Raw genomic sequence first — 140,164 nt, 5'->3', positions numbered from 1 at the left:
TGACTGATTTGCACATGGCTGGTCCCCTTTTGCAATGGCGCAGACAGGCTACAAAACGGTGGTGTGGAAGGTTGCCCAGAGCAATTGCCAGTTGTTTAGATTCATTCGAAACCTTCCACCCATCACTTTTGTGGTCAGTTTGTTTCTCCTTGTGAGAGAGGGTATGCCCAGACGTGGGTCCCTTGCTCGCTGCGCCACAGGGAACCAGGCTGCACCTCACTGAGGAGGTCCAAAAAGGTCGAATTATGTCTGGGGTTGCTTGGTTTTCTGTGCAGAAGGGACCTGGCCTAGCAGTTTGGGCTGGGCTGCTACCTTCGGTGGTGGCAGCTGCTGACTGATTTGCACATGGCTGGTCCCCTTTTGCAATGGCGCAGACAGGCTAAAAAACGGTGGTGTGGAAGGTTGCCCAGAGCAATTGCCAGTGGTTTTAGATTCATTCGAAACCTACCACCCATCACTTTTGTGGTCAGTTTGTTTCTCCTTGTGAGAGAGGGTATGCCCAGACGTGGGTCCCTTGCTCGCTGCGCCACAGGGAACCAGGAGGCACCTCACTGAGGAGGCCGAAAAATGTCTGGGGTTGCTTGGTTTTCTGTGCAGAGGGGACCTGGCCTAGCAGTTCGGGCTGGGCTGCTACCTTCGGTGGCGGCAGCTGCTGACTGATTTGCACATGGCTGGTAACCTTTTGAATTGGCGCAGACGGGCTAAAAAACGGTGGTGTGGAAGGTTGCCCAGAGCAATTGCCAGTGGTTTAGATTCATTCAAAAGCTTCCACCCATCACCTTTGTGGTCAGTTTGATTCTCCTTGTGAGAGAGGGTATGCCCAGACGTGGGTCCCTTGCTTTCTGCGCCACAGGGAACCAGGCTGCACCTCACTGAGGAGGTCGAACAAGGCCGAAACATGTCTGGAGTTGCTTGGTTTTCTGTGCAGAGGGGACCTGGACTAGCAGTTCGGGCTGGGCTGCTACCTTCGGTGGCGGCAGCTGCCGACTGATTTGCACATGGCTGGTACCCTTTTGCAATGGCGCAGACAGGCTAAAAAACGGTGGTGTGCAAGGTTGCCCAGAGCAATTGCCAGTGGTTTAGATTCATTCGAAACCTTCCACCCATCACCTTTGTGGTCAGTTTGTTTCTCCTTGTGAGAGAGGGTATGCCCAGACATAGGTCCCTTGCTCGCTGCGCCACAGGGAACCAGGCTGCACCTCACTGAGGAGGTCCAACAAGGCCAAAACATGTCTGGGGTTGCTTGGATTTCTGTGCAGAGGGGACCTGGCCTAGCAGTTCGGGCTGGGCTGCTGCCTTCGGTGGCGGCAGCTGCTGACTGATTTGCACACGGCTGGTCCTCTTTTGCAATGGCGCAGACGGGCTAAAAAACGGTGGTGTGGAAGGTTGCCCAGAGCAGTTGCCAGTGGTTTAGATTCATTCGAAACCTTCCACCCATCACTTTTGTGGTCAGGTTGTTTCTCCTTGTGAGAGAGGGTATGCCCAGACGTGGGTCCCTTGCTCGCTGCGCCACAGGGAACCAGGCTGCACCTCACTGAGGAGGTCCAACAAGGCCGAAACATGTCTGGGGTTGCTTGGTTTTCTGTGCAGAGGGGACCGGGCCTAGCAGTTCGGGCTGGGCTGCTACCTTCGGTGGCAGCAGCTGCTGACTGATTTGCACATGGCTGGTCCCCTTTTGCAATGGCGCAGACGGGCTAAAAAACAGTGGTGTGGAAGGTTGCCCAGAGCAATTGCCAGTGGTTTAGATTCATTCGAAACCTTCCACCCATCACTTATGTGGTCAGTTTGTTTCTCCTTGTGAGAGAGGGTATGCCCAGACATAGGTCACTTGCTCACTGCGCCACAGTGAACCAGGCTGCACCTCACTGAGGAGGTCCAACAAGGCCGAAACATGTCTGCGGTTGCTTGGTTTTCTGTGCAGAGGGGACCTGGCCTAGCAGTTCTGGCTGGGCTGCTACCTTCGGTGGTAGCAGCTGCTGACTGATTTGCACATGGCTGGTCCCCTTTTGCAATGGCGCAGACAGGCTACAAAACGGTGGTGTGGAAGGTTGCCCAGAGCAATTGCCAGTTGTTTAGATTCATTCGAAACCTTCCACCCATCACTTTTGTGGTCAGTTTGTTTCTCCTTGTGAGAGAGGGTATGCCCAGACGTGGGTCCCTTGCTCGCTGCGCCACAGGGAACCAGGCTGCACCTCACTGAGGAGGTCCAAAAAGGTCGAATTATGTCTGGGGTTGCTTGGTTTTCTGTGCAGAAGGGACCTGGCCTAGCAGTTTGGGCTGGGCTGCTACCTTCGGTGGTGGCAGCTGCTGACTGATTTGCACATGGCTGGTCCCCTTTTGCAATGGCGCAGACAGGCTAAAAAACGGTGGTGTGGAAGGTTGCCCAGAGCAATTGCCAGTGGTTTTAGATTCATTCGAAACCTACCACCCATCACTTTTGTGGTCAGTTTGTTTCTCCTTGTGAGAGAGGGTATGCCCAGACGTGGGTCCCTTGCTCGCTGCGCCACAGGGAACCAGGAGGCACCTCACTGAGGAGGCCGAAAAATGTCTGGGGTTGCTTGGTTTTCTGTGCAGAGGGGACCTGGCCTAGCAGTTCGGGCTGGGCTGCTACCTTCGGTGGCGGCAGCTGCTGACTGATTTGCACATGGCTGGTAACCTTTTGAATTGGCGCAGACGGGCTAAAAAACGGTGGTGTGGAAGGTTGCCCAGAGCAATTGCCAGTGGTTTAGATTCATTCAAAAGCTTCCACCCATCACCTTTGTGGTCAGTTTGATTCTCCTTGTGAGAGAGGGTATGCCCAGACGTGGGTCCCTTGCTTTCTGCGCCACAGGGAACCAGGCTGCACCTCACTGAGGAGGTCGAACAAGGCCGAAACATGTCTGGAGTTGCTTGGTTTTCTGTGCAGAGGGGACCTGGACTAGCAGTTCGGGCTGGGCTGCTACCTTCGGTGGCGGCAGCTGCCGACTGATTTGCACATGGCTGGTACCCTTTTGCAATGGCGCAGACAGGCTAAAAAACGGTGGTGTGCAAGGTTGCCCAGAGCAATTGCCAGTGGTTTAGATTCATTCGAAACCTTCCACCCATCACCTTTGTGGTCAGTTTGATTCTCCTTGTGAGAGAGGGTATGCCCAGACGTGGGTCCCTTGCTTGCTGCGCCACAGGGAACCAGGCTGCACCTCACTGAGGAGGTCCAACAAGGCCGAAACATATCTGGGGTTGCTTGGTTTTCTGTGCAGAGGGGACCTGGCCTAGCAGTTCGGGCTGGGCTGCTACCTTCGGTGGCGGCAGCTGCTGACTGATTTGCACATGGCTGGTCCCCTTTTGCAATGGCGCAGACAGGCTAAAAAACGGTGGTGTGGAAGGTTGCCCAGAGCAATTGCCAGTGGTTTAGATTCATTCAAAACCTTCCACCCAACACTTTTGTGGTCAGTTGGTTTCTCCTTGTGAGAGAGGGTATGCCCAGACGTGGGTCCCTTGCTTGCTGCGCCACAGGGAACCAGGCTGCACCTCATTGAGGAGGTCCAACAAGGCCGAAACATGTCTGGGGTTGCTTGGTTTTCTGTGCAGAGGGGACATGACCTAGCAGTTCGGGCTGGGCTGTTACCTTCGGTGGCGGCAGCTGCTGACTGATTTGCACATGGCTGGTCCCCTTTTGCAATGGCGCAGACAGGCTAAAAGACAGTGGTGTGGAAGGTTGCCCAGAGCAATTGCCAGTGGTTTAGATTAATTCGAAACCTTCCACCCATCACTTTTGTGGTCAGTTTGTTTCTCCTTGTGAGAGAGGGTATGCCCAGACGTGGGTCCCTTGCTCGCTGCGCCACAGGGAACCAGGCTGCACCTAACTGAGGAGGTCCAACAAGGCCGAAACATGTCTGGGGTTGCTTGGTTTTCTGTGCAGAGGGGACCTGGCCTAGCAGTTCGGGCTGGGCTGCTACCTTCGGTGGCGGCAGCTGCTGACTGATTTGCACATGGCTGGTCCCCTTTTGCAATGGCGCAGACAGGCTAAAAAACGGTGGTGTGGAAGGTTGCCCAGAGCAATTGCCAGTGGTTTAGATTCATTCGAAACCTTCCACCCATCACTTTTGTGGTCAGTTTGTTTCTCCTTGTGAGAGAGGGTATGCCCAGACGTGGGTGCCTTGCTCGCTGCGCCACAGGGAACCAGGCTCTGCCTCACTGAGGAGGTCCAACAAGGCCGAAACATGTCTGGGGTTGCTTGGTTTTCTGTGCAGAGGGGACCTGGCCTAGCAGTTCGGGCTGGGCTGCTACCTTCGGTGGAGGCAGCTGCTGACTGATTTGCATATGGCTGGTCCCCTTTTGCAATGGCGCAGACGGGCTAAAAACGGTGGTGTGGAAGGTTGCCCAGAGCAATTGCCAGTGGTTTAGATTCATTCGAAACCTTCCACCCATCACTTTTGTGGTAAGTTTGTTTCTCCTTGTGACAGAGGGTATGCCCAGACGTGGGTCCCTTGCTCGCTGCGCCACAGGGAACCAGGCTGCACCTCACTGAGGAGGTCCAATAAGGCCGAATTATGTCTGGGATTGCTTGGTTTTCTGTGCAGAGGGGACCTGGCCTAGCAGTTCGGGCTGCGCTGCTACCTTCGGTGGCGGCAGCTGCTGACTGATTTGCACATGGCTGGTCCCCTTTTGCAATGGCGCAGACAGGCTAAAAAATGGTGGTGTGGAAGGTTGTCCAGAGCAATTGCCAGTGGTTTAGATTCATTCGAAACCTTCCACCCATCACTTTTGTGGTCAGTTTGTTTCTCCTTGTTAGAGAGGGTATGCCCAGACGTGGGTCCCTTGCTCGCTGCGCCACAGGGAACCAGGCTGCACCTCACTGAGGAGGTCCAATAAGGTCGAATTATGTCTGGGGTTGCTTGGTTTTCTGTGCAGAGGGGACCTGACCTAGCAGTTCGGGCTGGGCTGCTACCTTCGGTGGCGGCAGCTGCTGACTGATTTGCACATGGCTGGTCCCCTTTTGCAATGGCGCAGACGGACAAAAAAACGGTGGTGTGGAAGGTTGCCCAGAGCAATTGCCAGTGGTTTAGATTCATTCAAAAGCTTCCACCCATCACCTTTGTGGTCAGTTTGATTCTCCTTGTGAGAAAGGGTATGCCCAGACGTAGGTCCCTTGCTTGCTGCGCCACAGGGAACCAGGCTGCACCTCACTGAGGAGGTCCAACAAGGCTGAAACATGTCTGGGGTTGCTTGGTTTTCTGTGCAGAGGGGACGTGGCCTAGCAGTTCGGGTTGGGCTGCTACCTTCGGTGGCGGCAGCTGCTGACTGATTTGCACATGGCTGGTCCCCTTTTGCAATGGCGCAGACAGGCTAAAAAACGGTGGTGTGGAAGGTTGCCCAGAGCAATTGCCAGTGGTTTAGATTCATTCGAAACCTTCCACCCATCACTTTTGTGGTCAGTTTGTTTCTCCTTGTGAGAGAGGGTATGCCCAGACGTGGGTGCCTTGCTCGCTGCGCCACAGGGAACCAGGCTGCACCTCACTGAGGAGGTCCAACAAGGCCGAAACATGTCTGGGGTTGCTTGGTTTTCTGTGCAGAGGGGATCTGGCCTAGCAGTTCGGGCTGGGCTGCTACCTTCGGTGGCGGCAGCTGCAGACTGTTTTGCATATGGCTGGTCCCCTTTTGCAATGGCGCAGACGGGCTAAAAACGGTGGTGTGGAAGGTTGCCCAGAGCAATTGCCAGTGGTTTAGATTCATTCGAAACCTTCCACCCATCACTTTTGTGGTCAGTGTGTTTCTCCTTGTGAGAGAGGGTATGCCTAGACGTGGGTCCCTTGCTCGCTGCGCCACAGGGAACCAGGCTGCACCTCACTGAGGAGGTCCAATAAGGTCAAATTATGTCTGGGGTTGCTTGGTTTTCTTTGCAGAGGGGACCTGGCCTAGCAGTTTGGGCTAGGCTGCTACCTTCGGTGGCGGCAGCTGCTGACTGATTTGCACATGGCTGGTCCCCTTTTGCAATGGCGCAGACAGGCTAAAAAACGGTGGTGTGGAAGGTTGCCCAGAGCAATTGCCAGTGGTTTAGATTCATTCGAAACCTTCCACCCATCACTTTTGTGGTCAGTTTGTTTCTCCTTGTGAGAGAGGGTATGCCCAGACGTGGGTGCCTTGCTCGCTGCGCCACAGGGAACCAGGCTGCACCTCACTGAGGAGGTCCAACAAGGCCGAAACATGTCTGGGGTTGCTTGGTTTTCTGTGCAGAGGGGACCTGGCCTAGCAGTTCGGGCTGGGCTGCTACCTTCAGTGGAGGCAGCTGCTGACTGATTTGCATATGGCTGGTCCCCTTTTGCAATGGCGCAGACGGGCTAAAAACGGTGGTGTGGAAGGTTGCCCAGAGCAATTGCCAGTGGTTTAGATTCATTCGAAACCTTCCACCCATCACTTTTGTGGTCAGTGTGTTTCTCCTTGTGAGAGAGGGTATGCCCAGACGTGGGTCCCTTGCTCGCTGCGCCACAGGGAACCAGGCTGCACCTCACTGAGGAGGTCCAATAAGGCCGAATTATGTCTGGGGTTGCTTGGTTTTCTGTGCAGAGGGGACCTGGCCTAGCAGTTCGGGCTGGGCTGCTACCTTCGGTGGCGGCAGCTGCTGACTGATTTGCACATGGCTGGTCCCCTTTTGCAATGGCGCAGACAGGCTAAAAAATGGTGGTGTGGAAGGTTGTCCAGAGCAATTGCCAGTGGTTTAGATTCTTCAAAACCTTCCACCCATCACTTTTGTGGTCAGTTTGTTTCTCCTTGTGAGAGAGGGTATGCCCAGACGTGGGTCCCTTGCTCGCTGCGCCACAGGGAACCAGGCTGCACCTCACTGAGGAGGTCCAACAAGGCCGAAACATGTCTGGGGTTGCTTGGTTTTCTGTGCAGAGGGGACCTAGCCTAGCAGTTCGGGCTGGGCTGCTACCTTCGGTGGCGGCAGCTGCTGACTGATTTGCATATGGCTGGTCCCCTTTTGCAATGGCGCAGACAGGCTAAAAAACAGTGGTGTGGAAGGTTGCCCAGAGCAATTGCCAGTGGTTTAGATTCATTCGAAACCTTCCACCCATCACTTTTGTGGTCAGTTTGTTTCTCCTTGTGAGAGAGGGTATGCCCAGACGTGGGTCCCTTGATCGCTGCGCCACAGGGAACCAGGCTGCACCTCACTGAGGAGGTCCAACAAGGCCGAAACATGTCTGGGGTTGCTTGGTTTTCTGTGCAGAGGGGACCTGGCCTAGCAGTTCGGGCTGGGCTGCAACCTTTGGTGCAACCTTTGGTGGCGGCAGCTGCTGACTGATTTGCACATGGCTGGTCCCCTTTTGCAATGGCCCAGACAGGCTAAAAAACGGTGGTGTGGAAGGTTGCCCAGAGCAATTGCCAATGGTTTAGATTCATTTGAAACCTTCCACCCATCACTTTTGTGGTCAGTTTGTTTCTCCTTGTGAGAGAGGGTATGCCCAGACGTGGGTCCCTTGCTCGCTGCGCCACAGGGAACCAGGCTGCACCTCACTGAGGAGGTCCAACAAGGCCGAAACATGTCTGGGGTTGCTTGGTTTTCTGTGCAGAGGGGACCTGGCCTAGCAGTTCGGGCTGGGCTGCTACCTCCGGTGGCGGCAGCTGCTGACTGATTTGCACATGGCTGGTCCCCTTTTGCAATGGCGCAGACAGGCTAAAAAACGGTGGTGTGGAAGGTTGCCCAGAGCAATTGCCAGTGGTTTAGATTCATTCAAAAGCTTCCACCCATCACCTTTGTGGTCAGTTTGATTCTCCTTGTGAGAAAGGGTATGCCCAGACGTAGTTCCCTTGCTTGCTGCGCCACAGGGAACCAGGCTGCACCTGACTGAGGAGGTCCAACAAGGCTGAAACATGTCTGGGGTTGCTTGGTTTTCTGTGCAGAGGGGACCTGGCCTAGCAGTTCGGGTTGCGCTGCTACCTTCGGTGCCGGCAGCTGCTGACTGATTTGCACATGGCTGGTCCCCTTTTGCAATGGCGCAGACAGGCTACAAAACGGTGGTGTGGAAGGTTGCCCAGAGCAATTGCCAGTGGTTTAGATTCATTCGAAACCTTCCACCCATCACTTTTGTGGTCAGTTTGTTTCTCCTTGTGAGAGAGGGTATGCCCAGACGTGGATCCCTTGCTCGCTGCGCCACAGGGAACCAGGCTGCACCTCACTGAGGAGGTCCAATAAGGCCGAATTATGTCTGGGTTGTTTGGTTTTCTGTGCAGAGGGGACCTGGCCTAGCAGTTCGGGCTGGGCTGCTACCTTCGGTGGCGGCAGCTGCTGACTGATTTGCACATGGCTGGTCCCCTTTTGCAATGGCGCAGACAGGCTAAAAAACGGTGGTGTGGAAGGTTGCCCAGAGCAATTGCCAGTGGTTTAGATTCATTCGAAACCTTCCACCCATCACTTTTGTGGTCAGTTTGTTTCTCCTTGTGAGAGAGGGTATGCCCAGACGTGGGTCCCTTGCTCGCTGTGCCACAGGGAACCAGGCTGCACCTCACTGAGGAGGTCCAACAAGGCCGAAACATGTCTGGGGTTGCTTGGTTTTCTGTGCAGAGGGGACCTGGCCTAGCAGTTCGGGCTGGGCTGCTACCTTCGGTGGCGGCAGCTGCTGACTGATTTGCACATGGCTGGTCCCCTTTTGCAATGGCGCAGACGGGCTAAAAAACGGTGGTGTGGAAGGTTGCCCAGAGCAATTGTCAGTGGTCTAGATTCATTCGAAACCTTCCACCCATCACTTTTGTGGTCAGTTGGTTTCTCCTTGTGAGAGAGGGTATGCCCAGACGTGGGTCCCTTGCTCGCTGCGCCACAGGGAACCAGGCTGCACCTCACTGAGGAGGTCCAACAAGGCCAAAACATGTCTGGGATTGCTTGGCTTTCTGTGCAGAGGGGACCTGGCCTAGCAGTTCAGGCTGGGGTGCTACCTTCGGTGGCGGCAGCTGCTGACTGATTTGCACATGGCTGGTCCCCTTTTGCAATGGCGCAGACGGGCTGAAAAATGGTGGGTGTGGAAGGTTGCCCAGAGCAATTGCCAGTGGTTTAGATTCATTCTAAAACTTCCACCCATCACTTTTGTTGCCAGTTTGTTTCTCCTTGTGAGAGAGGGTATGCCCAGACATAGGTCCCTTGCTCGCTGCGCCACAGGGAACCAGGCTGCACCTCACTGAGGAGGTCCAACAAGGCCAAAACATGTCTGGGGATGCTTGATTTTCTGTGCAGAGGGGACCTGGCCTAGCAGTTCGGGCTGGGCTGCTACCTTCGGTGGCGGCAGCTGCTGACTGATTTGCACATGGCTGGTCCTCTTTTGCAATGGCGCAGACGGGCTAAAAAACGGTGGTGTGGAAGGTTGCCCAGAGCAATTGCCAGTGGTTTAGATTAATTCGGATCCTTCCACCCATCACTTTTGTGGTCAGTTTGTTTCTCTTTGTGAGAGGGTATGCCCAGACGTGGGTCCCTTGCTCGCTGCGCCACAGGGAACCAGGCTGCACCTCACTGAGGAGGTCCAACAAGGCCGAAACATGTCTACGGTTGCTTGGTTTTCTGTGCAGAGGGGACCTGGCCTAGCGGTTCGGGCTGGGCTGCTACCTTCCGTGGCGGCAGCTGCTGACTGATTTGCACATGGCTGGTCCCCTTTTTCAATGGCGCAGACAGGCTAAAAAACGGTGGTGTGGAAGGGTGCCCAGAGCAATTGCCAGTGGTTTAGATTCATTCGAAACCTTGCACCCATCACTTTTGTGGCCAGTTTGTTTCTCCTTGTGAGAGAGGGTATGCCCAGACATAGGTCACTTGCTCGCTGTGCCACAGTGAACCAGGCTGCACCTCACTGAGGAGGTCCAACAAGGCCGAAACATGTCTGCGGTTGCTTGGTTTTCTGTGCAGAGGGGACCTGGCCTAGCAGTTCTGGCTGGGCTGCTACCCTCGGTGGCGGCAGCTGTTGACTGATTTGCACATGGCTGGTCCCCTTTTGCAATGGCGCAGACGGGCTAAAAAACGGTGGTGTGGAAGGTTGCCCAGAGCAATTGCCAGTGGTTTAGATTCATTCGAAACCTTCCACCCATCACTTTTGTGGTCAGTTTGTTTCTCCTTGTGAGAGAGGGTATGCCCAGACGTGGGTCCCTTGCTCGCTGCGCCACAGGGAACCAGGCTGCACCTCACTGAGGAGGTCCAACAAGGCCAAAACATGTCTGGGATTGCTTGGCTTTCTGTGCAGAGGGGACCTGGCCTAGCAGTTCAGGCTGGGGTGCTACCTTCGGTGGCGGCAGCTGCTGACTGATTTGCACATGGCTGGTCCCCTTTTGCAATGGCGCAGACGGGCTAAAAAACGGTGGTGTGGAAGGTTGCCCAGAGCAATTGGCAGTGGTTTAGATTCATTTGAAACCTTCCACCCATCACTTTTGTTGCCAGTTTGTTTCTCCTTGTGAGAGAGGGTATGCCCAGACATAGGTCCCTTGCTCGCTGCACCACAGGGAACCAGGCTGCACCTCACTGAGGAGGTCCAACAAGGCCAAAACATGTCTGGGGTTGCTTGGATTTCTGTGCAGAGGGGACCTGGCCTAGCAGTTCGGGCTGGGCTGCTGCCTTCGGTGGCGGCAGCTGCTGACTGATTTGCACATGGCTGGTCCTCTTTTGCAATGGCGCAGACGGGCTAAAAAACGGTGGTGTGGAAGGTTGCCCAGAGCAGTTGCCAGTGGTTTAGATTCATTCGAAACCTTCCACCCATCACTTTTGTGGTCAGGTTGTTTCTCCTTGTGAGAGAGGGTATGCCCAGACGTGGGTCCCTTGCTCGCTGCGCCACAGGGAACCAGGCTGCACCTCACTGAGGAGGTCCAACAAGGCCGAAACATGTCTGGGGTTGCTTGGTTTTCTGTGCAGAGGGGACCTGGCCTAGCAGTTCGGGCTGGGCTGCTACCTTCGGTGGCGGCAGCTGCTGACTGATTTGCACATGGCTGGTCCCCTTTTGCAATGGCGCAGACGGACTAAAAAACGGTGGTGTGGAAGGTTGCCCAGAGCAATTGCCAGTGGTTTAGATTCATTCAAAAGCTTCCACCCATCACCTTTGTGGTCAGTTTGATTCTCCTTGTGAGAAAGGGTATGCCCAGACGTAGTTCCCTTGCTTGCTGCGCCACAGGGAACCAGGCTGCACCTCACTGAGGAGGTCCAACAAGGCCGAAACATGTCTGGGGTTGCTTGGTTTTCTGTGCAGAGGGGACCTAGCCTAGCAGTTCGGGCTGGGCTGCTACCTTCGGTGGCGGCAGCTGCTGACTGATTTGCATATGGCTGGTCCCCTTTTGCAATGGCGCAGACAGGCTAAAAAACAGTGGTGTGGAAGGTTGCCCAGAGCAATTGCCAGTGGTTTAGATTCATTCGAAACCTTCCACCCATCACTTTTGTGGTCAGTTTGTTTCTCCTTGTGAGAGAGGGTATGCCCAGACGTGGGTCCCTTGATCGCTGCGCCACAGGGAACCAGGCTGCACCTCACTGAGGAGGTCCAACAAGGCCGAAACATGTCTGGGGTTGCTTGGTTTTCTGTGCAGAGGGGACCTGGCCTAGCAGTTCGGGCTGGGCTGCTACCTTTGGTGGCGGCAGCTGCTGACTGATTTGCACATGGCTGGTCCCCTTTTGCAATGGCGCAGACAGGCTAAAAAACGGTGGTGTGGAAGGTTGCCCAGAGCAATTGCCAATGGTTTAGATTCATTTGAAACCTTCCACCCATCACTTTTGTGGTCAGTTTGTTTCTCCTTGTGAGAGAGGGTATGCCCAGACGTGGGTCCCTTGCTCGCTGCGCCACAGGGAACCAGGCTGCACCTCACTGAGGAGGTCCAACAAGGCCGAAACATGTCTGGGGTTGCTTGGTTTTCTGTGCAGAGGGGACCTGGCCTAGCAGTTCGGGCTGGGCTGCTACCTCCGGTGGCGGCAGCTGCTGACTGATTTGCACATGGCTGGTCCCCTTTTGCAATGGCGCAGACAGGCTAAAAAACGGTGGTGTGGAAGGTTGCCCAGAGCAATTGCCAGTGGTTTAGATTCATTCAAAAGCTTCCACCCATCACCTTTGTGGTCAGTTTGATTCTCCTTGTGAGAAAGGGTATGCCCAGACGTAGTTCCCTTGCTTGCTGCGCCACAGGGAACCAGGCTGCACCTGACTGAGGAGGTCCAACAAGGCTGAAACATGTCTGGGGTTGCTTGGTTTTCTGTGCAGAGGGGACCTGGCCTAGCAGTTCGGGTTGCGCTGCTACCTTCGGTGCCGGCAGCTGCTGACTGATTTGCACATGGCTGGTCCCCTTTTGCAATGGCGCAGACAGGCTACAAAACGGTGGTGTGGAAGGTTGCCCAGAGCAATTGCCAGTGGTTTAGATTCATTCGAAACCTTCCACCCATCACTTTTGTGGTCAGTTTGTTTCTCCTTGTGAGAGAGGGTATGCCCAGACGTGGATCCCTTGCTCGCTGCGCCACAGGGAACCAGGCTGCACCTCACTGAGGAGGTCCAATAAGGCCGAATTATGTCTGGGTTGTTTGGTTTTCTGTGCAGAGGGGACCTGGCCTAGCAGTTCGGGCTGGGCTGCTACCTTCGGTGGCGGCAGCTGCTGACTGATTTGCACATGGCTGGTCCCCTTTTGCAATGGCGCAGACAGGCTAAAAAACGGTGGTGTGGAAGGTTGCCCAGAGCAATTGCCAGTGGTTTAGATTCATTCGAAACCTTCCACCCATCACTTTTGTGGTCAGTTTGTTTCTCCTTGTGAGAGAGGGTATGCCCAGACGTGGGTCCCTTGCTCGCTGTGCCACAGGGAACCAGGCTGCACCTCACTGAGGAGGTCCAACAAGGCCGAAACATGTCTGGGGTTGCTTGGTTTTCTGTGCAGAGGGGACCTGGCCTAGCAGTTCGGGCTGGGCTGCTACCTTCGGTGGCGGCAGCTGCTGACTGATTTGCACATGGCTGGTCCCCTTTTGCAATGGCGCAGACGGGCTAAAAAACGGTGGTGTGGAAGGTTGCCCAGAGCAATTGTCAGTGGTCTAGATTCATTCGAAACCTTCCACCCATCACTTTTGTGGTCAGTTGGTTTCTCCTTGTGAGAGAGGGTATGCCCAGACGTGGGTCCCTTGCTCGCTGCGCCACAGGGAACCAGGCTGCACCTCACTGAGGAGGTCCAACAAGGCCAAAACATGTCTGGGATTGCTTGGCTTTCTGTGCAGAGGGGACCTGGCCTAGCAGTTCAGGCTGGGGTGCTACCTTCGGTGGCGGCAGCTGCTGACTGATTTGCACATGGCTGGTCCCCTTTTGCAATGGCGCAGACGGGCTGAAAAATGGTGGGTGTGGAAGGTTGCCCAGAGCAATTGCCAGTGGTTTAGATTCATTCTAAAACTTCCACCCATCACTTTTGTTGCCAGTTTGTTTCTCCTTGTGAGAGAGGGTATGCCCAGACATAGGTCCCTTGCTCGCTGCGCCACAGGGAACCAGGCTGCACCTCACTGAGGAGGTCCAACAAGGCCAAAACATGTCTGGGGATGCTTGATTTTCTGTGCAGAGGGGACCTGGCCTAGCAGTTCGGGCTGGGCTGCTACCTTCGGTGGCGGCAGCTGCTGACTGATTTGCACATGGCTGGTCCTCTTTTGCAATGGCGCAGACGGGCTAAAAAACGGTGGTGTGGAAGGTTGCCCAGAGCAATTGCCAGTGGTTTAGATTAATTCGGATCCTTCCACCCATCACTTTTGTGGTCAGTTTGTTTCTCTTTGTGAGAGGGTATGCCCAGACGTGGGTCCCTTGCTCGCTGCGCCACAGGGAACCAGGCTGCACCTCACTGAGGAGGTCCAACAAGGCCGAAACATGTCTACGGTTGCTTGGTTTTCTGTGCAGAGGGGACCTGGCCTAGCGGTTCGGGCTGGGCTGCTACCTTCCGTGGCGGCAGCTGCTGACTGATTTGCACATGGCTGGTCCCCTTTTTCAATGGCGCAGACAGGCTAAAAAACGGTGGTGTGGAAGGGTGCCCAGAGCAATTGCCAGTGGTTTAGATTCATTCGAAACCTTGCACCCATCACTTTTGTGGCCAGTTTGTTTCTCCTTGTGAGAGAGGGTATGCCCAGACATAGGTCACTTGCTCGCTGTGCCACAGTGAACCAGGCTGCACCTCACTGAGGAGGTCCAACAAGGCCGAAACATGTCTGCGGTTGCTTGGTTTTCTGTGCAGAGGGGACCTGGCCTAGCAGTTCTGGCTGGGCTGCTACCCTCGGTGGCGGCAGCTGTTGACTGATTTGCACATGGCTGGTCCCCTTTTGCAATGGCGCAGACGGGCTAAAAAACGGTGGTGTGGAAGGTTGCCCAGAGCAATTGCCAGTGGTTTAGATTCATTCGAAACCTTCCACCCATCACTTTTGTGGTCAGTTTGTTTCTCCTTGTGAGAGAGGGTATGCCCAGACGTGGGTCCCTTGCTCGCTGCGCCACAGGGAACCAGGCTGCACCTCACTGAGGAGGTCCAACAAGGCCAAAACATGTCTGGGATTGCTTGGCTTTCTGTGCAGAGGGGACCTGGCCTAGCAGTTCAGGCTGGGGTGCTACCTTCGGTGGCGGCAGCTGCTGACTGATTTGCACATGGCTGGTCCCCTTTTGCAATGGCGCAGACGGGCTAAAAAACGGTGGTGTGGAAGGTTGCCCAGAGCAATTGGCAGTGGTTTAGATTCATTTGAAACCTTCCACCCATCACTTTTGTTGCCAGTTTGTTTCTCCTTGTGAGAGAGGGTATGCCCAGACATAGGTCCCTTGCTCGCTGCACCACAGGGAACCAGGCTGCACCTCACTGAGGAGGTCCAACAAGGCCAAAACATGTCTGGGGTTGCTTGGATTTCTGTGCAGAGGGGACCTGGCCTAGCAGTTCGGGCTGGGCTGCTGCCTTCGGTGGCGGCAGCTGCTGACTGATTTGCACATGGCTGGTCCTCTTTTGCAATGGCGCAGACGGGCTAAAAAACGGTGGTGTGGAAGGTTGCCCAGAGCAGTTGCCAGTGGTTTAGATTCATTCGAAACCTTCCACCCATCACTTTTGTGGTCAGGTTGTTTCTCCTTGTGAGAGAGGGTATGCCCAGACGTGGGTCCCTTGCTCGCTGCGCCACAGGGAACCAGGCTGCACCTCACTGAGGAGGTCCAACAAGGCCGAAACATGTCTGGGGTTGCTTGGTTTTCTGTGCAGAGGGGACCTGGCCTAGCAGTTCGGGCTGGGCTGCTACCTTCGGTGGCGGCAGCTGCTGACTGATTTGCACATGGCTGGTCCCCTTTTGCAATGGCGCAGACGGACTAAAAAACGGTGGTGTGGAAGGTTGCCCAGAGCAATTGCCAGTGGTTTAGATTCATTCAAAAGCTTCCACCCATCACCTTTGTGGTCAGTTTGATTCTCCTTGTGAGAAAGGGTATGCCCAGACGTAGTTCCCTTGCTTGCTGCGCCACAGGGAACCTGGCTGCACCTGACTGAGGAGGTCCAACAAGGCTGAAACATGTCTGGGGTTGCTTGGTTTTCTGTGCAGAGGGGACCTGGCCTAGCAGTTCGGGTTGCGCTGCTACCTTCGGTGCCGGCAGCTGCTGACTGATTTGCACATGGCTGGTCCCCTTTTGCAATGGCGCAGACAGGCTAAAAAATGGTGGTGTGGAAGGTTGTCCAGAGCAATTGCCAGTGGTTTAGATTCTTCGAAACCTTCCACCCATCACTTTTGTGGTCAGTTTGTTTCTCCTTGTGAGAGAGGGTATGCCCAGACGTGGGTCCCTTGCTCGCTGCGCCACAGGGAACCAGGCTGCACCTCACTGAGGAGGTCCAACAAGGCCGAAACATGTCTGGGGTTGCTTGGTTTTCTGTGCAGAGGGGACCTAGCCTAGCAGTTCGGGCTGGGCTGCTACCTTCGGTGGCGGCAGCTGCTGACTGATTTGCATATGGCTGGTCCCCTTTTGCAATGGCGCAGACAGGCTAAAAAACAGTGGTGTGGAAGGTTGCCCAGAGCAATTGCCAGTGGTTTAGATTCATTCGAAACCTTCCACCCATCACTTTTGTGGTCAGTTTGTTTCTCCTTGTGAGAGAGGGTATGCCCAGACGTGGGTCCCTTGATCGCTGCGCCACAGGGAACCAGGCTGCACCTCACTGAGGAGGTCCAACAAGGCCGAAACATGTCTGGGGTTGCTTGGTTTTCTGTGCAGAGGGGACCTGGCCTAGCAGTTCGGGCTGGGCTGCTACCTTTGGTGGCGGCAGCTGCTGACTGATTTGCACATGGCTGGTCCCCTTTTGCAATGGCGCAGACAGGCTAAAAAACGGTGGTGTGGAAGGTTGCCCAGAGCAATTGCCAATGGTTTAGATTCATTTGAAACCTTCCACCCATCACTTTTGTGGTCAGTTTGTTTCTCCTTGTGAGAGAGGGTATGCCCAGACGTGGGTCCCTTGCTCGCTGCGCCACAGGGAACCAGGCTGCACCTCACTGAGGAGGTCCAACAAGGCCGAAACATGTCTGGGGTTGCTTGGTTTTCTGTGCAGAGGGGACCTGGCCTAGCAGTTCGGGCTGGGCTGCTACCTCCGGTGGCGGCAGCTGCTGACTGATTTGCACATGGCTGGTCCCCTTTTGCAATGGCGCAGACGGGCTGAAAAATGGTGGGTGTGGAAGGTTGCCCAGAGCAATTGCCAGTGGTTTAGATTAATTCTAAAACTTCCACCCATCACTTTTGTTGCCAGTTTGTTTCTCCTTGTGAGAGAGGGTATGCCCAGACATAGGTCCCTTGCTCGCTGCGCCACAGGGAACCAGGCTGCACCTCACTGAGGAGGTCCAACAAGGCCAAAACATGTCTGGGGATGCTTGATTTTCTGTGCAGAGGGGACCTGGCCTAGCAGTTCGGGCTGGGCTGCTACCTTCGGTGGCGGCAGCTGCTGACTGATTTGCACATGGCTGGTCCTCTTTTGCAATGGCGCAGACGGGCTAAAAAACGGTGGTGTGGAAGGTTGCCCAGAGCAATTGCCAGTGGTTTAGATTAATTCGGATCCTTCCACCCATCACTTTTGTGGTCAGTTTGTTTCTCTTTGTGAGAGGGTATGCCCAGACGTGGGTCCCTTGCTCGCTGCGCCACAGGGAACCAGGCTGCACCTCACTGAGGAGGTCCAACAAGGCCGAAACATGTCTACGGTTGCTTGGTTTTCTGTGCAGAGGGGACCTGGCCTAGCGGTTCGGGCTGGGCTGCTACCTTCCGTGGCGGCAGCTGCTGACTGATTTGCACATGGCTGGTCCCCTTTTTCAATGGCGCAGACAGGCTAAAAAACGGTGGTGTGGAAGGGTGCCCAGAGCAATTGCCAGTGGTTTAGATTCATTCGAAACCTTGCACCCATCACTTTTGTGGCCAGTTTGTTTCTCCTTGTGAGAGAGGGTATGCCCAGACATAGGTCACTTGCTCGCTGTGCCACAGTGAACCAGGCTGCACCTCACTGAGGAGGTCCAACAAGGCCGAAACATGTCTGCGGTTGCTTGGTTTTCTGTGCAGAGGGGACCTGGCCTAGCATTTCTTTCTGGGCTGCTACCCTCGGTGGCGGCAGCTGTTGACTGATTTGCACATGGCTGGTCCCCTTTTGCAATGGCGCAGACGGGCTAAAAAACGGTGGTGTGGAAGGTTGCCCAGAGCAATTGGCAGTGGTTTAGATTCATTTGAAACCTTCCACCCATCACTTTTGTTGCCAGTTTGTTTCTCCTTGTGAGAGAGGGTATGCCCAGACATAGGTCCCTTGCTCGCTGCGCCACAGGGAACCAGGCTGCACCTCACTGAGGAGGTCCAACAAGGCCAAAACATGTCTGGGGTTGCTTGGATTTCTGTGCAGAGGGGACCTGGCCTAGCAGTTCGGGCTGGGCTGCTGCCTTCGGTGGCGGCAGCTGCTGACTGATTTGCACATGGCTGGTCCTCTTTTGCAATGGCGCAGACAGGCTAAAAAACGGTGGTGTGGAAGGTTGCCCAGAGCAGTTGCCAGTGGTTTAGATTCATTCGAAACCTTCCACCCATCACTTTTGTGGTCAGGTTGTTTCTCCTTGTGAGAGAGGGTATGCCCAGACGTGGGTCCCTTGCTCGCTGCGCCACAGGGAACCAGGCTGCACCTCACTGAGGAGGTCCAACAAGGCCAAAACATGTCTGGGGTTGCTTGGTTTTCTGTGCAGAGGGGACCGGGCCTAGCAGTTCGGGCTGGGCTGCTACCTTCGGTGGCAGCAGCTGCTGACTGATTTGCACATGGCTGGTCCCCTTTTGCAATGGCGCAGACAGGCTAAAAAACGGTGGTGTGGAAGGTTGCCCAGAGCAATTGCCAGTGGTTTTAGATTCATTCGAAACCTACCACCCATCACTTTTGTGGTCAGTTTGTTTCTCCTTGTGAGAGAGGGTATGCCCAGACGTGGGTCCCTTGCTCGCTGCGCCACAGGGAACTAGGCGGCACCTCACTGAGGAGGTCCAACAAGGCCGAAACATGTCTGGGGTTGCTTGGTTTTCTGTGCAGAGGGTACCTGGCCTAGCAGTTCGGGTTGGGCTGCTACCTTCGGTGGCGGCAGCTGCTGACTGATTTGCTTATGGCTGGTCCCCTTTTGCAATGGCGCTGACGGGCTAAAAAACGGTGGTGTGGAAGGTTGCCCAGAGCAATTGCCAGTGGTTTAGATTCATTCGAAACCTTCCACCCATCACTTTTGTGGTCAGTTTGTTTCTCCTTGTGAGAGAGGGTATGCCCAGACGTGGGTCCCTTGCTCGCTGCGCCACAGGGAACCAGGCTGCTCCTCACTGAGGAGGTCCAATAAGGCCGAATTATGTCTGGGTTTGTTTGGTTTTCTGTGCAGAGGGGACCTGGCCTAGCAGTTCGGGCTGGGCTGCTACCTTCGGTGGCGGCAGCTGCTGACTGATTTGCACATGGCTGGTAACCTTTTGAATTGGCGCAGACGGGCTAAAAAACGGTGGTGTGGAAGGTTGCCCAGAGCAATTGCCAGTGGTTTAGATTCATTCGAAACCTTCCACCCATCACTTTTGTGGTCAGTTTGTTTTTCCTTGTGAGAGAGGGTATGCCCAGACGTGGGTGCCTTGCTCGCTGCGCCACAGGGAACCAGGCTGCACCTCACTGAGGAGGTCCAACAAGGCCGAAACATGTCTGGGGTTGCTTGGTTTTCTGTGCAGAGGGGACCTGGCCTAGCAGTTCGGGCTGGGCTGCTACCTTCGGTGGAGGCAGCTGCTGACTGATTTGCATATGGCTGGTCCCCTTTTGCAATGGCGCAGACGGGCTAAAAACGGTGGTGTGGAAGGTTGCCCAGAGCAATTGCCAGTGGTTTAGATTCATTCGAAACCTTCCACCCATCACTTTTGTGGTCAGTGTGTTTCTCCTTGTGAGAGAGGGTATGCCCAGACGTGGGTCCCTTGCTCGCTGCGCCACAGGGAACCAGGCTGCACCTCACTGAGGAGGTCCAATAAGGCCAAATTATGTCTGGGGTTGCTTGGTTTTCTGTGCAGAGGGGACCTGGCCTAGCAGTTCGGGCTGGGCTGCTACCTTCGGTGGCGGCAGCTGCTGACTGATTTGCACATGTCTGGTCCCCTTTTGCAATGGCGCAGACAGGCTAAAAAATGGTGGTGTGGAAGGTTGTCCAGAGCAATTGCCAGTGGTTTAGATTCTTCGAAACCTTCCACCCATCACTTTTGTGGTCAGTTTGTTTCTCCTTGTGAGAGAGGGTATGCCCAGACGTGGGTCCCTTGCTCGCTGCGCCACAGGGAACCAGGCTGCACCTCACTGAGGAGGTCCAACAAGGCCGAAACATGTCTGGGGTTGCTTGGTTTTCTGTGCAGAGGGGACCTAGCCTAGCAGTTCGGGCTGGGCTGCTACCTTCGGTGGCGGCAGCTGCTGACTGATTTGCATATGGCTGGTCCCCTTTTGCAATGGCGCAGGCGGGCTAAAAAACAGTGGTGTGGAAGGTTGCCCAGAGCAATTGCCAGTGGTTTAGATTCATTCGAAACCTTCCACCCATAACTTTTGTGGTCAGTTTGTTTCTCCTTGTGAGAGAGGGTATGCCCAGACGTGGGTCCCTTGCTCGCTGCGCCACAGGGAACCAGGCTGCACCTCACTGAGGAGGTCCAACAAGGCCGAAACATGTATGGGGTTGCTTGGTTTTCTGTGCAGAGGGGACCTGGCCTAGCAGTTCGGGCTGGGCTGCTACCTCCGGTGGCGGCAGCTGCTGACTGATTTGCACATGGCTGGTCCCCTTTTGCAATGGCGCAGACAGGCTAAAAAACGGTGGTGTGGAAGGTTGCCCAGAGCAATTGCCAGTGGTTTAGATTCATTCAAAACCTTCCACCCATCACTTTTGTGGTCAGTTTGTTTCTCCTTGTGAGAGAGGGTATGCCCAGACGTGGGTCCCTTGCTCGCTGCGCCACAGGGAACCAGGCTGCACCTCACTGAGGAGGTCCAACAAGGCCGAAACATGTCTGGGGTTGCTTGGTTTTCTGTGCAGAGGGGACCTGGCCTAGCAGTTCGGGCTGGGCTGCTACCTTCGGTGGCGGCAGCTGCTGACTGATTTGCACGTGGCTGGTCCCCTTTTGCAATGGCGCAGACGGACTAAAAAACGGTGGTGTGGAAGGTTGCCCAGAGCAATTGCCAGTGGTTTAGATTCATTCAAAAGCTTCCACCCATCACCTTTGTGGTCAGTTTGATTCTCCTTGTGAGAAAGTGTATGCCCAGACGTAGTTCCCTTGCTTGCTGCGCCACAGGGAACCAGGCTGCACCTGACTGAGGAGGTCCAACAAGGCTGAAACATGTCTGGGGTTGCTTGGTTTTCTGTGCAGAGGGGACCTGGCCTAGCAGTTCGGGTTGCGCTGCTACCTTCGGTGCCGGCAGCTGCTGACTGATTTGCACATGGCTGGTCCCCTTTTGCAATGGCGCAGACAGGCTACAAAACGGTGGTGTGAAAGGTTGCCCAGAGCAATTGCCAGTGGTTTAGATTCATTCGAAACCTTCTACCCATCACTTTTGTGGTCAGTTTGTTTCTCCTTGTGAGAGAGGGTATGCCCAGACGTGGGTCCCTTGCTCGCTGCGCCACAGGGAACCAGGCTGCACCTCACTGAGGAGGTCCAATAAGGCCGAATTATGTCTGGGTTGTTTGGTTTTCTGTGCAGAGGGGACCTGGCCTAGCAGTTCGGGCTGGGCTGCTACCTTCGGTGGCGGCAGCTGCTGACTGATTTGCACATGGCTGGTCCCCTTTTGCAATGGCGCAGACGGGCTAAAAAACGGTGGTGTGGAAGGTTGCCCAGAGCAATTGTCAGTGGTCTAGATTCATTCGAAACCTTCCACCCATCACTTTTGTGGTCAGTTGGTTTCTCCTTGTGAGAGAGGGTATGCCCAGACGTGGGTCCCTTGCTCGCTGCGCCACAGGGAACCAGGCTGCACCTCACTGAGGAGGTCCAACAAGGCCAAAACATGTCTGGGATTGCTTGGCTTTCTGTGCAGAGGGGACCTGGCCTAGCAGTTCAGGCTGGGGTGCTACCTTCGGTGGCGGCAGCTGCTGACTGATTTGCACATGGCTGGTCCCCTTTTGCAATGGCGCAGACGGGCTGAAAAATGGTGGGTGTGGAAGGTTGCCCAGAGCAATTGCCAGTGGTTTAGATTCATTCGAAAACTTCCACCCATCACTTTTGTTGCCAGTTTGTTTCTCCTTGTGAGAGAGGGTATGCCCAGACATAGGTCCCTTGCTCGCTGCGCCACAGGGAACCAGGCTGCACCTCACTGAGGAGGTCCAACAAGGCCAAAACATGTCTGGGGATGCTTGATTTTCTGTGCAGAGGGGACCTGGCCTAGCAGTTCGGGCTGGGCTGCTACCTTCGGTGGCGGCAGCTGCTGACTGATTTGCACATGGCTGGTCCTCTTTTGCAATGGCGCAGACGGGCTAAAAAACGGTGGTGTGGAAGGTTGCCCAAAGCAATTGCCAGTGGTTTAGATTAATTCGGATCCTTCCACCCATCACTTTTGTGGTCAGTTTGTTTCTCTTTGTGAGAAGGTATGCCCAGACGTGGGTCCCTTGCTCGCTGCGCCACAGGGAACCAGGCTGCACCTCACTGAGGAGGTCCAACAAGGCCGAAACATGTCTACGGTTGCTTGGTTTTCTGTGCAGAGGGGACCTGGCCTAGCGGTTCGGGCTGGGCTGCTACCTTCCGTGGCGGCAGCTGCTGACTGATTTGCACATGGCTGGTCCCCTTTTTCAATGGCGCAGACAGGCTAAAAAACGGTGGTGTGGAAGGGTGCCCAGAGCAATTGCCAGTGGTTTAGATTCATTCGAAACCTTGCACCCATCACTTTTGTGGCCAGTTTGTTTCTCCTTGTGAGAGAGGGTATGCCCAGACATAGGTCACTTGCTCGCTGTGCCACAGTGAACCAGGCTGCACCTCACTGAGGAGGTCCAACAAGGCCGAAACATGTCTGCGGTTGCTTGGTTTTCTGTGCAGAGGGGACCTGGCCTAGCAGTTCTGGCTGGGCTGCTACCATCGGTGGCGGCAGCTGTTGACTGATTTGCACATGGCTGGTCCCCTTTTGCAATGGCGCAGACGGGCTAAAAAACGGTGGTGTGGAAGGTTGCCCAGAGCAATTGCCAGTGGTTTAGATTCATTCGAAACCTTCCACCCATCACTTTTGTGGTCAGTTTGTTTCTCCTTGTGAGAGAGGGTATGCCCAGACGTGGGTCCCTTGCTCGCTGCGCCACAGGGAACCAGGCTGCACCTCACTGAGGAGGTCCAACAAGGCCAAAACATGTCTGGGATTGCTTGGCTTTCTGTGCAGAGGGGACCTGGCCTAGCAGTTCAGGCTGGGCTGCTACCCTCGGTGGCGGCAGCTGTTGACTGATTTGCACATGGCTGGTCCCCTTTTGCAATGGCGCAGACGGGCTAAAAAACGGTGGTGTGGAAGGTTGCCCAGAGCAATTGCCAGTGGTTTAGATTCATTCGAAACCTTCCACCCATCACTTTTGTGGTCAGTTTGTTTCTCCTTGTGAGAGAGGGTATGAGAGCAGCTGCTGACTGATTTGCACATGGCTGGTCCCCTTTTGCAATGGCGCAGACAGGCTACAAAACGGTGGTGTGGAAGGTTGCCCAGAGCAATTGCCAGTTGTTTAGATTCATTCGAAACCTTCCACCCATCACTTTTGTGGTCAGTTTGTTTCTCCTTGTGAGAGAGGGTATGCCCAGACGTGGGTCCCTTGCTCGCTGCGCCACAGGGAACCAGGCTGCACCTCACTGAGGAGGTCCAATAAGGTCGAATTATGTCTGGGGTTGCTTGGTTTTCTGTGCAGAAGGGACCTGGCCTAGCAGTTTGGGCTGGGCTGCTACCTTCGGTGGTGGCAGCTGCTGACTGATTTGCACATGGCTGGTCCCCTTTTGCAATGGCGCAGACAGGCTAAAAAACGATGGTGTGGAAGGTTGCCCAGAGCAATTGCCAGTGGTTTTAGATTCATTTGAAACCTACCACCCATCACTTTTGTGGTCAGTTTGTTTCTCCTTGTGAGAGAGGGTATGCCCAGACGTGGGTCCCTTGCTCGCTGCGCCACAGGGAACCAGGCGCAACCTCACTGAGGAGGCCGAAACATGTCTGGGGTTGCTTGGTTTTCTGTGCAGAGGGTACCTGGCCTAGCAGTTCGGGTTGGGCTGCTACCTTCGGTGGCGGCAGCTGCTGACTGATTTGCTTATGGCTGGTCCCCTTTTGCAATGGCGCTGACGGGCTAAAAAACGGTGGTGTGGAAGGTTGCCCAGAGCAATTGCCAGTGGTTTAGATTCATTCGAAACCTTCCACCCATCACTTTTGTGGTCAGTTTGTTTCTCCTTGTGAGAGAGGGTATGCCCAGACGTGGGTCCCTTGCTCGCTGCGCCACAGGGAACCAGGCTGCTCCTCACTGAGGAGGTCCAATAAGGCCGAATTATGTCTGGGTTTGTTTGGTTTTCTGTGCAGAGGGGACCTGGCCTAGCAGTTCGGGCTGGGCTGCTACCTTCGGTGGCGGCAGCTGCTGACTGATTTGCACATGGCTGGTAACCTTTTGAATTGGCGCAGACGGGCTAAAAAACGGTGGTGTGGAAGGTTGCCCAGAGCAATTGCCAGTGGTTTAGATTCATTCAAAAGCTTCCACCCATCACCTTTGTGGTCAGTTTGATTCTCCTTGTGAGAGAGGGTATGCCCAGACGTGGGTCCCTTGCTTGCTGCGCCACAGGGAACCAGGCTGCACCTCACTGAGGAGGTTGAACAAGGCCGAAACATGTCTGGGGTTGCTTGGTTTTCTGTGCAGAGGGGACCTGGACTAGCAGTTCGGGCTGGGCTGCTACCTTCGGTGGCGGCAGCTGCCGACTGATTTGCACATGGCTGGTACCCTTTTGCAATGGCGCAGACAGGCTAAAAAACGGTGGTGTGCAAGGTTGCCCAGAGCAATTGCCAGTGGTTTAGATTCATTCGAAACCTTCCACCCATCACTTTTGTGGTCAGTTTGTTTCTCCTTGTGAGAGAGGGTATGCCCAGACGTGTGTCCCTGGCTCGCTGCGCCACAGGGAACCAGGCTGCACCTCACTGAGGAGGTCCAACAAGGCCGAAACATATCTGGGGTTGCTTGGTTTTCTGTGCAGAGGGGACCTGGCCTAGCAGTTCGGGCTGGGCTGCTACCTTCGGTGGCGGCAGCTGCTGACTGATTTGCACATGGCTGGTCCCCTTTTGCAATGGCGCAGACAGGCTAAAAAACGGTGGTGTGGAAGGTTGCCCAGAGCAATTGCCAGTGGTTTAGATTCATTCAAAACCTTCCACCCAACACTTTTGTGGTCAGTTGGTTTCTCCTTGTGAGAGAGGGTATGCCCAGACGTGGGTCCCTTGCTTGCTGCGCCACAGGGAACCAGGCTGCACCTCATTGAGGAGGTCCAACAAGGCCGAAACATGTCTGGGGTTGCTTGGTTTTCTGTGCAGAGGGGACATGACCTAGCAGTTCGGGCTGGGCTGTTACCTTCGGTGGCGGCAGCTGCTGACTGATTTGCACATGGCTGGTCCCCTTTTGCAATGGCGCAGACAGGCTAAAAGACAGTGGTGTGGAAGGTTGCCCAGAGCAATTGCCAGTGGTTTAGATTTATTCGAAACCTTCCACCCATCACTTTTGTGGTCAGTTTGTTTCTCCTTGTGAGAGAGGGTATGCCCAGACGTGGGTCCCTTGCTCGCTGCGCCACAGGGAACCAGGCTGCACCTAACTGAGGAGGTCCAACAAGGCCGAAACATGTCTGGGGTTGCTTGGTTTTCTGTGCAGAGGGGACCTGGCCTAGCAGTTCGGGCTGGGCTGCTACCTTCGGTGGCGGCAGCTGCTGACTGATTTGCACATGGCTGGTCCCCTTTTGCAATGGCGCAGACAGGCTAAAAAACGGTGGTGTGGAAGGTTGCCCAGAGCAATTGCCAGTGGTTTAGATTCATTCGAAACCTTCCACCCATCACTTTTGTGGTCAGTTTGTTTCTCCTTGTGAGAGAGGGTATGCCCAGACGTGGGTCCCTTGCTCGCTGCGCCACAGGGAACCAGGCTGCACCTCACTGAGGAGGTCCAACAAGGCCGAAACATGTCTGGGGTTGCTTGGTTTTCTGTGCAGAGGGGACCTAGCCTAGCAGTTCGGGCTGGGCTGCTACCTTCGGTGGCGGCAGCTGCTGACTGATTTGCATATGGCTGGTCCCCTTTTGCAATGGCGCAGGCGGGCTAAAAAACAGTGGTGTGGAAGGTTGCCCAGAGCAATTGCCAGTGGTTTAGATTCATTCGAAACCTTCCACCCATCACTTTTGTGGTCAGTTTGTTTCTCCTTGTGAGAGAGGGTATGCCCAGACGTGGGTCCCTTGCTCGCTGCGCCACAGGGAACCAGGCTGCACCTCACTGAGGAGGTCCAACAAGGCCGAAACATGCCTGGGGTTGCTTGGTTTTCTGTGCAGAGGGGACCTGGCCTAGCAGTTCGGGCTGGGCTGCTACCTCCGGTGGCGGCAGCTGCTGACTGATTTGCACATGGCTGGTCCCCTTTTGCAATGGCGCAGACAGGCTAAAAAACGGTGGTGTGGAAGGTTGCCCAGAGCAATTGCCAGTGGTTTAGATTCATTCAAAACCTTCCACCCATCACTTTTGTGGTCAGTTTGTTTCTCCTTGTGAGAGAGGGTATGCCCAGACGTGGGTCCCTTGCTCGCTGCGCCACAGGGAACCAGGCTGCACCTCACTGAGGAGGTCCAACAAGGCCGAAACATGTCTGGGGTTGCTTGGTTTTCTGTGCAGAGGGGACCTGGCCTAGCAGTTCGGGCTGGGCTGCTACCTTCGGTGGCGGCAGCTGCTGACTGATTTGCACGTGGCTGGTCCTCTTTTGCAATGGCGCAGACGGACTAAAAAACGGTGGTGTGGAAGGTTGCCCAGAGCAATTGCCAGTGGTTTAGATTCATTCAAAAGCTTCCACCCATCACCTTTGTGGTCAGTTTGATTCTCCTTGTGAGAAAGGGTATGCCCAGACGTAGTTCCCTTGCTTGCTGCGCCACAGGGAACCAGGCTGCACCTGACTGAGGAGGTCCAACAAGGCTGAAACATGTCTGGGGTTGCTTGGTTTTCTGTGCAGAGGGGACCTGGCCTAGCAGTTCGGGTTGCGCTGCTACCTTCGGTGCCGGCAGCTGCTGACTGATTTGCACATGGCTGGTCCCCTTTTGCAATGGCGCAGACAGGCTACAAAACGGTGGTGTGAAAGGTTGCCCAGAGCAATTGCCAGTGGTTTAGATTCATTCGAAACCTTCCACCCATCACTTTTGTGGTCAGTTTGTTTCTCCTTGTGAGAGAGGGTATGCCCAGACGTGGGTCCCTTGCTCGCTGCGCCACAGGGAACCAGGCTGCACCTCACTGAGGAGGTCCAATAAGGCCGAATTATGTCTGGGTTCTTTGGTTTTCTGTGCAGAGGGGACCTGGCCTAGCAGTTCGGGCTGGGCTGCTACCTTCGGTGGCGGCAGCTGCTGACTGATTTGCACATGGCTGGTCCCCTTTTGCAATGGCGCAGACGGGCTAAAAAACGGTGGTGTGGAAGGTTGCCCAGAGCAATTGTCAGTGGTCTAGATTCATTCGAAACCTTCCACCCATCACTTTTGTGGTCAGTTGGTTTCTCCTTGTGAGAGAGGGTATGCCCAGACGTGGGTCCCTTGCTCGCTGCGCCACAGGGAACCAGGCTGCACCTCACTGAGGAGGTCAAACAAGGCCAAAACATGTCTGGGATTGCTTGGCTTTCTGTGCAGAGGGGACCTGGCCTAGCAGTTCAGGCTGGGGTGCTACCTTCGGTGGTGGCAGCTGCTGACTGATTTGCACATGGCTGGTCCCCTTTTGCAATGGCGCAGACGGGCTGAAAAATGGTGGGTGTGGAAGGTTGCCCAGAGCAATTGCCAGTGGTTTAGATTCATTCGAAAACTTCCACCCATCACTTTTGTTGCCAGTTTGTTTCTCCTTGTGAGAGAGGGTATGCCCAGACATAGGTCCCTTGCTCGCTGCGCCACAGGGAACCAGGCTGCACCTCACTGAGGAGGTCCAACAAGGCCAAAACATGTCTGGGGATGCTTGATTTTCTGTGCAGAGGGGACCTGGCCTAGCAGTTCGGGCTGGGCTGCTACCTTCGGTGGCGGCAGCTGCTGACTGATTTGCACATGGCTGGTCCTCTTTTGCAAGGGCGCAGACGGGCTAAAAAACGGTGGTGTGGAAGGTTGCCCAAAGCAATTGCCAGTGGTTTAGATTAATTCGGATCCTTCCACCCATCACTTTTGTGGTCAGTTTGTTTCTCTTTGTGAGAGGGTATGCCCAGACGTGGGTCCCTTGCTCGCTGCGCCACAGGGAACCAGGCTGCACGTCACTGAGGAGGTCCAACAAGGCCGAAACATGTCTACGGTTGCTTGGTTTTCTGTGCAGAGGGGACCTGGCCTAGCGGTTCGGGCTGGGCTGCTACCTTCCGTGGCGGCAGCTGCTGACTGATTTGCACATGGCTGGTCCCCTTTTTCAATGGCGCAGACAGGCTAAAAAACGGTGGTGTGGAAGGGTGCCCAGAGCAATTGCCAGTGGTTTAGATTCATTCGAAACCTTGCACCCATCACTTTTGTGGCCAGTTTGTTTCTCCTTGTGAGAGAGGGTATGCCCAGACATAGGTCACTTGCTCGCTGTGCCACAGTGAACCAGGCTGCACCTCACTGAGGAGGTCCAACAAGGCCGAAACATGTCTGCGGTTGCTTGGTTTTCTGTGCAGAGGGGACCTGGCCTAGCAGTTCTGGCTGGGCTGCTACCCTCGGTGGCGGCAGCTGTTGACTGATTTGCACATGGCTGGTCCCCTTTTGCAATGGCGCAGACGGGCTAAAAAACGGTGGTGTGGAAGGTTGCCCAGAGCAATTGCCAGTGGTTTAGATTCATTCGAAACCTTCCACCCATCACTTTTGTGGTCAGTTTGTTTCTCCTTGTGAGAGAGGGTATGCCCAGACGTGGGTCCCTTGCTCGCTGCGCCACAGGGAACCAGGCTGCACCTCACTGAGGAGGTCCAACAAGGCCAAAACATGTCTGGGATTGCTTGGCTTTCTGTGCAGAGGGGACCTGGCCTAGCAGTTCAGGCTGGGGTGCTACCTTCGGTGGCGGCAGCTGCTGACTGATTTGCACATGGCTGGTCCCCTTTTGCAATGGCGCAGACGGGCTAAAAAACGGTGGTGTGGAAGGTTGCCCAGAGCAATTGGCAGTGGTTTAGATTCATTTGAAACCTTCCACCCATCACTTTTGTTGCCAGTTTGTTTCTCCTTGTGAGAGAGGGTATGCCCAGACATAGGTCCCTTGCTCGCTGCGCCACAGGGAACCAGGCTGCACCTCACTGAGGAGGTCCAACAAGGCCAAAACATGTCTGGGGTTGCTTGGATTTCTGTGCAGAGGGGACCTGGCCTAGCAGTTCGGGCTGGGCTGCTGCCTTCGGTGGCGGCAGCTGCTGACTGATTTGCACATGGCTGGTCCTCTTTTGCAATGGCGCAGACGGGCTAAAAAACGGTGGTGTGGAAGGTTGCCCAGAGCAGTTGCCAGTGGTTTAGATTCATTCGAAACCTTCCACCCATCACTTTTGTGGTCAGGTTGTTTCTCCTTGTGAGAGAGGGTATGCCCAGACGTGGGTCCCTTGCTCGCTGCGCCACAGGGAACCAGGCTGCACCTCACTGAGGAGGTCCAACAAGGCCGAAACATGTCTGGGGTTGCTTGGTTTTCTGTGCAGAGGGGACCGGGCCTAGCAGTTCGGGCTGGGCTGCTACCTTCGGTGGCAGCAGCTGCTGACTGATTTGCACATGGCTGGTCCCCTTTTGCAATGGCGCAGACGGGCTAAAAAACAGTGGTGTGGAAGGTTGCCCAGAGCAATTGCCAGTGGTTTAGATTCATTCGAAACCTTCCACCCATCACTTATGTGGTCAGTTTGTTTCTCCTTGTGAGAGAGGGTATGCCCAGACATAGGTCACTTGCTCGCTGCGCCACAGTGAACCAGGCTGCACCTCACTGAGGAGGTCCAACAAGGCCGAAACATGTCTGCGGTTGCTTGGTTTTCTGTGCAGAGGGGACCTGGCCTAGCAGTTCTGGCTGGGCTGCTACTTCGGTGGTAGCAGCTGCTGACTGATTTGCACATGGCTGGTCCCCTTTTGCAATGGCGCAGACAGGCTACAAAACGGTGGTGTGGAAGGTTGCCCAGAGCAATTGCCAGTTGTTTAGATTCATTGGAAACCTTCCACCCATCACTTTTGTGGTCAGTTTGTTTCTCCTTGTGAGAGAGGGTATGCCCAGACGTGGGTCCCTTGCTCGCTGCGCCACAGGGAACCAGGCTGCACCTCACTGAGGAGGTCCAATAAGGTCGAATTATGTCTGGGGTTGCTTGGTTTTCTGTGCAGAAGGGACCTGGCCTAGCAGTTTGGGCTGGGCTGCTACCTTCGGTGGTGGCAGCTGCTGACTGATTTGCACATGGCTGGTCCCCTTTTGCAATGGCGCAGACAGGTTAAAAAACGATGGTGTGGAAGGTTGCCCAGAGCAATTGCCAGTGGTTTTAGATTTATTCGAAACCTACCACCCATCACTTTTGTGGTCAGTTTGTTTCTCCTTGTGAGAGAGGGTATGCCCAGACGTGGGTCCCTTGCTCGCTGCGCCACAGGGAACCAGGCGGCACCTCACTGAGGAGGCCGAAACATGTCTGGGGTTGCTTGGTTTTCTGTGCAGAGGGTACCTGGCCTAGCAGTTCGGGTTGGGCTGCTACCTTCGGTGGCGGCAGCTGCTGACTGATTTGCTTATGGCTGGTCCCCTTTTGCAATGGCGCTGACGGGCTAAAAAACGGTGGTGTGGAAGGTTGCCCAGAGCAATTGCCAGTGGTTTAGATTCATTCGAAACCTTCCACCCATCACTTTTGTGGTCAGTTTGTTTCTCCTTGTGAGAGAGGGTATGCCCAGACGTGGGTCCCTTGCTCGCTGCGCCACAGGGAACCAGGCTGCTCCTCACTGAGGAGGTCCAATAAGGCCGAATTATGTCTGGGTTTGTTTGGTTTTCTGTGCAGAGGGGACCTGGCCTAGCAGTTCGGGCTGGGCTGCTACCTTCGGTGGCGGCAGCTGCTGACTGATTTGCACATGGCTGGTAACCTTTTGAATTGGCGCAGACGGGCTAAAAAACGGTGGTGTGGAAGGTTGCCCAGAGCAATTGCCAGTGGTTTAGATTCATTCAAAAGCTTCCACCCATCACCTTTGTGGTCAGTTTGATTCTCCTTGTGAGAGAGGGTATGCCCAGACGTGGGTCCCTTGCTTGCTGCGCCACAGGGAACCAGGCTGCACCTCACTGAGGAGGTCGAACAAGGCCGAAACATGTCTGGGGTTGCTTGGTTTTCTGTGCAGAGGGGACCTGGACTAGCAGTTCGGGCTGGGCTGCTACCTTCGGTGGCGGCAGCTGCCGACTGATTTGCACATGGCTGGTACCCTTTTGCAATGGCGCAGACAGGCTAAAAAACGGTGGTGTGCAAGGTTGCCCAGAGCAATTGCCAGTGGTTTAGATTCATTCGAAACCTTCCACCCATCACTTTTGTGGTCAGTTTGTTTCTCCTTGTGAGAGAGGGTATGCCCAGACGTGTGTCCCTGGCTCGCTGCGCCACAGGGAACCAGGCTGCACCTCACTGAGGAGGTCCAACAAGGCCGAAACATATCTGGGATTGCTTGGTTTTCTGTGCAGAGGGGACCTGGCCTAGCAGTTCGGGCTGGGCTGCTACCTTCGGTGGCGGCAGCTGCTGACTGATTTGCACATGGCTGGTCCCCTTTTGCAATGGCGCAGACAGGCTAAAAAACGGTGGTGTGGAAGGTTGCCCAGAGCAATTGCCAGTGGTTTAGATTCATTCAAAACCTTCCACCCAACACTTTTGTGGTCAGTTGGTTTCTCCTTGTGAGAGAGGGTATGCCCAGACGTGGGTCCCTTGCTTGCTGCGCCACAGGGAACCAGGCTGCACCTCATTGAGGAGGTCCAACAAGGCCGAAACATGTCTGGGGTTGCTTGGTTTTCTGTGCAGAGGGGACATGACCTAGCAGTTCGGGCTGGGCTGTTACCTTCGGTGGCGGCAGCTGCTGACTGATTTGCACATGGCTGGTCCCCTTTTGCAATGGCGCAGACAGGCTAAAAGACAGTGGTGTGGAAGGTTGCCCAGAGCAATTGCCAGTGGTTTAGATTAATTCGAAACCTTCCACCCATCACTTTTGTGGTCAGTTTGTTTCTCCTTGTGAGAGAGGGTATGCCCAGACGTGGGTCCCTTGCTCGCTGCGCCACAGGGAACCAGGCTGCACCTAACTGAGGAGGTCCAACAAGGCCGAAACATGTCTGGGGATGCTTGGTTTTCTGTGCAGAGGGGACCTGGCCTAGCAGTTCGGGCTGGGCTGCTACCTTCAGTGGCGGCAGCTGCTGACTGATTTGCACATGGCTGGTCCCCTTTTGCAATGGCGCAGACAGGCTAAAAAACGGTGGTGTGGAAGGTTGCCCAGAGCAATTGCCAGTGGTTTAGATTCATTCGAAACCTTCCACCCATCACTTTTGTGGTCAGTTTGTTTCTCCTTGTGAGAGAGGGTATGCCCAGACGTGGGTCCCTTGCTCGCTGCGCCACAGGGAACCAGGCTGCACCTCACTGAGGAGGTCCAACAAGGCCGAAACATGTCTGGGGTTGCTTGGTTTTCTGTGCAGAGGGGACCTGGCCTAGCAGTTCGGGCTGGGCTGCTACCTTCGGTGGCGGCAGCTGCTGACTGATTTGCACATGGCTGGTCCCCTTTTGCAATGGCGCAGACAGGCTAAAAAACGGTGGTGTGGAAGGTTGCCCAGAGCAATTGCCAGTGGTTTAGATTCATTCGAAACCTTCCACCCAGCACTTTTGTGGTCAGTGTGTTTCTCCTTGTGAGAGAGGGTATGCCCAGACGTGGGTCCCTTGCTCGCTGCGCCACAGGGAACCAGGCTGCACCTCACTGAGGAGGTCCAATAAGGCCGAATTATGTCTGGGGTTGTTTGGTTTTCTGTGCAGAGGGGACCTGGCCTAGCAGTTCGGGCTGGGCTGCTACCTTCGGTGGCGGCAGCTGCTGACTGATTTGCACATGGCTGGTCCCCTTTTGCAATGGCGCAGATAGGCTAAAAAACGGTGGTGTGGAAGGTTGCCCAGAGCAATTGCCAGTGGTTTAGATTCATTCGAAACCTTCCACCCATCACTTTTGTGGTCAGTTTGTTTCTCCTTGTGAGAGAGGGTATGCCCAGACGTGGGTCCCTTGCTCGCTGCGCCACAGGGAACCAGGCTGCACCTCACTGAGGAGGTCCAACAAGGCCGAAACATGTCTGGGGTTGCTTGGTTTTCTATGCAGAGGGGACCTAGCCTAGCAGTTCGGGCTGGGCTGCTACCTTTGGTGGCGGCAGCTGCTGACTGATTTGCATATGGCTGGTCCCCTTTTGCAATGGCGCAGGCAGGCTAAAAAACAGCGGTGTGGAAGGTTGCCCAGAGCAATTGCCAGTGGTTTAGATTCATTCGAAACCTTCCACCCATCACTTTTGTGGTCAGTTTGTTTCTCCTTGTGAGAGAGGGTATGCCCAGACGTCGGTCCCTTGCTCGCTGCGCCACAGGGAACCAGGCTACACCTCACTGAGGCGGTCCAACAAGGCCGAAACATGTCTGGGGTTGCTTGGTTTTCTGTGCAGAGGGGACCTGGCCTAGCAGTTCGGGCTGGGCTGCTACCTTTGGTGGCGGCAGCTGCTGACTGATTTGCACATGGCTGGTCCCCTTTTGCAATGGCGCAGACAGGCTAAAAAACGGTGGTGTGGAAGGTTGCCCAGAGCAATTGCCAATGGTTTAGATTCATTTGAAACCTTCCACCCATCACTTTTGTGGTCAGTTTGTTTCTCCTTGTGAGAGAGGGTATGCCCAGACGTGGGTCCCTTGCTCGCTGCGCCACAGGGAACCAGGCTGCACCTCACTGAGGAGGTCCAACAAGGACGAAACATGTCTGGGGTTGCTTGGTTTTCTGTGCAGAGGGGACCTGGCCTAGCAGTTCGGGCTGGGCTGCTACCTTCGGTGGCGGCAGCTGCTGACTGATTTGCACATGGCTGGTCCCCTTTTGCAATGGCGCAGACAGGCTAAAAAACGGTGGTGTGGAAGGTTGCCCAGAGCAATTGCCAGTGGTTTAGATTCATTCAAAAGCTTCCACCCATCACCTTTGTGGTCAGTTTGATTCTCCTTGTGAGAAAGGGTATGCCCAGACGTAGTTCCCTTGCTTGCTGCGCCACAGGGAACCAGGCTGCACCTGACTGAGGAGGTCCAACAAGGCTGAAACATGTCTGGGGTTGCTTGGTTTTCTGTGCAGAGGGGACCTGGCCTAGCAGTTCGGGTTGCGCTGCTACCTTCGGTGGCGGCAGCTGCTGACTGATTTGCACATGGCTGGTCCCCTTTTGCAATGGCGCAGACAGGCTACAAAACGGTGGTGTGGAAGGTTGCCCAGAGCAATTGCCAGTGGTTTAGATTCATTCGAAACCTTCCACCCATCACTTTTGTGGTCAGTTTGTTTCTCCTTGTGAGAGAGGGTATGCCCAGACGTGGGTCCCTTGCTCGCTGCGCCACAGGGAACCAGGCTGCCCCTCACTGAGGAGGTCCAATAAGGCCGAATTATGTCTGGGTTGTTTGGTTTTCTGTGCAGAGGGGACCTGGCCTAGCAGTTCGGGCTGGGCTGCTACCTTCGGTGGCGGCAGCTGCTGACCGATTTGCACATGGCTGGTCCCCTTTTGCAATGGCGCAGACAGGTTAAAAAACGGTGGTGTGGAAGGTTGCCCAGAGCAATTGCCAGTGGTTTAGATTCATTCGAAACCTTCCACCCATCACTTTTGTGGTCAGTTTGTTTCTCCTTGTGAGAGAGGGTATGCCCAGACGTGGGTCCCTTGCTCGCTGCGCCACAGGGAACCAGGCTGCACCTCACTGAGGAGGTCCAACAAGGCCGAAACATGTCTGGGGTTGCTTGGTTTTCTGTGCAGAGGGGACCTGGCCTAGCAGTTCGGGCTGGGCTGCTACCTTCGGTGGCGGCAGCTGCTGACTGATTTGCACATGGCTGGTCCCCTTTTGCAATGGCGCATACGGGCTAAAAAATGGTGGTGTGGAAGGTTGCCCAGAGCAATTGTCAGTGGTCTAGATTCATTCGAAACCTTCCACCCATCACTTTTGTGGTCAGTTTGTTTCTCCTTGTGAGAGAGGGTATGCCCAGACGTGGGTCCCTTGCTCGCTGCGCCACAGGGAACCAGGCTGCAGCTCACTGAGGAGGTCCAACAAGGCCAAAACATGTCTGGGATTGCTTGGCTTTCTGTGCAGAGGGGACCTGGCCTAGCAGTTCAGGCTGGGGTACTACCTTCGGTGGCGGCAGCTGCTGACTGATTTGCACATGGCTGGTCCCCTTTTGCAATGGCGCAGACGGGCTGAAAAACGGTGGGTGTGGAAGGTTGCCCAGAGCAATTGCCAGTGGTTTAGATTCATTCGAAAACTTCCACCCATCACTTTTGTTGCCAGTTTGTTTCTCCTTGTGAGAGAGGGTATGCCCAGACATAGGTCCCTTGCTCGCTGCGCCACAGGGAACCAGGCTGCACCTCACTGAGGAGGTCCAACAAGGCCAAAACATGTCTGGGGATGCTTGATTTTCTGTGCAGAGGGGACCTGGCCTAGCAGTTCGGGCTCGGCTGCTACCTTCGGTGGCGGCAGCTGCTGACTGATTTGCACATGGCTGGTCCTCTTTTGCAATGGCGCAGACGGGCTAAAAAACGGTGGTGTGGAAGGTTGCCCAGAGCAATTGCCAGTGGTTTAGATTAATTCGGATCCTTCCACCCATCACTTTTGTGGTCAGTTTGTTTCTCTTTGTGAGAGGGTATGCCCAGACGTGGGTCCCTTGCTCGCTGCGCCACAGGGAACCAGGCTGCACCTCACTGAGGAGGTCCAACAAGGCCGAAACATGTCTACGGTTGCTTGGTTTTCTGTGCAGAGGGGACCTGGCCTAGCGGTTCGGGCTGGGCTGCTACCTTCCGTGGCGGCAGCTGCTGACTGATTTGCACATGGCTGGTCCCCTTTTTCAATGGCGCAGACAGGCTAAAAAACGGTGGTGTGGAAGGGTGCCCAGAGCAATTGCCAGTGGTTTAGATTCATTCGAAACCTTGCACCCATCACTTTTGTGGCCAGTTTGTTTCTCCTTGTGAGAGAGGGTATGCCCAGACATAGGTCACTTGCTCGCTGTGCCACAGTGAACCAGGCTGCACCTCACTGAGGAGGTCCAACAAGGCCGAAACATGTCTGCGGTTGCTTGGTTTTCTGTGCAGAGGGGACCTGGCCTAGCAGTTCTGGCTGGGCTGCTACCTTCGGTGGCGGCAGCTGTTGACTGATTTGCACATGGCTGGTCCCCTTTTGCAATGGCGCAGACGGGCTAAAAAACGGTGGTGTGGAAGGTTTGCCCAGAGCAATTGCCAGTGGTTTAGATTCATTCGAAACCTTCCACCCATCACTTTTGTGGTCAGTTTGTTTCTCCTTGTGAGAGAGGGTATGCCCAGACGTGGGTCCCTTGCTCGCTGCGCCACAGGGATCCAGGCTGCACCTCACTGAGGAGGTCCAACAAGGCCAAAACATGTCTGGGATTGCTTGGCTTTCTGTGCAGAGGGGACCTGGCCTAGCAGTTCAGGCTGGGGTGCTACCTTCGGTGGTGGCAGCTGCTGACTGATTTGAACATGGCTGGTCCCCTTTTGCAATGGCGCAGACGGGCTAAAAAACGGTGGTGTCGAAGGTTGCCCAGAGCAATTGCCAGTGGTTTAGATTCATTTGAAACCTTCCACCCATCACTTTTGTTGCCAGTTTGTTTCTCCTTGTGAGAGAGGGTATGCCCAGACATAGGCCCTTGCTCGCTGCACCACAGGGAACCAGGCTGCACCTCACTGAGGAGGTCCAACAAGGCCAAAACATGTCTGGGGTTGCTTGGATTTCTGTACAGAGGGGACCTGGCCTAGCAGTTCGGGCTGGGCTGCTACCTTCGGTGGCGGCAGCTGCTGACTGATTTGCACATGGCTGGTCCTCTTTTGCAATGGCGCAGACGGGCTAAAAAATGGTGGTGTGGAAGGTTGCCCAGAGCAGTTGCCAGTGCTTTAGATTAATTCGAAACCTTCCACCCATCACTTTTGTGGTCAGGTTGTTTCTCCTTGTGAGAGAGGGTATGCCCAGACGTGGGTCCCTTGCTCGCTGCGCCACAGGGAACTAGGCTGCACCTCACTGAGGAGGTCCAACAAGGCCAAAACATGTCTGGGATTGCTTGGCTTTCTGTGCAGAGGGGACCTGGCCTAGCAGTTCAGGCTGGGGTGCTACCTTCGGTGGCGGCAGCTGCTGACTGATTTGCACATGGCTGGTCCCCTTTTGCAATGGCGCAGACGGGCTAAAAAACGGTGGTGTTGAAGGTTGCCCAGAGCAATTGCCAGTGGTTTAGATTCATTTGAAACCTTCCACCCATCACTTTTGTTGCCAGTTTGTTTCTCCTTGTGAGAGAGGGTATGCCCAGACATAAGTCCCTTGCTCGCTGCGCCACAGGGAACCAGGCTGCACCTCACTGAGGAGGTCCAACAAGGCCAAAACATGTCTGGGGTTGCTTGGATTTCTGTACAGAGGGGACCTGGCCTAGCAGTTCGGGCTGGGCTGCTACTTTCGGTGGCGGCAGCTGCTGACTGATTTGCACATGGCTGGTCCTCTTTTGCAATGGCGCAGACGGGCTAAAAAATGGTGGTGTGGAAGGTTGCCCAGAGCAGTTGCCAGTGGTTTAGATTCATTCGAAACCTTCCACCCATTACTTTTGTGGTCAGGTTGTTTCTCCTTGTGAGAGAGGGTATGCCCAGACGTGGGTCCCTTGCTCGCTGCGCCACAGGGAACCAGGCTGCACCTCACTGAGGAGGTCCAACAAGGCCGAAACATGTCTGGGGTTGCTTGGTTTTCTGTGCAGAGGGGACCTGGCCTAGCAGTTCGGGCTGGGCTGCTACCTTCGGTGGCAGCAGCTGCTGACTGATTTGCACATGGCTGGTCCCCTTTTGCAATGGCGCAGACGGGCTAAAAAACGGTGGTGTGGAAGGTTGCCCAGAGAAATTGCCAGTGGTTTAGATTCATTCGAAACCTTCCACCCATCACTTATTTGGTCAGTTTGTTTCTCCTTGTGAGAGAGGGTATGCCCAGACGTGGGTCCCTTGCTCGCTGCGCCACAGGGAACCAGGCTGCACCAACCTGAGGAGGTCCAACAAGGCCGAAACATGTCTGGGGTTGCTTGGTTTTCTGTGCAGAGGGGACCTGGCCTAGCAGTTCAGGCTGGGCTGCTACCTTCCGTGGCGGCAGCTGCTGACTGATTTGCACATGGCTGGTCCCCTTTTTCAATGGCGCAGACAGGCTAAAAAACGGTGGTGTGCAAGGGTGCCCAGAGCAATTGGCAGTGGTTTAGATTAATTCGAAACCTTGCACTCATCACTTTTTTGGCCAGTTTGTTTCTCCTTGTGAGAGAGGGTATGCCCAGACATAGGTCCCTTGCTTGCTGCGCCACAGGGAACCAGGCTGCACCTCACTGAGGAGGTCGAACAAGGCCGAAACATGTCTGGGGTTGCTTGGTTTTCTGTGCAGAGGGGACCTGGCCTAGCAGTTCGGGCTGGGCTGCTACCTTTGGTGGCGGCAGCTGCCGACTGATTTGCACATGGCTGGTACCCTTTTGCAATGGCGCAGACAGGCTAAAAAACGGTGGTGTGCAAGGTTGCCTAGAGCAATTGCCAGTGGTTTAGATTCATTCGAAACCTTTCACCCATCACTTTTGTGGTCAGTTTGTTTCTCCTTGTGAGAGAGGGTATGCCCAGACGTGGGTCCCTTGCTCGCTGCGCCACAGGGAACCAGGCTGCACCTCACTGAGGAGGTCCAACAAGGCCAGAACATGTCTGGGGATGCTTGGTTTTCTGTGCAGAGGGGACCTGGCCTAGCAGTTCGGGCTGGGCTGCTACCTTCGGTGGCGGCAGCTGCTGACTGATTTGCACATGGCTGGTCCTCTTTTGCAATGGCGCAGACAGGCTAAAAAACGGTGGTGTGGAAGGTTGCCCAGAGCAATTGCCAGTGGTTTAGATTAATTCGGATCCTTCCACCCATCACTTTTGTGGTCAGTTTGTTTCTCCTTGTGAGAGGGTATGCCCAGACGTGGGTCCCTTGCTCGCTGCGCCACAGGGAACCAGGCTGCACCTCACTGAGGAGGTCCAACAAGGCCGAAACATGTCTGCGGTTGCTTGGTTTTCTGTGCAGAGGGGACCTGGCCTACAGGTTAGGGTTGGGCTGCTACCTTCCGTGGCGGCAGCTGCTGACTGATTTGCACATGGCTGGGCCCCTTTTTCAATGGCGCAGACAGGCTAAAAACTGGTGGTGTGGAAGGGTGCCCAGAGCAATTGCCAGTGGTTTAGATTCATTTGAAACCTTGCACCAATCACTTTTGTGGCCAGTTTGTTTCTCCTTGTGAGAGAGGGTATGCCCAGACATAGGTCACTTGCTCGCTGTGCCACAGTGAACCAGGCTGCACCTCACTGAGGAGCTCCAACAAGGCCGAAACATGTCTGCGGTTGCTTGGTTTTCTGTGCAGAGGGGACCTGGCCTAGCAGTTCTGGCTGGGCTGCTACCTTCGGTGGCGGCAGCTGTTGACTGATTTGCACATGGCTGGTCCCCTTTTGCAATGGTGCAGACGGGCTAAAAAACGGTGGTGTGGAAGGTTGCCCAGAGCAATTGCCAGTGGTTTAGATTCATTCGAAACCTTCCACCCATCACTTTTGTGGTCAGTTTGTTTCTCCTTGTGAGAGAGGGTATGCCCAGACGTGGGTCCCTTGCTCGCTGCGCCACAGGGAACCAGGCTGCACCTCACTGAGGAGGTCCAACAAGGCCAAAACATGTCTGGGATTGCTTGGCTTTCTGTGCAGAGGGGACCTGGCCTAGCAGTTCAGGCTGGGGTGCTACCTTCGGTGGCGGCAGCTGCTGACTGATTTGCACATGGCTGGTCCCCTTTTTCAATGGCGCAGACAGGCTAAAAAACTGTGGTGTGGAAGGTTGCCCAGAGCAATTGCCAGTGGTTTAGATTCATTCGAAACCTTGCACCCATCACTTTTGTGGCCAGTTTGATTCTCCTTGTGAGAGAGGGTATGCCCAGACATAGGTCACTTGCTCGCTGCGCCACAGTGAACCAGGCTGCACCTCACTGAGGAGGTCGAACAAGGCCCAAAACATGTCTGGGGTTGCTTGGTTTTCTGTGCAGAGGGGACCTGGCCTAGCAGTTCGGGCTGGGCTGCTACCTTCGGTGGCGGCAGCTGCCGACTGATTTGCACATGGCTGGTACCCTTTTGCAATGGCGCACACAGGCTAAAAAACGGTGGTGTGCAAGGTTGCCCAGAGCAATTGCCAGTGGTTTAGATTCATTCAAAAGCTTCCACCCATCACCTTTGTGGTCAGTTTGATTCTCCTTGTGAGAGAGGGTATGCCCAGACGTGGGTCCCTTGCTTGCTGCGCCACAGGGAACCAGGCTGCACCTCACTGAGGAGGTCGAACAAGGCCCAAAACATGTCTGGGGTTGCTTGGTTTTCTGTGCAGAGGGGACCTGGCCTAGCAGTTCGAGCTGGGCTGCTACCTTCGGTGGCGGCAGCTGCCGACTGATTTGCACATGGCTGGTACCCTTTTGCAATGGCGCACACAGGCTAAAAAACGGTGGTGTGCAAGGTTGCCCAGAGCAATTGCCAGTGGTTTAGATTCATTCGAAACCTTCCACCCATCATTTTTGTGGTCAGTTTGTTTCTCCTTGTGAGAGAGGGTATGCCCAGACGTGGGTCCCTTGCTCGCTGCGCCACAGGGAACCAGGCTGCACCTCACTGAGGAGGTCCAACAAGGCCGAAACATGTCTGGGGTTGCTTGGTTTTCTGTGCAGAGGGGACCTGGCCTAGCAGTTCGGGCTGGGCTGCTACCTTCGGTGGCGGCAGCTGCTGACTGATTTGCACATGGCTGGTCCCCTTTTGCAATGGCGCAGACAGGCTAAAAAACGGTGGTGTGGAAGGTTGCCCAGAGCAATTGCCAGTGGTTTAGATTAATTCGAAACCTTCCACCCATCACTTTTGTGGTCAGTTTGTTTCTCCTTGTGAGAGAGGGTATGCCCAGACGTGGGTCCCTTGCTCGCTGCGCCACAGGGAACCAGGCTGCACCTAACTGAGGAGGTCCAACATGGCCGAAACATGTCTGGGGTTGCTTGGTTTTCTGTGCAGAGGGGACCTGGCCTAGCAGTTCAGGCTGGGGTGCTACCTTCGGTGGCGGCAGCTGCTGACTGATTTGCACATGGCTGGTCCCCTTTTGCAATGGCGCAGACAGGCTAAAAAACGGTGGTGTGGAAGGTTGCCCAGAGCAATTGCCAGTGGTTTAGATTCATTCGAAACCTTCCACCCATCACTTTTGTGGTCAGTTTGTTTCTCCTTGTGAGAGAGGGTATGCCCAGACGTGGGTCCCTTGCTCGCTGCGCCACAGGGAACCAGGCTGCACCTCACTGAGGAGGTCCAATAAGGTCGAATTATGTCTGGGGTTGCTTGGTTTTCTGTGCAGAGGGGACCTGGCCTAGCAGTTCGGGCTGGGCTGCTACCTTCGGTGGCGGCAGCTGCTGACTGATTTGCACATGGCTGGTCCCCTTTTGCAATGGCGCAGACAGGCTAAAAAACGGTGGTGTGGAAGGTTGCCCAGAGCAATTGCCAGTGGTTTAGATTCATTCGAAACCTTCCACCCATCACTTTTGTGGTCAGTTTGTTTCTCCTTGTGAGAGAGGGTATGCCCAGACGTGGGTGCCTTGCTCGCTGCGCCACAGGGAACCAGGCTGCACCTCACTGAGGAGGTCCAACAAGGCCGAAACATGTCTGGGGTTGCTTGGTTTTCTGTGCAGAGGGGACCTGGCCTAGCAGTTCGGGCTGGGCTGCAACCTTCGGTGGCGGCAGCTGCTGACTGATTTGCATATGGCTGGTCCCCTTTTGCAATGGCGCAGACGGGCTAAAAACGGTGGTGTGGAAGGTTGCCCAGAGCAATTGCCAGTGGGTTAGATTCATTCGAAACCTTCCACCCATCACTTTTGTGGTCAGTGTGTTTCTCCTTGTGAGAGAGGGTATGCCCAGACGTGGGTCCCTTGCTCGCTGCGCCACAGGGAACCAGGCTGCACCTCACTGAGGAGGTCCAATAAGGTCGAATTATGTCTGGGGTTGCTTGGTTTTCTGTGCAGAGGGGACCTGGCCTAGCAGTTTGGGCTGGGCTGCTACCTTCGGTGGCGGCAGCTGCTGACTGATTTGCACATGGCTGGTCCCCTTTTGCAATGGCACAGACAGGCTAAAAAACGGTGGTGTGGAAGGTTGCCCAGAGCAATTGCCAGTGGTTTAGATTCATTCGAAACCTTCCACCCATCACTTTTGTGGTCAGTTTGTTTCTCCTTGTGAGAGAGGGTATGCCCAGACGTGGGTCCCTTGCTCGCTGCGCCACAGGGAACCAGGCTGCACCTCACTGAGGAGGTCCAATAAGGTCGAATTATGTCTGGGGTTGCTTGGTTTTCTGTGCAGAGGGGACCTGGCATAGCAGTTTGGGCTGGGCTGCTACCTTCGGTGGCGGCAGCTGCTGACTGATTTGCACTTGGCTGGTCCCCTTTTGAAATGGCGCAGACAGGCTAAAAAACGGTGGTGTGGAAGGTTGCCCAGAGCAATTGCCAGTGGTTTAGATTCATTCGAAACCTTCCACCCATCACTTTTGTGGTCAGTTTGTTTCTCCATGTGAGAGAGGGTATGCCCAGACGTGGGTGCCTTGCTCGCTGCGCCACAGGGAACCAGGCTGCACCTCACTGAGGAGGTCCAACAAGGCCAAAACATGTCTGGGGTTGCTTGGTTTTCTGTGCAGAGGGGACCTGGCCTAGCAGTTCGGGCTGGGCAGCTACCTTCGGTGGAGGCAGCTGCTGACTGATTTGCATATGGCTGGTCCCCTTTTGCAATGGCGCAGACGGGCTAAAAACGGTGGTGTGGAAGGTTGCCCAGAGCAATTGCCAGTGGTTTAGATTCATTCGAAACCTTCCACCCATCACTTTTGTGGTCAGTGTGTTTCTCCTTGTGAGAGAGGGTATGCCCAGACGTGGGTGCCTTGCTCGCTGCGCCACAGGGAACCAGGCTGCACCTCACTTAGGAGGTCCAACAAGGCCAAAACATGTCTGGGGATGCTTGATTTTCTGTGCAGAGGGGACCTGGCCTAGCAGTTCGGGCTGGGCTGCTACCTTCGGTGGCGGCAGCTGCTCACTGATTTGCACATGGCTGGTCCTCTTTTGCAATGGCGCAGACGAGCTAAAAAACGGTGGTGTGGAAGGATGCCCAGAGCAATTGCCAGTGGTTTAGATTAATTCGGATCCTTCCACCCATCACTTTTGTGGTCAGTTTGTTTCTCTTTGTGAGAGGGTATGCCCAGACGTGGGTCCCTTGCTCGCTGCGCCACAGGGAACCAGGCTGCACCTCACTGAGGAGGTCCAACAAGGCTGAAACATGTCTACGGTTGCTTGGTTTTCTGTGCAGAGGGGACCTGGCCTAGCGGTTCGGGCTGGGCTGCTACCTTCCGTGGCGGCAGCTGCTGACTGATTTGCACATGGCTGGTCCCCTTTTTCAATGGCGCAGACAGGCTAAAAAACGGTGGTGTGGAAGGGTGCCCAGAGCAATTGCCAGTGGTTTAGATTCATTCGAAACCTTGCACCCATCACTTTTGTGGCCAGTTTGTTTCTCCTTGTGAGAGAGGGTATGCCCAGACATAGGTCACTTGCTCGCTGTGCCACAGTGAACCAGGCTGCACCTCACTGAGGAGGTCCAACAAGGCCGAAACATGTCTGCGGTTGCTTGGTTTTCTGTGCAGAGGGGACCTGGCCTAGCAGTTCTGGCTGGGCTGCTACCCTCGGTGGCGGCAGCTGTTGACTGATTTGCACATGGCTGGTCCCCTTTTGCAATGGCGCAGACGGGCTAAAAAACGGTGGTGTGGAAGGTTGCCCAGAGCAATTGCCAGTGGTTTAGATTCATTCGAAACCTTCCACCCATCACTTTTGTGGTCAGTTTGTTTCTCCTTGTGAGAGAGGGTATGCCCAGACGTGGGTCCCTTGCTCGCTGCGCCACAGGGAACCAGGCTGCACCTCACTGAGGAGGTCCAACAAGGCCAAAACATGTCTGGGATTGCTTGGCTTTCTGTGCAGAGGGGACCTGGCCTAGCAGTTCAGGCTGGGGTGCTACCTTCGGTGGCGGCAGCTGCTGACTGATTTGCACATGGCTGGTCCCCTTTTGCAATGGCGCAGACGGGCTAAAAAACGGTGGTGTGGAAGGTTGCCCAGAGCAATTGGCAGTGGTTTAGATTCATTTGAAACCTTCCACCCATCACTTTTGTTGCCAGTTTGTTTCTCCTTGTGAGAGAGGGTATGCCCAGACATAGGTCCCTTGCTCGCTGCGCCACAGGGAACCAGGCTGCACCTCACTGAGGAGGTCCAACAAGGCCAAAACATGTCTGGGGTTGCTTGGATTTCTGTGCAGAGGGGACCTGGCCTAGCAGTTCGGGCTGCGCTGCTACCTTCGGTGGCGGCAGCTGCTGACTGATTTGCACATGGCTGGTCCTCTTTTGCAATGGCGCAGACAGGCTAAAAAACGGTGGTGTGGAAGGTTGCCCAGAGCAGTTGCCAGTGGTTTAGATTCATTCGAAACCTTCCACCCATCACTTTTGTGGTCAGGTTGTTTCTCCTTGTGAGAGAGGGTATGCCCAGACGTGGGTCCCTTGCTCGCTGCGCCACAGGGAACCAGGCTGCACCTCACTGAGGAGGTCCAACAAGGCCGAAACATGTCTGGGGTTGCTTGGTTTTCTGTGCAGAGGGGACCGGGCCTAGCAGTTCGGGCTGGGCTGCTACCTTCGGTGGCAGCAGCTGCTGACTGATTTGCACATGGCTGGTCCCCTTTTGCAATGGCGCAGACGGGCTAAAAAACAGTGGTGTGGAAGGTTGCCCAGAGCAATTGCCAGTGGTTTAGATTCATTCGAAACCTTCCACCCATCACTTATGTGGTCAGTTTGTTTCTCCTTGTGAGAGAGGGTATGCCCAGACATAGGTCACTTGCTCGCTGCGCCACAGTGAACCAGGCTGCACCTCACTGAGGAGGTCCAACAAGGCCGAAACATGTCTGCGGTTGCTTGGTTTTCTGTGCAGAGGGGACCTGGCCTAGCAGTTCTGGCTGGGCTGCTACCTTCGGTGGCGGCAGCTGCTGACTGATTTGCACATGGCTGGTCCCCTTTTGCAATGGCGCAGACAGGCTACAAAACGGTGGTGTGGAAGGTTGCCCAGAGCAATTGCCAGTTGTTTAGATTCATTCGAAACCTTCCACCCATCACTTTTGTGGTCAGTTTGTTTCTCCTTGTGAGAGAGGGTATGCCCAGACGTGGGTCCTTTGCTCGCTGCGGCACAGGGAACCAGGCGGCACCTCACTGAGGAGGTCCAACAAGGCCGAAACATGTCTGGGGTTGCTTGGTTTTCTGTGCAGAGGGGACCTGGCCTAGCAGTTCGGGTTGGGCTGCTACCTTCGGTGGCGGCAGCTGCTGACTGATTTGCTTATGGCTGGTCCCCTTTTGCAATGGCGCTGACGGGCTAAAAAACGGTGGTGTGGAAGGTTGCCCAGAGCAATTGCCAGTGGTTTAGATTCATTCGAAACCTTCCACCCATCACTTTTGTGGTCAGTGTGTTTCTCCTTGTGAGAGAGGGTATGCCCAGACGTGGGTCCCTTGCTCGCTGCGCCACAGGGAACCATGCTGCACCTCACTGAGGAGGTCCAATAAGGCCAAATTATGTCTGGGTTTGTTTGGTTTTCTGTGCAGAGGGGACCTGGCCTAGCTGTTCGGGCTGGGCTGCTACCTTCGGTGGCGGCAGCTGCTGACTGATTTGCACATGGCTGGTCCCCTTTTGAATTGACGCAGACGGGCTAAAAAACGGTGGTGTGGAAGGTTGCCCAGAGCAATTGCCAGTGGTTTAGATTCATTCAAAAGCTTCCACCCATCACCTTTGTGGTCAGTTTGATTCTCCTTGTGAGAGAGGGTATGCCCAGACGTGGGTCCCTTGCTTGCTGCGCCACAGGGAACCAGGCTGCACCTCACTGAGGAGGTCGAACAAGGCCGAAACATGTCTGGGGTTGCTTGGTTTTCTGTGCAGAGGGGACCTGGCCTAGCAGTTCGGGCTGGGCTGCTACCTTCGGTGGCGGCAGCTGCCGACTGATTTGCACATGGCTGGTACCCTTTTGCAATGGCGCAGACAGGCTAAAAAACGGTGGTGTGCAAGGTTGCCCAGAGCAATTGCCAGTGGTTTAGATTCATTCGAAACCTTCCACCCATCACTTTTGTGGTCAGTTTGTTTCTCCTTGTGAGAGAGGGTATGCCCAGACGTGGGTCCCTTGCTCGCTGCGCCACAGGGAACCAGGCTGCACCTCACTGAGGAGGTCCAACAAGGCTGAAACATATCTGGGGTTGCTTGGTTTTCTGTGCAGAGGGGACCTGGCCTAGCAGTTCGGGCTGGGCTGCTACCTTCGGTGGCGGCAGTTGCTGACTGATTTGCACATGGCTGGTCCCCTTTTGCAATGGCGCAGACAGGCTAAAAAACGGTGGTGTGGAAGGTTGCCCAGAGCAATTGCCAGTGGTTTAGATTCATTCAAAACCTTCCACCCATCACTTTTGTGGTCAGTTGGTTTCTCCTTGTGAGAGAGGGTATGCCCAGACGTGGGTCCCTTGCTTGCTGCGCCACAGGGAACCAGGCTGCACCTCATTGAGGAGGTCCAACAAGGCCGAAATATGTCTGGGGTTGCTTGGTTTTCTGTGCAGAGGGGACATGACCTAGCAGTTCGGGCTGGGCTGTTACCTTCGGTGGCGGCAGCTGCTGACTGATTTGCACATGGCTGGTCCCCTTTTGCAATGGCGCAGACAGGCTAAAAGACAGTGGTGTGGAAGGTTGCCCAGAGCAATTGCCAGTGGTTTAGATTAATTCGAAACCTTCCACCCATCACTTTTGTGGTCAGTTTGTTTCTCCTTGTGAGAGAGGGTATGCCCAGACGTGGGTCCCTTGCTCGCTGCGCCACAGGGAACCAGGCTGCACCTAACTGAGGAGGTCCAACAAGGCCGAAACATGTCTGGGGTTGCTTGGTTTTCTGTGCAGAGGGGACCTGGCCTAGCAGTTCGGGCTGGGCTGCTACCTTCGGTGGCGGCAGCTGCTGACTGATTTGCACATGGCTGGTCCCCTTTTGCAATGGCGCAGACAGGCTAAAAAACGGTGGTGTGGAAGGTTGCCCAGAGCAATTGCCAGTGGTTTAGATTCATTCGAAACCTTCCACCCATCACTTTTGTGGTCAGTTTGTTTCTCCTTGTGAGAGAGGGTATGCCCAGACGTGGGTCCCTTGCTCGCTGCGCCACAGGGAACCAGGCTGCACCTCACTGAGGAGGTCCAACAAGGCCGAAACATGTCTGGGGTTGCTTGGTTTTCTGTGCAGAGGGGACCTGGCCTAGCAGTTCGGGCTGGGCTGCTACCTTCGGTGGCGGCAGCTGCTGACTGATTTGCACATGGCTGGTCCCCTTTTGCAATGGCGCAGACAGGCTAAAGAACGGTGGCGTGGAAGGTTGCCCAGAGCAATTGCCAGTGGTTTAGATTCATTCGAAACCTTCCACCCATCACTTTTGTGGTCAGTGTGTTTCTCCTTGTGAGAGAGGGTATGCCTAGACGTGGGTCCCTTGCTCGCTGCGCCACAGGGAACCAGGCTGCACCTCACTGAGGAGGTCCAATAAGGTCGAATTATGTCTGGGGTTGCTTGGTTTTCTGTGCAGAGGGGACCTGGCCTAGCAGTTTGGGCTGGGCTGCTACCTTCGGTGGCGGCAGCTGCTGACTGATTTGCACATGGCTGGTCCCCTTTTGCAATGGCGCAGACAGGCTAAAAAACGGTGGTGTGGAAGGTTGCCCAGAGCAATTGCCAGTGGTTTAGATTCATTCGAAACCTTCCACCCATCACTTTTGTGGTCAGTTTGTTTCTCCTTGTGAGAGAGGGTATGCCCAGACGTGGGTCCCTTGCTCGCTGCGCCACAGGGAACCAGGCTGCACCTCACTGAGGAGGTCCAACAAGGCCGAAACATGTCTGCGGTTGCTTGGTTTTCTGTGCAGAGGGGACCTGGCCTACAGGTTAGGGTTGGGCTGCTACCTTCCGTGGCGGCAGCTGCTGACTGATTTGCACATGGCTGGGCCCCTTTTTCAATGGCGCAGACAGGCTAAAAACTGGTGGTGTGGAAGGGTGCCCAGAGCAATTGCCAGTGGTTTAGATTCATTTGAAACCTTGCACCAATCACTTTTGTGGCCAGTTTGTTTCTCCTTGTGAGAGAGGGTATGCCCAGACATAGGTCACTTGCTCGCTGTGCCACAGTGAACCAGGCTGCACCTCACTGAGGAGCTCCAACAAGGCCGAAACATGTCTGCGGTTGCTTGGTTTTCTGTGCAGAGGGGACCTGGCCTAGCAGTTCTGGCTGGGCTGCTACCTTCGGTGGCGGCAGCTGTTGACTGATTTGCACATGGCTGGTCCCCTTTTGCAATGGTGCAGACGGGCTAAAAAACGGTGGTGTGGAAGGTTGCCCAGAGCAATTGCCAGTGGTTTAGATTCATTCGAAACCTTCCACCCATCACTTTTGTGGTCAGTTTGTTTCTCCTTGTGAGAGAGGGTATGCCCAGACGTGGGTCCCTTGCTCGCTGCGCCACAGGGAACCAGGCTGCACCTCACTGAGGAGGTCCAACAAGGCCAAAACATGTCTGGGATTGCTTGGCTTTCTGTGCAGAGGGGACCTGGCCTAGCAGTTCAGGCTGGGGTGCTACCTTCGGTGGCGGCAGCTGCTGACTGATTTGCACATGGCTGGTCCCCTTTTTCAATGGCGCAGACAGGCTAAAAAACTGTGGTGTGGAAGGTTGCCCAGAGCAATTGCCAGTGGTTTAGATTCATTCGAAACCTTGCACCCATCACTTTTGTGGCCAGTTTGATTCTCCTTGTGAGAGAGGGTATGCCCAGACATAGGTCACTTGCTCGCTGCGCCACAGTGAACCAGGCTGCACCTCACTGAGGAGGTCGAACAAGGCCCAAAACATGTCTGGGGTTGCTTGGTTTTCTGTGCAGAGGGGACCTGGCCTAGCAGTTCGGGCTGGGCTGCTACCTTCGGTGGCGGCAGCTGCCGACTGATTTGCACATGGCTGGTACCCTTTTGCAATGGCGCACACAGGCTAAAAAACGGTGGTGTGCAAGGTTGCCCAGAGCAATTGCCAGTGGTTTAGATTCATTCAAAAGCTTCCACCCATCACCTTTGTGGTCAGTTTGATTCTCCTTGTGAGAGAGGGTATGCCCAGACGTGGGTCCCTTGCTTGCTGCGCCACAGGGAACCAGGCTGCACCTCACTGAGGAGGTCGAACAAGGCCCAAAACATGTCTGGGGTTGCTTGGTTTTCTGTGCAGAGGGGACCTGGCCTAGCAGTTCGAGCTGGGCTGCTACCTTCGGTGGCGGCAGCTGCCGACTGATTTGCACATGGCTGGTACCCTTTTGCAATGGCGCACACAGGCTAAAAAACGGTGGTGTGCAAGGTTGCCCAGAGCAATTGCCAGTGGTTTAGATTCATTCGAAACCTTCCACCCATCATTTTTGTGGTCAGTTTGTTTCTCCTTGTGAGAGAGGGTATGCCCAGACGTGGGTCCCTTGCTCGCTGCGCCACAGGGAACCAGGCTGCACCTCACTGAGGAGGTCCAACAAGGCCGAAACATGTCTGGGGTTGCTTGGTTTTCTGTGCAGAGGGGACCTGGCCTAGCAGTTCGGGCTGGGCTGCTACCTTCGGTGGCGGCAGCTGCTGACTGATTTGCACATGGCTGGTCCCCTTTTGCAATGGCGCAGACAGGCTAAAAAACGGTGGTGTGGAAGGTTGCCCAGAGCAATTGCCAGTGGTTTAGATTAATTCGAAACCTTCCACCCATCACTTTTGTGGTCAGTTTGTTTCTCCTTGTGAGAGAGGGTATGCCCAGACGTGGGTCCCTTGCTCGCTGCGCCACAGGGAACCAGGCTGCACCTAACTGAGGAGGTCCAACATGGCCGAAACATGTCTGGGGTTGCTTGGTTTTCTGTGCAGAGGGGACCTGGCCTAGCAGTTCAGGCTGGGGTGCTACCTTCGGTGGCGGCAGCTGCTGACTGATTTGCACATGGCTGGTCCCCTTTTGCAATGGCGCAGACAGGCTAAAAAACGGTGGTGTGGAAGGTTGCCCAGAGCAATTGCCAGTGGTTTAGATTCATTCGAAACCTTCCACCCATCACTTTTGTGGTCAGTTTGTTTCTCCTTGTGAGAGAGGGTATGCCCAGACGTGGGTCCCTTGCTCGCTGCGCCACAGGGAACCAGGCTGCACCTCACTGAGGAGGTCCAATAAGGTCGAATTATGTCTGGGGTTGCTTGGTTTTCTGTGCAGAGGGGACCTGGCCTAGCAGTTCGGGCTGGGCTGCTACCTTCGGTGGCGGCAGCTGCTGACTGATTTGCACATGGCTGGTCCCCTTTTGCAATGGCGCAGACAGGCTAAAAAACGGTGGTGTGGAAGGTTGCCCAGAGCAATTGCCAGTGGTTTAGATTCATTCGAAACCTTCCACCCATCACTTTTGTGGTCAGTTTGTTTCTCCTTGTGAGAGAGGGTATGCCCAGACGTGGGTGCCTTGCTCGCTGCGCCACAGGGAACCAGGCTGCACCTCACTGAGGAGGTCCAACAAGGCCGAAACATGTCTGGGGTTGCTTGGTTTTCTGTGCAGAGGGGACCTGGCCTAGCAGTTCGGGCTGGGCTGCAACCTTCGGTGGCGGCAGCTGCTGACTGATTTGCATATGGCTGGTCCCCTTTTGCAATGGCGCAGACGGGCTAAAAACGGTGGTGTGGAAGGTTGCCCAGAGCAATTGCCAGTGGGTTAGATTCATTCGAAACCTTCCACCCATCACTTTTGTGGTCAGTGTGTTTCTCCTTGTGAGAGAGGGTATGCCCAGACGTGGGTCCCTTGCTCGCTGCGCCACAGGGAACCAGGCTGCACCTCACTGAGGAGGTCCAATAAGGTCGAATTATGTCTGGGGTTGCTTGGTTTTCTGTGCAGAGGGGACCTGGCCTAGCAGTTTGGGCTGGGCTGCTACCTTCGGTGGCGGCAGCTGCTGACTGATTTGCACATGGCTGGTCCCCTTTTGCAATGGCACAGACAGGCTAAAAAACGGTGGTGTGGAAGGTTGCCCAGAGCAATTGCCAGTGGTTTAGATTCATTCGAAACCTTCCACCCATCACTTTTGTGGTCAGTTTGTTTCTCCTTGTGAGAGAGGGTATGCCCAGACGTGGGTCCCTTGCTCGCTGCGCCACAGGGAACCAGGCTGCACCTCACTGAGGAGGTCCAATAAGGTCGAATTATGTCTGGGGTTGCTTGGTTTTCTGTGCAGAGGGGACCTGGCATAGCAGTTTGGGCTGGGCTGCTACCTTCGGTGGCGGCAGCTGCTGACTGATTTGCACTTGGCTGGTCCCCTTTTGAAATGGCGCAGACAGGCTAAAAAACGGTGGTGTGGAAGGTTGCCCAGAGCAATTGCCAGTGGTTTAGATTCATTCGAAACCTTCCACCCATCACTTTTGTGGTCAGTTTGTTTCTCCATGTGAGAGAGGGTATGCCCAGACGTGGGTGCCTTGCTCGCTGCGCCACAGGGAACCAGGCTGCACCTCACTGAGGAGGTCCAACAAGGCCAAAACATGTCTGGGGTTGCTTGGTTTTCTGTGCAGAGGGGACCTGGCCTAGCAGTTCGGGCTGGGCAGCTACCTTCGGTGGAGGCAGCTGCTGACTGATTTGCATATGGCTGGTCCCCTTTTGCAATGGCGCAGACGGGCTAAAAACGGTGGTGTGGAAGGTTGCCCAGAGCAATTGCCAGTGGTTTAGATTCATTCGAAACCTTCCACCCATCACTTTTGTGGTCAGTGTGTTTCTCCTTGTGAGAGAGGGTATGCCCAGACGTGGGTGCCTTGCTCGCTGCGCCACAGGGAACCAGGCTGCACCTCACTTAGGAGGTCCAACAAGGCCAAAACATGTCTGGGGATGCTTGATTTTCTGTGCAGAGGGGACCTGGCCTAGCAGTTCGGGCTGGGCTGCTACCTTCGGTGGCGGCAGCTGCTCACTGATTTGCACATGGCTGGTCCTCTTTTGCAATGGCGCAGACGAGCTAAAAAACGGTGGTGTGGAAGGATGCCCAGAGCAATTGCCAGTGGTTTAGATTAATTCGGATCCTTCCACCCATCACTTTTGTGGTCAGTTTGTTTCTCTTTGTGAGAGGGTATGCCCAGACGTGGGTCCCTTGCTCGCTGCGCCACAGGGAACCAGGCTGCACCTCACTGAGGAGGTCCAACAAGGCTGAAACATGTCTACGGTTGCTTGGTTTTCTGTGCAGAGGGGACCTGGCCTAGCGGTTCGGGCTGGGCTGCTACCTTCCGTGGCGGCAGCTGCTGACTGATTTGCACATGGCTGGTCCCCTTTTTCAATGGCGCAGACAGGCTAAAAAACGGTGGTGTGGAAGGGTGCCCAGAGCAATTGCCAGTGGTTTAGATTCATTCGAAACCTTGCACCCATCACTTTTGTGGCCAGTTTGTTTCTCCTTGTGAGAGAGGGTATGCCCAGACATAGGTCACTTGCTCGCTGTGCCACAGTGAACCAGGCTGCACCTCACTGAGGAGGTCCAACAAGGCCGAAACATGTCTGCGGTTGCTTGGTTTTCTGTGCAGAGGGGACCTGGCCTAGCAGTTCTGGCTGGGCTGCTACCCTCGGTGGCGGCAGCTGTTGACTGATTTGCACATGGCTGGTCCCCTTTTGCAATGGCGCAGACGGGCTAAAAAACGGTGGTGTGGAAGGTTGCCCAGAGCAATTGCCAGTGGTTTAGATTCATTCGAAACCTTCCACCCATCACTTTTGTGGTCAGTTTGTTTCTCCTTGTGAGAGAGGGTATGCCCAGACGTGGGTCCCTTGCTCGCTGCGCCACAGGGAACCAGGCTGCACCTCACTGAGGAGGTCCAACAAGGCCAAAACATGTCTGGGATTGCTTGGCTTTCTGTGCAGAGGGGACCTGGCCTAGCAGTTCAGGCTGGGGTGCTACCTTCGGTGGCGGCAGCTGCTGACTGATTTGCACATGGCTGGTCCCCTTTTGCAATGGCGCAGACGGGCTAAAAAACGGTGGTGTGGAAGGTTGCCCAGAGCAATTGGCAGTGGTTTAGATTCATTTGAAACCTTCCACCCATCACTTTTGTTGCCAGTTTGTTTCTCCTTGTGAGAGAGGGTATGCCCAGACATAGGTCCCTTGCTCGCTGCGCCACAGGGAACCAGGCTGCACCTCACTGAGGAGGTCCAACAAGGCCAAAACATGTCTGGGGTTGCTTGGATTTCTGTGCAGAGGGGACCTGGCCTAGCAGTTCGGGCTGCGCTGCTACCTTCGGTGGCGGCAGCTGCTGACTGATTTGCACATGGCTGGTCCTCTTTTGCAATGGCGCAGACAGGCTAAAAAACGGTGGTGTGGAAGGTTGCCCAGAGCAGTTGCCAGTGGTTTAGATTCATTCGAAACCTTCCACCCATCACTTTTGTGGTCAGGTTGTTTCTCCTTGTGAGAGAGGGTATGCCCAGACGTGGGTCCCTTGCTCGCTGCGCCACAGGGAACCAGGCTGCACCTCACTGAGGAGGTCCAACAAGGCCGAAACATGTCTGGGGTTGCTTGGTTTTCTGTGCAGAGGGGACCGGGCCTAGCAGTTCGGGCTGGGCTGCTACCTTCGGTGGCAGCAGCTGCTGACTGATTTGCACATGGCTGGTCCCCTTTTGCAATGGCGCAGACGGGCTAAAAAACAGTGGTGTGGAAGGTTGCCCAGAGCAATTGCCAGTGGTTTAGATTCATTCGAAACCTTCCACCCATCACTTATGTGGTCAGTTTGTTTCTCCTTGTGAGAGAGGGTATGCCCAGACATAGGTCACTTGCTCGCTGCGCCACAGTGAACCAGGCTGCACCTCACTGAGGAGGTCCAACAAGGCCGAAACATGTCTGCGGTTGCTTGGTTTTCTGTGCAGAGGGGACCTGGCCTAGCAGTTCTGGCTGGGCTGCTACCTTCGGTGGCGGCAGCTGCTGACTGATTTGCACATGGCTGGTCCCCTTTTGCAATGGCGCAGACAGGCTACAAAACGGTGGTGTGGAAGGTTGCCCAGAGCAATTGCCAGTTGTTTAGATTCATTCGAAACCTTCCACCCATCACTTTTGTGGTCAGTTTGTTTCTCCTTGTGAGAGAGGGTATGCCCAGACGTGGGTCCTTTGCTCGCTGCGGCACAGGGAACCAGGCGGCACCTCACTGAGGAGGTCCAACAAGGCCGAAACATGTCTGGGGTTGCTTGGTTTTCTGTGCAGAGGGGACCTGGCCTAGCAGTTCGGGTTGGGCTGCTACCTTCGGTGGCGGCAGCTGCTGACTGATTTGCTTATGGCTGGTCCCCTTTTGCAATGGCGCTGACGGGCTAAAAAACGGTGGTGTGGAAGGTTGCCCAGAGCAATTGCCAGTGGTTTAGATTCATTCGAAACCTTCCACCCATCACTTTTGTGGTCAGTGTGTTTCTCCTTGTGAGAGAGGGTATGCCCAGACGTGGGTCCCTTGCTCGCTGCGCCACAGGGAACCATGCTGCACCTCACTGAGGAGGTCCAATAAGGCCAAATTATGTCTGGGTTTGTTTGGTTTTCTGTGCAGAGGGGACCTGGCCTAGCTGTTCGGGCTGGGCTGCTACCTTCGGTGGCGGCAGCTGCTGACTGATTTGCACATGGCTGGTCCCCTTTTGAATTGACGCAGACGGGCTAAAAAACGGTGGTGTGGAAGGTTGCCCAGAGCAATTGCCAGTGGTTTAGATTCATTCAAAAGCTTCCACCCATCACCTTTGTGGTCAGTTTGATTCTCCTTGTGAGAGAGGGTATGCCCAGACGTGGGTCCCTTGCTTGCTGCGCCACAGGGAACCAGGCTGCACCTCACTGAGGAGGTCGAACAAGGCCGAAACATGTCTGGGGTTGCTTGGTTTTCTGTGCAGAGGGGACCTGGCCTAGCAGTTCGGGCTGGGCTGCTACCTTCGGTGGCGGCAGCTGCCGACTGATTTGCACATGGCTGGTACCCTTTTGCAATGGCGCAGACAGGCTAAAAAACGGTGGTGTGCAAGGTTGCCCAGAGCAATTGCCAGTGGTTTAGATTCATTCGAAACCTTCCACCCATCACTTTTGTGGTCAGTTTGTTTCTCCTTGTGAGAGAGGGTATGCCCAGACGTGGGTCCCTTGCTCGCTGCGCCACAGGGAACCAGGCTGCACCTCACTGAGGAGGTCCAACAAGGCTGAAACATATCTGGGGTTGCTTGGTTTTCTGTGCAGAGGGGACCTGGCCTAGCAGTTCGGGCTGGGCTGCTACCTTCGGTGGCGGCAGTTGCTGACTGATTTGCACATGGCTGGTCCCCTTTTGCAATGGCGCAGACAGGCTAAAAAACGGTGGTGTGGAAGGTTGCCCAGAGCAATTGCCAGTGGTTTAGATTCATTCAAAACCTTCCACCCATCACTTTTGTGGTCAGTTGGTTTCTCCTTGTGAGAGAGGGTATGCCCAGACGTGGGTCCCTTGCTTGCTGCGCCACAGGGAACCAGGCTGCACCTCATTGAGGAGGTCCAACAAGGCCGAAATATGTCTGGGGTTGCTTGGTTTTCTGTGCAGAGGGGACATGACCTAGCAGTTCGGGCTGGGCTGTTACCTTCGGTGGCGGCAGCTGCTGACTGATTTGCACATGGCTGGTCCCCTTTTGCAATGGCGCAGACAGGCTAAAAGACAGTGGTGTGGAAGGTTGCCCAGAGCAATTGCCAGTGGTTTAGATTAATTCGAAACCTTCCACCCATCACTTTTGTGGTCAGTTTGTTTCTCCTTGTGAGAGAGGGTATGCCCAGACGTGGGTCCCTTGCTCGCTGCGCCACAGGGAACCAGGCTGCACCTAACTGAGGAGGTCCAACAAGGCCGAAACATGTCTGGGGTTGCTTGGTTTTCTGTGCAGAGGGGACCTGGCCTAGCAGTTCGGGCTGGGCTGCTACCTTCGGTGGCGGCAGCTGCTGACTGATTTGCACATGGCTGGTCCCCTTTTGCAATGGCGCAGACAGGCTAAAAAACGGTGGTGTGGAAGGTTGCCCAGAGCAATTGCCAGTGGTTTAGATTCATTCGAAACCTTCCACCCATCACTTTTGTGGTCAGTTTGTTTCTCCTTGTGAGAGAGGGTATGCCCAGACGTGGGTCCCTTGCTCGCTGCGCCACAGGGAACCAGGCTGCACCTCACTGAGGAGGTCCAACAAGGCCGAAACATGTCTGGGGTTGCTTGGTTTTCTGTGCAGAGGGGACCTGGCCTAGCAGTTCGGGCTGGGCTGCTACCTTCGGTGGCGGCAGCTGCTGACTGATTTGCACATGGCTGGTCCCCTTTTGCAATGGCGCAGACAGGCTAAAGAACGGTGGCGTGGAAGGTTGCCCAGAGCAATTGCCAGTGGTTTAGATTCATTCGAAACCTTCCACCCATCACTTTTGTGGTCAGTGTGTTTCTCCTTGTGAGAGAGGGTATGCCTAGACGTGGGTCCCTTGCTCGCTGCGCCACAGGGAACCAGGCTGCACCTCACTGAGGAGGTCCAATAAGGTCGAATTATGTCTGGGGTTGCTTGGTTTTCTGTGCAGAGGGGACCTGGCCTAGCAGTTTGGGCTGGGCTGCTACCTTCGGTGGCGGCAGCTGCTGACTGATTTGCACATGGCTGGTCCCCTTTTGCAATGGCGCAGACAGGCTAAAAAACGGTGGTGTGGAAGGTTGCCCAGAGCAATTGCCAGTGGTTTAGATTCATTCGAAACCTTCCACCCATCACTTTTGTGGTCAGTTTGTTTCTCCTTGTGAGAGAGGGTATGCCCAGACGTGTGTGCCTTGCTCGCTGCGCCACAGGGAACCAGGCTGCACCTCACTGAGGAGGTCCAACAAGGCCGAAACATGTCTGGGGTTGCTTGGTTTTCTGTGCAGAGGGGACCTGGCCTAGCAGTTCGGGCTGGGCTGCTACCTTCGGTGGAGGCAGCTGCTGACTGATTTGCATATGGCTGGTCCCCTTTGCAATGGCGCAGACGGGCTAAAAACGGTGTTGTGGAAGGTTGCCCAGAGCAATTGCCAGTGGTTTAGATTCATTCAAAACCTTCCACCCAGCACTTTTGTGGTCAGTGTGTTTCTCCTTGTGAGAGAGGGTATGCCCAGACGTGGGTCCCTTGCTCGCTGCGCCACAGGGAACCAGGCTGCACCTCACTGAGGAGGTCCAATAAGGCCGAATTATGTCTGGGGTTGTTTGGTTTTCTGTGCAGAGGGGACCTGGCCTAGCAGTTCGGGCTGGGCTGCTACCTTCGGTGGCGGCAGCTGCTGACTGATTTGCACATGGCTGGTCCCCTTTTGCAATGGCGCAGATAGGCTAAAAAACGGTGGTGTGGAAGGTTGCCCAGAGCAGTTGCCAGTGGTTTAGATTCATTCGAAACCTTCCACCCATTACTTTTGTGGTCAGGTTGTTTCTCCTTGTGAGAGAGGGTATGCCCAGACGTGGGTCCCTTGCTCGCTGCGCCACAGGGAACCAGGCTGCACCTCACTGAGGAGGTCCAACAAGGCCGAAACATGTCTGGGGTTGCTTGGTTTTCTGTGCAGAGGGGACCTGGCCTAGCAGTTCGGGCTGGGCTGCTACCTTCGGTGGCAGCAGCTGCTGACTGATTTGCACATGGCTGGTCTCCTTTTGCAATGGCGCAGACGGGCTAAAAAACGGTGGTGTGGAAGGTTGCCCAGAGAAATTGCCAGTGGTTTAGATTCATTCGAAACCTTCCACCCATCACTTATTTGGTCAGTTTGTTTCTCCTTGTGAGAGAGGGTATGCCCAGACGTGGGTCCCTTGCTCGCTGCGCCACAGGGAACCAGGCTGCACCAACCTGAGGAGGTCCAACAAGGCCGAAACATGTCTGGGGTTGCTTGGTTTTCTGTGCAGAGGGGACCTGGCCTAGCAGTTCAGGCTGGGCTGCTACCTTCCGTGGCGGCAGCTGCTGACTGATTTGCACATGGCTGGTCCCCTTTTTCAATGGCGCAGACAGGCTAAAAAACGGTGGTGTGGAAGGGTGCCCAGAGCAATTGCCAGTGGTTTAGATTAATTCGAAACCTTGCACTCATCACTTTTTTGGCCAGTTTGTTTCTCCTTGTGAGAGAGGGTATGCCCAGACATAGGTCCCTTGCTCGCTGCGCCACAGGGAACCAGGCTGCACCTCACTGAGGAGGTCGAACAAGGCCGAAACATGTCTGGGGTTGCTTGGTTTTCTGTGCAGAGGGGACCTGGCCTAGCAGTTCGGGCTGGGCTGCTACCTTTGGTGGCGGCAGCTGCCGACTGATTTGCACATGGCTGGTACCCTTTTGCAATGGCGCAGACAGGCTAAAAAACGGTGGTGTGCAAGGTTGCCTAGAGCAATTGCCAGTGGTTTAGATTCATTCGAAACCTTTCACCCATCACTTTTGTGGTCAGTTTGTTTCTCCTTGTGAGAGAGGGTATGCCCAGACGTGGGTCCCTTGCTCGCTGCGCCACAGGGAACCAGGCTGCACCTCACTGAGGAGGTCCAACAAGGCCAGAACATGTCTGGGGATGCTTGGTTTTCTGTGCAGAGGGGACCTGGCCTAGCAGTTCGGGCTGGGCTGCTACCTTCGGTGGCGGCAGCTGCTGACTGATTTGCACATGGCTGGTCCTCTTTTGCAATGGCGCAGACAGGCTAAAAAACGGTGGTGTGGAAGGTTGCCCAGAGCAATTGCCAGTGGTTTAGATTAATTCGGATCCTTCCACCCATCACTTTTGTGGTCAGTTTGTTTCTCCTTGTGAGAGGGTATGCCCAGACGTGGGTCCCTTGCTCGCTGCGCCACAGGGAACCAGGCTGCACCTCACTGAGGAGGTCCAACAAGGCCGAAACATGTCTGCGGTTGCTTGGTTTTCTGTGCAGAGGGGACCTGGCCTAGAGGTTCGGGTTGGGCTGCTACCTTCCGTGGCGGCAGCTGCTGACTGATTTGCACATGGCTGGGCCCCTTTTTCAATGGCGCAGACAGGCTAAAAAACGGTGGTGTGGAAGGGTGCCCAGAGCAATTGCCAGTGGTTTAGATTCATTTGAAACCTTGCACCAATCACTTTTGTGGCCAGTTTGTTTCTCCTTGTGAGAGAGGGTATGCCCAGACATAGGTCACTTGCTCGCTGTGCCACAGTGAACCAGGCTGCACCTCACTGAGGAGGTCCAACAAGGCTGAAACATGTCTGCGGTTGCTTGGTTTTCTGTGCAGAGGGGACCTGGCCTAGCAGTTCTGGCTGGGCTGCTACCTTCGGTGGCGGCAGCTGTTGACTGATTTGCACATGGCTGGTCCCCTTTTGCAATGGTGCAGACGGGCTAAAAAACGGTGGTGTGGAAGGTTGCCCAGAGCAATTGCCAGTGGTTTAGATTCATTCGAAACCTTCCACCCATCACTTTTGTGGTCAGTTTGTTTCTCCTTGTGAGAGAGGGTATGCCCAGACGTGGGTCCCTTGCTCGCTGCGCCACAGGGAACCAGGCTGCACCTCACTGAGGAGATCCAACAAGGCCAAAACATGTCTGGGATTGCTTGGCTTTCTGTGCAGAGGGGACCTGGCCTAGCAGTTCAGGCTGGGGTGCTACCTTCGGTGGCGGCAGCTGCTGACTGATTTGCACATGGCTGGTCCCCTTTTTCAATGGCGCAGACAGGCTAAAAAACTGTGGTGTGGAAGGTTGCCCAGAGCAATTGCCAGTGGTTTAGATTCATTCGAAACCTTGCACCCATCACTTTTGTGGCCAGTTTGTTTCTCCTTGTGAGAGAGGGTATGCCCAGACATAGGTCACTTGCTCGCTGCGCCACAGTGAACCAGGCTGCACCTCACTGAGGAGGTCGAACAAGGCCCAAAACATGTCTGGGGTTGCTTGGTTTTCTGTGCAGAGGGGACCTGGCCTAGCAGTTCGGGCTGGGCTGCTACCTTCGGTGGCGGCAGCTGCCGACTGATTTGCACATGGCTGGTACCCTTTTGCAATGGCGCACACAGGCTAAAAAACGGTGGTGTGCAAGGTTGCCCAGAGCAATTGCCAGTGGTTTAGATTCATTCAAAAGCTTCCACCCATCACTTTTGTGGCCAGTTTGTTTCTCCTTGTGAGAGAGGGTATGCCCAGACATAGGTCACTTGCTCGCTGTGCCACAGTGAACCAGGCTGCACCTCACTGAGGAGGTCCAACAAGGCCAAAACATGTCTGGGATTGCTTGGCTTTCTGTGCAGAGGGGACCTGGCCTAGCAGTTCAGGCTGGGGTGCTACCTTCGGTGGCGGCAGCTGCTGACTGATTTGCACATGGCTGGTCCCCTTTTGCAATGGCGCAGACGGGCTCAAAAACGGTGGTGTGGAAGGTTGCCCAGAGCAATTGGCAGTGGTTTAGATTCATTTGAAACCTTCCACCCATCACTTTTGTTGCCAGTTTGTTTCTCCTTGTGAGAGAGGGTATGCCCAGACGTGGGTCCCTTGCTCGCTGCGCCACAGGGAACCAGGCTGCACCTCACTGAGGAGGTCCAACAAGGCCAAAACATGTCTGGGGTTGCTTGGATTTCTGTGCAGAGGGGACCTGGCCTAGCAGTTCGGGCTGCGCTGCTACCTTCGGTGGCGGCAGCTGCTGACTGATTTGCACATGGCTGGTCCTCTTTTGCAATGGCGCAGACAGGCTAAAAAACGGTGGTGTGGAAGGTTGCCCAGAGCAGTTGCCAGTGGTTTAGATTCATTCGAAACCTTCCACCCATCACTTTTGTGGTCAGGTTGTTTCTCCTTGTGAGAGAGGGTATGCCCAGACGTGGGTCCCTTGCTCGCTGCGCCACAGGGAACCAGGCTGCACCTCACTGAGGAGGTCCAACAAGGCCGAAACATGTCTGGGGTTGCTTGGTTTTCTGTGCAGAGGGGACCGGGCCTAGCAGTTCGGGATGGGCTGCTACCTTCGGTGGCAGCAGCTGCTGACTGATTTGCACATGGCTGGTCCCCTTTCGCAATGGCGCAGACGGGCTAAAAAACAGTGGTGTGGAAGGTTGCCCAGAGCAATTGCCAGTGGTTTAGATTCATTCGAAACCTTCCACCCATCACTTATGTGGTCAGTTTGTTTCTCCTTGTGAGAGAGGGTATGCCCAGACATAGGTCACTTGCTCGCTGCGCCACAGTGAACCAGGCTGCACCTCACTGAGGAGGTCCAACAAGGCCGAAACATGTCTGCGGTTGCTTGGTTTTCTGTGCAGAGGGGACCTGGCCTAGCAGTTCTGGCTGGGCTGCTACCTTCGGTGGCGGCAGCTGCTGACTGATTTGCACATGGCTGGTCCCCTTTTGCAATGGCGCAGACAGGCTACAAAACGGTGGTGTGGAAGGTTGCCCAGAGCAATTGCCAGTTGTTTAGATTCATTCGAAACCTTCCACCCATCACTTTTGTGGTCAGTTTGTTTCTCCTTGTGAGAGAGGGTATGCCCAGACGTGGGTCCCTTGCTCGCTGCGGCACAGGGAACCAGGCGGCACCTCACTGAGGAGGTCCAACAAGGCCGAAACATGTCTGGGGTTGCTTGGTTTTCTGTGCAGAGGGGACCTGGCCTAGCAGTTCGGGTTGGGCTGCTACCTTCGGTGGCGGCAGCTGCTGACTGATTTGCTTATGGCTGGTCCCCTTTTGCAATGGCGCTGACGGGCTAAAAAACGGTGGTGTGGAAGGTTGCCCAGAGCAATTGCCAGTGGTTTAGATTCATTCGAAACCTTCCACCCATCACTTTTGTGGTCAGTGTGTTTCTCCTTGTGAGAGAGGGTATGCCCAGACGTGGGTCCCTTGCTCGCTGCGCCACAGGGAACCAGGCTGCACCTCACTGAGGAGGTCCAATAAGGCCGAATTATGTCTGGGTTTGTTTGGTTTTCTGTGCAGAGGGGACCTGGCCTAGCAGTTCGGGCTGGGCTGCTACCTTCGGTGGCGGCAGCTGCTGACTGATTTGCACATGGCTGGTCCCCTTTTGAATTGGCGCAGACGGGCTAAAAAACGGTGGTGTGGAAGGTTGCCCAGAGCAATTGCCAGTGGTTTAGATTCATTCAAAAGCTTCCACCCATCACCTTTGTGGTCAGTTTGATTCTCCTTGTGAGAGAGGGTATGCCCAGACGTGGGTCCCTTGCTTGCTGCGCCACAGGGAACCAGGCTGCACCTCACTGAGGAGGTCGAACAAGGCCGAAACATGTCTGGGGTTGCTTGGTTTTCTGTGCAGAGGGGACCTGGCCTAGCAGTTCGGGCTGGGCTGCTACCTTCGGTGGCGGCAGCTGCCGACTGATTTGCACATGGCTGGTACCCTTTTGCAATGGCGCAGACAGGCTAAAAAACGGTGGTGTGCAAGGTTGCCCAGAGCAATTGCCAGTGGTTTAGATTCATTCGAAACCTTCCACCCATCACTTTTGTGGTCAGTTTGTTTCTCCTTGTGAGAGAGGGTATGCCCAGACGTGGGTCCCTTGCTCGCTGCGCCACAGGGAACCAGGCTGCACCTCACTGAGGAGGTCCAACAAGGCCGAAACATATCTGGGGTTGCTTGGTTTTCTGTGCAGAGGGGACCTGGCCTAGCAGTTCGGGCTGGGCTGCTACCTTCGGTGGCGGCAGCTGCTGACTGATTTGCACATGGCTAGTCCCCTTTTGCAATGGCGCAGACAGGCTAAAAAACGGTGGTGTGGAAGGTTGCCCAGAGCAATTGCCAGTGGTTTAGATTCATTCAAAACCTTCCACCCATCACTTTTGTGGTCAGTTGGTTTCTCCTTGTGAGAGAGGGTATGCCCAGACGTGGGTCCCTTGCTTGCTGCGCCACAGGGAACCAGGCTGCACCTCATTGAGGTGGTCCAACAAGGCCGAAACATGTCTGGGGATGCTTGGTTTTCTGTGCAGAGGGGACATGACCTAGCAGTTCGGGCTGGGCTGTTACCTTCGGTGGCGGCAGCTGCTGACTGATTTGCACATGGCTGGTCCCCTTTTGCAATGGCGCAGACAGGCTAAAAGACAGTGGTGTGGAAGGTTGCCCAGAGCAATTGCCAGTGGTTTAGATTAATTCGAAACCTTCCACCCATCACTTTTGTGGTCAGTTTGTTTCTCCTTGTGAGAGAGGGTATGCCCAGACGTGGGTCCCTTGCTCGCTGCGCCACAGGGAACCAGGCTGCACCTAACTGAGGAGGTCCAACAAGGCCGAAACATGTCTGGGGTTGCTTGGTTTTCTGTGCAGAGGGGACCTGGCCTAGCAGTTCGGGCTGGGCTGCTACCTTCGGTGGCGGCAGCTGCTGACTGATATGCACATGGCTGGTCCCCTTTTGCAATGGCGCAGACAGGCTAAAAAACGGTGGTGTGGAAGGTTGCCCAGAGCAATTGCCAGTGGTTTAGATTCATTCGAAACCTTCCACCCATCACTTTTGTGGTCAGTTTGTTTCTCCTTGTGAGAGAGGGTATGCCCAGACGTGGGTCCCTTGCTCGCTGCGCCACAGGGAACCAGGCTGCACCTCACTGAGGAGGTCCAACAAGGCCGAAACATGTCTGGGGTTGCTTGGTTTTCTGTGCAGAGGGGACCTGGCCTAGCAGTTCGGGCTGGGCTGCTACCTTCGGTGGCGGCAGCTGCTGACTGATTTGCACATGGCTGGTCCCCTTTTGCAATGGCGCAGACAGGCTAAAAAACGGTGGTGTGGAAGGTTGCCCAGAGCAATTGCCAGTGGTTTAGATTCATTCGAAACCTTCCACCCATCACTTTTGTGGTCAGTGTGTTTCTCCTTGTGAGAGAGGGTATGCCTAGACGTGGGTCCCTTGCTCACTGCGCCACAGGGAACCAGGCTGCACCTCACTGAGGAGGTCCAATAAGGTCGAATTATGTCTGGGGTTGCTTGGTTTTCTGTGCAGAGGGGACCTGGCCTAGCAGTTTGGGCTGGGCTGCTACCTTCGGTGGCGGCAGCTGCTGACTGATTTGCACATGGCTGGTCCCCTTTTGCAATGGCGCAGACAGGCTAAAAAACGGTGGTGTGGAAGGTTGCCCAGAGCAATTGCCAGTGGTTTAGATTCATTCGAAACCTTCCACCCATCACTTTTGTGGTCAGTTTGTTTCTCCTTGTGAGAGAGGGTATGCCCAGACGTGTGTGCCTTGCTCGCTGCGCCACAGGGAACCAGGCTGCACCTCACTGAGGAGGTCCAACAAGGCCGAAACATGTCTGGGGTTGCTTGGTTTTCTGTGCAGAGGGGACCTGGCCTAGCAGTTCGGGCTGGGCTGCTACCTTCGGTGGAGGCAGCTGCTGACTGATTTGCATATGGCTGGTCCCCTTTGCAATGGCGCAGACGGGCTAAAAACGGTGGTGTGGAAGGTTGCCCAGAGCAATTGCCAGTGGTTTAGATTCATTCAAAACCTTCCACCCAGCACTTTTGTGGTCAGTGTGTTTCTCCTTGTGAGAGAGGGTATGCCCAGACGTGGGTCCCTTGCTCGCTGCGCCACAGGGAACCAGGCTGCACCTCACTGAGGAGGTCCAATAAGGCCGAATTATGTCTGGGGTTGTTTGGTTTTCTGTGCAGAGGGGACCTGGCCTAGCAGTTCGGGCTGGGCTGCTACCTTCGGTGGCGGCAGCTGCTGACTGATTTGCACATGGCTGGTCCCCTTTTGCAATGGCGCAGATAGGCTAAAAAACGGTGGTGTGGAAGGTTGCCCAGAGCAATTGCCAGTGGTTTAGATTCATTCGAAACCTTCCACCCATCACTTTTGTGGTCAGTTTGTTTCTCCTTGTGAGAGAGGGTATGCCCAGACGTGGGTCCCTTGCTCGCTGCGCCACAGGGAACCAGGCTGCACCTCACTGAGGAGGTCCAATAAGGCCGAATTATGTCTGGGGTTGCTTGGTTTTCTGTGCAGAGGGGACCTGGCCTAGCAGTTCGGGCTGGGCTGCTACCTTCGGTGGCGGCAGCTGCTGACTGATTTGCACATGGCTGGTCCCCTTTTGCAATGGCGCAGACAGGCTAAAAAATGGTGGTGTGGAAGGTTGTCCAGAGCAATTGCCAGTGGTTTAGATTCATTCGAAACCTTCCACCCATCTCTTTTGTGGTCAGTTTGTTTCTCCTTGTGAGAGAGGGTATGCCCAGACGTGGGTCCCTTGCTCGCTGCGCCACAGGGAACCAGGCTGCACCTCACTGAGGAGGTCCAACAAGGCCGAAACATGTCTGGGGTTGCTTGGTTTTCTGTGCAGAGGGGACCTAGCCTAGCAGTTCGGGCTGGGCTGCTACCTTTGGTGGCGGCAGCTGCTGACTGATTTGCATATGGCTGGTCCCCTTTTTCAATGGCGCAGGCGGGCTAAAAAACAGCGGTGTGGAAGGTTGCCCAGAGCAATTGCCAGTGGTTTAGATTCATTCGAAACCTTCCACCCATCACTTTTGTGGTCAGTTTGTTTCTCCTTGTGAGAGAGGGTATGCCCAGACGTGGGTCCCTTGCTCGCTGCGCCACAGGGAACCAGGCTGCACCTCACTGAGGCGGTCCAACAAGGCCGAAACATGTCTGGGGTTGCTTGGTTTTCTGTGCAGAGGGGACCTGGCCTAGCAGTTCGGGCTGGGCTGCTACCTTTGGTGGCGGCAGCTGCTGACTGATTTGCACATGGCTGGTCCTCTTTTGCAATGGCGCAGACAGGCTAAAAAACGGTGGTGTGGAAGGTTGCCCAGAGCAATTGCCAATGGTTTAGATTCATTTGAAACCTTCCACCCATCACTTTTGTGGTCAGTTTGTTTCTCCTTGTGAGAGAGGGTATGCCCAGACGTGGGTCCCTTGCTCGCTGCGCCACAGGGAACCAGGCTGCACCTCACTGAGGATGTCCAACAAGGCCGAAACATGTCTGGGGTTGCTTGGTTTTCTGTGCAGAGGGGACCTGGCCTAGCAGTTCGGGCTGGGCTGCTACCTCCGGTGGCGGCAGCTGCTGACTGATTTGCACATGGCTGGTCCCCTTTTGCAATGGCGCAGACAGGCTAAAAAACGATGGTGTGGAAGGTTGCCCAGAGCAATTGCCAGTGGTTTAGATTCATTCGAAACCTTCCACCCATCACTTTTGTGGTCAATTTGTTTCTCCTTGTGAGAGAGGGTATGCCCAGACGTGGGTCCCTTGCTCGCTGCGCCACAGGGAACCAGGCTGCACCTCACTGAGGAGGTCCAACAAGGCCGAAAGATGTCTGGGGTTGCTTGGTTTTCTGTGCAGAGGGGACCTGGCCTAGCAGTTCGAGCTGGGCTGCTACCTTCAGTGGCGGCAGCTGCTGACTGATTTGCACATGGCTGGTCCCCTTTTGCAATGGCGCAGACGGGCTAAAAAACGGTGGTGTGGAAGGTTGCCCAGAGCAATTGTCAGTGGTCTAGATTCATTCGAAACCTTCCACCCATCACTTTTGTGGTCAGTTTGTTTCTCCTTGTGAGAGAGGGTATGCCCAGACGTGGGTCCCTTGCTCGCTGCGCCACAGGGAACCAGGCTGCAGCTCACTGAGGAGGTCCAACAAGGCCAAAACATGTCTGGGGTTGCTTGGATTTCTGTACAGAGGGGACCTGGCCTAGCAGTTCGGGCTGGGCTGCTACCTTCGGTGGCGGCAGCTGCTGACTGATTTGCACATGGCTGGTCCTCTTTTGCAATGGCGCAGACGGGCTAAAAAATGGTGGTGTGGAAGGTTGCCCAGAGCAGTTGCCAGTGGTTTAGATTCATTCGAAACCTTCCACCCATCACTTTTGTGGTCAGGTTGTTTCTCCTTGTGAGAGAGGGTATGCCCAGACGTGGGTCCCTTGCTCGCTGCGCCACAGGGAACCAGGCTGCACCTCACTGAGGAGGTCCAACAAGGCCGAAACATATCTGGGGTTGCTTGATTTTCTGTGCAGAGGGGACCTGGCCTAGCAGTTCGGGCTGGGCTGCTACCTTCGGTGGCGGCAGCTGCTGACTGATTTGCACATGGCTGGTCCTCTTTTGCAATGGCGCAGACGGGCTAAAAAACGGTGGTGTGGAAGGTTGCCCAGAGCAATTGCCAGTGGTTTAGATTAATTCGGATCCTTCCACCCATCACTTTTGTGGTCAGTTTGTTTCTCTTTGTGAGAGGGTATGCCCAGACGTGGGTCCCTTGCTCGCTGCGCCACAGGGAACCAGGCTGCACCTCACTGAGGAGGTCCAACAAGGCCGAAACATGTCTACGGTTGCTTGGTTTTCTGTGCAGAGGGGACCTGGCCTAGCGGTTCGGGCTGGGCTGCTACCTTCCGTGGCGGCAGCTGCTGACTGATTTGCACATGGCTGGTCCCCTTTTTCAATGGCGCAGACAGGCTAAAAAACGGTGGTGTGGAAGGGTGCCCAGAGCAATTGCCAGTGGTTTAGATTCATTCGAAACCTTGCACCCATCACTTTTGTGGCCAGTTTGTTTCTCGTTGTGAGAGAGGGTATGCCCAGACATAGGTCACTTGCTCGCTTTGCCACAGTGAACCAGGCTGCACCTCACTGAGGAGGTCCAACAAGGCCGAAACATGTCTGCGGTTGCTTGGTTTTCTGTGCAGAGGGGACCTGGCCTAGCAGTTCTGGCTGGGCTGCTACCTTCGGTGGCGGCAGCTGTTGACTGATTTGTACATGGCTGGTCCCCTTTTGCAATGGCGCAGACGGGCTAAAAAACGGTGGTGTGGAAGGTTTGCCCAGAGCAATTGCCAGTGGTTTAGATTCATTCGAAACCTTCCACCCATCACTTTTGTGGTCAGTTTGTTTCTCCTTGTGAGACAGCGTATGCCCAGACGTGGGTCCCTTGCTCGCTGCGCCACAGGGAACCAGGCTGCACCTCACTGAGGAGGTCCAACAAGGCCAAAACATGTCTGGGATTGCTTGGCTTTCTGTGCAGAGGGGACCTGGCCTAGCAGTTCAGGCTGGGGTGCTACCTTCGGTGGCGGCAGCTGCTGACTGATTTGCACATGGCTGGTCCCCTTTTGCAATGGCACAGACGGGCTAAAAAACGGTGGTGTCGAAGGTTGCCCAGAGCAATTGCCAGTGGTTTAGATTCATTTGAAACCTTCCACCCATCACTTTTGTTGCCAGTTTGTTTCTCCTTGTGAGAGAGGGTATGCCCAGACATAGGTCCCTTGCTCGCTGCGCCACAGGGAACCAGGCTGCACCTCACTGAGGAGGTCCAACAAGGCCAAAACATGTCTGGGGTTGCTTGGATTTCTGTACAGAGGGGACCTGGCCTAGCAGTTCGGGCTGGGCTGCTACCTTCGGTGGCGGCAGCTGCTGACTGATTTGCACATGGCTGGTCCTCTTTTGCAATGGTGCAGACGGGCTAAAAAATGGTGGTGTGGAAGGTTGCCCAGAGCAGTTGCCAGTGGTTTAGATTCATTCGAAACCTTCCACCCATCACTTTTGTGGTCAGGTTGTTTCTCCTTGTGAGAGAGGGTATGCCCAGACGTGGGTCCCTTGCTCGCTGCGCCACAGGGAACCAGGCAGCACCAACCTGAGGAGGTCCAACAAGGCCGAAACATGTCTGGGGTTGCTTGGTTTTCTGTGCAGAGGGGACCTGGCCTAGCAGTTCAGGCTGGGCTGCTACCTTCCGTGGCGGCAGCTGCTGACTGATTTGCACATGGCTGGTCCCCTTTTTCAATGGCGCAGACAGGCTAAAAAACGGTGGTGTGGAAGGGTGCCCAGAGCAATTGCCAGTGGTTTAGATTAATTCGAAACCTTGCACTCATCACTTTTGTGGCCAGTTTGTTTCTCCTTGTGAGAGAGGGTATGCCCAGACATAGGTCCCTTGCTTGCTGTGCCACAGGGAACCAGGCTGCACCTCACTGAGGAGGTCGAACAAGGCCGAAACATGTCTGGGGTTGCTTGGTTTTCTGTGCAGAGGGGACTTGGCCTAGCAGTTCGGGCTGGGCTGCTACCTTTGGTGGCGGCAGCTGCTGACTGATTTGCACATGGCTGGTACCCTTTTTCAATGGCGCAGACAGGCTAAAAAACGGTGGTGTGCAAGGTTGCCTAGAGCAATTGCCAGTGGTTTAGATTCATTCGAAACCTTTCACCCATCACTTTTGTGGTCAGTTTGTTTCTCCTTGTGAGAGAGGGTATGCCCAGACGTGGGTCCCTTGCTCGCTGCGCACAGGGAACCAGGCTGCACCTCACTGAGGAGGTCCAACAAGGCCAGAACATGTCTGGGGATGCTTGGTTTTCTGTGCAGAGGGGACCTGGCCTAGCAGTTCGGGCTGGACTGCTACCTTCGGTGGCGGCAGCTGCTGACTGATTTGCACATGGCTGGTCCTCTTTTGCAATGGCGCAGACAGGCTAAAAAACGGTGGTGTGGAAGGTTGCCCAGAGCAATTGCCAGTGGTTTAGATTAATTCGGATCCTTCCACCCATCACTTTTGTGGTCAGTTTGTTTCTCCTTGTGAGAGGGTATGCCCAGACGTGGGTCCCTTGCTCGCTGCGCCACAGGGAACCAGGCTGCACCTCACTGAGGAGGTCCAACAAGGCCGAAACATGTCTGCGGTTGCTTGGTTTTCTGTGCAGAGGGGACCTGGCCTAGAGGTTCGGGCTGGGCTGCTACCTTCCGTGGCGGCAGCTGCTGACTGATTTGCACATGGCTGGGCCCCTTTTTCAATGGCGCAGACAGGCTAAAAAACGGTGGTGTGGAAGGGTGCCCAGAGCAATTGCCAGTGGTTTAGATTCATTTGAAACCTTGCACCAATCACTTTTGTGGCCAGTTTGTTTCTCCTTGTGAGAGAGGGTATGCCCAGACATAGGTCACTTGCTCGCTGTGCCACAGTGAACCAGGCTGCACCTCACTGAGGAGGTCCAACAAGGCCGAAACATGTCTGCGGTTGCTTGGTTTTCTGTGCAGAGGGGACCTGGCCTAGCAGTTCTGGCTGGGCTGCTACCTTCGGTGGCGGCAGCTGTTGACTGATTTGCACATGGCTGGTCCCCTTTTGCAATGGTGCAGACGGGCTAAAAAACGGTGGTGTGGAAGGTTGCCCAGAGCAATTTCCAGTGGTTTAGATTCATTGGAACCTTCCACCCATCACTTTTGTGGTCAGTTTGTTTCTCCTTGTGAGAGAGGGTATGCCCAGACGTGGGTCCCTTGCTCGCTGCGCCACAGGGAACCAGGCTGCACCTCACTGAGGAGGTCCAACAAGGCCAAAACATGTCTGGGATTGCTTGGCTTTCTGTGCAGAGGGGACCTGGCCTAGCAGTTCAGGCTGGGGTGCTACCTTCGGTGGCGGCAGCTGCTGACTGATTTGCACATGGCTGGTCCCCTTTTGCAATGGCGCAGACGGGCTAAAAAACGGTGGTGTGGAAGGTTGCCCAGAGCAATTGCCAGTGGTTTAGATTCATTCGAAACCTTCCACCCATCACTTTTGTTGCCAGTTTGTTTCTCCTTGTGAGAGAGGGTATGCCCAGACGTGGGTCCCTTGCTCGCTGCGCCACAGGGAACCAGGCTGCACCAACCTGAGGAGGTCCAACAAGGCCGAAACATGTCTGGGGTTGCTTGGTTTTCTGTGCAGAGGGGACCTGGCCTAGCAGTTCAGGCTGGGCTGCTACCTTCCGTGGCGGCAGCTGCTGACTGATTTGCACATGGCTGGTCCCCTTTTTCAATAGCGCAGACAGGCTAAAAAACGGTGGTGTGGAAGGGTGCCCAGAGCAATTGCCAGTGGTTTAGATTCATTCGAAACCTTGCACCCATCACTTTTGTGGCCAGTTTGTTTCTCCTTGTGAGAGAGGGTATGCCCAGACATAGGTCACTTGCTCGCTGCGCCACAGTGAACCAGGCTGCACCTCACTGAGGAGGTCGAACAAGGCCCAAAACATGTCTGGGGTTGCTTGGTTTTCTGTGCAGAGGGGACCTGGCCTAGCAGTTCGGGCTGGGCTGCTACCTTCGGTGGCGGCAGCTGCCGACTGATTTGCACATGGCTGGTACCCTTTTGCAATGGCGCACACAGGCTAAAAAACGGTGGTGTGCAAGGTTGCCCAGAGCAATTGCCAGTGGTTTAGATTCATTCGAAACCTTCCACCCATCATTTTTGTGGTCAGTTTGTTTCTCCTTGTGAGAGAGGGTATGCCCAGACGTGGGTCCCTTGCTCGCTGCACCACAGGGAACAAGGCTGCACCTCACTGAGGAGGTCCAACAAGGCCGAAACATATCTGGGGTTGCTTGGTTTTCTGTGCAGAGGGGACCTGGCCTAGCAGTTGGGGCTGGGCTGCTACCTTCGGTGGCGGCAGCTGCTGACTGATTTGCACATGGCTGGTCCCCTTTTGCAATGGCGCAGACAGGCTAAAAAACGGTGGTGTGGAAGGTTGCCCAGAGCAATTGCCAGTGGTTTAGATTCATTCAAAACCTTCCACCCATCACTTTTGTGGTCAGTTGGTTTCTCCTTGTGAGAGAGGGTATGCCCAGACGTGGGTCCCTTGCTCGCTGCGCCACAGGGAACCAGGCTGCACCTAACTGAGGAGGTCCAACATGGCCGAAACATGTCTGGAGTTGCTTGGTTTTCTGTGCAGAGGGGACCTGGCCTAGCAGTTCGGGCTGGGCTGCTACCTTCGGTGGCGGCAGCTGCTGACTGATTTGCACTTGGCTGGTCCCCTTTTGCAATGGCACAGACAGGCTAAAAAACGGTGGTGTGGAAGGTTGCCCAGAGCAATTGCCAGTGGTTTAGATTCATTCGAAACCTTCCACCCATCACTTTTGTGGTCAGTTTGTTTCTCCTTGTGAGAGAGGGTATGCCCAGACGTGGGTCCCTTGCTCGCTGCGCCACAGAGAACCAGGCTGCACCACACTGAGGAGGTCCAATAAGGTCGAATTATGTCTGGGGTTGCTTGGTTTTCTGTGCAGAGGGGACCTGGCCTAGCAGTTCGGGCTGGGCTGCTACCTTCGGTGGCGGCAGCTGCTGACTGATTTGCACATGGCTGGTCCCCTTTTGCAATGGCGCAGACAGGCTAAAAAACGGTGGTGTGGAAGGTTGCCCAGAGCAATTGCCAGTGGTTTAGATTCATTCGAAACCTTCCACCCATCACTTTTGTGGTCAGTTTGTTTCTCCTTGTGAGAGAGGGTATGCCCAGACGTGGGTGCCTTGCTCGCTGCGCCACAGGGAACCAGGCTGCACCTCACTGAGGAGGTCCAACAAGGCCGAAACATGTCTGGGGTTGCTTGGTTTTCTGTGCAGAGGGGACCTGGCCTAGCAGTTCGGGCTGGGCTGCAACCTTCGGTGGCGGCAGCTGCTGAATGATTTGCATATGGCTGGTCCCCTTTTGCAATGGGGCAGACGGGCTAAAAACGGTGGTGTGGAAGGTTGCCCAGAGCAATTGCCAGTGGGTTAGATTCATTCGAAACCTTCCACCCATCACTTTTGTGGTCAGTGTGTTTCTCCTTGTGAGAGAGGGTATGCCCAGACGTGGGTCCCTTGCTCGCTGCGCCACAGGGAACCAGGCTGCACCTCACTGAGGAGGTCCAATAAGATCGAATTATGTCTGGGGTTGCTTGGTTTTATGTGCAGAGGGGACCTGGCCTAGCAGTTTGGGCTGGGCTGCTACCTTTGGTGGTGGCAGCTGCTGACTGATTTGCACATGGCTGGTCCCCTTTTGCAATAGCGCAGACAGGCTAAAAAACGGTGGTGTGGAAGGTTGCCCAGAGCAATTGCCAGTGGTTTAGATTCATTCGAAACCTTCCACCCATCACTTTTGTGGTCAGTTTGTTTCTCCTTGTGAGAGAGGGTATGCCCAGACGTGGGTCCCTTGCTCGCTGCGCCACAGGGAACCAGGCTGCACCTCACTGAGGAGGTCCAATAAGGTCGAATTATGTCTGGGGTTGCTTGGTTTTCTGTGCAGAGGGGACCTGGCCTAGCAGTTTGGGCTGGGCTGCTACCTTCGGTGGCGGCAGCTGCTGACTGATTTGCACTTGGCTGGTCCCCTTTTGCAATGGCGCAGACAGGCTAAAAAACGGTGGTGTGGAAGGTTGCCCAGAGCAATTGCCAGTGGTTTAGATTCATTCGAAATCTTCCACCCATCACTTTTGTGGTCAGTTTGTTTCTCCTTGTGAGAGAGGGTATGCCCAGACGTGGGTGCCTTGCTCGCTGCGCCACAGGGAACCAGGCTGCACCTCACTGAGGAGGTCCAACAAGGCCGAAACATGTCTGGGGTTGCTTGGTTTTCTGTGCAGAGGGGACCTGGCCTAGCAGTTCGGGCTGGGCAGCTACCTTCGGTGGAGGCAGCTGCTGACTGATTTGCATATGGCTGGTCCCCTTTTGCAATGGCGCAGACGGGCTAAAAACGGTGGTGTGGAAGGTTGCCCAGAGCAATTGCCAGTGGTTTAGATTCATTCGAAACCTTCCACCCATCACTTTTGTGGTCAGTGTGTTTCTCCTTGTGAGAGAGGGTATGCCCAGACGTGGGTCCCTTGCTCGCTGCGCCACAGGGAACCAGGCTGCACCTCACTGAGGAGGTCCAACAAGGCCGAAACATGTCTGGGGTTGCTTGGTTTTCTGTGCAGAGGGGACCTGGCCTAGCAGTTCGGGCTGGGCTGCTACCTTCGGTGGCAGCAGCTGCTGACTGATTTGCACATGGCTGGTCCCCTTTTGCAATGGCGCAGACGGGCTAAAAAACGGTGGTGTGGAAGGTTGCCCAGAGCAATTGCCAGTGGTTTAGATTCATTCGAAACCTTCCACCCATCACTTATGTGGTCAGTTTGTTTCTCCTTGTGAGAGAGGGTATGCCCAGACGTGGGTCCCTTGCTCGCTGCGCCACAGGGAACCAGGCAGCACCAACCTGAGGAGGTCCAACAAGGCCGAAACATGTCTGGGGTTGCTTGGTTTTCTGTGCAGAGGGGACCTGGCCTAGCAGTTCAGGCTGGGCTGCTACCTTCCGTGGCGGCAGCTGCTGACTGATTTGCACATGGCTGGTCCCCTTTTTCAATGGCGCAGACAGGCTAAAAAACGGTGGTGTGGAAGGGTGCCCAGAGCAATTGCCAGTGGTTTAGATTAATTCGAAACCTTGCACTCATCACTTTTGTGGCCAGTTTGTTTCTCCTTGTGAGAGAGGGTATGCCCAGACATAGGTCCCTTGCTTGCTGTGCCACAGGGAACCAGGCTGCACCTCACTGAGGAGGTCGAACAAGGCCGAAACATGTCTGGGGTTGCTTGGTTTTCTGTGCAGAGGGGACTTGGCCTAGCAGTTCGGGCTGGGCTGCTACCTTTGGTGGCGGCAGCTGCTGACTGATTTGCACATGGCTGGTACCCTTTTTCAATGGCGCAGACAGGCTAAAAAACGGTGGTGTGCAAGGTTGCCTAGAGCAATTGCCAGTGGTTTAGATTCATTCGAAACCTTTCACCCATCACTTTTGTGGTCAGTTTGTTTCTCCTTGTGAGAGAGGGTATGCCCAGACGTGGGTCCCTTGCTCGCTGCGCCACAGGGAACCAGGCTGCACCTCACTGAGGAGGTCCAACAAGGCCAGAACATGTCTGGGGATGCTTGGTTTTCTGTGCAGAGGGGACCTGGCCTAACAGTTCGGGCTGGACTGCTACCTTCGGTGGCGGCAGCTGCTGACTGATTTGCACATGGCTGGTCCTCTTTTGCAATGGCGCAGACAGGCTAAAAAACGGTGGTGTGGAAGGTTGCCCAGAGCAATTGCCAGTGGTTTAGATTAATTCGGATCCTTCCACCCATCACTTTTGTGGTCAGTTTGTTTCTCCTTGTGAGAGGGTATGCCCAGACGTGGGTCCCTTGCTCGCTGCGCCACAGGGAACCAGGCTGCACCTCACTGAGGAGGTCCAACAAGGCCGAAACATGTCTGCGGTTGCTTGGTTTTCTGTGCAGAGGGGACATGGCCTAGAGGTTCGGGCTGGGCTGCTACCTTCCGTGGCGGCAGCTGCTGACTGATTTGCACATGGCTGGGCCCCTTTTTCAATGGCGCAGACAGGCTAAAAAACGGTGGTGTGGAAGGGTGCCCAGAGCAATTGCCAGTGGTTTAGATTCATTTGAAACCTTGCACCAATCACTTTTGTGGCCAGTTTGTTTCTCCTTGTGAGAGAGGGTATGCCCAGACATAGGTCACTTGCTCGCTGTGCCACAGTGAACCAGGCTGCACCTCACTGAGGAGGTCCAACAAGGCCGAAACATGTCTGCGGTTGCTTGGTTTTCTGTGCAGAGGGGACCTGGCCTAGCAGTTCTGGCTGGGCTGCTACCTTCGGTGGCGGCAGCTGTTGACTGATTTGCACATGGCTGGTCCCCTTTTGCAATGGTGCAGACGGGCTAAAAAACGGTGGTGTGGAAGGTTGCCCAGAGCAATTGCCAGTGGTTTAGATTCATTCGAAACCTTCCACCCATCACTTTTGTGGTCAGTTTGTTTCTCCTTGTGAGAGAGGGTATGCCCAGACGTGGGTCCCTTGCTCGCTGCGCCACAGGGAACCAGGCTGCACCTCACTGAGGAGGTCCAACAAGGCCAAAACATGTCTGGGATTGCTTGGCTTTCTGTGCAGAGGGGACCTGGCCTAGCAGTTCAGGCTGGGGTGCTACCTTCGGTGGCGGCAGCTGCTGACTGATTTGCACATGGCTGGTCCCCTTTTGCAATGGCGCAGACGGGCTAAAAAACGGTGGTGTGGAAGGTTGCCCAGAGCAATTGCCAGTGGTTTAGATTCATTCGAAACCTTCCACCCATCACTTTTGTTGCCAGTTTGTTTCTCCTTGTGAGAGAGGGTATGCCCAGACGTGGGTCCCTTGCTCGCTGCGCCACAGGGAACCAGGCTGCACCAACCTGAGGAGGTCCAACAAGGCCGAAACATGTCTGGGGTTGCTTGGTTTTCTGTGCAGAGGGGACCTGGCCTAGCAGTTCAGGCTGGGCTGCTACCTTCCGTGGCGGCAGCTGCTGACTGATTTGCACATGGCTGGTCCCCTTTTTCAATAGCGCAGACAGGCTAAAAAACGGTGGTGTGGAAGGGTGCCCAGAGCAATTGCCAGTGGTTTAGATTCATTCGAAACCTTGCACCCATCACTTTTGTGGCCAGTTTGTTTCTCCTTGTGAGAGAGGGTATGCCCAGACATAGGTCACTTGCTCGCTGCGCCACAGTGAACCAGGCTGCACCTCACTGAGGAGGTCGAACAAGGCCCAAAACATGTCTGGGGTTGCTTGGTTTTCTGTGCAGAGGGGACCTGGCCTAGCAGTTCGGGCTGGGCTGCTACCTTCGGTGGCGGCAGCTGCTGACTGATTTGCACATGGCTGGTCCTCTTTTGCAATGGCGCAGACAGGCTAAAAAACGGTGGTGTGGAAGGTTGCCCAGAGCAATTGCCAGTGGTTTAGATTAATTCGGATCCTTCCACCCATCACTTTTGTGGTCAGTTTGTTTCTCCTTGTGAGAGGGTATGCCCAGACGTGGGTCCCTTGCTCGCTGCGCCACAGGGAACCAGGCTGCACCTCACTGAGGAGGTCCAACAAGGCCGAAACATGTCTGCGGTTGCTTGGTTTTCTGTGCAGAGGGGACATGGCCTAGAGGTTCGGGCTGGGCTGCTACCTTCCGTGGCGGCAGCTGCTGACTGATTTGCACATGGCTGGGCCCCTTTTTCAATGGCGCAGACAGGCTAAAAAACGGTGGTGTGGAAGGGTGCCCAGAGCAATTGCCAGTGGTTTAGATTCATTTGAAACCTTGCACCAATCACTTTTGTGGCCAGTTTGTTTCTCCTTGTGAGAGAGGGTATGCCCAGACATAGGTCACTTGCTCGCTGTGCCACAGTGAACCAGGCTGCACCTCACTGAGGAGGTCCAACAAGGCCGAAACATGTCTGCGGTTGCTTGGTTTTCTGTGCAGAGGGGACCTGGCCTAGCAGTTCTGGCTGGGCTGCTACCTTCGGTGGCGGCAGCTGTTGACTGATTTGCACATGGCTGGTCCCCTTTTGCAATGGTGCAGACGGGCTAAAAAACGGTGGTGTGGAAGGTTGCCCAGAGCAATTGCCAGTGGTTTAGATTCATTCGAAACCTTCCACCCATCACTTTTGTGGTCAGTTTGTTTCTCCTTGTGAGAGAGGGTATGCCCAGACGTGGGTCCCTTGCTCGCTGCGCCACAGGGAACCAGGCTGCACCTCACTGAGGAGGTCCAACAAGGCCAAAACATGTCTGGGATTGCTTGGCTTTCTGTGCAGAGGGGACCTGGCCTAGCAGTTCAGGCTGGGGTGCTACCTTCGGTGGCGGCAGCTGCTGACTGATTTGCACATGGCTGGTCCCCTTTTGCAATGGCGCAGACGGGCTAAAAAACGGTGGTGTGGAAGGTTGCCCAGAGCAATTGCCAGTGGTTTAGATTCATTCGAAACCTTCCACCCATCACTTTTGTTGCCAGTTTGTTTCTCCTTGTGAGAGAGGGTATGCCCAGACGTGGGTCCCTTGCTCGCTGCGCCACAGGGAACCAGGCTGCACCAACCTGAGGAGGTCCAACAAGGCCGAAACATGTCTGGGGTTGCTTGGTTTTCTGTGCAGAGGGGACCTGGCCTAGCAGTTCAGGCTGGGCTGCTACCTTCCGTGGCGGCAGCTGCTGACTGATTTGCACATGGCTGGTCCCCTTTTTCAATAGCGCAGACAGGCTAAAAAACGGTGGTGTGGAAGGGTGCCCAGAGCAATTGCCAGTGGTTTAGATTCATTCGAAACCTTGCACCCATCACTTTTGTGGCCAGTTTGTTTCTCCTTGTGAGAGAGGGTATGCCCAGACATAGGTCACTTGCTCGCTGCGCCACAGTGAACCAGGCTGCACCTCACTGAGGAGGTCGAACAAGGCCCAAAACATGTCTGGGGTTGCTTGGTTTTCTGTGCAGAGGGGACCTGGCCTAGCAGTTCGGGCTGGGCTGCTACCTTCGGTGGCGGCAGCTGCTGACTGATTTGCACATGGCTGGTCCTCTTTTGCAATGGCGCAGACAGGCTAAAAAACGGTGGTGTGGAAGGTTGCCCAGAGCAATTGCCAGTGGTTTAGATTAATTCGGATCCTTCCACCCATCACTTTTGTGGTCAGTTTGTTTCTCCTTGTGAGAGGGTATGCCCAGACGTGGGTCCCTTGCTCGCTGCGCCACAGGGAACCAGGCTGCACCTCACTGAGGAGGTCCAACAAGGCCGAAACATGTCTGCGGTTGCTTGGTTTTCTGTGCAGAGGGGACATGGCCTAGAGGTTCGGGCTGGGCTGCTACCTTCCGTGGCGGCAGCTGCTGACTGATTTGCACATGGCTGGGCCCCTTTTTCAATGGCGCAGACAGGCTAAAAAACGGTGGTGTGGAAGGGTGCCCAGAGCAATTGCCAGTGGTTTAGATTCATTTGAAACCTTGCACCAATCACTTTTGTGGCCAGTTTGTTTCTCCTTGTGAGAGAGGGTATGCCCAGACATAGGTCACTTGCTCGCTGTGCCACAGTGAACCAGGCTGCACCTCACTGAGGAGGTCCAACAAGGCCGAAACATGTCTGCGGTTGCTTGGTTTTCTGTGCAGAGGGGACCTGGCCTAGCAGTTCTGGCTGGGCTGCTACCTTCGGTGGCGGCAGCTGTTGACTGATTTGCACATGGCTGGTCCCCTTTTGCAATGGTGCAGACGGGCTAAAAAACGGTGGTGTGGAAGGTTGCCCAGAGCAATTGCCAGTGGTTTAGATTCATTCGAAACCTTCCACCCATCACTTTTGTGGTCAGTTTGTTTCTCCTTGTGAGAGAGGGTATGCCCAGACGTGGGTCCCTTGCTCGCTGCGCCACAGGGAACCAGGCTGCACCTCACTGAGGAGGTCCAACAAGGCCAAAACATGTCTGGGATTGCTTGGCTTTCTGTGCAGAGGGGACCTGGCCTAGCAGTTCAGGCTGGGGTGCTACCTTCGGTGGCGGCAGCTGCTGACTGATTTGCACATGGCTGGTCCCCTTTTGCAATGGCGCAGACGGGCTAAAAAACGGTGGTGTGGAAGGTTGCCCAGAGCAATTGCCAGTGGTTTAGATTCATTCGAAACCTTCCACCCATCACTTTTGTTGCCAGTTTGTTTCTCCTTGTGAGAGAGGGTATGCCCAGACGTGGGTCCCTTGCTCGCTGCGCCACAGGGAACCAGGCTGCACCTCACTGAGGAGGTCCAACAAGGCCAGAACATGTCTGGGGATGCTTGGTTTTCTGTGCAGAGGGGACCTGGCCTAACAGTTCGGGCTGGGCTGCTACCTTCCGTGGCGGCAGCTGCTGACTGATTTGCACATGGCTGGTCCTCTTTTGCAATGGCGCAGACAGGCTAAAAAACGGTGGTGTGGAAGGTTGCCCAGAGCAATTGCCAGTGGTTTAGATTAATTCGGATCCTTCCACCCATCACTTTTGTGGTCAGTTTGTTTCTCCTTGTGAGAGGGTATGCCCAGACGTGGGTCCCTTGCTCGCTGCGCCACAGGGAACCAGGCTGCACCTCACTGAGGAGGTCCAACAAGGCCGAAACATGTCTGCGGTTGCTTGGTTTTCTGTGCAGAGGGGACATGGCCTAGAGGTTCGGGCTGGGCTGCTACCTTCCGTGGCGGCAGCTGCTGACTGATTTGCACATGGCTGGGCCCCTTTTTCAATGGCGCAGACAGGCTAAAAAACGGTGGTGTGGAAGGGTGCCCAGAGCAATTGCCAGTGGTTTAGATTCATTTGAAACCTTGCACCAATCACTTTTGTGGCCAGTTTGTTTCTCCTTGTGAGAGAGGGTATGCCCAGACATAGGTCACTTGCTCGCTGTGCCACAGTGAACCAGGCTGCACCTCACTGAGGAGGTCCAACAAGGCCGAAACATGTCTGCGGTTGCTTGGTTTTCTGTGCAGAGGGGACCTGGCCTAGCAGTTCTGGCTGGGCTGCTACCTTCGGTGGCGGCAGCTGTTGACTGATTTGCACATGGCTGGTCCCCTTTTGCAATGGTGCAGACGGGCTAAAAAACGGTGGTGTGGAAGGTTGCCCAGAGCAATTGCCAGTGGTTTAGATTCATTCGAAACCTTCCACCCATCACTTTTGTGGTCAGTTTGTTTCTCCTTGTGAGAGAGGGTATGCCCAGACGTGGGTCCCTTGCTCGCTGCGCCACAGGGAACCAGGCTGCACCTCACTGAGGAGGTCCAACAAGGCCAAAACATGTCTGGGATTGCTTGGCTTTCTGTGCAGAGGGGACCTGGCCTAGCAGTTCAGGCTGGGGTGCTACCTTCGGTGGCGGCAGCTGCTGACTGATTTGCACATGGCTGGTCCCCTTTTGCAATGGCGCAGACGGGCTAAAAAACGGTGGTGTGGAAGGTTGCCCAGAGCAATTGCCAGTGGTTTAGATTCATTCGAAACCTTCCACCCATCACTTTTGTTGCCAGTTTGTTTCTCCTTGTGAGAGAGGGTATGCCCAGACGTGGGTCCCTTGCTCGCTGCGCCACAGGGAACCAGGCTGCACCAACCTGAGGAGGTCCAACAAGGCCGAAACATGTCTGGGGTTGCTTGGTTTTCTGTGCAGAGGGGACCTGGCCTAGCAGTTCAGGCTGGGCTGCTACCTTCCGTGGCGGCAGCTGCTGACTGATTTGCACATGGCTGGTCCCCTTTTTCAATAGCGCAGACAGGCTAAAAAACGGTGGTGTGGAAGGGTGCCCAGAGCAATTGCCAGTGGTTTAGATTCATTCGAAACCTTGCACCCATCACTTTTGTGGCCAGTTTGTTTCTCCTTGTGAGAGAGGGTATGCCCAGACATAGGTCACTTGCTCGCTGCGCCACAGTGAACCAGGCTGCACCTCACTGAGGAGGTCGAACAAGGCCCAAAACATGTCTGGGGTTGCTTGGTTTTCTGTGCAGAGGGGACCTGGCCTAGCAGTTCGGGCTGGGCTGCTACCTTCGGTGGCGGCAGCTGCCGACTGATTTGCACATGGCTGGTACCCTTTTGCAATGGCGCACACAGGCTAAAAAACGGTGGTGTGCAAGGTTGCCCAGAGCAATTGCCAGTGGTTTAGATTCATTCGAAACCTTCCACCCATCATTTTTGTGGTCAGTTTGTTTCTCCTTGTGAGAGAGGGTATGCCCAGACGTGGGTCCCTTGCTCGCTGCACCACAGGGAACCAGGCTGCACCTCACTGAGGAGGTCCAACAAGGCCGAAACATATCTGGGGTTGCTTGGTTTTCTGTGCAGAGGGGACCTGGCCTAGCAGTTGGGGCTGGGCTGCTACCTTCGGTGGCGGCAGCTGCTGACTGATTTGCACATGGCTGGTCCCCTTTTGCAATGGCGCAGACAGGCTAAAAAACGGTGGTGTGGAAGGTTGCCCAGAGCAATTGCCAGTGGTTTAGATTCATTCAAAACCTTCCACCCATCACTTTTGTGGTCAGTTGGTTTCTCCTTGTGAGAGAGGGTATGCCCAGACGTGGGTCCCTTGCTCGCTGCGCCACAGGGAACCAGGCTGCACCTAACTGAGGAGGTCCAACATGGCCGAAACATGTCTGGAGTTGCTTGGTTTTCTGTGCATAGGGGACCTGGCCTAGCAGTTCGGGCTGGGCTGCTACCTTCGGTGGCGGCAGCTGCTGACTGATTTGCACTTGGCTGGTCCCCTTTTGCAATGGCGCAGACAGGCTAAAAAACGGTGGTGTGGAAGGTTGCCCAGAGCAATTGCCAGTGGTTTAGATTCATTCGAAACCTTCCACCCATCACTTTTGTGGTCAGTTTGTTTCTCCTTGTGAGAGAGGGTATGCCCAGACGTGGGTCCCTTGCTCGCTGCGCCACAGAGAACCAGGCTGCACCACACTGAGGAGGTCCAATAAGGTCGAATTATGTCTGGGGTTGCTTGGTTTTCTGTGCAGAGGGGACCTGGCCTAGCAGTTCGGGCTGGGCTGCTACCTTCGGTGGCGGCAGCTGCTGACTGATTTGCACATGGCTGGTCCCCTTTTGCAATGGCGCAGACAGGCTAAAAAACGGTGGTGTGGAAGGTTGCCCAGAGCAATTGCCAGTGGTTTAGATTCATTCGAAACCTTCCACCCATCACTTTTGTGGTCAGTTTGTTTCTCCTTGTGAGAGAGGGTATGCCCAGACGTGGGTGCCTTGCTCGCTGCGCCACAGGGAACCAGGCTGCACCTCACTGAGGAGGTCCAACAAGGCCGAAACATGTCTGGGGTTGCTTGGTTTTCTGTGCAGAGGGGACCTGGCCTAGCAGTTCGGGCTGGGCTGCAACCTTCGGTGGCGGCAGCTGCTGAATGATTTGCATATGGCTGGTCCCCTTTTGCAATGGCGCAGACGGGCTAAAAACGGTGGTGTGGAAGGTTGCCCAGAGCAATTGCCAGTGGGTTAGATTCATTCGAAACCTTCCACCCATCACTTTTGTGGTCAGTGTGTTTCTCCTTGTGAGAGAGGGTATGCCCAGACGTGGGTCCCTTGCTCGCTGCGCCACAGGGAACCAGGCTGCACCTCACTGAGGAGGTCCAATAAGATCGAATTATGTCTGGGGTTGCTTGGTTTTCTGTGCAGAGGGGACCTGGCCTAGCAGTTTGGGCTGGGCTGCTACCTTTGGTGGCGGCAGCTGCTGACTGATTTGCACATGGCTGGTCCCCTTTTGCAATAGCGCAGACAGGCTAAAAAACGGTGGTGTGGAAGGTTGCCCAGAGCAATTGCCAGTGGTTTAGATTCATTCGAAACCTTCCACCCATCACTTTTGTGGTCAGTTTGTTTCTCCTTGTGAGAGAGGGTATGCCCAGACGTGGGTCCCTTGCTCGCTGCGCCACAGGGAACCAGGCTGCACCTCACTGAGGAGGTCCAATAAGGTCGAATTATGTCTGGGGTTGCTTGGTTTTCTGTGCAGAGGGGACCTGGCCTAGCAGTTTGGGCTGGGCTGCTACCTTCGGTGGCGGCAGCTGCTGACTGATTTGCACTTGGCTGGTCCCCTTTTGCAATGGCGCAGACAGGCTAAAAAACGGTGGTGTGGAAGGTTGCCCAGAGCAATTGCCAGTGGTTTAGATTCATTCGAAATCTTCCACCCATCACTTTTGTGGTCAGTTTGTTTCTCCTTGTGAGAGAGGGTATGCCCAGACGTGGGTGCCTTGCTCGCTGCGCCACAGGGAACCAGGCTGCACCTCACTGAGGAGGTCCAACAAGGCCGAAACATGTCTGGGGTTGCTTGGTTTTCTGTGCAGAGGGGACCTGGCCTAGCAGTTCGGGCTGGGCAGCTACCTTCGGTGGAGGCAGCTGCTGACTGATTTGCATATGGCTGGTCCCCTTTTGCAATGGCGCAGACGGGCTAAAAACGGTGGTGTGGAAGGTTGCCCAGAGCAATTGCCAGTGGTTTAGATTCATTCGAAACCTTCTACCCATCACTTTTGTGGTCAGTGTGTTTCTCCTTGTGAGAGAGGGTATGCCCAGACGTGGGTCCCTTGATCGCTGCGCCACAGGGAACCAGGCTGCACCTCACTGAGGAGGTCCAATAAGGCCGAATTATGTCTGGGGTTGTTTGGTTTTCTGTGCAGAGAGGACCTGGCCTAGCAGTTCGGGCTGGGCTGCTACCTTCAGTGGCGGCAGCTGCTGACTGATTTGCACATGGCTGGTCCCCTTTTGCAATGGCACAGACAGGCTAAAAAACGGTGGTGTGGAAGGTTGCCCAGAGCAATTGCCAGTGGTTTAGATTCATTCGAAACCTTCCACCCATCACTTTTGTGGTCAGTTTGTTTCTCCTTGTGAGAGAGGGTATGCCCAGACGTGGGTGCCTTGCTCGCTGCGCCACAGGAAACCAGGCTGCACCTCAATGAGGAGGTCCAACAAGGCTGAAACATGTCTGGGGTTGCTTGGTTTTCTGTGCAGAGGGGACCTGGCCTAGCAGTTCGGGCTGGGCTGCTACCTTCGGTGGAGGCAGCTGCTGACTGATTTGCATATGGCTGGTCCCCTTTTGCAATGGCGCAGGCGGGCTAAAAAACAGTGGTGTGGAAGGTTGCCCAGAGCAATTGCCAGTGGTTTAGATTCATTCGAAACCTTCCACCCATCACTTTTGTGGTCAGTTTGTTTCTCCTTGTGAGAGAGGGTATACCCAGACGTGGGTCCCTTGCTCGCTGCGCCACAGGGAACCAGGCTGCACCTCACTGAGGAGGTCCAACAAGGCCGAAACATATCTGGGGTTGCTTGGTTTTCTGTGCAGAGGGGACCTGGCCTAGCAGTTCGGGCTGGGCTGCTACCTTTGGTGGCGGCAGCTGCTGACTGATTTGCACATGGCTGGTCCCCTTTTGCAATGGCGCAGACAGGCTAAAAAACGGTGGTGTGGAAGGTTGCCCAGAGCAATTGCCAATGGTTTAGATTCATTTGAAACCTTCCACCCATCACTTTTGTGGTCAGTTTGTTTCTCCTTGTGAGAGAGGGTATGCCCAGACGTGGGTCCATTGCTCGATGCGCCACAGGGAACCAGGCTGCACCTCACTGAGGAGGTCCAACAAGGCCGAAACATGTCTGGGGTTGCTTGGTTTTCTGTGCAGAGGGGACCTGGCCTAGCAGTTCGGGCTGGGCTGCTACCTCCGGTGGCGGCCGCTGCTGACTGATTTGCACATGGCTGGTCCCCTTTTGCAATGGCGCAGACAGGCTAAAAAACGGTGGTGTGGAAGGTTGCCCAGAGCAATTGCCAGTGGTTTAGATTCATTCGAAACCTTCCACCCATCACTTTTGTGGTCAGTTTGTTTCTCCTTGTGAGACAGCGTATGCCCAGACGTGGGTCCCTTGCTCGCTGCGCCACAGGGAACCAGGCTGCACCTCACTGAGGAGGTCCAACAAGGCCAAAACATGTCTGGGATTGCTTGGCTTTCTGTGCAGAGGGGACCTGGCCTAGCAGTTCAGGCTGGGGTGCTACCTTCGGTGGCGGCAGCTGCTGACTGATTTGCACATGGCTGGTCCCCTTTTGCAATGGCACAGACGGGCTAAAAAACGGTGGTGTCGAAGGTTGCCCAGAGCAATTGCCAGTGGTTTAGATTCATTTGAAACCTTCCACCCATCACTTTTGTTGCCAGTTTGTTTCTCCTTGTGAGAGAGGGTATGCCCAGACATAGGTCCCTTGCTCGCTGCGCCACAGGGAACCAGGCTGCACCTCACTGAGGAGGTCCAACAAGGCCAAAACATGTCTGGGGTTGCTTGGATTTCTGTACAGAGGGGACCTGGCCTAGCAGTTCGGGCTGGGCTGCTACCTTCGGTGGCGGCAGCTGCTGACTGATTTGCACATGGCTGGTCCTCTTTTGCAATGGTGCAGACGGGCTAAAAAATGGTGGTGTGGAAGGTTGCCCAGAGCAGTTGCCAGTGGTTTAGATTCATTCGAAACCTTCCACCCATCACTTTTGTGGTCAGGTTGTTTCTCCTTGTGAGAGAGGGTATGCCCAGACGTGGGTCCCTTGCTCGCTGCGCCACAGGGAACCAGGCAGCACCAACCTGAGGAGGTCCAACAAGGCCGAAACATGTCTGGGGTTGCTTGGTTTTCTGTGCAGAGGGGACCTGGCCTAGCAGTTCAGGCTGGGCTGCTACCTTCCGTGGCGGCAGCTGCTGACTGATTTGCACATGGCTGGTCCCCTTTTTCAATGGCGCAGACAGGCTAAAAAACGGTGGTGTGGAAGGGTGCCCAGAGCAATTGCCAGTGGTTTAGATTAATTCGAAACCTTGCACTCATCACTTTTGTGGCCAGTTTGTTTCTCCTTGTGAGAGAGGGTATGCCCAGACATAGGTCCCTTGCTTGCTGTGCCACAGGGAACCAGGCTGCACCTCACTGAGGAGGTCGAACAAGGCCGAAACATGTCTGGGGTTGCTTGGTTTTCTGTGCAGAGGGGACTTGGCCTAGCAGTTCGGGCTGGGCTGCTACCTTTGGTGGCGGCAGCTGCTGACTGATTTGCACATGGCTGGTACCCTTTTTCAATGGCGCAGACAGGCTAAAAAACGGTGGTGTGCAAGGTTGCCTAGAGCAATTGCCAGTGGTTTAGATTCATTCGAAACCTTTCACCCATCACTTTTGTGGTCAGTTTGTTTCTCCTTGTGAGAGAGGGTATGCCCAGACGTGGGTCCCTTGCTCGCTGCGCACAGGGAACCAGGCTGCACCTCACTGAGGAGGTCCAACAAGGCCAGAACATGTCTGGGGATGCTTGGTTTTCTGTGCAGAGGGGACCTGGCCTAGCAGTTCGGGCTGGACTGCTACCTTCGGTGGCGGCAGCTGCTGACTGATTTGCACATGGCTGGTCCTCTTTTGCAATGGCGCAGACAGGCTAAAAAACGGTGGTGTGGAAGGTTGCCCAGAGCAATTGCCAGTGGTTTAGATTAATTCGGATCCTTCCACCCATCACTTTTGTGGTCAGTTTGTTTCTCCTTGTGAGAGGGTATGCCCAGACGTGGGTCCCTTGCTCGCTGCGCCACAGGGAACCAGGCTGCACCTCACTGAGGAGGTCCAACAAGGCCGAAACATGTCTGCGGTTGCTTGGTTTTCTGTGCAGAGGGGACCTGGCCTAGAGGTTCGGGCTGGGCTGCTACCTTCCGTGGCGGCAGCTGCTGACTGATTTGCACATGGCTGGGCCCCTTTTTCAATGGCGCAGACAGGCTAAAAAACGGTGGTGTGGAAGGGTGCCCAGAGCAATTGCCAGTGGTTTAGATTCATTTGAAACCTTGCACCAATCACTTTTGTGGCCAGTTTGTTTCTCCTTGTGAGAGAGGGTATGCCCAGACATAGGTCACTTGCTCGCTGTGCCACAGTGAACCAGGCTGCACCTCACTGAGGAGGTCCAACAAGGCCGAAACATGTCTGCGGTTGCTTGGTTTTCTGTGCAGAGGGGACCTGGCCTAGCAGTTCTGGCTGGGCTGCTACCTTCGGTGGCGGCAGCTGTTGACTGATTTGCACATGGCTGGTCCCCTTTTGCAATGGTGCAGACGGGCTAAAAAACGGTGGTGTGGAAGGTTGCCCAGAGCAATTTCCAGTGGTTTAGATTCATTGGAACCTTCCACCCATCACTTTTGTGGTCAGTTTGTTTCTCCTTGTGAGAGAGGGTATGCCCAGACGTGGGTCCCTTGCTCGCTGCGCCACAGGGAACCAGGCTGCACCTCACTGAGGAGGTCCAACAAGGCCAAAACATGTCTGGGATTGCTTGGCTTTCTGTGCAGAGGGGACCTGGCCTAGCAGTTCAGGCTGGGGTGCTACCTTCGGTGGCGGCAGCTGCTGACTGATTTGCACATGGCTGGTCCCCTTTTGCAATGGCGCAGACGGGCTAAAAAACGGTGGTGTGGAAGGTTGCCCAGAGCAATTGCCAGTGGTTTAGATTCATTCGAAACCTTCCACCCATCACTTTTGTTGCCAGTTTGTTTCTCCTTGTGAGAGAGGGTATGCCCAGACGTGGGTCCCTTGCTCGCTGCGCCACAGGGAACCAGGCTGCACCAACCTGAGGAGGTCCAACAAGGCCGAAACATGTCTGGGGTTGCTTGGTTTTCTGTGCAGAGGGGACCTGGCCTAGCAGTTCAGGCTGGGCTGCTACCTTCCGTGGCGGCAGCTGCTGACTGATTTGCACATGGCTGGTCCCCTTTTTCAATAGCGCAGACAGGCTAAAAAACGGTGGTGTGGAAGGGTGCCCAGAGCAATTGCCAGTGGTTTAGATTCATTCGAAACCTTGCACCCATCACTTTTGTGGCCAGTTTGTTTCTCCTTGTGAGAGAGGGTATGCCCAGACATAGGTCACTTGCTCGCTGCGCCACAGTGAACCAGGCTGCACCTCACTGAGGAGGTCGAACAAGGCCCAAAACATGTCTGGGGTTGCTTGGTTTTCTGTGCAGAGGGGACCTGGCCTAGCAGTTCGGGCTGGGCTGCTACCTTCGGTGGCGGCAGCTGCCGACTGATTTGCACATGGCTGGTACCCTTTTGCAATGGCGCACACAGGCTAAAAAACGGTGGTGTGCAAGGTTGCCCAGAGCAATTGCCAGTGGTTTAGATTCATTCGAAACCTTCCACCCATCATTTTTGTGGTCAGTTTGTTTCTCCTTGTGAGAGAGGGTATGCCCAGACGTGGGTCCCTTGCTCGCTGCACCACAGGGAACAAGGCTGCACCTCACTGAGGAGGTCCAACAAGGCCGAAACATATCTGGGGTTGCTTGGTTTTCTGTGCAGAGGGGACCTGGCCTAGCAGTTGGGGCTGGGCTGCTACCTTCGGTGGCGGCAGCTGCTGACTGATTTGCACATGGCTGGTCCCCTTTTGCAATGGCGCAGACAGGCTAAAAAACGGTGGTGTGGAAGGTTGCCCAGAGCAATTGCCAGTGGTTTAGATTCATTCAAAACCTTCCACCCATCACTTTTGTGGTCAGTTGGTTTCTCCTTGTGAGAGAGGGTATGCCCAGACGTGGGTCCCTTGCTCGCTGCGCCACAGGGAACCAGGCTGCACCTAACTGAGGAGGTCCAACATGGCCGAAACATGTCTGGAGTTGCTTGGTTTTCTGTGCAGAGGGGACCTGGCCTAGCAGTTCGGGCTGGGCTGCTACCTTCGGTGGCGGCAGCTGCTGACTGATTTGCACTTGGCTGGTCCCCTTTTGCAATGGCACAGACAGGCTAAAAAACGGTGGTGTGGAAGGTTGCCCAGAGCAATTGCCAGTGGTTTAGATTCATTCGAAACCTTCCACCCATCACTTTTGTGGTCAGTTTGTTTCTCCTTGTGAGAGAGGGTATGCCCAGACGTGGGTCCCTTGCTCGCTGCGCCACAGAGAACCAGGCTGCACCACACTGAGGAGGTCCAATAAGGTCGAATTATGTCTGGGGTTGCTTGGTTTTCTGTGCAGAGGGGACCTGGCCTAGCAGTTCGGGCTGGGCTGCTACCTTCGGTGGCGGCAGCTGCTGACTGATTTGCACATGGCTGGTCCCCTTTTGCAATGGCGCAGACAGGCTAAAAAACGGTGGTGTGGAAGGTTGCCCAGAGCAATTGCCAGTGGTTTAGATTCATTCGAAACCTTCCACCCATCACTTTTGTGGTCAGTTTGTTTCTCCTTGTGAGAGAGGGTATGCCCAGACGTGGGTGCCTTGCTCGCTGCGCCACAGGGAACCAGGCTGCACCTCACTGAGGAGGTCCAACAAGGCCGAAACATGTCTGGGGTTGCTTGGTTTTCTGTGCAGAGGGGACCTGGCCTAGCAGTTCGGGCTGGGCTGCAACCTTCGGTGGCGGCAGCTGCTGAATGATTTGCATATGGCTGGTCCCCTTTTGCAATGGGGCAGACGGGCTAAAAACGGTGGTGTGGAAGGTTGCCCAGAGCAATTGCCAGTGGGTTAGATTCATTCGAAACCTTCCACCCATCACTTTTGTGGTCAGTGTGTTTCTCCTTGTGAGAGAGGGTATGCCCAGACGTGGGTCCCTTGCTCGCTGCGCCACAGGGAACCAGGCTGCACCTCACTGAGGAGGTCCAATAAGATCGAATTATGTCTGGGGTTGCTTGGTTTTATGTGCAGAGGGGACCTGGCCTAGCAGTTTGGGCTGGGCTGCTACCTTTGGTGGTGGCAGCTGCTGACTGATTTGCACATGGCTGGTCCCCTTTTGCAATAGCGCAGACAGGCTAAAAAACGGTGGTGTGGAAGGTTGCCCAGAGCAATTGCCAGTGGTTTAGATTCATTCGAAACCTTCCACCCATCACTTTTGTGGTCAGTTTGTTTCTCCTTGTGAGAGAGGGTATGCCCAGACGTGGGTCCCTTGCTCGCTGCGCCACAGGGAACCAGGCTGCACCTCACTGAGGAGGTCCAATAAGGTCGAATTATGTCTGGGGTTGCTTGGTTTTCTGTGCAGAGGGGACCTGGCCTAGCAGTTTGGGCTGGGCTGCTACCTTCGGTGGCGGCAGCTGCTGACTGATTTGCACTTGGCTGGTCCCCTTTTGCAATGGCGCAGACAGGCTAAAAAACGGTGGTGTGGAAGGTTGCCCAGAGCAATTGCCAGTGGTTTAGATTCATTCGAAATCTTCCACCCATCACTTTTGTGGTCAGTTTGTTTCTCCTTGTGAGAGAGGGTATGCCCAGACGTGGGTGCCTTGCTCGCTGCGCCACAGGGAACCAGGCTGCACCTCACTGAGGAGGTCCAACAAGGCCGAAACATGTCTGGGGTTGCTTGGTTTTCTGTGCAGAGGGGACCTGGCCTAGCAGTTCGGGCTGGGCAGCTACCTTCGGTGGAGGCAGCTGCTGACTGATTTGCATATGGCTGGTCCCCTTTTGCAATGGCGCAGACGGGCTAAAAACGGTGGTGTGGAAGGTTGCCCAGAGCAATTGCCAGTGGTTTAGATTCATTCGAAACCTTCCACCCATCACTTTTGTGGTCAGTGTGTTTCTCCTTGTGAGAGAGGGTATGCCCAGACGTGGGTCCCTTGCTCGCTGCGCCACAGGGAACCAGGCTGCACCTCACTGAGGAGGTCCAACAAGGCCGAAACATGTCTGGGGTTGCTTGGTTTTCTGTGCAGAGGGGACCTGGCCTAGCAGTTCGGGCTGGGCTGCTACCTTCGGTGGCAGCAGCTGCTGACTGATTTGCACATGGCTGGTCCCCTTTTGCAATGGCGCAGACGGGCTAAAAAACGGTGGTGTGGAAGGTTGCCCAGAGCAATTGCCAGTGGTTTAGATTCATTCGAAACCTTCCACCCATCACTTATGTGGTCAGTTTGTTTCTCCTTGTGAGAGAGGGTATGCCCAGACGTGGGTCCCTTGCTCGCTGCGCCACAGGGAACCAGGCAGCACCAACCTGAGGAGGTCCAACAAGGCCGAAACATGTCTGGGGTTGCTTGGTTTTCTGTGCAGAGGGGACCTGGCCTAGCAGTTCAGGCTGGGCTGCTACCTTCCGTGGCGGCAGCTGCTGACTGATTTGCACATGGCTGGTCCCCTTTTTCAATGGCGCAGACAGGCTAAAAAACGGTGGTGTGGAAGGGTGCCCAGAGCAATTGCCAGTGGTTTAGATTAATTCGAAACCTTGCACTCATCACTTTTGTGGCCAGTTTGTTTCTCCTTGTGAGAGAGGGTATGCCCAGACATAGGTCCCTTGCTTGCTGTGCCACAGGGAACCAGGCTGCACCTCACTGAGGAGGTCGAACAAGGCCGAAACATGTCTGGGGTTGCTTGGTTTTCTGTGCAGAGGAGACTTGGCCTAGCAGTTCGGGCTGGGCTGCTACCTTTGGTGGCGGCAGCTGCTGACTGATTTGCACATGGCTGGTACCCTTTTTCAATGGCGCAGACAGGCTAAAAAACGGTGGTGTGCAAGGTTGCCTAGAGCAATTGCCAGTGGTTTAGATTCATTCGAAACCTTTCACCCATCACTTTTGTGGTCAGTTTGTTTCTCCTTGTGAGAGAGGGTATGCCCAGACGTGGGTCCCTTGCTCGCTGCGCCACAGGGAACCAGGCTGCACCTCACTGAGGAGGTCCAACAAGGCCAGAACATGTCTGGGGATGCTTGGTTTTCTGTGCAGAGGGGACCTGGCCTAACAGTTCGGGCTGGACTGCTACCTTCGGTGGCGGCAGCTGCTGACTGATTTGCACATGGCTGGTCCTCTTTTGCAATGGCGCAGACAGGCTAAAAAACGGTGGTGTGGAAGGTTGCCCAGAGCAATTGCCAGTGGTTTAGATTAATTCGGATCCTTCCACCCATCACTTTTGTGGTCAGTTTGTTTCTCCTTGTGAGAGGGTATGCCCAGACGTGGGTCCCTTGCTCGCTGCGCCACAGGGAACCAGGCTGCACCTCACTGAGGAGGTCCAACAAGGCCGAAACATGTCTGCGGTTGCTTGGTTTTCTGTGCAGAGGGGACATGGCCTAGAGGTTCGGGCTGGGCTGCTACCTTCCGTGGCGGCAGCTGCTGACTGATTTGCACATGGCTGGGCCCCTTTTTCAATGGCGCAGACAGGCTAAAAAACGGTGGTGTGGAAGGGTGCCCAGAGCAATTGCCAGTGGTTTAGATTCATTTGAAACCTTGCACCAATCACTTTTGTGGCCAGTTTGTTTCTCCTTGTGAGAGAGGGTATGCCCAGACATAGGTCACTTGCTCGCTGTGCCACAGTGAACCAGGCTGCACCTCACTGAGGAGGTCCAACAAGGCCGAAACATGTCTGCGGTTGCTTGGTTTTCTGTGCAGAGGGGACCTGGCCTAGCAGTTCTGGCTGGGCTGCTACCTTCGGTGGCGGCAGCTGTTGACTGATTTGCACATGGCTGGTCCCCTTTTGCAATGGTGCAGACGGGCTAAAAAACGGTGGTGTGGAAGGTTGCCCAGAGCAATTGCCAGTGGTTTAGATTCATTCGAAACCTTCCACCCATCACTTTTGTGGTCAGTTTGTTTCTCCTTGTGAGAGAGGGTATGCCCAGACGTGGGTCCCTTGCTCGCTGCGCCACAGGGAACCAGGCTGCACCTCACTGAGGAGGTCCAACAAGGCCAAAACATGTCTGGGATTGCTTGGCTTTCTGTGCAGAGGGGACCTGGCCTAGCAGTTCAGGCTGGGGTGCTACCTTCGGTGGCGGCAGCTGCTGACTGATTTGCACATGGCTGGTCCCCTTTTGCAATGGCGCAGACGGGCTAAAAAACGGTGGTGTGGAAGGTTGCCCAGAGCAATTGCCAGTGGTTTAGATTCATTCGAAACCTTCCACCCATCACTTTTGTTGCCAGTTTGTTTCTCCTTGTGAGAGAGGGTATGCCCAGACGTGGGTCCCTTGCTCGCTGCGCCACAGGGAACCAGGCTGCACCAACCTGAGGAGGTCCAACAAGGCCGAAACATGTCTGGGGTTGCTTGGTTTTCTGTGCAGAGGGGACCTGGCCTAGCAGTTCAGGCTGGGCTGCTACCTTCCGTGGCGGCAGCTGCTGACTGATTTGCACATGGCTGGTCCCCTTTTTCAATAGCGCAGACAGGCTAAAAAACGGTGGTGTGGAAGGGTGCCCAGAGCAATTGCCAGTGGTTTAGATTCATTCGAAACCTTGCACCCATCACTTTTGTGGCCAGTTTGTTTCTCCTTGTGAGAGAGGGTATGCCCAGACATAGGTCACTTGCTCGCTGCGCCACAGTGAACCAGGCTGCACCTCACTGAGGAGGTCGAACAAGGCCCAAAACATGTCTGGGGTTGCTTGGTTTTCTGTGCAGAGGGGACCTGGCCTAGCAGTTCGGGCTGGGCTGCTACCTTCGGTGGCGGCAGCTGCTGACTGATTTGCACATGGCTGGTCCTCTTTTGCAATGGCGCAGACAGGCTAAAAAACGGTGGTGTGGAAGGTTGCCCAGAGCAATTGCCAGTGGTTTAGATTAATTCGGATCCTTCCACCCATCACTTTTGTGGTCAGTTTGTTTCTCCTTGTGAGAGGGTATGCCCAGACGTGGGTCCCTTGCTCGCTGCGCCACAGGGAACCAGGCTGCACCTCACTGAGGAGGTCCAACAAGGCCGAAACATGTCTGCGGTTGCTTGGTTTTCTGTGCAGAGGGGACATGGCCTAGAGGTTCGGGCTGGGCTGCTACCTTCCGTGGCGGCAGCTGCTGACTGATTTGCACATGGCTGGGCCCCTTTTTCAATGGCGCAGACAGGCTAAAAAACGGTGGTGTGGAAGGGTGCCCAGAGCAATTGCCAGTGGTTTAGATTCATTTGAAACCTTGCACCAATCACTTTTGTGGCCAGTTTGTTTCTCCTTGTGAGAGAGGGTATGCCCAGACATAGGTCACTTGCTCGCTGTGCCACAGTGAACCAGGCTGCACCTCACTGAGGAGGTCCAACAAGGCCGAAACATGTCTGCGGTTGCTTGGTTTTCTGTGCAGAGGGGACCTGGCCTAGCAGTTCTGGCTGGGCTGCTACCTTCGGTGGCGGCAGCTGTTGACTGATTTGCACATGGCTGGTCCCCTTTTGCAATGGTGCAGACGGGCTAAAAAACGGTGGTGTGGAAGGTTGCCCAGAGCAATTGCCAGTGGTTTAGATTCATTCGAAACCTTCCACCCATCACTTTTGTGGTCAGTTTGTTTCTCCTTGTGAGAGAGGGTATGCCCAGACGTGGGTCCCTTGCTCGCTGCGCCACAGGGAACCAGGCTGCACCTCACTGAGGAGGTCCAACAAGGCCAAAACATGTCTGGGATTGCTTGGCTTTCTGTGCAGAGGGGACCTGGCCTAGCAGTTCAGGCTGGGGTGCTACCTTCGGTGGCGGCAGCTGCTGACTGATTTGCACATGGCTGGTCCCCTTTTGCAATGGCGCAGACGGGCTAAAAAACGGTGGTGTGGAAGGTTGCCCAGAGCAATTGCCAGTGGTTTAGATTCATTCGAAACCTTCCACCCATCACTTTTGTTGCCAGTTTGTTTCTCCTTGTGAGAGAGGGTATGCCCAGACGTGGGTCCCTTGCTCGCTGCGCCACAGGGAACCAGGCTGCACCAACCTGAGGAGGTCCAACAAGGCCGAAACATGTCTGGGGTTGCTTGGTTTTCTGTGCAGAGGGGACCTGGCCTAGCAGTTCAGGCTGGGCTGCTACCTTCCGTGGCGGCAGCTGCTGACTGATTTGCACATGGCTGGTCCCCTTTTTCAATAGCGCAGACAGGCTAAAAAACGGTGGTGTGGAAGGGTGCCCAGAGCAATTGCCAGTGGTTTAGATTCATTCGAAACCTTGCACCCATCACTTTTGTGGCCAGTTTGTTTCTCCTTGTGAGAGAGGGTATGCCCAGACATAGGTCACTTGCTCGCTGCGCCACAGTGAACCAGGCTGCACCTCACTGAGGAGGTCGAACAAGGCCCAAAACATGTCTGGGGTTGCTTGGTTTTCTGTGCAGAGGGGACCTGGCCTAGCAGTTCGGGCTGGGCTGCTACCTTCGGTGGCGGCAGCTGCTGACTGATTTGCACATGGCTGGTCCTCTTTTGCAATGGCGCAGACAGGCTAAAAAACGGTGGTGTGGAAGGTTGCCCAGAGCAATTGCCAGTGGTTTAGATTAATTCGGATCCTTCCACCCATCACTTTTGTGGTCAGTTTGTTTCTCCTTGTGAGAGGGTATGCCCAGACGTGGGTCCCTTGCTCGCTGCGCCACAGGGAACCAGGCTGCACCTCACTGAGGAGGTCCAACAAGGCCGAAACATGTCTGCGGTTGCTTGGTTTTCTGTGCAGAGGGGACATGGCCTAGAGGTTCGGGCTGGGCTGCTACCTTCCGTGGCGGCAGCTGCTGACTGATTTGCACATGGCTGGGCCCCTTTTTCAATGGCGCAGACAGGCTAAAAAACGGTGGTGTGGAAGGGTGCCCAGAGCAATTGCCAGTGGTTTAGATTCATTTGAAACCTTGCACCAATCACTTTTGTGGCCAGTTTGTTTCTCCTTGTGAGAGAGGGTATGCCCAGACATAGGTCACTTGCTCGCTGTGCCACAGTGAACCAGGCTGCACCTCACTGAGGAGGTCCAACAAGGCCGAAACATGTCTGCGGTTGCTTGGTTTTCTGTGCAGAGGGGACCTGGCCTAGCAGTTCTGGCTGGGCTGCTACCTTCGGTGGCGGCAGCTGTTGACTGATTTGCACATGGCTGGTCCCCTTTTGCAATGGTGCAGACGGGCTAAAAAACGGTGGTGTGGAAGGTTGCCCAGAGCAATTGCCAGTGGTTTAGATTCATTCGAAACCTTCCACCCATCACTTTTGTGGTCAGTTTGTTTCTCCTTGTGAGAGAGGGTATGCCCAGACGTGGGTCCCTTGCTCGCTGCGCCACAGGGAACCAGGCTGCACCTCACTGAGGAGGTCCAACAAGGCCAAAACATGTCTGGGATTGCTTGGCTTTCTGTGCAGAGGGGACCTGGCCTAGCAGTTCAGGCTGGGGTGCTACCTTCGGTGGCGGCAGCTGCTGACTGATTTGCACATGGCTGGTCCCCTTTTGCAATGGCGCAGACGGGCTAAAAAACGGTGGTGTGGAAGGTTGCCCAGAGCAATTGCCAGTGGTTTAGATTCATTCGAAACCTTCCACCCATCACTTTTGTTGCCAGTTTGTTTCTCCTTGTGAGAGAGGGTATGCCCAGACGTGGGTCCCTTGCTCGCTGCGCCACAGGGAACCAGGCTGCACCTCACTGAGGAGGTCCAACAAGGCCAGAACATGTCTGGGGATGCTTGGTTTTCTGTGCAGAGGGGACCTGGCCTAACAGTTCGGGCTGGGCTGCTACCTTCCGTGGCGGCAGCTGCTGACTGATTTGCACATGGCTGGTCCTCTTTTGCAATGGCGCAGACAGGCTAAAAAACGGTGGTGTGGAAGGTTGCCCAGAGCAATTGCCAGTGGTTTAGATTAATTCGGATCCTTCCACCCATCACTTTTGTGGTCAGTTTGTTTCTCCTTGTGAGAGGGTATGCCCAGACGTGGGTCCCTTGCTCGCTGCGCCACAGGGAACCAGGCTGCACCTCACTGAGGAGGTCCAACAAGGCCGAAACATGTCTGCGGTTGCTTGGTTTTCTGTGCAGAGGGGACATGGCCTAGAGGTTCGGGCTGGGCTGCTACCTTCCGTGGCGGCAGCTGCTGACTGATTTGCACATGGCTGGGCCCCTTTTTCAATGGCGCAGACAGGCTAAAAAACGGTGGTGTGGAAGGGTGCCCAGAGCAATTGCCAGTGGTTTAGATTCATTTGAAACCTTGCACCAATCACTTTTGTGGCCAGTTTGTTTCTCCTTGTGAGAGAGGGTATGCCCAGACATAGGTCACTTGCTCGCTGTGCCACAGTGAACCAGGCTGCACCTCACTGAGGAGGTCCAACAAGGCCGAAACATGTCTGCGGTTGCTTGGTTTTCTGTGCAGAGGGGACCTGGCCTAGCAGTTCTGGCTGGGCTGCTACCTTCGGTGGCGGCAGCTGTTGACTGATTTGCACATGGCTGGTCCCCTTTTGCAATGGTGCAGACGGGCTAAAAAACGGTGGTGTGGAAGGTTGCCCAGAGCAATTGCCAGTGGTTTAGATTCATTCGAAACCTTCCACCCATCACTTTTGTGGTCAGTTTGTTTCTCCTTGTGAGAGAGGGTATGCCCAGACGTGGGTCCCTTGCTCGCTGCGCCACAGGGAACCAGGCTGCACCTCACTGAGGAGGTCCAACAAGGCCAAAACATGTCTGGGATTGCTTGGCTTTCTGTGCAGAGGGGACCTGGCCTAGCAGTTCAGGCTGGGGTGCTACCTTCGGTGGCGGCAGCTGCTGACTGATTTGCACATGGCTGGTCCCCTTTTGCAATGGCGCAGACGGGCTAAAAAACGGTGGTGTGGAAGGTTGCCCAGAGCAATTGCCAGTGGTTTAGATTCATTCGAAACCTTCCACCCATCACTTTTGTTGCCAGTTTGTTTCTCCTTGTGAGAGAGGGTATGCCCAGACGTGGGTCCCTTGCTCGCTGCGCCACAGGGAACCAGGCTGCACCAACCTGAGGAGGTCCAACAAGGCCGAAACATGTCTGGGGTTGCTTGGTTTTCTGTGCAGAGGGGACCTGGCCTAGCAGTTCAGGCTGGGCTGCTACCTTCCGTGGCGGCAGCTGCTGACTGATTTGCACATGGCTGGTCCCCTTTTTCAATAGCGCAGACAGGCTAAAAAACGGTGGTGTGGAAGGGTGCCCAGAGCAATTGCCAGTGGTTTAGATTCATTCGAAACCTTGCACCCATCACTTTTGTGGCCAGTTTGTTTCTCCTTGTGAGAGAGGGTATGCCCAGACATAGGTCACTTGCTCGCTGCGCCACAGTGAACCAGGCTGCACCTCACTGAGGAGGTCGAACAAGGCCCAAAACATGTCTGGGGTTGCTTGGTTTTCTGTGCAGAGGGGACCTGGCCTAGCAGTTCGGGCTGGGCTGCTACCTTCGGTGGCGGCAGCTGCCGACTGATTTGCACATGGCTGGTACCCTTTTGCAATGGCGCACACAGGCTAAAAAACGGTGGTGTGCAAGGTTGCCCAGAGCAATTGCCAGTGGTTTAGATTCATTCGAAACCTTCCACCCATCATTTTTGTGGTCAGTTTGTTTCTCCTTGTGAGAGAGGGTATGCCCAGACGTGGGTCCCTTGCTCGCTGCACCACAGGGAACCAGGCTGCACCTCACTGAGGAGGTCCAACAAGGCCGAAACATATCTGGGGTTGCTTGGTTTTCTGTGCAGAGGGGACCTGGCCTAGCAGTTGGGGCTGGGCTGCTACCTTCGGTGGCGGCAGCTGCTGACTGATTTGCACATGGCTGGTCCCCTTTTGCAATGGCGCAGACAGGCTAAAAAACGGTGGTGTGGAAGGTTGCCCAGAGCAATTGCCAGTGGTTTAGATTCATTCAAAACCTTCCACCCATCACTTTTGTGGTCAGTTGGTTTCTCCTTGTGAGAGAGGGTATGCCCAGACGTGGGTCCCTTGCTCGCTGCGCCACAGGGAACCAGGCTGCACCTAACTGAGGAGGTCCAACATGGCCGAAACATGTCTGGAGTTGCTTGGTTTTCTGTGCATAGGGGACCTGGCCTAGCAGTTCGGGCTGGGCTGCTACCTTCGGTGGCGGCAGCTGCTGACTGATTTGCACTTGGCTGGTCCCCTTTTGCAATGGCGCAGACAGGCTAAAAAACGGTGGTGTGGAAGGTTGCCCAGAGCAATTGCCAGTGGTTTAGATTCATTCGAAACCTTCCACCCATCACTTTTGTGGTCAGTTTGTTTCTCCTTGTGAGAGAGGGTATGCCCAGACGTGGGTCCCTTGCTCGCTGCGCCACAGAGAACCAGGCTGCACCACACTGAGGAGGTCCAATAAGGTCGAATTATGTCTGGGGTTGCTTGGTTTTCTGTGCAGAGGGGACCTGGCCTAGCAGTTCGGGCTGGGCTGCTACCTTCGGTGGCGGCAGCTGCTGACTGATTTGCACATGGCTGGTCCCCTTTTGCAATGGCGCAGACAGGCTAAAAAACGGTGGTGTGGAAGGTTGCCCAGAGCAATTGCCAGTGGTTTAGATTCATTCGAAACCTTCCACCCATCACTTTTGTGGTCAGTTTGTTTCTCCTTGTGAGAGAGGGTATGCCCAGACGTGGGTGCCTTGCTCGCTGCGCCACAGGGAACCAGGCTGCACCTCACTGAGGAGGTCCAACAAGGCCGAAACATGTCTGGGGTTGCTTGGTTTTCTGTGCAGAGGGGACCTGGCCTAGCAGTTCGGGCTGGGCTGCAACCTTCGGTGGCGGCAGCTGCTGAATGATTTGCATATGGCTGGTCCCCTTTTGCAATGGCGCAGACGGGCTAAAAACGGTGGTGTGGAAGGTTGCCCAGAGCAATTGCCAGTGGGTTAGATTCATTCGAAACCTTCCACCCATCACTTTTGTGGTCAGTGTGTTTCTCCTTGTGAGAGAGGGTATGCCCAGACGTGGGTCCCTTGCTCGCTGCGCCACAGGGAACCAGGCTGCACCTCACTGAGGAGGTCCAATAAGATCGAATTATGTCTGGGGTTGCTTGGTTTTCTGTGCAGAGGGGACCTGGCCTAGCAGTTTGGGCTGGGCTGCTACCTTTGGTGGCGGCAGCTGCTGACTGATTTGCACATGGCTGGTCCCCTTTTGCAATAGCGCAGACAGGCTAAAAAACGGTGGTGTGGAAGGTTGCCCAGAGCAATTGCCAGTGGTTTAGATTCATTCGAAACCTTCCACCCATCACTTTTGTGGTCAGTTTGTTTCTCCTTGTGAGAGAGGGTATGCCCAGACGTGGGTCCCTTGCTCGCTGCGCCACAGGGAACCAGGCTGCACCTCACTGAGGAGGTCCAATAAGGTCGAATTATGTCTGGGGTTGCTTGGTTTTCTGTGCAGAGGGGACCTGGCCTAGCAGTTTGGGCTGGGCTGCTACCTTCGGTGGCGGCAGCTGCTGACTGATTTGCACTTGGCTGGTCCCCTTTTGCAATGGCGCAGACAGGCTAAAAAACGGTGGTGTGGAAGGTTGCCCAGAGCAATTGCCAGTGGTTTAGATTCATTCGAAATCTTCCACCCATCACTTTTGTGGTCAGTTTGTTTCTCCTTGTGAGAGAGGGTATGCCCAGACGTGGGTGCCTTGCTCGCTGCGCCACAGGGAACCAGGCTGCACCTCACTGAGGAGGTCCAACAAGGCCGAAACATGTCTGGGGTTGCTTGGTTTTCTGTGCAGAGGGGACCTGGCCTAGCAGTTCGGGCTGGGCAGCTACCTTCGGTGGAGGCAGCTGCTGACTGATTTGCATATGGCTGGTCCCCTTTTGCAATGGCGCAGACGGGCTAAAAACGGTGGTGTGGAAGGTTGCCCAGAGCAATTGCCAGTGGTTTAGATTCATTCGAAACCTTCTACCCATCACTTTTGTGGTCAGTGTGTTTCTCCTTGTGAGAGAGGGTATGCCCAGACGTGGGTCCCTTGATCGCTGCGCCACAGGGAACCAGGCTGCACCTCACTGAGGAGGTCCAATAAGGCCGAATTATGTCTGGGGTTGTTTGGTTTTCTGTGCAGAGAGGACCTGGCCTAGCAGTTCGGGCTGGGCTGCTACCTTCAGTGGCGGCAGCTGCTGACTGATTTGCACATGGCTGGTCCCCTTTTGCAATGGCACAGACAGGCTAAAAAACGGTGGTGTGGAAGGTTGCCCAGAGCAATTGCCAGTGGTTTAGATTCATTCGAAACCTTCCACCCATCACTTTTGTGGTCAGTTTGTTTCTCCTTGTGAGAGAGGGTATGCCCAGACGTGGGTGCCTTGCTCGCTGCGCCACAGGAAACCAGGCTGCACCTCAATGAGGAGGTCCAACAAGGCTGAAACATGTCTGGGGTTGCTTGGTTTTCTGTGCAGAGGGGACCTGGCCTAGCAGTTCGGGCTGGGCTGCTACCTTCGGTGGAGGCAGCTGCTGACTGATTTGCATATGGCTGGTCCCCTTTTGCAATGGCGCAGGCGGGCTAAAAAACAGTGGTGTGGAAGGTTGCCCAGAGCAATTGCCAGTGGTTTAGATTCATTCGAAACCTTCCACCCATCACTTTTGTGGTCAGTTTGTTTCTCCTTGTGAGAGAGGGTATACCCAGACGTGGGTCCCTTGCTCGCTGCGCCACAGGGAACCAGGCTGCACCTCACTGAGGAGGTCCAACAAGGCCGAAACATATCTGGGGTTGCTTGGTTTTCTGTGCAGAGGGGACCTGGCCTAGCAGTTCGGGCTGGGCTGCTACCTTTGGTGGCGGCAGCTGCTGACTGATTTGCACATGGCTGGTCCCCTTTTGCAATGGCGCAGACAGGCTAAAAAACGGTGGTGTGGAAGGTTGCCCAGAGCAATTGCCAATGGTTTAGATTCATTTGAAACCTTCCACCCATCACTTTTGTGGTCAGTTTGTTTATCCTTGTGAGAGAGGGTATGCCCAGACGTGGGTCCATTGCTCGATGCGCCACAGGGAACCAGGCTGCACCTCACTGAGGAGGTCCAACAAGGCCGAAACATGTCTGGGGTTGCTTGGTTTTCTGTGCAGAGGGGACCTGGCCTAGCAGTTCGGGCTGGGCTGCTACCTCCGGTGGCGGCCGCTGCTGACTGATTTGCACATGGCTGGTCCCCTTTTGCAATGGCGCAGACAGGCTAAAAAACGGTGGTGTGGAAGGTTGCCCAGAGCAATTGCCAGTGGTTTAGATTCATTCGAAACCTTCCACCCATCACTTTTGTGGTCAGTTTGTTTCTCCTTGTGAGAGAGGGTATGCCCAGACGTGGGTCCCTTGCTCGCTGCGCCACAGGGAACCAGGCTGCACCTCACTGAGGAGGTCCAACAAGGCCGAAACATGTCTGGGGTTGCTTGGTTTTCTGTGCAGAGGGGACCTGGCCTAGCAGTTCGGGCTGGGCTGCTACCTTCGGTGGCGGCAGCTGCTGACTGATTTGCACATGGCTGGTCCCCTTTTGCAATGGCGCAGACATGCTAAAAAACGGTGGTGTGGAAGGTTGCCCAGAGCAATTGCCAGTGGTTTAGATTCATTCAAAAGCTTCCACCCATCACCTTTGTGGTCAGTTTGATTCTCCTTGTGAGAAAGGGTATGCCCAGACGTAGTTCCCTTGCTTGCTGCGCCACAGGGAACCAGGCTGCACCTGACTGAGGAGGTCCAACAAGGCTGAAACATGTCTGGGGTTGCTTGGTTTTCTGTGCAGAGGGGACCTGGCCTAGCAGTTCGGGCTGCGCTGCTAACTTCGGTGGCAGCAGCTGCTGACTGATTTGCATATGGCTGGTCCCCTTTTGCAATGACGCAGACAGGCTACAAAACGGTGGTGTGGAAGGTTGCCCAGAGCAATTGCCAGTGGTTTAGATTCATTCGAAACCTTCCACCCATCACTTTTGTGGTCAGTTTGTTTCTCCTTGTGAGAGAGGGTATGCCCAGACGTGGGTCCCTTGCTCGCTGCGCCACAGGGAACCAGGCTGCACCTCACTGAGGAGGTCCAATAAGGCCGAATTATCTCTGAGGTTGTTTGGTTTTCTGTGCAGAGGGGACCTGGCCTAGCAGTTCGGGCTGGGCTGCTACCTTCGGTGGCGGCAGCTGCTGACTGATTTGCACATGGCTGGTCCCCTTTTGCAATGGCGCAGACAGGCTAAAAAACGGTGGTGTGGAAGGTTGCCCAGAGCAATTGCCAGTGGTTTAGATTCATTAGAAACCTTCCACCCATCACTTTTGTGGTCAGTTTGTTTCTCCTTGTGAGAGAGGGTATGCCCAGACGTGGGTCCCTTGCTCGCTGCACCACAGGGAACCAGGCTGCACCTCACTGAGGAGGTCCAATAAGGCCGAATTATGTCTGGGGTTGCTTGGTTTTCTGTGCAGAGGGGACCTGGCCTAGCAGTTCGGGCTGGGCTGCTACCTTCGGTGGCGGCAGCTGTTGACTGATTTGCACATGGCTGGTCCCCTTTTGCAATGGCGCAGACGGGCTAAAAAACGGTGGTGTGGAAGGTTGCCCAGAGCAATTGCCAGTGGTTTAGATTCATTCGAAACCTTCCACCCATCACTTTTGTGGTCAGTTTGTTTCTCCTTGTGAGAGAGGGTACGCCCAGACGTGGGTCCCTTGCTCGCTGCGCCACAGGGAACCAGGCTGCACCTCACTGAGGAGGTCCAACAAGGCCAAAACATGTCTGGTATTGCTTGGCTTTCTGTGCAGAGGGGACATGGCCTAGCAGTTCAGGCTGGGGTGCTACCTTCGGTGGCGGCAGCTGCTGACTGATTTGCACATGGCTGGTCCCCTTTTGCAATGGCGCAGACGGGCTAAAAAACGGTGGTGTGGAAGGTTACCCAGAGCAATTGCCAGTGGTTTAGATTAATTCGAAACCTTCCACCCATCACTTTTGTGGTCAGGTTGTTTCTCCTTGTGAGAGAGGGTATGCCCAGACGTGGGTCCCTTGCTCGCTGCACCACAGGGAACCAGGCTGCACCTCACTGAGGAGGTCCAACAAGTCCGAAACATGTCTGGGGTTGCTTGGTTTTCTGTGCAGAGGGGACCTGGCCTAGCAGTTCGGGCTGGGCTGCTACCTTCGGTGGCAGCAGCTGCTGACTGATTTGCACATGGCTGGTCCCCTTTTGCAATGGCGGAGACGGGCTAAAAAACGGTGGTGTGGAAGGTTGCCCAGAGCAATTGCCAGTGGTTTAGATTCATTCGAAACCTTCCACCCATCACTTATGTGGTCAGTTTGTTTCTCCTTGTGAGGGAGGGTATGCCCAGACGTGGGTCCTTGCTCGCTGCGCCACAGGGAACCAGGCTGCACCAACTTGAGGAGGTCCAACAAGGCCGAAACATGTCTGGGGTTGCTTGGTTTTCTGTGCAGAGGGGACCTGGCCTAGCAGTTCAGGCTGGGCTACTACCTTCCGTGGCGGCAGCGGCTGACTGATTTGCACATGGCTGGTCCCCTTTTTCAATGGCGCAGACAGGCTAAAAAACTGTGGTGTGGAAGGGTGCCCAGAGCAATTGCCAGTGGTTTAGATTCATTCGAAACCTTGCACCAATCACTTTTGTGGCCAGTTTGTTTCTCCTTGTGAGAGAGGGTATGCCCAGACGTGGGTCCCTTGCTCGCTGCGCCACAGGGAACCAGGCTGCACCTCACTGAGGAGGTCCAACAAGGCCAAAACATGTCTGGGATTGCTTGGCTTTCTGTGCAGAGGGGACCTGGCCTAGCAGTTCAGGCTGGGGTGCTACCTTCGGTGGCGGCAGCTGCTGACTGATTTGCACATGGCTGGTCCCCTTTTGCAATGGCGCAGACGGGCTAAAAAAAAGGTGGTGTTGAAGGTTGCCCAGAGCAATTGCCAGTGGTTTAGATTCATTTGAAACCTTCCACCCATCACTTTTGTTGCCAGTTTGTTTCTCCTTGTGAGAGAGGGTATGCCCAGACATAGGTCCCTTGCTCGCTGCGCCACAGGGAACCAGGCTGCACCTCACTGAGGAGGTCCAACAAGGCCAAAACATGTCTGGGGTTGCTTGGATTTCTGTACAGAGGGGACCTGGCCTAGCAGTTCGGGCTGGGCTGCTACCTTCGGTGGCGGCAGCTGCTGACTGATTTGCACATGGCTGGTCCTCTTTTGCAATGGCGCAGACGGGCTAAAAAATGGTGGTGCGGAAGGTTGCCCAGAGCAGTTGCCAGTGGTTTAGATTAATTTGAAACCTTCCACCTATCACTTTTGTGGTCAGGTTGTTTCTCCTTGTGAGAGAGGGTATGCCCAGACGTGGGTCCCTTGCTCGCTGCGCCACAGGGAACCAGGCTGCACCTCACTGAGGAGGTCCAACAAGGCCGAAACATGTCTGGGGTTGCTTGATTTTCTGTGCAGAGGGGACCTGGCCTAGCAGTTCGGGCTGGGCTGCTACCTTCGGTGGCGGCAGCTGCTGACTGATTTGCACATGGCTGGTCCTCTTTTGCAATGGCGCAGACGGGCTAAAAAACGGTGGTGTGGAAGGTTACCCAGAGCAATTGCCAGTGGTTTAGATTAATTCGGATCCTTCCACCCATCACTTTTGTGGTCAGTTTGTTTCTCTTTGTGAGAGGGTATGCCCAGACGTGGGTCCCTTGCTCGCTGCGCCACAGGGAACCAGGCTGCACCTCACTGAGGAGGTCCAACAAGGCCGAAACATGTCTACGGTTGCTTGGTTTTCTGTGCAGAGGGGACCTGGCCTAGCGGTTCCGGCTGGGCTGCTACCTTCCGTGGCGGCAGCTGCTGACTCATTTGCACATGGCTGGTCCCCTTTTTCAATGGCGCAGACAGGCTAAAAAACGGTGGTGTGGAAGGGTGCCCAGAGCAATTGCCAGTGGTTTAGATTCATTCGAAACCTTGCACCCATCACTTTTGTGGCCAGTTTGTTTCTCCTTGTGAGAGAGGGTATGCCCAGACATAGGTCACTTGCTCGCTGTGCCACAGTGAACCAGGCTGCACCTCACTGAGGAGGTCCAACAAGGCCGAAACATGTCTGCGGTTGCTTGGTTTTCTGTGCAGAGGGGACCTGGCCTAGCAGTTCTGGCTGGGGTGCTACCTTCGGTGGCGGCAGCTGTTGACTGATTTGTACATGGCTGGTCCCCTTTTGCAATGGCGCAGACGGGCTAAAAAACGGTGGTGTGGAAGGTTTGCCCAGAGCAATTGCCAGTGGTTTAGATTCATTCGAAACCTTCCACCCATCACTTTTGTGGTCAGTTTGTTTCTCCTTGTGAGACAGGGTATGCCCAGACGTGGGTCCCTTGCTCGCTGCGCCACAGGGAACCAGGCTGCACCTCACTGAGGAGGTCCAACAAGGCCAAAACATGTCTGGGGTTGCTTGGATTTCTGTACAGAGGGGACCTGGCCTAGCAGTTCGGGCTGGGGTGCTACCTTCGGTGGCGGCAGCTGCTGACTGATTTGCACATGGCTGGTCCTCTTTTGCAATGGCGCAGACGGGCTAAAAAATGGTGGTGTGGAAGGTTGCCCAGAGCAGTTGCCAGTGGTTTAGATTCATTCGAAACCTTCCACCCATCACTTTTGTGGTCAGGTTGTTTCTCCTTGTGAGAGAGGGTATGCCCAGACGTGGGTCCCTTGCTCGCTGCGCCACAGTGAACCAGGCTGCACCTCACTGAGGAGGTCCAACAAGGCCGAAACATGTCTGGGGTTGCTTGGTTTTCTGTGCAGAGGGGACCTGGCCTAGCAGTTCGGGCTGGGCTGCTACCTTCGGTGGCAGCAGCTGCTGACTGATTTGCACATGGCTGGTCCCCTTTTGCAATGGCGCAGACGGGCTAAAAAACGGTGGTGTGGAAGGTTGCCCAGAGCAATTGCCAGTGGTTTAGATTCATTCGAAACCTTCCACCCATCACTTATGTGGTCAGTTTGTTTCTCCTTGTGAGAGAGGGTATGCCCAGACGTGGGTCCCTTGCTCGCTGCGCCACAGGGAACCAGGCTGCACCAACCTGAGGAGGTCCAACAAGGCCGAAACATGTCTGGGGTTGCTTGGTTTTCTGTGCAGAGGGGACCTGGCCTAGCAGTTCAGGCTGGGCTGCTACCTTCCGTGGCGGCAGCTGCTGACTGATTTGCACATGGCTGGTCCCCTTTTTCAATGGCGCAGACAGGCTAAAAAACGGTGGTGTGGAAGGGTGCCCAGAGCAATTGCCAGTGGTTTAGATTAATTCGAAACCTTGCACTCATCACTTTTGTGGCCAGTTTGTTTCTCCTTGTGAGAGAGGGTATGCCCAGACATAGGTCCCTTGCTTGCTGCGCCACAGGGAACCAGGCTGCACCTCACTGAGGAGGTCGAACAAGGCCGAAACATGTCTGGGGTTGCTTGGTTTTCTGTGCAGAGGGGACTTGGCCTAGCAGTTCGGGCTGGGCTGCTACCTTTGGTGGCGGCAGCTGCCGACTGATTTGCACATGGCTGGTACCCTTTTTCAATGGCGCAGACAGGCTAAAAAACGGTGGTGTGCAAGGTTGCCTAGAGCAATTGCCAGTGGTTTAGATTCATTCGAAACCTTTCACCCATCACTTTTGTGGTCAGTTTGTTTCTCCTTGTGAGAGAGGGTATGCCCAGACGTGGGTCCCTTGCTCGCTGCGCCACAGGGAACCAGGCTGCACCTCACTGAGGAGGTCCAACAAGGCCAGAACATGTCTGGGGATGCTTGGTTTTCTGTGCAGAGGGGACCTGGCCTAGCAGTTCGGGCTGGGCTGCTACCTTCGGTGGCGGCAGCTGCCGACTGATTTGCACATGGCTGGTACCCTTTTTCAATGGCGCAGACAGGCTAAAAAACGGTGGTGTGCAAGGTTGCCTAGAGCAATTGCCAGTGGTTTAGATTCATTCGAAACCTTCCACCCATCACTTTTGTGGTCAGTTTGTTTCGCCTTGTGAGAGGGTATGCCCAGACGTGGGTCCCTTGCTCGCTGCGCCACAGGGAACCAGGCTGCACCTCACTGAGGAGGTCCAACAAGGCCGAAACATGTCTGCAGTTGCTTGGTTTTCTGTGCAGAGGGGACCTGGCCTAGAGGTTCGGGCTGGGCTGCTACCTTCCATGGCGGAAGCTGCTGACTGATTTGCACATGGCTGGGCCCCTTTTTCAATGGCGCAGACAGGCTAAAAAATGGTGGTGTGGAAGGTTGCCCAGAGCAGTTGCCAGTGGTTTAGATTCATTCGAAACCTTCCACCCATCACTTTTGTGGTCAGGTTGTTTCTCCTTGTGAGAGAGGGTATGCCCAGACGTGGGTCCCTTGCTCGCTGCGCCACAGGGAACCAGGCTGCACCTCACTGAGGAGGTCCAACAAGGCCGAAACATGTCTGGGGTTGCTTGATTTTCTGTGCAGAGGGGACCTGGCCTAGCAGTTCGGGCTGGGCTGCTACCTTCGGTGGCGGCAGCTGCTGACTGATTTGCACATGGCTGGTCCTCTTTTGCAATGGCGCAGACGGGCTAAAAAACGGTGGTGTGGAAGGTTGCCCAGAGCAATTGCCAGTGGTTTAGATTAATTCGGATCCTTCCACCCATCACTTTTGTGGTCAGTTTGTTTCTCTTTGTGAGAGGGTATGCCCAGACGTGGGTCCCTTGCTCGCTGCGCCACAGGGAACCAGGCTGCACCTCACTGAGGAGGTCCAACAAGGCCGAAACATGTCTACGGTTGCTTGGTTTTCTGTGCAGAGGGGACCTGGCCTAGCGGTTCGGGCTGGGCTGCTACCTTCCGTGGCGGCAGCTGCTGACTGATTTGCACATGGCTGGTCCCCTTTTTCAATGGCGCAGACAGGCTAAAAAACGGTGGTGTGGAAGGGTGCCCAGAGCAATTGCCAGTGGTTTAGATTCATTCGAAACCTTGCACCCATCACTTTTGTGGCCAGTTTGTTTCTCCTTGTGAGAGAGGGTATGCCCAGACATAGGTCACTTGCTCGCTGTGCCAAAGTGAACCAGGCTGCACCTCACTGAGGAGGTCCAACAAGGCCGAAACATGTCTGCGGTTGCTTGGTTTTCTGTGCAGAGGGGACCTGGCCTAGCAGTTCTGGCTGGGCTGCTACCTTCGGTGGCGGCAGCTGTTGACTGATTTGTACATGGCTGGTCCCCTTTTGCAATGGCGCAGACGGGCTAAAAAACGGTGGTGTGGAAGGTTTGCCCAGAGCAATTTGCCAGTGGTTTAGATTCATTTGAAACCTTCCACCCATCACTTTTGTGGTCAGTTTGTTTCTCCTTGTGAGACAGGGTATGCCCAGACGTGGGTCCCTTGCTCGCTGCGCCACAGGGAACCAGGCTGCACCTCACTGAGGAGGTCCAACAAGGCCAAAACATGTCTGGGATTGCTTGGCTTTCTGTGCAGAGGGGACCTGGCCTAGCAGTTCAGGCTGGGGTGCTACCTTCGGTGGCGGCAGCTGCTGACTGATTTGCACATGGCTGGTCCCCTTTTGCAATGGCGCAGACGGGCTAAATAACGGTGGTGTCGAAGGTTGCCCAGAGCAATTGCCAGTGGTTTAGATTCATTTGAAACCTTCCACCCATCACTTTTGTTGCCAGTTTGTTTCTCCTTGTGAGAGAGGGTATGCCCAGACATAGGTCCCTTGCTCGCTGCGCCACAGGGAACCAGGCTGCACCTCACTGAGGAGGTCCAACAAGGCCAAAACATGTCTGGGGTTGCTTGGATTTCTGTACAGAGGGGACCTGGCCTAGCAGTTCAGGCTGGGCTGCTACCTTCGGTGGCGGCAGCTGCTGACTGATTTGCACATGGCTGGTCCTCTTTTGCAATGGCGCAGACGGGCTAAAAAATGGTGGTGTGGAAGGTTGCCCAGAGCAGTTGCCAGTGGTTTAGATTCATTCGAAACCTTCCACCCATCACTTTTGTGGTCAGGTTTTTTCTCCTTGTGAGAGAGGGTATGCCCAGACGTGGATCTCTTGCTCGCTGCACCACAGGGAACCAGGCTGCACCTCACTGAGGAGGTCCAACAAGGCCGAAACATGTCTGGGGTTGCTTGGTTTTCTGTGCAGAGGGGACCTGGCCTAGCAGTTCGGGCTGGGCTGCTACCTTCGGTGGCAGCAGCTGCTGACTGATTTGCACATGGCTGGTCCCCTTTTGCAATGGCGCAGACGGGCTAAAAAACGGTGGTGTGGAAGGTTGCCCAGAGCAATTGCCAGTGGTTTAGATTCATTCGAAACCTTCCACCCATCACTTATGTGGTCAGTTTGTTTCTCCTTGTGAGAGAGGGTATGCCCAGACGTGGGTCCCTTGCTCGCTGCGCCACAGGGAACCAGGCTGCACCAACCTGAGGAGGTCCAACAAGGCCGAAACATGTCTGGGGTTGCTTGGTTTTCTGTGCAGAGGGGACCTGGCCTAGCAGTTCAGGCTGGGCTGCTACCTTCCGTGGCGGCAGCTGCTGACTGATTTGCATATGGCTGGTCTCCTTTTTCAATGGCGCAGACAGGCTAAAAAACGGTGGTGTGGAAGGGTGCCCAGAGCAATTGCCAGTGGTTTAGATTAATTCGAAACCTTGCACTCATCACTTTTGTGGCCAGTTTGTTTCTCCTTGTGAGAGAGGGTATGCCCAGACATAGGTCCCTTGCTTGCTGCGCCACAGGGAACAGGCTGCACCTCACTGAGGAGGTCGAACAAGGCCGAAACATGTCTGGGGTTGCTTGGTTTTCTGTGCAGAGGGGACTTGGCCTAGCAGTTCGGGCTGGGCTGCTACCTTTGGTGGCGGCAGCTGCCGACTGATTTGCACATGGCTGGTACCCTTTTTCAATGGCGCATACAGGCTAAAAAACGGTGGTGTGCAAGGTTGCCTAGAGCAATTGCCAGTGGTTTAGATTCATTCGAAACCTTTCACCCATCACTTTTGTGGTCAGTTTGTTTCTCCTTGTGAGAGAGGGTATGCCCAGACGTGGGTCCCTTGCTCGCTGCGCCACAGGGAACCAGGCTGCACCTCACTGAGGAGGTCCAACAAGGCCAGAACATGTCTGGGGATGCTTGGTTTTCTGTGCAGAGGGGACCTGGCCTAGCAGTTCGGGCTGGGCTGCTACCTTCGGTGGCGGCAGCTGCTGACTGATTTGCACATGGCTGGTCCTCTTTTGCAATGGCGCAGACAGGCTAAAAAACGGTGGTGTGGAAGGTTGCCCAGAGCAATTGCCAGTGGTTTAGATTAATTCGGATCCTTCCACCCATCACTTTTGTGGTCAGTTTGTTTCGCCTTGTGAGAGGGTATGCCCAGACGTGGGTCCCTTGCTCGCTGCGCCACAGGGAACCAGGCTGCACCTCACTGAGGAGGTCCAACAAGGCCGAAACATGTCTGCGGTTGCTTGGTTTTCTGTGCAGAGGGGACCTGGCCTAGAGGTTCGGGCTGGGCTGCTACCTTCCGTGGCGGAAGCTGCTGACTGATTTGCACATGGCTGGGCCCCTTTTTCAATGGCGCAGACAGGCTAAAAAACGGTGGTGTGGAAGGGTGCCCAGAGCAATTGCCAGTGGTTTAGATTCATTTGAAACCTTGCACCAATCACTTTTGTGGCCAGTTTGTTTCTCCTTGTGAGAGAGGGTATGCCCAGACATAGGTCACTTGCTCGCTGTGCCACAGTGAACCAGGCTGCACCTCACTGAGGAGGTCCAACAAGGCCGAAACATGTCTGCGGTTGCTTGGTTTTCTGTGCAGAGGGGACCTGGCCTAGCAGTTCTGGCTGGGCTGCTACCTTCGGTGGCGGCAGCTGTTGACTGATTTGCACATGGCTGGTCCCCTTTTGCAATGGTGCAGACGGGCTAAAAAACGGTGGTGTGGAAGGTTGCCCAGAGCAATTGCCAGTGGTTTAGATTCATTCGAAACCTTCCACCCATCACTTTTGTGGTCAGTTTGTTTCTCCTTGTGAGAGAGGGTATGCCCAGACGTGGGTCCCTTGCTCGCTGCGCCACAGGGAACCAGGCTGCACCTCACTGAGGAGGTCCAACAAGGCCAAAACATGTCTGGGATTGCTTGGCTTTCTGTGCAGAGGGGACCTGGCCTAGCAGTTCAGGCTGGGGTGCTACCTTCGGTGGCGGCAGCTGCTGACTGATTTGCACATGGCTGGTCCCCTTTTGCAATGGCGCAGAGGGGCTAAAAAACGGTGGTGTGGAAGGTTGCGCAGAGCAATTGCCAGTGGTTTAGATTCATTCGAAACCTTCCACCCATCACTTTTGTTGCCAGTTTGTTTCTCCTTGTGAGAGAGGGTATGCCCAGACGTGGGTCCCTTGCTCGCTGCGCCACAGGGAACCAGGCTGCACCAACCTGAGGAGGTCCAACAAGGCCGAAACATGTCTGGGGTTGCTTGGTTTTCTGTGCAGAGGGGACCTGGCCTAGCAGTTCAGGCTGGGCTGCTACCTTCCGTGGCGGCAGCTGCTGACTGATTTGCACATGGCTGGTCCCCTTTTTCAATGGCGCAGACAGGCTAAAAAACGGTGGTGTGGAAGGGTGCCCAGAGCAATTGCCAGTGGTTTAGATTCATTTGAAACCTTGCACCCATCACTTTTGTGGCCAGTTTGTTTCTCCTTGTGAGAGAGGGTATGCCCAGACATAGGTCACTTGCTCGCTGCGCCACAGTGAACCAGGCTGCACCTCACTGAGGAGGTCGAACAAGGCCCAAAACATGTCTGGGGTTGCTTGGTTTTCTGTGCAGAGGGGACCTGGCCTAGCAGTTCGGGCTGGGCTGCTACCTTCGGTGGCGGCAGCTGCTGACTGATTTGCACATGGCTGGTCCCCTTTTGCAATGGCGCAGACAGGCTAAAAAACGGTGGTGTGGAAGGTTGCCCAGAGCAATTGCCAGTGGTTTAGATTCATTCAAAACCTTCCACCCATCACTTTTGTGGTCAGTTGGTTTCTCCTTGTGAGAGAGGGTATGCCCAGACGTGGGTCCCTTGCTCGCTGCGCCACAGGGAACCAGGCTGCACCTCACTGAGGAGGTCCAACAAGGCCGAAACATATCTGGGGTTGCTTGGTTTTCTGTGCAGAGGGGACCTGGCCTAGCAGTTGGGGCTGGGCTGCTACCTTCGGTGGCGGCAGCTGCTGACTGATTTGCACATGGCTGGTCCCCTTTTGCAATGGCGCAGACAGGCTAAAAAACGGTGGTGTGGAAGGTTGCCCAGAGCAATTGCCAGTGGTTTAGATTCATTCAAAACCTTCCACCCATCACTTTTGTGGTCAGTTGGTTTCTCCTTGTGAGAGAGGGTATGCCCAGACGTGGGTCCCTTGCTCGCTGCGCCACAGGGAACCAGGCTGCACCTAACTGAGGAGGTCCAACATGGCCGAAACATGTCTGGGGTTGCTTGGTTTTCTGTGCAGAGGGGACCTGGCCTAGCAGTTCGGGCTGGGCTGCTACCTTCGGTGGCGGCAGCTGCTGACTGATTTGCACATGGCTGGTCCCCTTTTGCAATGGCGCAGACAGGCTAAAAAACGGTGGTGTGGAAGGTTGCCCAGAGCAATTGCCAGTGGTTTAGATTCATTCGAAACCTTCCACCCATCACTTTTGTGGTCAGTTTGTTTCTCCTTGTGAGAGAGGGTATGCCCAGACGTGGGTCCCTTGCTCGCTGCGCCACAGAGAACCAGGCTGCACCGCACTGAGGAGGTCCAATAAGGTCGAATTATGTCTGGGGTTGCTTGGTTTTCTGTGCAGAGGGGACCTGGCCTAGCAGTTCGGGCTGGGCTGCTACCTTCGGTGGTGGCAGCTGCTGACTGATTTGCACATGGCTGGTCCCCTTTTGCAATGGCGCAGACAGGCTAAAAAACGGTGGTGTGGAAGGTTGCCCAGAGCAATTGCCAGTGGTTTAGATTCATTCGAAACCTTCCACCCATCACTTTTGTGGTCAGTTTGTTTCTCCTTGTGAGAGAGGGTATGCCCAGACGTGGGTGCCTTGCTCGCTGCGCCACAGGGAACCAGGCTGCACCTCACTGAGGAGGTCCAACAAGGCCGAAACATGTCTGGGGTTGCTTGGTTTTCTGTGCAGAGGGGACCTGGCCTAGCAGTTCGGGCTGGGCTGCAACCTTCGGTGGCGGCAGCTGCTGAATGATTTGCATATGGCTGGTCCCCTTTTGCAATGGCGCAGACGGGCTAAAAACGGTGGTGTGGAAGGTTGCCCAGAGCAATTGCCAGTGGGTTAGATTCATTTGAAACCTTCCACCCATCACTTTTGTGGTCAGTGTGTTTCTCCTTGTGAGAGAGGGTATGCCCAGACGTGGGTCCCTTGCTCGCTGCGCCACAGGGAACCAGGCTGCACCTCACTGAGGAGGTCCAATAAGGTCGAATTATGTCTGGGGTTGCTTGGTTTTCTGTGCAGAGGGGACCTGGCCTAGCAGTTTGGGCTGGGCTGCTACCTTCGGTGGCGGCAGCTGCTGACTGATTTGCACATGGCTGGTCCCCTTTTGCAATGGCGCAGTCAGGCTAAAAAACGGTGGTGTGGAAGGTTGCCCAGAGCAATTGCCAGTGGTTTAAATTCATTCAAAAGCTTCCACCCATCACCTTTGTGGTCAGTTTGATTCTCCTTGTGAGAAAGAGTATGCCCAGACGTAGTTCCCTTGCTTGCTGCGCCACAGGGAACCAGGCTGCACCTGACTGAGGAGGTCCAACAAGGCTGAAACATGTCTGGGGTTGCTTGGTTTTCTGTGCAGAGGGGACCTGGCCTAGCAGTTCGGGCTGCGCTGCTAACTTCGGTGGTGGCAGCTGCTGACTGATTTGCATATGGCTGGTCCCCTTTTGCAATGGCGCAGACAGGCTACAAAACGGTGGTGTGGAAGGTTGCCCAGAGCAATTACCAGTGGTTTAGATTCATTCGAAACCTTCCACCCATCACTTTTGTGGTCAGTTTGTTTCTCCTTGTGAGAGAGGGTATGCCCAGACGTGGGTCCCTTGCTCGCTGCGCCACAGGGAACCAGGCTGCACCTCACTGAGGAGGTCCAATAAGGCCGAATTATGTCTGAGGTTGTTTGGTTTTCTGTGCAGAGGGGACCTGGCCTAGCAGTTCGGGCTGGGCTGCTACCTTCGGTGGCGGCAGCTGCTGACTGATTTGCACATGGCTGGTCCCCTTTTGCAATGGCGCAGACAGGCTAAAAAACGGTGGTGTGGAAGGTTGCCCAGAGCAATTGCCAGTGGTTTAGATTCATTCGAAACCTTCCACCCATCACTTTTGTGGTCAGTTTGTTTCTCCTTGTGAGAGAGGGTATGCCCAGACGTGGGTCCCTTGCTCGCTGCGCCACAGGGAACCAGGCTGCACCTCACTGAGGAGGTCCAATAAGGCCGAATTATGTCTGGGTTTGCTTGGTTTTCTGTGCAGAGTGGACCTGGCCTAGCTGTTCGGGCTGGGCTGCTACCTTCGGTGGCGGCAGCTGCTGACTGATTTGCACATGGCTGGTCCCCTTTTGCAATGGCGCAGACAGGCTAAAAAACGGTGGTGTGGAAGGTTGCCCAGAGCAATTGCCAGTGGTTTAGATTCATTAGAAACCTTCCACCCATCACTTTTGTGGTCAGTTTGTTTCTCCTTGTGAGAGAGGGTATGCCCAGACGTGGGTCCCTTGCTCGCTGCACCACAGGGAACCAGGCTGCACCTCACTGAGGAGGTCCAATAAGGCCGAATTATGTCTGGGGTTGCTTGGTTTTCTGTGCAGAGGGGACCTGGCCTAGCAGTTCGGGCTGGGCTGCTACCTTCGGTGGCGGCAGCTGTTGACTGATTTGCACATGGCTGGTCCCCTTTTGCAATGGCGCAGACGGGCTAAAAAACGGTGGTGTGGAAGGTTGCCCAGAGCAATTGCCAGTGGTTTAGATTCATTCGAAACCTTCCACCCATCACTTTTGTGGTCAGTTTGTTTCTCCTTGTGAGAGAGGGTACGCCCAGACGTGGGTCCCTTGCTCGCTGCGCCACAGGGAACCAGGCTGCACCTCACTGAGGAGGTCCAACAAGGCCAAAACATGTCTGGTATTGCTTGGCTTTCTGTGCAGAGGGGACATGGCCTAGCAGTTCAGGCTGGGGTGCTACCTTCGGTGGCGGCAGCTGCTGACTGATTTGCACATGGCTGGTCCCCTTTTGCAATGGCGCAGACGGGCTAAAAAACGGTGGTGTGGAAGGTTACCCAGAGCAATTGCAGTGGTTTAGATTAATTCGAAACCTTCCACCCATCACTTTTGTGGTCAGGTTGTTTCTCCTTGTGAGAGAGGGTATGCCCAGACGTGGGTCACTTGCTCGCTGCGCCACAGTGAACCAGGCTGCACCTCACTGAGGAGGTCCAAGGCCGAAACATGTCTGGGGTTGCTTGGTTTTCTGTGCAGAGGGGACCTGGCCTAGCAGTTCGGGCTGGGCTGCTACCTTCGGTGGCGGCAGCTGTTGACTGATTTGCACATGGCTGGTCCCCTTTTGCAATGGCGCAGACGGGCTAAAAAACGGTGGTTGCCCAGAGCAATTGCCAGTGGTTTAGATTCATTCGAAACCTTCCACCCATCACTTTTGTGGTCAGTTTGTTTCTCCTTGTGAGAGAGGGTATGCCCAGACGTGGGTCCCTTGCTCGCTGCGCCACAGGGAACCAGGCTGCACCTCACTGAGGAGGTCCAACAAGGCCAAAACATGTCTGGGATTGCTTGGCTTTCTGTGCAGAGGGGACCTGGCCTAGCAGTTCAGGCTGGGGTGCTACCTTCGGTGGCGGCAGCTGCTGACTGATTTGCACATGGCTGGTCCCCTTTTGCAATGGCGCAGACGGGCTAAAAAAAGCGGTGGTGTGGAAGGTTGCCCAGAGCAATTGCCAGTGGTTTAGATTCATTCGAAACCTTCCACCCATCACTTTTGTGGTCAGGTTGTTTCTCCTTGTGAGAGAGGGTATGCCCAGACGTGGGTCCCTTGCTCGCTGCGCCACAGGGAACCAGGCTGCACCTCACTGAGGAGGTCCAACAAGGCCGAAACATGTCTGGGGTTGCTTGGTTTTCTGTGCAGAGGGGACCTGGCCTAGCAGTTCGGGCTGCTACCTTCGGTGGCAGCAGCTGCTGACTGATTTGCACATGGCTGGTCCCCTTTTGCAATGGCGCAGACGGGCTAAAAAACGGTGGTTGCCCAGAGCAATTGCCAGTGGTTTAGATTCATTCGAAACCTTCCACCCATCACTTTTGTGGTCAGTTTGTTTCTCCTTGTGAGAGAGGGTATGCCCAGACGTGGGTCCCTTGCTCGCTGCGCCACAGGGAACCAGGCTGCACCTCACTGAGGAGGTCCAACAAGGCCAAAACATGTCTGGGATTGCTTGGCTTTCTGTGCAGAGGGGACCTGGCCTAGCAGTTCAGGCTGGGGTGCTACCTTCGGTGGCGGCAGCTGCTGACTGATTTGCACATGGCTGGTCCCCTTTTGCAATGGCGCAGACGGGCTAAAAAAAGCGGTGGTGTGGAAGGTTGCCCAGAGCAATTGCCAGTGGTTTAGATTCATTCGAAACCTTCCACCCATCACTTTTGTGGTCAGGTTGTTTCTCCTTGTGAGAGAGGGTATGCCCAGACGTGGGTCCCTTGCTCGCTGCGCCACAGGGAACCAGGCTGCACCTCACTGAGGAGGTCCAACAAGGCCGAAACATGTCTGGGGTTGCTTGGTTTTCTGTGCAGAGGGGACCTGGCCTAGCAGTTCGGGCTGCTACCTTCGGTGGCAGCAGCTGCTGACTGATTTGCACATGGCTGGTCCCCTTTTGCAATGGCGCAGACGGGCTAAAAAACGGTGGTGTGTAAGGTTGCCCAGAGCAATTGCCAGTGGTTTAGATTCATTCGAAACCTTCCACCTATCACTTATGTGGTCAGTTTGTTTCTCCTTGTGAGAGAGGGTATGCCCAGACGTGGGTCCCTTGCTCGCTGCGCCACAGGGAACCAGGCTGCACTAACCTGAGGAGGTCCAACAAGGCCGAAACATGTCTGGGGTTGCTTGGTTTTCTGTGCAGAGGGGACCTGGCCTAGCAGTTCGGGCTGGGCTGCTACCTTCGGTGGAGGCAGCTGTTGACTGATTTGCACATGGCTGGTCCCCTTTTGCAATGGCGCAGACGGGCTAAAAAACGGTGGTGTGGAAGGTTGCCCAGAGCAATTGCCAGTGGTTTAGATTCATTCAAAAGCTTCCACCCATCACCTTTGTGGTCAGTTTGATTCTCCTTGTGAGAGAGGGTATGCCCAGACGTGGGTCCCTTGCTCGCTGCGCCACAGGGAACCAGGCTGCACCTAATTGAGGAGGTCAAACAAGGCCGAAAAATGTCTGGGGTTGCTTGGTTTTCTGTGCAGAGGGGACCTGGCCTAGCAGTTTGGGCTGGGCTGCTACCTTCGGTGGCGGCAGCTGCTGACTGATTTGCACATGGCTGGTCCCCTTTTGCAATGGCGCAGACAGGCTAAAAAACGGTAGTGTGGAAGGTTGCCCAGAGCAATTGCCAGTGGTTTAGATTCATTCGAACCCTTCCACCCATCACTTTTGTGGTCAGTTTGTTTCTCCTTGTGAGAGAGGGTATGCCCAGACGTGGGTCCCTTGCTCGCTGCGCCACAGGGAACCAGGGTGCACCTCACTGAGGAGGTCCAACAAGGCCGAAACATGTCTGGGGTTGCTTGGTTTTCTGTGCAGAGGGGACCTGGCCTAGCAGTTCGGGCTGGGCTGCTACCTTCGGTGGCGGCAGCTGCTGACTGATTTGCACATGGCTGGTCCCCTTTTGCAATGGCGCAGACGGACTAAAAACGGTGGTGTGGAAGGTTGCCCAGAGCAATTGTCAGTGGTTTAGATTAATTCAAAAGCTTCCACCCATCACCTTTGTGGTCAGTTTGATTCTCCTTGTGAGAAAGGGTATGCCCAGACGTAGGTCCCTTGCTTGCTGCGCCACAGGGAACCAGGCTGCACCTCACTGAGGAGGTCCAACAAGGCTGAAACATGTCTGGGGTTGCTTGGTTTTCTGTGCAGAGGGGACCTGGCCTAGCAGTTCGGGCTGCGCTGCTACCTTCGGTGGCGGCAGCTGCTGACTGATTTGCACATGGCTGGTCCCCTTTTGCAATGGCGCACACAGGCTAAAAAACGGTGGTGTGCAAGGTTGCCCAGAGCAATTGCCAGTGGTTTAGATTCATTCGAAACCTTCCACCCATCATTTTTGTGGTCAGTTTGTTTCTCCTTGTGAGAGAGGGTATGCCCAGACGTGGGTCCCTTGCTCGCTGCACCACAGGGAACCAGGCTGCACCTCACTGAGGAGGTCCAACAAGGCTGAAACATATCTGGGGTTGCTTGGTTTTCTGTGCAGAGGGGACCTGGCCTAGCAGTTGGGGCTGGGCTGCTACCTTCGGTGGCGGCAGCTGCTGACTGATTTGCACATGGCTGGTCCCCTTTTGCAATGGCGCAGACAGGCTAAAAAACGGTGGTGTGGAAGGTTGCCCAGAGCAATTGCCAGTGGTTTAGATTCATTCAAAAGCTTCCACCCATCACCTTTGTGGTCAGTTTGATTCTCCTTGTGAGAGAGGGTATGCCCAGACGTGGGTCCCTTGCTCGCTGCGCCACAGGGAACCAGGCTGCACCTAATTGAGGAGGTCAAACAAGGCCGAAAAATGTCTGGGGTTGCTTGGTTTTCTGTGCAGAGGGGACCTGGCCTAGCAGTTTGGGCTGGGCTGCTACCTTCGGTGGCGGCAGCTGCTGACTGATTTGCACATGGCTGGTCCCCTTTTGCAATGGCGCAGACGGGCTAAAAAATGGTGGTGTGGAAGGTTGCCCAGAGCAGTTGCCAGTGGTTTAGATTCATTCGAAACCTTCCACCCATCACTTTTGTGGTCAGGTTTTTTCTCCTTGTGAGAGAGGGTATGCCCAGACGTGGATCTCTTGCTCGCTGCGCCACAGGGAACCAGGCTGCACCTCACTGAGGAGGTCCAACAAGGCCGAAACATGTCTGGGGTTGCTTGGTTTTCTGTGCAGAGGGGACCTGGCCTAGCAGTTCGGGCTGGGCTGCTACCTTCGGTGGCAGCAGCTGCTGACTGATTTGCACATGGCTGGTCCCCTTTTGCAATGGCGCAGACGGGCTAAAAAACGGTGGTGTGGAAGGTTGCCCAGAGCAATTGCCAGTGGTTTAGATTCATTCGAAACCTTCCACCCATCACTTATGTGGTCAGTTTGTTTCTCCTTGTGAGAGAGGGTATGCCCAGACGTGGGTCCCTTGCTCGCTGCGCCACAGGGAACCAGGCTGCACCAACCTGAGGAGGTCCAACAAGGCCGAAACATGTCTGGGGTTGCTTGGTTTTCTGTGCAGAGGGGACCTGGCCTAGCAGTTCAGGCTGGGCTGCTACCTTCCGTGGCGGCAGCTGCTGACTGATTTGCATATGGCTGGTCTCCTTTTTCAATGGCGCAGACAGGCTAAAAAACGGTGGTGTGGAAGGGTGCCCAGAGCAATTGCCAGTGGTTTAGATTAATTCGAAACCTTGCACTCATCACTTTTGTGGCCAGTTTGTTTCTCCTTGTGAGAGAGGGTATGCCCAGACATAGGTCCCTTGCTTGCTGCGCCACAGGGAACAGGCTGCACCTCACTGAGGAGGTCGAACAAGGCCGAAACATGTCTGGGGTTGCTTGGTTTTCTGTGCAGAGGGGACTTGGCCTAGCAGTTCGGGCTGGGCTGCTACCTTTGGTGGCGGCAGCTGCCGACTGATTTGCACATGGCTGGTACCCTTTTTCAATGGCGCATACAGGCTAAAAAACGGTGGTGTGCAAGGTTGCCTAGAGCAATTGCCAGTGGTTTAGATTCATTCGAAACCTTTCACCCATCACTTTTGTGGTCAGTGTGTTTCTCCTTGTGAGAGAGGGTATGCCCAGACGTGGGTCCCTTGCTCGCTGCGCCACAGGGAACCAGGCTGCACCTCACTGAGGAGGTCCAACAAGGCCAGAACATGTCTGGGGATGCTTGGTTTTCTGTGCAGAGGGGACCTGGCCTAGCAGTTCGGGCTGGGCTGCTACCTTCGGTGGCGGCAGCTGCTGACTGATTTGCACATGGCTGGTCCTCTTTTGCAATGGCGCAGACAGGCTAAAAAACGGTGGTGTGGAAGGTTGCCCAGAGCAATTGCCAGTGGTTTAGATTAATTCGGATCCTTCCACCCATCACTTTTGTGGTCAGTTTGTTTCGCCTTGTGAGAGGGTATGCCCAGACGTGGGTCCCTTGCTCGCTGCGCCACAGGGAACCAGGCTGCACCTCACTGAGGAGGTCCAACAAGGCCGAAACATGTCTGCGGTTGCTTGGTTTTCTGTGCAGAGGGGACCTGGCCTAGAGGTTCGGGCTGGGCTGCTACCTTCCGTGGCGGAAGCTGCTGACTGATTTGCACATGGCTGGGCCCCTTTTTCAATGGCGCAGACAGGCTAAAAAACGGTGGTGTGGAAGGGTGCCCAGAGCAATTGCCAGTGGTTTAGATTCATTTGAAACCTTGCACCAATCACTTTTGTGGCCAGTTTGTTTCTCCTTGTGAGAGAGGGTATGCCCAGACATAGGTCACTTGCTCGCTGTGCCACAGTGAACCAGGCTGCACCTCACTGAGGAGGTCCAACAAGGCCGAAACATGTCTGCGGTTGCTTGGTTTTCTGTGCAGAGGGGACCTGGCCTAGCAGTTCTGGCTGGGCTGCTACCTTCGGTGGCGGCAGCTGTTGACTGATTTGCACATGGCTGGTCCCCTTTTGCAATGGTGCAGACGGGCTAAAAAACGGTGGTGTGGAAGGTTGCCCAGAGCAATTGCCAGTGGTTTAGATTCATTCGAAACCTTCCACCCATCACTTTTGTGGTCAGTTTGTTTCTCCTTGTGAGAGAGGGTATGCCCAGACGTGGGTCCCTTGCTCGCTGCGCCACAGGGAACCAGGCTGCACCTCACTGAGGAGGTCCAACAAGGCCAAAACATGTCTGGGATTGCTTGGCTTTCTGTGCAGAGGGGACCTGGCCTAGCAGTTCAGGCTGGGGTGCTACCTTCGGTGGCGGCAGCTGCTGACTGATTTGCACATGGCTGGTCCCCTTTTGCAATGGCGCAGACGGGCTAAAAAACGGTGGTGTGGAAGGTTGCGCAGAGCAATTGCCAGTGGTTTAGATTCATTCGAAACCTTCCACCCATCACTTTTGTTGCCAGTTTGTTTCTCCTTGTGAGAGAGGGTATGCCCAGACGTGGGTCCCTTGCTCGCTGCGCCACAGGGAACCAGGCTGCACCAACCTGAGGAGGTCCAACAAGGCCGAAACATGTCTGGGGTTGCTTGGTTTTCTGTGCAGAGGGGACCTGGCCTAGCAGTTCAGGCTGGGCTGCTACCTTCCGTGGCGGCAGCTGCTGACTGATTTGCACATGGCTGGTCCCCTTTTTCAATGGCGCAGACAGGCTAAAAAACGGTGGTGTGGAAGGGTGCCCAGAGCAATTGCCAGTGGTTTAGATTCATTTGAAACCTTGCACCCATCACTTTTGTGGCCAGTTTGTTTCTCCTTGTGAGAGAGGGTATGCCCAGACATAGGTCACTTGCTCGCTGCGCCACAGTGAACCAGGCTGCACCTCACTGAGGAGGTCGAACAAGGCCCAAAACATGTCTGGGGTTGCTTGGTTTTCTGTGCAGAGGGGACCTGGCCTAGCAGTTCGGGCTGGGCTGCTACCTTCGGTGGCGGCAGCTGCTGACTGATTTGCACATGGCTGGTCCCCTTTTGCAATGGCGCAGACAGGCTAAAAAACGGTGGTGTGGAAGGTTGCCCAGAGCAATTGCCAGTGGTTTAGATTCATTCAAAACCTTCCACCCATCACTTTTGTGGTCAGTTGGTTTCTCCTTGTGAGAGAGGGTATGCCCAGACGTGGGTCCCTTGCTCGCTGCGCCACAGGGAACCAGGCTGCACCTCACTGAGGAGGTCCAACAAGGCCGAAACATATCTGGGGTTGCTTGGTTTTCTGTGCAGAGGGGACCTGGCCTAGCAGTTGGGGCTGGGCTGCTACCTTCGGTGGCGGCAGCTGCTGACTGATTTGCACATGGCTGGTCCCCTTTTGCAATGGCGCAGACAGGCTAAAAAACGGTGGTGTGGAAGGTTGCCCAGAGCAATTGCCAGTGGTTTAGATTCATTCAAAACCTTCCACCCATCACTTTTGTGGTCAGTTGGTTTCTCCTTGTGAGAGAGGGTATGCCCAGACGTGGGTCCCTTGCTCGCTGCGCCACAGGGAACCAGGCTGCACCTAACTGAGGAGGTCCAACATGGCCGAAACATGTCTGGGGTTGCTTGGTTTTCTGTGCAGAGGGGACCTGGCCTAGCAGTTCGGGCTGGGCTGCTACCTTCGGTGGCGGCAGCTGCTGACTGATTTGCACATGGCTGGTCCCCTTTTGCAATGGCGCAGACAGGCTAAAAAACGGTGGTGTGGAAGGTTGCCCAGAGCAATTGCCAGTGGTTTAGATTCATTCGAAACCTTCCACCCATCACTTTTGTGGTCAGTTTGTTTCTCCTTGTGAGAGAGGGTATGCCCAGACGTGGGTCCCTTGCTCGCTGCGCCACAGAGAACCAGGCTGCACCGCACTGAGGAGGTCCAATAAGGTCGAATTATGTCTGGGGTTGCTTGGTTTTCTGTGCAGAGGGGACCTGGCCTAGCAGTTCGGGCTGGGCTGCTACCTTCGGTGGTGGCAGCTGCTGACTGATTTGCACATGGCTGGTCCCCTTTTGCAATGGCGCAGACAGGCTAAAAAACGGTGGTGTGGAAGGTTGCCCAGAGCAATTGCCAGTGGTTTAGATTCATTCGAAACCTTCCACCCATCACTTTTGTGGTCAGTTTGTTTCTCCTTGTGAGAGAGGGTATGCCCAGACGTGGGTGCCTTGCTCGCTGCGCCACAGGGAACCAGGCTGCACCTCACTGAGGAGGTCCAACAAGGCCGAAACATGTCTGGGGTTGCTTGGTTTTCTGTGCAGAGGGGACCTGGCCTAGCAGTTCGGGCTGGGCTGCAACCTTCGGTGGCGGCAGCTGCTGAATGATTTGCATATGGCTGGTCCCCTTTTGCAATGGCGCAGACGGGCTAAAAACGGTGGTGTGGAAGGTTGCCCAGAGCAATTGCCAGTGGGTTAGATTCATTTGAAACCTTCCACCCATCACTTTTGTGGTCAGTGTGTTTCTCCTTGTGAGAGAGGGTATGCCCAGACGTGGGTCCCTTGCTCGCTGCGCCACAGGGAACCAGGCTGCACCTCACTGAGGAGGTCCAATAAGGTCGAATTATGTCTGGGGTTGCTTGGTTTTCTGTGCAGAGGGGACCTGGCCTAGCAGTTTGGGCTGGGCTGCTACCTTCGGTGGCGGCAGCTGCTGACTGATTTGCACATGGCTGGTCCCCTTTTGCAATAGCGCAGACAGGCTAAAAAACGGTGGTGTGGAAGGTTGCCCAGAGCAATTGCCAGTGGTTTAGATTCATTCGAAACCTTCCACCCATCACTTTTGTGGTCAGTTTGTTTCTCCTTGTGAGAGAGGGTATGCCCAGACGTGGGTCCCTTGCTCGCTGCGCCACAGGGAACCAGGCTGCACCTCACTGAGGAGGTCCAATAAGGTCGAGTTATGTCTGGGGTTGCTTGGTTTTCTGTGCAGAGGGGACCTGGCCTAGCAGTTTGGGCTGGGCTGCTACCTTCGGTGGCGGCAGCTGCTGACTGATTTGCACTTGGCTGGTCCCCTTTTGCAATGGCGCAGACAGGCTAAAAAACGGTGGTGTGGAAGGTTGCCCAGAGCAATTGCCAGTGGTTTAGATTCATTCGAAACCTTCCACCCATCACTTTTGTGGTCAGTTTGTTTCTCCTTGTGAGAGAGGGTATGCCCAGACGTGGGTGCCTTGCTCGCTGCGCCACAGGGAACCAGGCTGCACCTCACTGAGGAGGTCCAACAAGGCCGAAACATGTCTGGGGTTGCTTGGTTTTCTGTGCAGAGGGGACCTGGCCTAGCAGTTCGGGCTGGGCAGCTACCTTCGGTGGAGGCAGCTGCTGACTGATTTGCATATGGCTGGTCCCCTTTTGCAATGGCGCAGACGGGCTAAAAACGGTGGTGTGGAAGGTTGCCCAGAGCAATTGCCAGTGGTTTAGATTCATTCGAAACCTTCCACCCATCACTTTTGTGGTCAGTTTGTTTCTCCTTGTGAGAGAGGGTATGCCCAGACGTGGGTCCCTTGCTCGCTGCGCCACAGGGAACCAGGCTGCACCTCACTGAGGAGGTCCAATAAGGCTGAATTATGTCTGGGGTTGTTTGGTTTTCTGTGCAGAGAGGACCTGGCCTAGCAGTTCGGGCTGGGCTGCTACCTTCAGTGGCGGCAGCTGCTGACTGATTTGCACATGGCTGGTCCCCTTTTGCAATGGCACAGACAGGCTAAAAAACGGTGGTGTGGAAGGTTGCCCAGAGCAATTGCCAGTGGTTTAGATTCATTCGAAACCTTCCACCCATCACTTTTGTGGTCAGTTTGTTTCTCCTTGTGAGAGAGGGTATGCCCAGACGTGGGTGCCTTGCTCGCTGCGCCACAGGGAACCAGGCTGCACCTCACTGAGGAGGTCCAACAAGGCCGAAACATGTCTGGGGTTGCTTGGTTTTCTGTGCAGAGGGGACCTGGCCTAGCAGTTCGGGCTGGGCTGCTACCTTCGGTGGAGGCAGCTGCTGACTGATTTGCATATGGCTGGTCCCCTTTTGCAATGGCGCAGGCGGGCTAAAAAACAGTGGTGTGGAAGGTTGCCCAGAGCAATTGCCAGTGGTTTAGATTCATTCGAAACCTTCCACCCATCACTTTTGTGGTCAGTTTGTTTCTCCTTGTGAGAGAGGGTATGCCCAGACGTGGGTCCATTGCTCGATGCGCCACAGGGAACCAGGCTGCACCTCACTGAGGAGGTCCAACAAGGCCGAAACATGTCTGGGGTTGCTTGGTTTTCTGTGCAGAGGGGACCTGGCCTAGCAGTTCGGGCTGGGCTGCTACCTCCGGTGGCGGCCGCTGCTGACTGATTTGCACATGGCTGGTCCCCTTTTGCAATGGCGCAGACAGGCTAAAAAACGGTGGTGTGGAAGGTTGCCCAGAGCAATTGCCAGTGGTTTAGATTCATTCGAAACCTTCCACCCATCACTTTTGTGGTCAGTTTGTTTCTCCTTGTGAGAGAGGGTATGCCCAGACGTGGGTCCCTTGCTCGCTGCACCACAGGGAACCAGGCTGCACCTAACTGAGGAGGTCCAACAAGGCCGAAACATGTCTGGGGTTGCTTGGTTTTCTGTGCAGAGGGGACCTGGCCTAGCAGTTCGGGCTGGGCTGCTACCTTCGGTGGCGGCAGCTGCTGACTGATTTGCACATGGCTGGTCCCCTTTTGCAATGGCGCAGTCAGGCTAAAAAACGGTGGTGTGGAAGGTTGCCCAGAGCAATTGCCAGTGGTTTAAATTCATTCAAAAGCTTCCACCCATCACCTTTGTGGTCAGTTTGATTCTCCTTGTGAGAAAGAGTATGCCCAGACGTAGTTCCCTTGCTTGCTGCGCCACAGGGAACCAGGCTGCACCTGACTGAGGAGGTCCAACAAGGCTGAAACATGTCTGGGGTTGCTTGGTTTTCTGTGCAGAGGGGACCTGGCCTAGCAGTTCGGGCTGCGCTGCTAACTTCGGTGGCGGCAGCTGCTGACTGATTTGCATATGGCTGGTCCCCTTTTGCAATGGCGCAGACAGGCTACAAAACGGTGGTGTGGAAGGTTGCCCAGAGCAATTACCAGTGGTTTAGATTCATTCGAAACCTTCCACCCATCACTTTTGTGGTCAGTTTGTTTCTCCTTGTGAGAGAGGGTATGCCCAGACGTGGGTCCCTTGCTCGCTGCGCCACAGGGAACCAGGCTGCACCTCACTGAGGAGGTCCAATAAGGCCGAATTATGTCTGAGGTTGTTTGGTTTTCTGTGCAGAGGGGACCTGGCCTAGCAGTTCGGGCTGGGCTGCTACCTTCGGTGGCGGCAGCTGCTGACTGATTTGCACATGGCTGGTCCCCTTTTGCAATGGCGCAGACAGGCTAAAAAACGGTGGTGTGGAAGGTTGCCCAGAGCAATTGCCAGTGGTTTAGATTCATTCGAAACCTTCCACCCATCACTTTTGTGGTCAGTTTGTTTCTCCTTGTGAGAGAGGGTATGCCCAGACGTGGGTCCCTTGCTCGCTGCGCCACAGGGAACCAGGCTGCACCTCACTGAGGAGGTCCAATAAGGCCGAATTATGTCTGGGTTTGCTTGGTTTTCTGTGCAGAGTGGACCTGGCCTAGCTGTTCGGGCTGGGCTGCTACCTTCGGTGGCGGCAGCTGCTGACTGATTTGCACATGGCTGGTCCCCTTTTGCAATGGCGCAGACAGGCTAAAAAACGGTGGTGTGGAAGGTTGCCCAGAGCAATTGCCAGTGGTTTAGATTCATTAGAAACCTTCCACCCATCACTTTTGTGGTCAGTTTGTTTCTCCTTGTGAGAGAGGGTATGCCCAGACGTGGGTCCCTTGCTCGCTGCACCACAGGGAACCAGGCTGCACCTCACTGAGGAGGTCCAATAAGGCCGAATTATGTCTGGGGTTGCTTGGTTTTCTGTGCAGAGGGGACCTGGCCTAGCAGTTCGGGCTGGGCTGCTACCTTCGGTGGCGGCAGCTGTTGACTGATTTGCACATGGCTGGTCCCCTTTTGCAATGGCGCAGACGGGCTAAAAAACGGTGGTGTGGAAGGTTGCCCAGAGCAATTGCCAGTGGTTTAGATTCATTCGAAACCTTCCACCCATCACTTTTGTGGTCAGTTTGTTTCTCCTTGTGAGAGAGGGTACGCCCAGACGTGGGTCCCTTGCTCGCTGCGCCACAGGGAACCAGGCTGCACCTCACTGAGGAGGTCCAACAAGGCCAAAACATGTCTGGTATTGCTTGGCTTTCTGTGCAGAGGGGACATGGCCTAGCAGTTCAGGCTGGGGTGCTACCTTCGGTGGCGGCAGCTGCTGACTGATTTGCACATGGCTGGTCCCCTTTTGCAATGGCGCAGACGGGCTAAAAAACGGTGGTGTGGAAGGTTACCCAGAGCAATTGCAGTGGTTTAGATTAATTCGAAACCTTCCACCCATCACTTTTGTGGTCAGGTTGTTTCTCCTTGTGAGAGAGGGTATGCCCAGACGTGGGTCACTTGCTCGCTGCGCCACAGTGAACCAGGCTGCACCTCACTGAGGAGGTCCAAGGCCGAAACATGTCTGGGGTTGCTTGGTTTTCTGTGCAGAGGGGACCTGGCCTAGCAGTTCGGGCTGGGCTGCTACCTTCGGTGGCGGCAGCTGTTGACTGATTTGCACATGGCTGGTCCCCTTTTGCAATGGCGCAGACGGGCTAAAAAACGGTGGTTGCCCAGAGCAATTGCCAGTGGTTTAGATTCATTCGAAACCTTCCACCCATCACTTTTGTGGTCAGTTTGTTTCTCCTTGTGAGAGAGGGTATGCCCAGACGTGGGTCCCTTGCTCGCTGCGCCACAGGGAACCAGGCTGCACCTCACTGAGGAGGTCCAACAAGGCCAAAACATGTCTGGGATTGCTTGGCTTTCTGTGCAGAGGGGACCTGGCCTAGCAGTTCAGGCTGGGGTGCTACCTTCGGTGGCGGCAGCTGCTGACTGATTTGCACATGGCTGGTCCCCTTTTGCAATGGCGCAGACGGGCTAAAAAAAGCGGTGGTGTGGAAGGTTGCCCAGAGCAATTGCCAGTGGTTTAGATTCATTCGAAACCTTCCACCCATCACTTTTGTGGTCAGGTTGTTTCTCCTTGTGAGAGAGGGTATGCCCAGACGTGGGTCCCTTGCTCGCTGCGCCACAGGGAACCAGGCTGCACCTCACTGAGGAGGTCCAACAAGGCCGAAACATGTCTGGGGTTGCTTGGTTTTCTGTGCAGAGGGGACCTGGCCTAGCAGTTCGGGCTGCTACCTTCGGTGGCAGCAGCTGCTGACTGATTTGCACATGGCTGGTCCCCTTTTGCAATGGCGCAGACGGGCTAAAAAACGGTGGTGTGTAAGGTTGCCCAGAGCAATTGCCAGTGGTTTAGATTCATTCGAAACCTTCCACCTATCACTTATGTGGTCAGTTTGTTTCTCCTTGTGAGAGAGGGTATGCCCAGACGTGGGTCCCTTGCTCGCTGCGCCACAGGGAACCAGGCTGCACTAACCTGAGGAGGTCCAACAAGGCCGAAACATGTCTGGGGTTGCTTGGTTTTCTGTGCAGAGGGGACCTGGCCTAGCAGTTCGGGCTGGGCTGCTACCTTCGGTGGAGGCAGCTGTTGACTGATTTGCACATGGCTGGTCCCCTTTTGCAATGGCGCAGACGGGCTAAAAAACGGTGGTGTGGAAGGTTGCCCAGAGCAATTGCCAGTGGTTTAGATTCATTCAAAAGCTTCCACCCATCACCTTTGTGGTCAGTTTGATTCTCCTTGTGAGAGAGGGTATGCCCAGACGTGGGTCCCTTGCTCGCTGCGCCACAGGGAACCAGGCTGCACCTAATTGAGGAGGTCAAACAAGGCCGAAAAATGTCTGGGGTTGCTTGGTTTTCTGTGCAGAGGGGACCTGGCCTAGCAGTTTGGGCTGGGCTGCTACCTTCGGTGGCGGCAGCTGCTGACTGATTTGCACATGGCTGGTCCCCTTTTGCAATGGCGCAGACAGGCTAAAAAACGGTAGTGTGGAAGGTTGCCCAGAGCAATTGCCAGTGGTTTAGATTCATTCGAACCCTTCCACCCATCACTTTTGTGGTCAGTTTGTTTCTCCTTGTGAGAGAGGGTATGCCCAGACGTGGGTCCCTTGCTCGCTGCGCCACAGGGAACCAGGGTGCACCTCACTGAGGAGGTCCAACAAGGCCGAAACATGTCTGGGGTTGCTTGGTTTTCTGTGCAGAGGGGACCTGGCCTAGCAGTTCGGGCTGGGCTGCTACCTTCGGTGGCGGCAGCTGCTGACTGATTTGCACATGGCTGGTCCCCTTTTGCAATGGCGCAGACGGACTAAAAACGGTGGTGTGGAAGGTTGCCCAGAGCAATTGTCAGTGGTTTAGATTAATTCAAAAGCTTCCACCCATCACCTTTGTGGTCAGTTTGATTCTCCTTGTGAGAAAGGGTATGCCCAGACGTAGGTCCCTTGCTTGCTGCGCCACAGGGAACCAGGCTGCACCTCACTGAGGAGGTCCAACAAGGCTGAAACATGTCTGGGGTTGCTTGGTTTTCTGTGCAGAGGGGACCTGGCCTAGCAGTTCGGGCTGCGCTGCTACCTTCGGTGGCGGCAGCTGCTGACTGATTTGCACATGGCTGGTCCCCTTTTGCAATGGCGCACACAGGCTAAAAAACGGTGGTGTGCAAGGTTGCCCAGAGCAATTGCCAGTGGTTTAGATTCATTCGAAACCTTCCACCCATCATTTTTGTGGTCAGTTTGTTTCTCCTTGTGAGAGAGGGTATGCCCAGACGTGGGTCCCTTGCTCGCTGCACCACAGGGAACCAGGCTGCACCTCACTGAGGAGGTCCAACAAGGCTGAAACATATCTGGGGTTGCTTGGTTTTCTGTGCAGAGGGGACCTGGCCTAGCAGTTGGGGCTGGGCTGCTACCTTCGGTGGCGGCAGCTGCTGACTGATTTGCACATGGCTGGTCCCCTTTTGCAATGGCGCAGACAGGCTAAAAAACGGTGGTGTGGAAGGTTGCCCAGAGCAATTGCCAGTGGTTTAGATTCATTCAAAACCTTCCACCCATCACTTTTGTGGTCAGTTGGTTTCTCCTTGTGAGAGAGGGTATGCCCAGACGTGGGTCCCTTGCTCGCTGCGCCACAGGGAACCAGGCTGCACCTAACTGAGGAGGTCCAACATGGCCGAAACATGTCTGGGGTTGCTTGGTTTTCTGTGCAGAGGGGACCTGGCCTAGCAGTTCGGGCTGGGCTGCTATCTTCGGTGGCGGCAGCTGCTGACTGATTTGCACATGGCTGGTCCCCTTTTGCAATGGCGCAGACAGGCTAAAAAACGGTGGTGTGGAAGGTTGCCCAGAGCAATTGCCAGTGGTTTAGATTCATTCGAAACCTTCCACCCATCACTTTTGTGGTCAGTTTGTTTCTCCTTGTGAGAGAGGGTATGCCCAGACGTGGGTCCCTTGCTCGCTGCGCCACAGAGAACCAGGCTGCACCGCACTGAGGAGGTCCAATAAGGTCGAATTATGTCTGGGGTTGCTTGGTTTTCTGTGCAGAGGGGACCTGGCCTAGCAGTTCGGGCTGGGCTGCTACCTTGGGTGGCGGCAGCTGCTGACTGATTTGCACATGGCTGGTCCCCTTTTGCAATGGCGCAGACAGGCTAAAAAACGGTGGTGTGGAAGGTTGCCCAGAGCAATTGCCAGTGGTTTAGATTCATTCGAAACCTTCCACCCATCACTTTTGTGGTGAGTTTGTTTCTCCTTGTGAGAGAGGGTATGCCCAGACGTGGGTGCCTTGCTCGCTGCGCCACAGGGAACCAGGCTGCACCTCACTGAGGAGGTCCGACAAGGCCGAAACATGTCTGGGGTTGCTTGGTTTTCTGTGCAGAGGGGACCTGGCCTAGCAGTTCGGGCTGGGCTGCAACCTTCGGTGGCGGCAGCTGCTGAATGATTTGCATATGGCTGGTCCCCTTTTGCAATGGCGCAGACGGGCTAAAAACGGTGGTGTGGAAGGTTGCCCAGAGCAATTGCCAGTGGGTTAGATTCATTCGAAACCTTCCACCCATCACTTTTGTGGTCAGTGTGTTTCTCCTTGTGAGAGAGGGTATGCCCAGACGTGGGTCCCTTGCTCGCTGCGCCACAGGGAACCAGGCTGCACCTCACTGAGGAGGTCCAATAAGGTCGAATTATGTCTGAGGTTGCTTGGTTTTCTGTGCAGAGGGGACCTGGCCTAGCAGTTTGGGCTGGGCTGCTACCTTCGGTGGCGGCAGCTGCTGACTGATTTGCACATGGCTGGTCCCCTTTTGCAATAGCGCAGACAGGCTAAAAAACGGTGGTGTGGAAGGTTGCCCAGAGCAATTGCCAGTGGTTTAGATTCATTCGAAACCTTCCACCCATCACTTTTGTGGTCAGTTTGTTTCTCCTTGTGAGAGAGGGTATGCCCAGACGTGGGTCCCTTGCTCGCTGCGCCACAGGGAACCAGGCTGCACCTCACTGAGGAGGTCCAATAAGGTCGAATTATGTCTGGGGTTGCTTGGTTTTCTGTGCAGAGGGGACCTGGCCTAGCAGTTTGGGCTGGGCTGCTACCTTCGGTGGCGGCAGCTGCTGACTGATTTGCACTTGGCTGGTCCCCTTTTGCAATGGCGCAGACAGGCTAAAAAACGGTGGTGTGGAAGGTTGCCCAGAGCAATTGCCAGTGGTTTAGATTCATTCGAAACCTTCCACCCATCACTTTTGTGGTCAGTTTGTTTCTCCTTGTGAGAGAGGGTATGCCCAGACGTGGGTGCCTTGCTCGCTGCGCCACAGGGAACCAGGCTGCACCTCACTGAGGAGGTCCAACAAGGCTGAAACATGTCTGGGGTTGCTTGGTTTTCTGTGCAGAGGGGACCTGGCCTAGCAGTTCGGGCTGCGCTGCTACCTTCGGTGGCGGCAGCTGCTGACTGATTTGCACATGGCTGGTCCCCTTTTGCAATGGCGCACACAGGCTAAAAAACGGTGGTGTGCAAGGTTGCCCAGAGCAATTGCCAGTGGTTTAGATTCATTCGAAACCTTCCACCCATCACTTTTGTGGTCAGTTTGTTTCTCCTTGTGAGAGAGGGTATGCCCAGACGTGGGTCCCTTGCTCGCTGCACCACAGGGAACCAGGCTGCACCTCACTGAGGAGGTCCAACAAGGCTGAAACATATCTGGGGTTGCTTGGTTTTCTGTGCAGAGGGGACCTGGCCTAGCAGTTGGGGCTGGGCTGCTACCTTCGGTGGCGGCAGCTGCTGACTGATTTGCACATGGCTGGTCCCCTTTTGCAATGGCGCAGACAGGCTAATAAACGGTGGTGTGGAAGGTTGCCCAGAGCAATTGCCAGTGGTTTAGATTCATTCAAAAGCTTCCACCCATCACCTTTGTGGTCAGTTTGATTCTCCTTGTGAGAAAGGGTATGCCCAGACGTAGTTCCCTTGCTTGCTGCGCCACAGGGAACCAGGCTGCACCTGACTGAGGAGGTCCAACAAGGCTGAAACATGTCTGGGGTTGCTTGGTTTTCTGTGCAGAGGGGACCTGGCCTAGCAGTTTGGGCTGGGCTGCTACCTTCGGTGGCGGCAGCTGCTGACTGATTTGCACATGGCTGGTCCCCTTTTGCAATGGCGCAGACAGGCTAAAAAACGGTAGTGTGGAAGGTTGCCCAGAGCAATTGCCAGTGGTTTAGATTCATTCGAACCCTTCCACCCATCACTTTTGTGGTCAGTTTGTTTCTCCTTGTGAGAGAGGGTATGCCCAGACGTGGGTCCCTTGCTCGCTGCGCCACAGGGAACCAGGGTGCACCTCACTGAGGAGGTCCAACAAGGCCGAAACATGTCTGGGGTTGCTTGGTTTTCTGTGCAGAGGGGACCTGGCCTAGCAGTTCGGGCTGGGCTGCTACCTTCGGTGGCGGCAGCTGCTGACTGATTTGCACATGGCTGGTCCCCTTTTGCAATGGCGCAGACGGACTAAAAACGGTGGTGTGGAAGGTTGCCCAGAGCAATTGTCAGTGGTTTAGATTAATTCAAAAGCTTCCACCCATCACCTTTGTGGTCAGTTTGATTCTCCTTGTGAGAAAGGGTATGCCCAGACGTAGGTCCCTTGCTTGCTGCGCCACAGGGAACCAGGCTGCACCTCACTGAGGAGGTCCAACAAGGCCGAAACATGTCTGGGGTTGCTTGGTTTTCTGTGCAGAGGGGACCTGGCCTAGCAGTTCGGGCTGGGCAGCTACCTTCGGTGGCGGCAGCTGCTGACTGATTTGCATATGGCTGGTCCCCTTTTGCAATGGCGCAGACGGGCTAAAAACGGTGGTGTGGAAGGCTGCCCAGAGCAATTGCCAGTGGTTTAGATTCATTCGAAACCTTCCACCCATCACTTTTGTGGTCAGTGTGTTTCTCCTTGTGAGAGAGGGTATGCCCAGACTTGGGTCCCTTGCTCGCTGCGCCACAGGGAACCAGGCTGCACCTCACTGAGGAGGTCCAATAAGGCCGAATTATGTCTGGGGTTGTTTGGTTTTCTGTGCAGAGAGGACCTGGCCTAGCAGTTCGGGCTGGGCTGCTACCTTCAGTGGCGGCAGCTGCTGACTGATTTGCACATGGCTGGTCCCCTTTTGCAATGGCACAGACAGGCTAAAAAACGGTGGTGTGGAAGGTTGCCCAGAGCAATTGCCAGTGGTTTAGATTCATTCGAAACCTTCCACCCATCACTTTTGTGGTCAGTTTGTTTCTCCTTGTGAGAGAGGGTATGCCCAGACGTGGGTGCCTTGCTCGCTGCGCCACAGGGAACCAGGCTGCACCTCACTGAGGAGGTCCAACAAGGCCGAAACATGTCTGGGGTTGCTTGGTTTTCTGTGCAGAGGGGACCTGGCCTAGCAGTTCGGGCTGGGCTGCTACCTTCGGTGGAGGCAGCTGCTGACTGATTTGCATATGGCTGGTCCCCTTTTGCAATGGCGCAGGTGGGCTAAAAAACAGTGGTGTGGAAGGTTGCCCAGAGCAATTGCCAGTGGTTTAGATTCATTCGAAACCTTCCACCCATCACTTTTGTGGTCAGTTTGTTTCTCCTTGTGAGAGAGGGTATACCCAGACGTGGGTCCCTTGCTCGCTGCGCCACAGGGAACCAGGCTGCACCTCACTGAGGAGGTCCAACAAGGCCGAAACATGTCTGGGGTTGCTTGGTTTTCTGTGCAGAGGGGACCTGGCCTAGCAGTTCGGGCTGGGCTGCTACCTTTGGTGGCGGCAGCTGCTGACTGATTTGCACATGGCTGGTCCCCTTTTGCAATGGCGCAGACAGGCTAAAAAACGGTGGTGTGGAAGGTTGCCCAGAGAAATTGCCAATGGTTTAGATTCATTTGAAACCTTCCACCCATCACTTTTGTGGTCAGTTTGTTTCTCCTTGTGAGAGAGGGTATGCCCAGACGTGGGTCCATTGCTCGATGCGCCACAGGGAACCAGGCTGCACCTCACTGAGGAGGTCCAACAAGGCCGAAACATGTCTGGGGTTGCTTGGTTTTCTGTGCAGAGGGGACCTGGCCTAGCAGTTCGGGCTGGGCTGCTACCTCCGGTGGCGGCCGCTGCTGACTGATTTGCATATGGCTGGTCCCCTTTTGCAATGGCGCAGACGGGCTAAAAACGGTGGTGTGGAAGGTTGCCCAGAGCAATTGCCAGTGGGTTAGATTCATTCGAAACCTTCCACCCATCACTTTTGTGGTCAGTGTGTTTCTCCTTGTGAGAGAGGGTATGCCCAGACGTGGGTCCCTTGCTCGCTGCGCCACAGGGAACCAGGCTGCACCTCACTGAGGAGGTCCAATAAGGTCGAATTATGTCTGAGGTTGCTTGGTTTTCTGTGCAGAGGGGACCTGGCCTAGCAGTTTGGGCTGGGCTGCTACCTTCGGTGGCGGCAGCTGCTGACTGATTTGCACATGGCTGGTCCCCTTTTGCAATAGCGCAGACAGGCTAAAAAACGGTGGTGTGGAAGGTTGCCCAGAGCAATTGCCAGTGGTTTAGATTCATTCGAAACCTTCCACCCATCACTTTTGTGGTCAGTTTGTTTCTCCTTGTGAGAGAGGGTATGCCCAGACGTGGGTCCCTTGCTCGCTGCGCCACAGGGAACCAGGCTGCACCTCACTGAGGAGGTCCAATAAGGTCGAATTATGTCTGGGGTTGCTTGGTTTTCTGTGCAGAGGGGACCTGGCCTAGCAGTTTGGGCTGGGCTGCTACCTTCGGTGGCGGCAGCTGCTGACTGATTTGCACTTGGCTGGTCCCCTTTTGCAATGGCGCAGACAGGCTAAAAAACGGTGGTGTGGAAGGTTGCCCAGAGCAATTGCCAGTGGTTTAGATTCATTCGAAACCTTCCACCCATCACTTTTGTGGTCAGTTTGTTTCTCCTTGTGAGAGAGGGTATGCCCAGACGTGGGTGCCTTGCTCGCTGCGCCACAGGGAACCAGGCTGCACCTCACTGAGGAGGTCCAACAAGGCCGAAACATGTCTGGGGTTGCTTGGTTTTCTGTGCAGAGGGGACCTGGCCTAGCAGTTCGGGCTGGGCAGCTACCTTCGGTGGAGGCAGCTGCTGACTGATTTGCATATGGCTGGTCCCCTTTTGCAATGGCGCAGACGGGCTAAAAACGGTGGTGTGGAAGGCTGCCCAGAGCAATTGCCAGTGGTTTAGATTCATTCGAAACCTTCCACCCATCACTTTTGTGGTCAGTGTGTTTCTCCTTGTGAGAGAGGGTATGCCCAGACTTGGGTCCCTTGCTCGCTGCGCCACAGGGAACCAGGCTGCACCTCACTGAGGAGGTCCAATAAGGCCGAATTATGTCTGGGGTTGTTTGGTTTTCTGTGCAGAGAGGACCTGGCCTAGCAGTTCGGGCTGGGCTGCTACCTTCAGTGGCGGCAGCTGCTGACTGATTTGCACATGGCTGGTCCCCTTTTGCAATGGCACAGACAGGCTAAAAAACGGTGGTGTGGAAGGTTGCCCAGAGCAATTGCCAGTGGTTTAGATTCATTCGAAACCTTCCACCCATCACTTTTGTGGTCAGTTTGTTTCTCCTTGTGAGAGAGGGTATGCCCAGACGTGGGTGCCTTGCTCGCTGCGCCACAGGGAACCAGGCTGCACCTCACTGAGGAGGTCCAACAAGGCCGAAACATGTCTGGGGTTGCTTGGTTTTCTGTGCAGAGGGGACCTGGCCTAGCAGTTCGGGCTGGGCTGCTACCTTCGGTGGAGGCAGCTGCTGACTGATTTGCATATGGCTGGTCCCCTTTTGCAATGGCGCAGGTGGGCTAAAAAACAGTGGTGTGGAAGGTTGCCCAGAGCAATTGCCAGTGGTTTAGATTCATTCGAAACCTTCCACCCATCACTTTTGTGGTCAGTTTGTTTCTCCTTGTGAGAGAGGGTATACCCAGACGTGGGTCCCTTGCTCGCTGCGCCACAGGGAACCAGGCTGCACCTCACTGAGGAGGTCCAACAAGGCCGAAACATGTCTGGGGTTGCTTGGTTTTCTGTGCAGAGGGGACCTGGCCTAGCAGTTCGGGCTGGGCTGCTACCTTTGGTGGCGGCAGCTGCTGACTGATTTGCACATGGCTGGTCCCCTTTTGCAATGGCGCAGACAGGCTAAAAAACGGTGGTGTGGAAGGTTGCCCAGAGAAATTGCCAATGGTTTAGATTCATTTGAAACCTTCCACCCATCACTTTTGTGGTCAGTTTGTTTCTCCTTGTGAGAGAGGGTATGCCCAGACGTGGGTCCATTGCTCGATGCGCCACAGGGAACCAGGCTGCACCTCACTGAGGAGGTCCAACAAGGCCGAAACATGTCTGGGGTTGCTTGGTTTTCTGTGCAGAGGGGACCTGGCCTAGCAGTTCGGGCTGGGCTGCTACCTCCGGTGGCGGCCGCTGCTGACTGATTTGCACATGGCTGGTCCCCTTTTGCAATGGCGCAGACAGGCTAAAAAACGGTGGTGTGGAAGGTTGCCCAGAGCAATTGCCAGTGGTTTAGATTCATTCGAAACCTTCCACCCATCACTTTTGTGGTCAGTTTGTTTCTCCTTGTGAGAGAGGGTATGCCCAGACGTGGGTCCCTTGCTCGCTGCGCCACAGGGAACCAGGCTGCACCTCACTGAGGAGGTCCAACAAGGCCGAAACATGTCTGGGGTTGCTTGGTTTTCTGTGCAGAGGGGACCTGGCCTAGCAGTTCGGGCTGGGCTGCTAACTTCGGTGGCGGCAGCTGCTGACTGATTTGCACATGGCTGGTCCCCTTTTGCAATGGCGCAGACAGGCTAATAAACGGTGGTGTGGAAGGTTGCCCAGAGCAATTGCCAGTGGTTTAGATTCATTCAAAAGCTTCCACCCATCACCTTTGTGGTCAGTTTGATTCTCCTTGTGAGAAAGGGTATGCCCAGACGTAGTTCCCTTGCTTGCTGCGCCACAGGGAACCAGGCTGCACCTGACTGAGGAGGTCCAACAAGGCTGAAACATGTCTGGGGTTGCTTGGTTTTCTGTGCAGAGGGGACCTGGCCTAGCAGTTCGGGCTGCGCTGCTAACTTCGGTGGCGGCAGCTGCTGACTGATTTGCATATGGCTGGTCCCCTTTTGCAATGGCGCAGACAGGCTACAAAACGGTGGTGTGGAAGGTTGCCCAGAGCAATTGCCAGTGGTTTAGATTCATTCGAAACCTTCCACCCATCACTTTTGTGGTCAGTTTGTTTCTCCTTGTGAGAGAGGGTATGCCCAGACGTGGGTCCCTTGCTCGCTGCGCCACAGGGAACCAGGCTGCACCTCACTGAGGAGGTCCAATAAGGCCGAATTATGTCTGAGGTTGTTTGGTTTTCTGTGCAGAGGGGACCTGGCCTAGCAGTTCGGGCTGGGCTGCTACCTTCGGTGGCGGCAGTTGCTGACTGATTTGCACATGGCTGGTCCCCTTTTGCAATGGCGCAGACAGGCTAAAAAACGGTGGTGTGGAAGGTTGCCCAGAGCAATTGCCAGTGGTTTAGATTCATTCGAAACCTTCCACCCATCACTTTTGTGGTCAGTTTGTTTCTCCTTGTGAGAGAGGGTATGCCCAGACGTGGGTCCCTTGCTCGCTGCGCCACAGGGAACCAGGCTGCACCTCACTGAGGAGGTCCAATAAGGCCGAATTATGTCTGGGTTTGCTTGGTTTTCTGTGCAGAGGGGACCTGGCCTAGCAGTTCGGGCTGGGCTGCTACCTTCGGTGGCGGCAGCTGCTGACTGATTTGCACATGGCTGGTCCCCTTTTGCAATGGCGCAGACAGGCTAAAAAACGGTGGTGTGGAAGGTTGCCCAGAGCAATTGCCAGTGGTTTAGATTCATTAGAAACCTTCCACCCATCACTTTTGTGGTCAGTTTGTTTCTCCTTGTGAGAGAGGGTATGCCCAGACGTGGGTCCCTTGCTCGCTGCACCACAGGGAACCAGGCTGCACCTCACTGAGGAGGTCCAATAAGGCCGAATTATGTCTGGGGTTGCTTGGTTTTCTGTGCAGAGGGGACCTGGCCTAGCAGTTCGGGCTGGGCTGCTACCTTCGGTGGCGGCAGCTGTTGACTGATTTGCACATGGCTGGTCCCCTTTTGCAATGGTGCAGACGGGCTAAAAAACGGTGGTGTGGAAGGTTGCCCAGAGCAATTGCCAGTGGTTTAGATTCATTCGAAACCTTCCACCCATCACTTTTGTGGTCAGTTTGTTTCTCCTTGTGAGAGAGGGTACGCCCAGACGTGGGTCCCTTGCTCGCTGCGCCACAGGGAACCAGGCTGCACCTCACTGAGGAGGTCCAACAAGGCCAAAACATGTCTGGTATTGCTTGGCTTTCTGTGCAGAGGGGACATGGCCTAGCAGTTCAGGCTGGGGTGCTACCTTCGGTGGCGGCAGCTGCTGACTGATTTGCACATGGCTGGTCCCCTTTTGCAATGGCGCAGACGGGCTAAAAAACGGTGGTGTGGAAGGTTACCCAGAGCAATTGCCAGTGGTTTAGATTAATTCGAAACCTTCCACCCATCACTTTTGTGGTCAGGTTGTTTCTCCTTGTGAGAGAGGGTATGCCCAGACGTGGGTCCCTTGCTCGCTGCACCACAGGGAACCAGGCTGCACCTCACTGAGGAGGTCCAACAAGTCCGAAACATGTCTGGGGTTGCTTGGTTTTCTGTGCAGAGGGGACCTGGCCTAGCAGTTCGGGCTGGGCTGCTACCTTCGGTGGCAGCAGCTGCTGACTGATTTGCACATGGCTGGTCCCCTTTTGCAATGGCAGAGACGGGCTAAAAAACGGTGGTGTGGAAGGTTGCCCAGAGCAATTGCCAGTGGTTTAGATTCATTCGAAACCTTCCACCCATCACTTATGTGGTCAGTTTGTTTCTCCTTGTGAGGGAGGGTATGCCCAGACGTGGGTCCTTGCTCGCTGCGCCACAGGGAACCAGGCTGCACCAACTTGAGGAGGTCCAACAAGGCCGAAACATGTCTGGGGTTGCTTGGTTTTCTGTGCAGAGGGGACCTGGCCTAGCAGTTCAGGCTGGGCTACTACCTTCCGTGGCGGCAGCGGCTGACTGATTTGCACATGGCTGGTCCCCTTTTTCAATGGCGCAGACAGGCTAAAAAACTGTGGTGTGGAAGGGTGCCCAGAGCAATTGCCAGTGGTTTAGATTCATTCGAAACCTTGCACCAATCACTTTTGTGGCCAGTTTGTTTCTCCTTGTGAGAGAGAGTATGCCCAGACATAGGTCACTTGCTCGCTGCGCCACAGTGAACCAGGCTGCACCTCACTGAGGAGGTCCAAGGCCGAAACATGTCTGCGGTTGCTTGGTTTTCTGTGCAGAGGGGACCTGGCCTAGCAGTTCTGGCTGGGCTGCTACCTTCGGTGGCGGCAGCTGTTGACTGATTTGCACATGGCTGGTCCCCTTTTGCAATGGCGCAGACGGGCTAAAAAACGGTGGTTGCCCAGAGCAATTGCCAGTGGTTTAGATTCATTCGAAACCTTCCACCCATCACTTTTGTGGTCAGTTTGTTTCTCCTTGTGAGAGAGGGTACGCCCAGACGTGGGTCCCTTGCTCGCTGCGCCACAGGGAACCAGGCTGCACCTCACTGAGGAGGTCCAACAAGGCCAAAACATGTCTGGGATTGCTTGGCTTTCTGTGCAGAGGGGACCTGGCCTAGCAGTTCAGGCTGGGGTGCTACCTTCGGTGGCGGCAGCTGCTGACTGATTTGCACATGGCTGGTCCCCTTTTGCAATGGCGCAGACGGGCTAAAAAACGGTGGTGTGGAAGGTTGCCCAGAGCAATTGCCAGTGGTTTAGATTCATTCGAAACCTTCCACCCATCACTTTTGTGGTCAGGTTGTTTCTCCTTGTGAGAGAGGGTATGCCCAGACGTGGGTCCCTTGCTCGCTGCGCCACAGGGAACCAGGCTGCACCTCACTGAGGAGGTCCAACAAGGCCGAAACATGTCTGGGGTTGCTTGGTTTTCTGTGCAGAGGGGACCTGGCCTAGCAGTTCGGGCTGCTACCTTCGGTGGCAGCAGCTGCTGACTGATTTGCACATGGCTGGTCCCCTTTTGCAATGGCGCAGACGGGCTAAAAAACGGTGGTGTGTAAGGTTGCCCAGAGCAATTGCCAGTGGTTTAGATTCATTCGAAACCTTCCACCTATCACTTATG

This window comes from Ambystoma mexicanum, chromosome 8 (assembly GCF_040938575.1).
Source record: "Ambystoma mexicanum isolate Mex_15411 chromosome 8, UKY_AmexF1_1, whole genome shotgun sequence".
Lineage (NCBI taxonomy): Eukaryota > Metazoa > Chordata > Amphibia > Caudata > Ambystomatidae > Ambystoma > Ambystoma mexicanum.
Note: the sequence above shows the minus strand (reverse complement) of the source record.